The sequence below is a fragment of the Populus alba genome, chromosome 10 (assembly GCF_005239225.2).
Source record: "Populus alba chromosome 10, ASM523922v2, whole genome shotgun sequence".
Lineage (NCBI taxonomy): Eukaryota > Viridiplantae > Streptophyta > Magnoliopsida > Malpighiales > Salicaceae > Populus > Populus alba.
The window spans coordinates 12,337,022-12,477,048 of record NC_133293.1 but is presented as its reverse complement, the minus strand read 5'-3'; the positions used below and the strand labels follow the sequence as shown (position 1 = coordinate 12,477,048).

Below are 140,027 nucleotides of genomic sequence, written 5' to 3'. Positions count from 1 at the left end.
TTTTGAAGGTATGGATTATGTCAAGGAGCTTCATTATGCTATATCTTGACAAGCTGGTCTTTGAAGTGTAGTGTTGCGAATAGTATGTAGGGTTTTAATTATTGCAATTGTTTGATATAAACCTTTTATCAATATCAATTAATTTTTGCTCGCTTTAGTTTTATGCATCTCTGCTGTACGAGATACTTGGATTTGGATCTTTTTAGTTGCAGAAATATGGTTTCCTTAATAAGATGTAATTGGATGTTAATGAAGCTTTGTTGCTTTTATTTGAACAGTAGCTGTATTGTGTGCACTTGTGCGTGGCATTTGTTTCTGTTTAGGCTTGCATCATTCTTGTATGGATAAAGAGAATGTACAGGAGCATGAAAAAGTCTGTCTGAATATAATGGTCGCAGTTGTTTTGAGGCAGTTGGTCTGCAGATGTTTTTAATAGGATATGCTGCATAGGATTGGGATTGACTTCTCACTGTTTATACTTATCCTGCATTTCAATTCATTGCCTGCTTTCTTCTGTCAAAAGAAGCTGGGCCCCATTGAAATTGGTCATTCTGGTATTTATATGGTTAATGATCATAAGTTTTACTCTATTCAAATCATTGCTACTATTTTTTTTGGCTCACCATTGCAAACATAACATCTAATTCTGGTTTTGCATCACGAATACCTGTTCTTGTGGTCACTCTTACTGCTATGAAAGAAAAGAAAACCAATGCTACCTTTTTCATTTTAATACAGGACTGTATTTATTGTAGCTCCCACCTTTAACAATCTGTTTCAGTCTCAATATCATTCAAGAATTTTTTTTATGCCATAGAATAGCAGGAGGATTTTTCTTATTGGTTAGAGATAAATAATATGTTTTCCTCACTATAAATACTTGCCAATATCTTTGTAATCATGTTTTCATTTTTTTTTTTTGGTGTCCTACATGTTTCTTGTCCAAGTGTTAGTCATGTTTGTCTTTATGTTTACCAAGTTTCAGTGTTGTGGATGTTTCATGATAGGCTTACCTGAATCAAATGGTTACATCTATGTCGAGGCAAATGGTGGTCTGAATCAGCAGAGAACTTCGGTTGGTTTCATTCTTTGTTTTTGCTTATTTCATAGTCATAAATGTTCATGATTTTCTTAGTATCAAGCTTCTTGTTCATTTAACAAATTGTCAATTTTGTATTCTCAACACAATTGCTGTGGATCCTTGTAGATATGCAATGCGGTTGCTGTGGCGGGCTTTCTTAATGCAACCCTCCTCATTCCTAACTTTCATTATCATAGTATCTGGAGAGATCCTAGGTTTGTCAACACCTGTTCTTTTGTAATCTTTTGGGACCATATGCCTAATAATGTCATAATTGAGAAAAAAGTACGAGATTTTATTGGTTTGACTCGTGAACTTTACTACTGAAGTAACTTGTAGGAAAACCACGTCATATGCTGTATTATCCCTTTTCAAGTAGCTTAATCTGATAAAAAGGTTCCCAAGATGTTGGGATATTAATATGGCTATAAGTTGACCTAACTATTGTAAAAGGCATCTGTAAATTAACTATTGTATTCTGCATACAAATGCTCGGATTTCCCAATTTGGTCAATACCATAAGAAGCTGCTTAGCTTACTGCTTAAATGCACGCTAAAATCAAATAAACTTGCAACAGCTCATGCTCGTGTGATGCCTGTCAACATTTTATCTGCCAAAATATATTATAAAAACTATTTCCTCTACTCTGTATGGGCAGAAAAACTCTTATTAAGACACTAATTCTGCACTAGAGTTTCCATTAGATTATCTATTAGACACTGTTTGGATTTGTCATCTCCCTCCCCTTGGTCCTGTTGATTGTGGTTGATTGTTTCATGCATGGGTCATGTTAGATAGTATGAGTTTTCTGTTGGAGATAATTTAGAATCTATCAAGTCATACAAATAATGGATGATTTGGTTTAGTTATTTGGATTTTAATATCTAAACGGTGTATAGCATTGGTTCTTTCATGCATGTTTACATATGCTGGTCAGATATACTTGAATACTTTTTGAGAGTTCCCCTTTGCACTTTCTCTGTAAGACCTGCCATAAAAGTTGGCCATGATAGAATCAATTTTAAATCACTCAAACTTGGCTTCTAGGAGGGTATAGTTTGGATGATTTTTTTGTTTTGGGACATTTTCATTGATAAACAAATCAAATGCATATTCGTTTGCTTTGAAAAATTAGCTTGAGGGTTGACTGGATGAGCAAACAGTTGCATGCTTATATTAAAACCTTGGAGCTGTCCGCTTTCTTCATTTGACCCTAGCTGTAGTTTCAACAATTAAGGCGAGAATTCAGTTAGCAGTTATGGTGGATAATTGTATATGATGCAACTTTATTATATATGTCAGGTTTGATCAAAGTAATTTTTTGGCATAGGTTGCAGCTAACTGCCATGTTTTTCCGTGTGCATTATTGTAAAAGTTTGGGCCTGATTGATGTCCTATCGATTCCCACTTTTTTCTTCCATGTGGACTAGATTTCGTGGCAGAGGTTTGCTGCTATGAACTATGGGCATTTTGTTGCGTAGTGGGCAATTACTTTACCACCTTTTCCTTGTATCTTTTGTATTCAACCAAGCACACAAAGTTGTGAAACTTCAGTTTTTTGAATTCCTAACAGAATTGGCTTCTTGACAGAAATAAGATTCTTTGGTCTATTTTAAATATGGTCAAAAGAAATTACATATGGGTAGTTTGGGTGGATTATTTATCATGATAGATGATTTTGATTTTCATACTGGTTTGTGTTGTGGTTACTAGCTTGTTTTGTTTGTACCTTTATGAGGGAGATTCCAAGCTGGTTTGTCTAGTGGTTGCTAGATGTTCCCACCCTATCACATGTTACCTCTTGAAAAATATGGTTCTTGGAGATTGATATTTTGTGAGAAATATTTAAGTTGATTTTGTATTGTTAGGTATGCTTTCTGCAAGGTGTGCATTTGGTTTGAGAGGTTCCTTTGACTATCTTCTACCTTTTTCATTGAACTAGCTCATGAATGAGAGAGATACATGTGTAAATTATCCATGATCTAAAATTTCTATTTGAGAAAAAGAGCAGTTTTGAAGTTGGGCAAACAAATTGATGATTTTTATTTATTTTTGTACTTGTTGATTGTGTTGTGAACAAAGCACAACATTGTCTACAAGTGGAATCCTTTTATTGTTTTTATTCCACATTTTATGAGAAATTTATGTGTAAATAATAATATCTTGTTCCAAGAGACCTGTTTTCATATAGACCAAAGCAGCTGAGACGGGGTTTTACTTGTGCAGCAAATTCGAAGACATATATGATGAGGACTATTTTATCAGTACTTTAGAAAATGTAGTAAGGGTGGTTGATAAGATTCCTGGATATCTTATGGAGCGTTATGATAACAACATGACTAATGTCCAGAACTTCAGAGTAAAAGCATGGGCACCTGTTCAGTATTACAGGGATGTTGTCCTTCCAAAGCTATTAGAAGAAAGGTGAGTGGTAAAGCTGTAATCTTATTTGTTACAACATAGATTTCCCACCTTTTAACTTGCCTACTCTGTGTTCCATCTAAACAGCTAGTCATTCCAGGTGTTCCCCTCCCTCATTTCATTCTATGTTTCAGTTTGTGCTGATAACCATACCATCCATTGATACCTTAAGATGTGGTTTTGGGCAGCCCCCGTGGTGGTTACACAAATAAGTTTTGGACGTGTTGGTATTTATTATGAATGATTGTCAAGGTCAAATTAATCTAATCTGTCATTATTAATTGATCACTTTCTTTGGTCAAATTAATCTAATCTGTTGTAATTAATTTATAACTTCTTTCTTGTATTGCTCTGTAACAGTTTATTTCACTCTGTAAAAGAGAATTACATCTTAACATTGAAACTGTCTGCATCACTGTATTGATGTTAAACCTTAGATTCTGACCCTGACTACTCTGATGCATTTTCCCTATTTTGATTGCTTTTCTCGAGAGATTATTATAACCAACATATGATGCAAACATGTTCGAAGTGTAGGTAGGCAGCGATGGGGGATGAAGAAAAACAACGTTGGGAATTATTATTTGACTGTTTAGGAATTCTATTTAGTAGGTTTCTTATTTTATTTGTCTTGTTGTCTATAGATAAGCACCATATGCAGACATTCATACAGAACATCATATATTGATATAAGAAAAGCTGAATTTCTTCTAGAGAATTAATTCTCTTGTTTCTGGTTTTGTTGGTGTGTCTACGCCACAATGATGTCTTTCTTTGGAACGACTCCGGCACATTCTGATGATGTTTCATGAGTCTCCCTGTGTGTCTTTTACCGATGACTGCTGAATATATTGCAATCAATTTTTATGATTGTTAATTTGAAGCAATGATTTTTGAAAACCGTCTCAGGGTCATAAGGATTTCTCCGTTTGCAAATCGCTTATCATTTGACGTTCCTCCAGCTGTCCAACGGCTTAGATGTTTGGCAAATTATGAAGCTTTAAGGTTCTCAAATCCCATATTAACTATGGGAGAAACATTGGTAGCAAGAATGAAAGAACGCAGCGCAAGCCATGGTGGAAAGTATGTTTCTATTCATCTTCGCTTTGAAGAGGTTAGCTGTCATTAAATTAGCAGTTTCAATGCTAGAGTTGTTTACTATTACAACCAACAATGTTTTGTAGTTTTTGGGTGAAATTTTAAATTGGTCCCAAATGCACACTTGCAGGACATGGTTGCTTTCTCTTGCTGTGTATTTGATGGTGGAGAGCAAGAAGCTAAAGACATGAAGGAAGCGAGGGAAAGGGGTTGGAAAGGAAAATTTACAAAGCCTGGTCGGACGATACGTCCTGGGGCAATTAGGCTCAATGGGAAGTGTCCTCTTACTCCTTTAGAGGTAATATACATTCATATTCTGTTACTCGATTCCATTGAAAAGCAATACTCAAAATTCAATTCCATGTGTTCTCTTTACATGATCTTCATGGTCAAATAGGTGTAAAATACTCGTGCTTGACACTTCGGTAGAAGCTATTGTGAAAGCTAATCGTTGCCAATGTTTTTCCCTTATTGTGAATCCTTGTTGAGACATTCTAAAGTAAACTGGAAATATTTCAGCTGTTTTTTTGTCACTATCTTAAAAGTTGGTGGATAAGTAGGTGCATATGTTCTTCTAGCTCTGAGATGACTGAGAAATGGGTTCAGTTTACAACCTAGGAAGTACAAACAGCTTTCAACATGTCGGCAAGTAACTGCACTGTGTATGGCCTAAGAAACTGTGGTCCCATAACCTCACATTCTCTTGAGCTATCATGCAAATTCTGTATTTTGTCACTACTAGTTTAAATTTGAAGTCCAAAGGAAAGCAGGTATTGACCCAACCATGAAGCACTGGTGAATATATATGAAACACTCTGATCACTTTCTTACCTTAAATTGAGACTTCTCAACATAATGAGGTGTAAATAAAACTTCCATCTGCTTATGTAACTGTAAAGCTTCTTATACATGTGCCTGTAGGTTTGTAGATTTTGGTTTAGTTTTCTCATAGCATGATATTTTTTAAACCTTCTCAGGTTGGATTGATGCTTAGGGGCATGGGTTTTGATAAAAACACGCATATCTATTTGGCCTCTGGAAAAATTTACAATTCTGAAAAATACATGGCCCCGCTCTTGGAAATGTTTCCAAATCTGTTAACTAAAGACATGCTGGCATTGGATGAGGAACTTGATCCATTCAAGGTCTGTATGGTTTGTGGTTATCTCTCATCCATCTTTCGGGCCTGATTAAGTGTCATTGATTTGACTTGAGTTGCTGCTTCCAGAATTATTCTTCCAGGATGGCTGCAATAGACTACACTGTGTGTCTTCACAGTGAGGTATTTGTGACAACTCAGGGTGGCAACTTCCCCCATTTTTTGATGGGTCATAGAAGATTCTTGTATGGTGGACACTCCAAGACAATCAGGCCAGACAAGCGAAAGTTAGCATTGCTCTTTGATAATCCGAAAATCGGGTATGGATTTATATTGCTTCACAGATAGCACCCTTGAGTTTGATTTTGACCCTGCATTTCATGTGGTGCTAGACTAAAATGATCGGATAAAGAATTGAAGGGGACTGGAGCCTGAACATGTTTGGTTGTTTAGAATGCACATTATTGTACAGAAACAAGCACTGACTTTTTAGTATTTCCTCTTTTTTGGCAGATGGAAGAGCTTCAAGCGACACATGATGAATATGCGGTCTCACAGTGATTCTAAAGGATTTGAACTCAAAAGGCCAAGTGACTCCGTATATTCCTATCCATGCCCAGATTGCATGTGCCGTGTGAACAGAACAGAAGATTCAAGATCATCTTCAGTTACATGACCCGCTTCAAAATAGATTTTGATTGTTGTTTCTTCTACGGGTATTTTTGTGGACACATCTTGCTGATGACTCCAATTTTTTCATCTCGCAATTCTTTCATTTTTTTCCCCCTTCCTGCGTGGTGGGAGGGCTTACACCTCAATTTTGGGAGCTTCAAGGATTTAATGGAGTTCGCATTCATCAGATTATTTCCCGGGACTTGAAATGGGGAAGCTGCAACTTTTTGTACATGATGCCAGAGGACGCAGACAACATTTTACCCCGGGTATTAACTGAGCATTGTTATCATACATACTGCTACAGCTGCTGTATCTAACAAGCTGTACAATGGCTAGTCAGATTCTTTTGTACCCTGGTTTTCTCGTTGCTTGTAAATTAGTTGCAAGCTTGATAGACGTGCAAGCCCCTAGAAAAAGGACACGAATTGTGTACCTTTGTGAAAATTCAGGGTATCATTTTTTTCGTAGCTTGATTGTTCCTTTTCTTACAAGTTGCATACATGTTCTTGCCTTGCCTCGTGATTGCTCGTCTAGTGAATCCTGTTTCTTGGTAAGATTTTAAGTGAAGCTATTGATGGCTGATCTTTTGCTGTGACATTTTTGGGCAACTAGTTAGGCACCGAGCCTGGCCACTTGACTAATGTCTTGCAATTGAATATTTTGAGGAAAAAAAATGATTTGGAATTTCAAATTTTGGTCGGCCAAAATATTTAGGCAGGAACATTTTGAGCAATCAACATTTTAAGAACTCTAGGTAAAATGGTATTTTATTGTAGATGCTCCAGTTTGGATGATTTATTTGAAACTCAAATCAGAAAAGGATTTAATCTTGTTCTATGAAAATTGTCTCAATTAGAAAGGGTTAAGATTCAATTAGAAAAAAGATTTAATTTTGGTTTAGGAGCAAAATATCCCTTGTTAAGCAAATAATTAATGCTATTAAATAGTTATTAGATTTATTTTCCCTTCTCTTTTTTGGTCTTTTTCATTATAAAAGCTGTCTTGTATCTTTTTGGATTTGGACCCTCTCGTGTTTTTGAAGTCATGATGGATCCAAATATAGTTAATAAAAAAAATAGAGATTGGGATCCAAATATTGCAGGATCCAAATATTGCAGGATTTGGTGACCACACTCAGATTGAGATCCAGATCCTGAGGGCTTGTTTGGTACTGCCACCTTTTGTTGTTTGGTGTGATGATGCAGTTCGCCGGGGTAAAAATAATATTTGATAACTGATTATCATGCTTTACATTTGAAGCAGTTAAATAGGGTTTAATTGAAACTTATTATTGCGCTTTTAAGATATAAAATCAAGTAATCTAACGTACTGGAAATATTTTAATGAATATTTTTTCAGTAATATTAAATAATTTATAACTTATTAAACTTACATATGACGTGTATCCTTTTTTTTTAGTAAAAGTACTTTTTAATTTCAAAAAACTAAAAAAATATAATAATAATATATATAGACATATAATATTTTTTTTTAGAATCAAGTTACATAAAATATTAACATATCTGGTATGTGTAATAATAGCAGTAGTAGTTATAATAATAATAATTATAAAAGAGAAACTTATCATTTTAATTAAAAAAATAGATAATATAATAAACACTTTTTTATTTATTTAAAAGAAAACATATATTAACTAAACAATACCTATAAACCAAAAGCACAAAATATAAAACAGGCCCTTCAGGGGCTATAAAACAAGAAGTGCCTTGCAACAAAAACTCAGACTTTCAATGCTCTCCCACGCCATATCTCCTCATGTTATGTTTTTTTTTTCCGAGGCAGGTTAAGATTTTTAGATACCCTCGTTTCATAGTAGACACCATTATTGCTTTATTATTTTTCCTTGTAAGATCTTGTCTCCTTGTAAATTTATTTGTTAATTTCCCCCTTCAAACTCTAGACCGAATCAATTGGAATAGATTTCTTCGATCCTACAATGAACTAAAAATCCCTTCTCCTTTCATGAACAAAATATTCATGGTTATTTGATGAATTATTTAGTTGTTTATATTTCCAATAATTATACTGATATATGGATTTTTTTTCTTTCTATAAATAGAATCCAAGCTGCAAATCTCAAAGAGTTATTCATAATGAATGGAAATAGGTTAAACACAGTTCTTTTCAGCATTTAATAAACATAAAGATTAAAATCATGTTTAGAATGAAATAAATATTTGAAAAAGTAAAGAGAATTAAGTAATGATAGTGTATATCATAAAACAAAGGCAATCTAAAAAATCTGTCTGACGTGAAAAAAAATCTCACCTGTGCCAAGTTTTGGTGATTCTTCAGTACTGCATCATACGTGTGGGGTTTTTTATTTTTATTTTTTTCAGGTAAAAGTTTTAGATTGCCCTCGTTTTCATGGTATGTACCATTATTAATTAATTATCTTTATTTTTTTCTAAGTTCTGTGTTTTTGTGTACCATTCTCTTCACTATTATTTTTTCGCACTGTTATTTTTTCTGTCTGCTTTTTCAACCTTGCACCAGACATTCAGTGACAAAAACCCTGCAAATTTTTCAGCAACAACTTGTGGGCACCTCCCCTCTCTCTCAGCAAAGATCAATGGGATATTCAGGTGCATGAGTTTCATGGATTGTTGTTAGTTGAAGATGTAAATTATAAAAAGACAGCGTCGCTTTTTAAGAACGGGAGGAAAAGTATTGACCAGTTTGACCAACCTGAAAATTTCCCAGTTGCTAGTGTGATTTGCAGAAAAATGACAGCAAGATTCAGAGTGTTTAATAAGTTAAGTCATAAAATTTATATATAATATTATTTTAATAAAAATATATTATTTAGAAAAAATTTTTAAAAAACAAAATCATATTTTTTTATCAAACATTCAGTTATTTTTAAATTTATTAAATCGATTAGATTATATTTATTAAAATAACTATCATACAATTTAATTTAAAATTTAAGTTAAATAAAGAATAAATTGAAAGTTTTTGAAGATGATACATTGTATCAGTAAGAATACCAAAAAAAAAAAAAAACGTTCTCCATGGTTTCACTTTTTTTAAATTAGTTATTTTTAATCCAAACTAGCGCGAGAAACCAAAAAGGAAGTAGCGTAACTAATTGCGTTCTATAAAAATTGTATTCTTGGTAATATATATATATAGAGACCCACCCACTTATCCTAATTTTATTGAATTTGTATTCGAAGGCCGTCGGTTTTAATGCATTATAGTATAATTAAGAAAAGCAATATTGTATCTATCCCCTCGATAGGAATAAAGTATTCTACTTTATTCTATTATAAATCCTATGAACCAACATGCATACGTAGCTCAATTGACAGTAGATTTCTTTTTTCCTTAACAGATTTTGTGTTCAAACCTACCTCTCCTTTGTAATTAAAGAAGAAAAAAATGCATACATCTACAGCGAGTCTAGATTCAAGGTTCAATTCAACGACAAACTCGTTCACATCCATGTACTACAATGTCTGCATAATAGAAATCTTGTCAGGAAAACGCCTCTGTAGGGAAGAGTGGAGGTCTACCTTGGCTTAACCAACAATGTCCAAATGCACAAGGCAACATCTCAAACAATACTAAAAGATGTCCTTATCCTACAGTTGCTCTGTGCATGATGTGAACAGAAAGAACAGCACCCAATCTCCAACTAGAAAACAAACGTGAACATATCAACCACGTTGCATATACAGCAAAGCAATTAAGAGCTGCATTGTAGTCACATGGGTTAGCTGCTGTTTCCTTTCAGTTCTTCAGAGGAAGAAACTCAAAAAACTGGCTTGGGGTGAAGGTCGTATTTATGGTCCTGATGGGTACATTTCTGTCATTATTGGTACCATTAGCACCATTACCACCATCACTACAAAGTGGAAACAGCTGAAGAGTTTGAGCTTCCCTAATTTCACCATCATGATTTGCATGAGTTGCTGTCTTGGTGGGTCTCAACAGCGAACTGTGCTCTTCAAGGCTTGTGAATTTTGACGCTGTTGTGGTCACGGTGCTAGTCAAGCAGTGGACGGGAGTGGAGGAAGACAAGTCCATGGTTTGCCACATGGCATGCATATCAAGACTGATACTTTTCATCTGCTGTAATTCCCTCTCCTCGAATTCTGACCACCCATGTGTTCCACTTTCTGCTATTGCTGCTCCATTCACTGAAGCAGGTCCCTTAGAAAAAAACACAAAAGTAACAAATAAGAATCCAAGTGCATTCTTATAATGTAGTCCAAGAATTTCTGAGTTCTTGCATGATAACGAGGGATGCAGCTTTTGAGCATCTTTCGTTCAGACATGCAAAAGCTCTTTAATTAACTTGTCTCTGAACTCGTGATCAAATAATTGTTATTTCACTGATCTTTGGGTGTATCTTTACTCTAACCATTGGAAACAAATAGCATATATAGGACAAAGATGATGTACAAACCTCTACATGATCGGTACTGCATTTTGAATGAGGTGCCAAGTTGTTTGTTTTATCAGTTCCAAGAACTGTCCTCCTCGGACCTATTAACAAGTGAAACAGAACAAAGAAAATGACATCTCAAAGAGTCAAGCAAGAGAAGAAATTGAATCACTGCAAAACCAAAAAAGGCAGCAATCAGTCAACCAAGAGAAGAATGGGCAGAAAAACATGTTCTCTCTATCTGTGTTTGTTTGCTTTTTTTTTTTATGAGAAGACCAACAAGATTACCAGAATGTTAGACATTTCTGGTAGTTACACACAACCATATATATAGTATGTGCAGTGTGTACCCTAACTAGCCAGGAAAAAAAAGGTACAAATATTGTGAAAGCAAGCAAAATTAATACCTGATTCTTTCAGCTTATTCAAGCTTTCATGATCAGTATTATTGTGTTTTTGTTGTACTTGACGGCGTTTTTGTCTTTCTCTTGCCTTGTGGTTTTGAAACCAGTAAAACACATTCTTCCCTTCAATCTTCCCAAACCTTCGAAGCTCTGAAGTTATTTGTTGGATTTGGTTAGTTGTTGGAGTTCGAACTCCGCAACTGTACTTTTCTTCTAGTGCTAGTAGCTGCTCTGCTGTTGGGTTCCATCTCGAACTTCTCGTTGCTTCTGCTTGCTCTTTGAGTTTTCTCCCCCCGCTTTGCTCACTTGTTTTGGCTGCATGCACCAATATTAATTATATACATATACGTGTGTAAACGCACATGTATAATAAAACTAAGTAGCTACTAATTAAAAGACTGTTAAGAGAGATATGTTGCAGGCATACCGGGATGATGTTTTAGTCCTACATATGTGAGAGGAGTTGCAGTCGTATTTGTGCAAAGTGTAGTAGTGTTGGGCTTTGGGTTGAAGAAATCGTTCATGCTAGGCTCCTTGCTGTCTCCACCATTTATCATCCACATGGTGAAGAAGCTAGCTACCTATAATTAATTACCCTGATTCTCTCTCTCTCTCCGTTTGGCCTGGATGCTCTGTGTATCTAAGGAATGATCTATCTCTTCATAGACTGCACTAGCGACAGTAAATGGAGATGAAGAAATAGAGAAACTTGAAATCAAGGCATTTTGGTTTAACCCCGGAGGAAAAGAGCAGTGCGCTCCTTTTCTTCTTTTTTCTGGTTGCGGGAGGACTGTATGTTGACCATGCCCTCACGAAAATCACACGCTGAGAGAGAGAGAGAGAGGACAAAACAAAGGGTTACATGAATCTGCGAGACATTGGGAGACGAGACGAGCCCAGCAAAAAAATCCATCAAGTCAATATTCTTTCAGCATGGGTAATTAATGACTGTCCCATGAACAGATGAACGCTCGTTAAAAGATATTTAAAAATATGTGTTTCTAATTAGTTATTAGTTTTCAGCGCTCAGTTGGGATACAGGGATTGAGATTATTCACGCCGTAATTAGGAGATTGAGGCAAATTGTACTTTCTAAAATATAATATGAAGTCTACACCTCAATGTCTAAATAGAGGAAACATGCAATTCAGTCATTGGACTAGTGATAATAGGAGCTTGTTTCCTTCTTTTTTTTATATTAGGATTTAAATTTTATTATGTATGTTTATCACTCCTCATGTCTTTCATGTTTATTAAGTTTGTAAGATGTTCAATGACCACAGAATTAATTGTGATAAAGCGCGTAAAACATCCATATAAATTAAAAAATATATATAGAGAAACCACGTCGTAACTCTTAGTTAAGCCCAACTTCATTTTTAACCTGTCGTTTTTTTCCTTCCCAACTATCGATTTAAGGCAACTGACGACCTACTTTAAAAACATATGATATTTTTGACGAGAAAACCTGATAAAATTGCAATTGCCTTCGTCATCAATTAATCAAAATTAAAAAAAAAAATGAAAAAAGGTCAGATTAAGCTGGGTTGGCTAAAAATCCAGGTGTTTTTTTAATCAATTAGCCTAATAGTAAAGGTGCACTGTAAATACAAAAAGGCTTAGCTTAGAGACATTGTTTTTTATGCACATATTAATTTGTTACGATAATGCCTACCCACACTTGCATGACGGATTCAAATAGTCATGAGATGGTCATGAGATAAGGACGGTGGGTGATTGGATCCGGATCCGGATCCGGATCAAACCGGAGATGAAACAATTTCCATCTGCCAATTCAAGCGTGAATGAGACTGATTTCTAATAACCACAGTAGACATTATAGGGCTCCATTGCTGAGCGTTTATGATTTCAAAACCATACAATCTTTATCATATTTCATATCTCCTGACTTGTGTTTCGCCAACTATATTACTATCAGCGTCATGTACAAATTAATAATCACCTGTATAGCGTCTCCCTTTTTTATGCATTTGAAACAACCACAGTGCCTAGCTTACCTCCAAGCACCACACACTACAATCGTTATTATTGCTACTAAAACTTCATCGTGTCTCGTGCAATCCGTTCATGATTTCAGTTCTTATGCACTCATTGCTAACTGCACAAAACTAGAATGCAGGCAGCACTTGTTATATACAGGGCTACTCCACACATTCTGTGTAACGTAATGCAGCTGCAGCAGCACACTGCATGCAGCTCTCCCATTACCTATGACAGGTCTATTTGTTGAGAAAAGAAAGAAACGAGCTCTTCTTTATCGAACAGAAATCGAAAAACGAAGCAGATTGTGCTCTGATATATTCATGAATGTCCCCAACAGTTACTCTCTATCACTTGTTCCCGGGATCTGTTTAGCTTCAGCTGGGTCATCATAATAGACCGGACGATGCAAATTTTTTCAGACGAATGTGTGTTTTGTCCCCCTTGGAGACATTTTTTGGAACCATAATCATATTAATTAATTGCTAGGATGTGTCAGCGTGCATGGAAAACTCAGAGAAATAAAAAAACGATTACAAGAAATATGACCATTTTGGATAACCCATCTGTTGAACATGCACGTTGACATTCATGATCAAATCAAAAGTACAGATCAAGCTAAGGTGAGATCAGGCATGCGATCAACTATTGGTCATTGTGCGATCATCTATATGCCATTCCTTGCTAGTTGAGTGAAAAATATAACTGATAGATAATATCAATTGATAGCTGGGTTCTACATTTGATCTAAAGCAGATGAAGCAATTCTCTCTTTCATACTGCTGATTGTGATATATAAACAGAAAATGAAAATGCCACACACCTATTAGAGTATCAGATAAATGGCTCTTGTGCTGAATAAATACAGCAACTGCATTTCTTTTTAGATGTTATGAATGGCTAAATGAAACTAGACTGGAAGAAATTACAAAAACCCAACGATAGTTGGACCGTTGAGCTGCAAGAAGCTAACTGAAAAGAGCAAATCTATCCCTTCCTCTCCTTACCTGGTTAAAGGAAGGCATGGAATTTATACCCATCCTCGTGTTTGAGGAGAAACTGCAGCCCAAAGGATAAATGAATCATAAGAAAGTGATCTGAGATATATACACTACTTAAGAAGCTTGTTACAGGTGCCGACACCAATAGCTGCAGCAAGATGCCAACCAGCATGAAGGAAAGGAGTAGTGGGAAAGCAATCATCAGCAATGAAAAGAACACCCCCCAACAACGATGACATCTTATGCAAATTATGTGCCATCCTTAGATCTGGATCTTTTAATGCCCTTTTTGCAAATGCTACCTGGAAAGAATAATTCAAGGGAAATCCAATTATTAGCAACACGAATATAACCAAAAAAAATTGACATACCCAATTAAGGACATCAAATTGCCACCAATGAAGGAAATCAATATAATAATCTTGGTGAATATAGCGGTGTGAATCCACACTGGCTTTTGATTTTCAAGTTTTCATTGGTCACATCCTTGGCTTCAGCAATATAGACGTGCCATGCACTCAGCAGGTTGCTGGTATTCAAACTACAAGATGCTGTTCAGTAATTAATAATTTCTTGAAATCATAGTTATAACCAAGCTGACCAAGCACGAAGGAAAAATAAATGCCAGTCTAATATGTAAATACATTTTCAGCAATTATTTCGGTTCAGGGCTATTCAACAATGGAAACTGTCATTGGCATCATCATTTTAGTCACAAGATTCGTGGACCAAGGCAAACTGAACTCTTATCACCTTTTTAAGAGGTAAGAAATGAGGTGATTTACCTCCATCATCCCTGTATGAATAGCAGAGACCATCAGAGGCTGGATAGGCAATAATGCTGCAGATGCAGCCATCAAAAACTTTGGGTTCTCATTTCGCAGGGCCCTTGACAAACACTGCAAAAGATAATTCAGTTATCAAATTCATGCCCGTGTAGCTCAAATACTTAAAGCAAAAGTGTGAGAAGAAAGCATTACTTATTAGCAAAGGAATAACTAAACCAAAAGGCAGAGCAGAGCTTCAAAAAAAGTTATATTTGCAGTTACTTTGTCATCATGCATTCAAAGAGATTTCCTTGCAAGTTTGCTTCAATTTTGAGGTAAGAAACTGGAGTTGAATTGTGTTGCTAGAGTAAATTTTAAGGGTCTTCTTTGTTTCCTTCTTTTTTTTTGGTTAGTGGTCAAGGTATCCTCAACGAGCTTTTGTGCTTTGGGTCTAAGTCTAGGGGGCACTCGACAACACACTAGGCATGCTATCCACATCTGGTCTATTGTGTTCAAGTGAAATTACTTTTTCAAGACCTCTACTTCATGGAACCCAAGATGGTAACAAATGCAAGTCATGAATTTGATCTGGACCTTTGCAAGAGGAAGAAAGTGCCAAACAAGCAATGGGGCCACCGGGAAGGAAACAAGGGAAGAAATGAACTCCCTTCCGGCTAATGAAGATACTACTCCACAATGTCAGAGGAAATTCTATAACAGAGAAAGGAAGTATAATCTACAATCTAGACACCGTTAAGGATGAAGAATATAGAGAATATTTCTACAAGAATTACACCCTGATGGGTGGACAAGAGTAGTTATAAGAACGTTGCAAGATTGGCGTGCATGTGTGAAACTAAACATAACATTTCACAGGGGTGCAACATTATTTAAGAAGTCAAAAACAGGCATGTAGAACACGTGCATCTGAAACATGGAAGACTTGAATGCTAAAAGGCAACAAAGAAAATAATAGGATTTGAAGTGCACTCATTCATAGGAAGATGTATACAGTGGTATGAGGGAAATCTGTGGAGACGGGAGGTGCAGATGTGAGTTGAGGTGACTGATGGCTTCCATGAAATGAAAATCAATGTTTTGTAGATTTGTAACTTGGGGTATTCAAACAGGTCATAAGACAAGTATATGACTGAATTCGGAACACAAAAGGAGGGGAAGAAAAGATAAAAAGAACACTCATTATATGAGGATGCCAGGGATTACACCACGAGGCCCATTTGCCTAATATAGCATAAAACCGAATCAAACATAATGCACATGAACACTTCAGCCGCTTAATCATTGCCATCGTCGTTGTTGTTTTTGAATTTAACACTGAAAAAAAGGTGCTAAACCAGATACGTGAGTGTCAGAGCTGAGAAGTATCACATCTAATTCCACAAATAACATTCCAGCTCAGCATATATAATCGAATCTACACATGCCTATAACCTTGATAGTATAGTTCTGCTAAAATGCAAGAGTTAATTTGGACAACATACTACTGTTGCTGTCGCTATCATTGTATAGTCAAACCATCTCAAATACTTCCTCAGCTTTCCTCTTGAAGAATGATACAAACTTGAGGCAACTCCAACTCCAATTAATGAGTTAGCATACAACTTAGTATTCAAGTTCTTCCTGTATATACAATAGAGAAAAGAATCAGAAAAGGATATGTTTATAAAGCATCTCCCAGAAAAATATTACTACCTTGGAGCCTGGATACCGAGAGCAATAAAAGGAAGAGACGTAATCACATTGGCAACTGTTTCTGCAAGATGTTGATCACCTAGTGAAAGTATTATACATTAGAGCGCATATTAAATGTAATAAATGAATTACCAAGATTAAAAGGTTTGTATTTATAATTGTAATACCATGAATACAGCCCTGGATAGGCCTCAAACATCCTGGTCTTTGCTGCCATACTCTCCTGGAGAAGAAATAAAAGACAAGTTATTGTTGGGGGGATCTCACCAATTTCACAGTTTCATAACTTTGTAGACCTGAATATATCTTATGTGTGGGGATTAACAGATTTTGCATTGGTGCTACTGGTAATTTAGCAGTGAAACTTGTTTTACATTGGCTGAAAGGTTTTACACTTACTGCATCAACAGCAGCTGATTCAATCCATTGCCTGAACTTTCACAGGTTGATTGGGGGAAGTCCCCCTGTTGATTGATCTCTTTCAAAGCAAATGGAGAATGAGGGACAACATGGATTCCATGCACACCCTCTAGGGTTTTACTGGGATTGAATGTACTCTGGTGACTCATAATGTCATAAGTATGATTGCCAGCAAGATTGCTGGCATCAAAAGGAAAAGTTGAATATTCTTCTCAATTTCTGCACCAAAACAGAACATGAATTCATTACAGAGAGCACACGTACTTGGGTCTATCAGAAATTAAACTACCCTTTATTTGTCTGCAAGTGTCCTTAGAAGCAGAGATATCAAGGGTGTTAAGGAAAGAGAATATTGACCTGATCATATTACCAAACAAAACAGGAAAATAAGCTCAGAACTTGTGTATTCTACATGAGCAGCTAGAACAGAGAGGGCACATCAATTAACCATTGAGCTATATGTAGTAAATAACGAAAAAGTATTTGAATAGTATTTGGACAACCTTCACAATTGCGACCTTGCTTCTAATAGAATCTGTAGATAGTACTAAAATCTTGGAGTCCAAGCCCCCCTTTCATCATGTTTAAGGAGTTTATTGGCTAGGAATAGTCATAACTGCCAGCCTACCATTTCGAGCAACATATTACATAACTCAAGTCATGGAGCAAAGAAATAATCTCAAACTAAATGGGTCAATTTTATTTTTTTCAATCCTTTTGCTCCATCCAAGGCCATATTTTCCAAAAGATTCTGAGAAATTAAAACTCACTACCCTATTTAACCTAAATCATTTTTTCCCTCATTACTATACCTTCCACCCTCACCACATCAATGTTCTATACACATTCATTTATAGGCCCGTTGTTTTGCACGGACGTGTCATCTCAGACAATATTTTTTTTCCGACCTGCCATAATTAGCATAACCTCCACCTTCATAAGAATTTGATCATTTGGCTAGAAGGAGGAAGCTGCAAAACTACTCAAAAAATCTAATCAAGAAAAAACTTATCATAAACACGTGAATATAATGGGGTAAAAAGCGAGTACTCTTGGCCACAAAATCACTAAAATCAGCAAAGAAGATTGTGGAGCCAATTAGCAAGCGTATGTGAGAAACTATATCAGAATCAAGATTGGTGTGACATTCATCTAAATGTTAATGAAATCCAAACTTATCAATGCTATTCTTAGTGGAATGGATCGAATCCAAACTCATGATGTCCTGTTCAATCGCAAGAATTCCAAAATTTTACTCAAGAAAACTCTAAAGCTGCTTCTAGCAAAACCCCTCTAGTTTCTCATCGGTTCCTTAATCAATAAGTGTTTAATGCATGGGTTAATTAACAAACCTTATTTTTCCTGGAGGAAAAAAAAGAGAGAAGAGTAAAGCAAAGCCCTTTCTCAACTAGTTTCATAAAAGAAAGAAAAACCCAACGTTGTAAGGTGACAGTGGTCCTGAGAATATCAAACTAAGCATAGCAGACACAAACGAGCAAGGCCATTTTAGAGTTTCGATTAATTAGAACATAAACATAAACACATGCAGAAACAAAAGGACATAAATAAACATATATATAATTGTGGTATGGAGAGAGAGATACCCCAAAAGATGTGCGTGCTGAGTTAAGGAGGGAGGCGGGGGGGTTGAGTGTTTATGAGGAGGAGAGGACAGCAGGAAGGAGGAGTTGATTTGGGAAGGTGAGTGGAAAAGTGGGCACTTGGACAAGAAAAAAGGAAGGAGAAGAGAATATGAGAGGGAGAGATGCGCATGAATCCCACGAATCTTCTTCCTCTTTTGTATTTCTACTTTCCGCATATTCCATCTCGCCAATAAATGTGCCATATTGGTTTTACTTTTCCCTGCCAGTGCCACCATCGTTGCCTCGTCCTTCTTTTCTCTTTTTTTCTTTCTTCTTATTGAAAAAAAAAAATACCCTTAATTTCGTTTTTGACAGCCGATTATAATTTGTAATGGCCTAGATCTTCTCTGTCTTGCAAACACACCACACTCCCAGTTATTAGCTAATGGTTTCATTAAATACCATTGATTAAAATTGGATTGGGTCTACGATGGTCAATGCGTTACTTATTATTTTTATAAAGTATTTTTTGTTTGTAAAATATTTTAAAATAATATTTTTATTTATTTTTTAAAATTTCAAAATGATTTAAAAATAAAAATTAAATAATTCAAAATAAAAATTTTCAAAACCACGTTTTTACCCGAAAATAAACACAATCTAAAATGATTTTTATTATAGATAAAATATTTATTATTCATTAAAGTCAAATCCAATCTAAAGCTCTAACCAAATTAGTGCCCGTCATTTAATTGCAAGTACTGATGGGGTAGATTGTTTTTTTTATTTTAATTATAACAATTTATATATACATCGACTTAATTCTACGAATTCTAAAATTAATGATTATGTAAGCTTTCAGTAATCCGAGCTTATAAAACTCAAACTAATAACTTTTAAAAAAAATATTAAAACTAGATTAGTTAAACAACACCACCAGAGTATTTTATTTTTCTTCTGCAAGAAAACTAGGTTAAATATTATTTTTCCTTTTTTAATTTAACATGATGTCCAAATCAGCATTGCTTTTACAACACGTGACAACTCCTTTATTACGTAACAATAAAATCACTGTCACTGAAACTTGAACCCATTTCACCAAACAAGATTATTTAATTCATAACCATGAAGAAAAGCCTGCATTACGCAAATTATTATTATAATTAGAGATTAAGATTATGCTAAGTAGAATTACTAGTCTTTGTCTAAAACTGATTTTTATATATTACAAAGTTGACTTTATTGAGTCTTCTTAAGATTTTCTTCGGAGTCCAAATTTACAGTCATTTTTATTTTGTCTGTTTTTAAGTAAGGTAGGTGCATTGCTCCCTTCCTTCATTAAGCTCTAAGCAATAAACAGTTAACAGAATCCAACACCAAGGCCCATATACTTCTCACAAGGAAATCCAACATTACCGTATAAAGAAGCCCATAAAACCACCAATCCGATCAAGCAAGCCACGTAAACCAGCCCATACCCCATTTTGGTCTCCCTCCCGGCCTTTTCTGCATATTAAAATATTAAAAAATAATTTAAAATAAAAAAAATAATATTTTTTTTCAGATGCAAAAACAAATAGACTCTTTATGTATAATTTTTTTAAAAAAAATCACTTTACTATTACAGTTTTTTTTTTAATGCCGGTCACTTTTAATATTACACGTTGAATTTAATGAATACAAGAAATACTATTTCAGAATTTCATAAATTAGGTTATATAAAATCAAAGTTTATATTCCCACAGCTAATATGGAATTAAAGAAACAAAATGTTATTCAAACATTTGAAAAGTCAAAAGAGTCGATAAAACTTCCTCTAGTTACTGTTAATATTTCCTGTGGCTGTTTATTTACATTGCGTGTGCTTTCCACGGTGGTTTATTATCCTCCCTGGAAGACCTATTGGTTCTTTTTCATAATTCCTTTGGGCAAGTTTTTTTGTATCTTGTTCAAAGCAGGGATGAGTCTAATGTACCAAGCGAAAAAAAAAAAAAAAAAAGACCTGATCGAGCTCGCCCAGGCTTAGCTCATGTGAACTGAGCTGCCCCAAGAACGCAGCCCAGACAGCTGGACACGACCTCGAGCGCAACCCGCTACGGGAAAACCAGGCTTTTTTTTTTGTGTATTTTTTATTTTGTTTTTTTTTTTTATAGTGCCCATCTTAATCGAAAAGCTTGAATGTTCAATTATTCACTAACCGGACACCAATAACATGTTTTTTTTTTTTTTTTTCTTGTCATGCCTAAAACATTTCGCGCTGGTTAAAAGATAGTGAGCTGAACGAGACACTGCAATACCGATCGGTTGAATCGAGTTACAACGTTTTTCAACACGTGTTTCAATTCTTTTATGGGTCTTGCAACGAGTTTTCAAGACCAGTTTGCAACATGTCAGAGTTTTTAGAGCCTCTGTAGGAATGAATGCAGTTGAGCTGTGTTTCTTTAAATTTTAAATTTTTTTATGAAAAAACATTTTTTTATATTTTTAGATCATTGGCTAATTTCAAAAATATTTTTAAAAAAAATATATATATTATATTATTATATTTTTAAATAAAAAATAATTTAAAACATAACAACTATCATAATCAAGCAGAAAAAACCCTTTTTTCATAACACCTGCATCTTCGTGACAACCTTTATAGGTACTTGTACAATACTCTTGTATGTATAATTACTTATTTTTATTTTTATTGTTTTTAAGCACGCGGAATATTATAAATAAATATATATTTGCCTTTAGGACCACAAACTGTCAGCTCTTTTATTTCCGAGGACCGTCTATTAATTCGACCTGATTCAATAATTGTTTGCTGGCAACTAAAATTCTTGTACGCTGTTGAATCCATAAACCCATACATTTTGTTGCTGTTAAAATAATGCACATTTGCTTGCATTCACCGGTTCAAAGTTTTAATATTTAAAAATGTGACAGGTGTCATAAAACTGTGGCGAAGGTGAAACATATATAGAAGGCATCAACGAAAACCCTACCACTCCTCTTGTAATTTCTTGTCTTCAATTTTGCGTAGAAACTAATTATGCTTGATAATTTGCTTAAACACTTTTTATGTTCTTACAAATAATACACAAAGTTTAGTTTTGTATCAACGTTATAGAAGGAAAACAATATATATATATATATATATATATATATATATATATACACACACACACACATACACAGACTTTAAAATTTTTAAGTTGAGCTGCTATTTAACCCTACATTGCAAGTTTATAAACAAACTCTTAAACACGAACTGAATTAAATTTAATAATTTAAAAGTCAAAACTCATAAGCTTATTTGATTAAGATTATGTTAGGAATTATAATTATAATTGCAGTTCAAAGTATTTTTTTTTTGAAAAATATATATTAAAATAATATTTTAAAAAAATATATTTTTAAGATGAGTGCATTAAAAAATTTAAAAAATATATAAAAAATTTAATTTTTAATAAAATAAAATTTAGAAACTTTTTAAAAATATAAATTAAATCATGTTTCCAAACGTTACCTAAACATTGAATTAAACTCGGGAGTCAACTCATCAACAAAACTTCTTAACCAAGGTTGTGAAGCTAAAGACCACAAAAAAGGTTTGCGAGACTTCGAATTAAACTTATGAGACAACTCATCTAGGAAACCGTGCTACAAAATATGCTAGGAAGCATATAGGATTTAGGGGGAGGGAAAACAAGATGATTACATTTATTGTTTCGGGGAACAGTTTGTCTGCCTATCATAAGTGGGAGTGTGGTTTTTTCTCATGTCACAATAACTTGTCGGACACAATTATATTTTTATAATATTTATTTTTTCTCTTTAGTTCAAAGATTTGTTCAGGTGATAAAAGAACCTAGTTCAATGCAGACTCGTTTATTTACTCTTTCATGAATTAAAACTAGTAAAGCAATTAAGCTCAAAATAATATAATTTTAGACCCATCATCAACACGTGTCAAAGTCAAATCTATTCAATTAACCATTAGTGTGTATTTGATAATTAAAAATATATTAAATTGATATTTTTTAAATGTTTTTTTATTAATATTGGAGTTTTTATATTAAAATTATCTGAAATTCCTTTGAAAGAGCATCATTACGGTCCAAATCGTATTTTGAAGAATTAGCTGTCCTTCCCGATTTGCATGCCAGCCATAAACATCAACATCTCGCTGCTTCCCTATGTATTTTTATACGACGGGTCCGATTTGTATAGTTTATACGGTTCCCCCTTTAACAACGTACCTTCTGTATATTGTGTGTATGTAATATGCATGCCACTCCCAGGGAGAAAGAAAAAAAGAAGAAAACAATACGAAGGGAAAAAAATATATAAAAAAAAAAACCCTTCTCTAATATTTATATTTCTGTGATGAGCATATATAGTAGGAAATATTTTATGAAAAATAATCTCTCCAAAGTTTTGTGGTTGTATAGTAATTAATTACGAGATATATAGAGATATAAACAAGATCCTTGAATTACCTGCCCTAATCGTGCATGCTTGGTTTAGCATTAATTACTTGACGTTCCAAAAGGATTGAGAGTTAAGAATTTATATCGTTTACACTCGTAAGGAAAGCAATGAAGGGAAAGAATCGTTTCTGCCTGAGGACAACCGTGTGGACACAGAAAAAGGATAACATCGGCTTAATTCTGATCAGAAAGTACATTAATGTATAAAACGACAGTGCGATATACATGTACGTATGGTTGTGTTGGATGTCTTGCTGGGATTTTCAATGTATGTATTGTATGCAAGATGTACGTACGTAGAAACTTATGTGGTAAAAAAAAGTAAAGGAAGGCCTACATTGAAGCTTAATTCCTAGAAGTCAAACCCCAGTTGACAAAGAGCGATTGAGGGATATTTTTTTTTACGAAATGTTTAAATGTAGATAGCTAACTCAGACATTTGTTCTCTGTCCTAATAATTTTCCGAGTTCAAATCGTGAGGTTGGTATTTTAGAAAATTTATTAAATTCTTCTTACTGCATCAAGTTAACATGGAAAATCATAAAAAAAGACTTGATTTTAATTACCAAGTAAATTAATCTTATAAAACCTTGTCATAACAAAAAATCTCGAACAAATTGTATTTACAATGGCGAGCGCACACTAATTAATTTTTAGATAATCTCATTGCCCCAATGCATTAATTAATTTCATGGAGAACGGTATTTAAAATATCTGTAAGAATACTGGAGCTTTAACATGTAAAGTTGCTGTGAATTAAATTTATGGTAGAATTTGAATCCAAACATTGAGCAAGAAGATCAAAAGTCTTTACCAAAACAAGGGCTGTGTACAGAATGGGCAATTTTAAGTGATTCCAAGACGTATGTGCTCTGCAGTAAGATGGGCAAAGAAAAGAAAGAAATTCCCTAAACTAGAATTAACAAAATAAAAGCTATATTAAGATAAGCACAAGTTGGATATGACATGCAAAATACAGTGGAAACACAAAGTTTATAGTTTACCGATGCCTATTTTTCTCTATAAATTCGTTGACACAAATGAATTTGAATAATACGTACTCCGGAGACAGCGGCTATTAATACTGGACAGTCCCACAGCACTCTCTCCAAGCAACATGAGAATAAAAAAGAACTACATAAAACAGTAAAAACAAAGACAAAACAACAGATACCCAAAAGCAAAGAGAAAGCAAATCTAGTAGTATAATGGTACTAGCGTACGTGGTGTGAGACCGTGAGAGTGGAAGGTGCTAAGTCCAATTATTCACTGTGTGAAATACTTGCGAAAATATAAGAAGGTTCCAGGAATCAAGGGTCAAGATCATGTGAGGAGACCCATGAGATAAGGAGCAACCAAAGATAAAAAGCTTATTTCTCTCCAGGCTCCAGTTATTGATCTCTTGTTTGGAAGCAACTTTCAAAATTCCATAAAAGATTTCACAGAATTATCCAAACCCCACTACTTTCCTTTACACTAGCTAATATTGTGTGAATTTAGAGATCCCAGCTAGCCTTTCTTATGGTCTGCTTGAGGGTGGCGTAGGTAGTCCTTGCTATTTGCTACATATATTTGGTGCAGTATGATATCTCGCCATAAAGTAGGAGTAGAAGCAGCAAGAGGTAGAAGTTATGTTGGGGCTGCTAGAGCTGCGATTATCTTCTTATTCTGGATTCTGCTAATTCTTGCTCAGTTAGGTGTCTTTTTAGTTGTTCATGAAGAAACTGATAAGCTGGTGAAATCCCTGCCAAGAAAAGCCAGGTTTTTTGAGACAGGGTCTCTTCATGCATCTCCAAACCAAGATCAGCCTGTGAACATTGATGGAGGAGATCCAGACGCAGTATACGAAGACGATAAAAGGATAATTCACACAGGTCCTAATCCTCTTCACAACTAGGAAGGAAGAACGGTAGGCTCTTGTACTTTTGTAAGCTACTATAAGGTTTAGTGCTAGAAGTTCATGAGTGAGATAAATGTGTAAGATGGTTTCTGCTTTCAGCTTTTTGTTCTTTACTTTTGTTTCCTTTTGAATATTAGAGTGCATGAGAGAGAAGAGAGCATGGTCTTTAGCCTTTTCAGTCATGTTTAGTAATTAAGGTCGCGACAGTAGTGTAGTAATGGCGTGTGAGGATGAGGGCAAACGAGAGGGCTAGTGCTAATGCTCTGGTTTCTTTTTCAGTGTTTTCTTCTGCTGTACTCTTCTGCTATAATTCATTGTCTTTGAATTTAATTGTAGTTACTCTTATTCATCTACTTGGCCACACATGTCCAGGTATCTCATCAACTAAATTTGAATTCTTGCTCTCCTTTTCACCATCATTCTTAATTTTTGGCTCAAAATTTCCCCACAGATTAAAACACCCAAATAACATTTGCACAAAAAAAATGGTTGCATAACCTAGACTCATAGCCTTTATTCACTTAAGTTCCTGCTATAATAAAAGACACAGAAGAACCAGCTAAACAGTGTATGTGTATGCTTCATGCAGTGAAGAACATTTCTACTCTGACTCCCCCAAAAGAAAGAAATTCTACTTTAATTAAATATACTATTTCTTTCTCAGTTGAAAGGAGCTTTTCTTTTTCTAACCAAAAGTGGAGAGCAAGGTCAGATGCCTAACCCTTCTTTCCTTCTTTTATACGATCGGATGGTCAACAAAACTCATCAGTTTCAGTACCCCAAAAGGCAAAACAAAAGGTGGAAGGAGTGGGATTTGATATGCATATTTTATTTGCATGCATGGAGATTGAGAACAGAAGTGCTAGCTTGCTGCTACTCCTAGCATATGTTTTTGACAAAGCAGAATTACCATGATTTTATGTTGTTAATCATTAAAATTAACACGTACCAAATCGTCAAAAGAGAAAAAAAAAACCCATGTCTTCGCATACTAATTAGTTACCAGGAGGAGTCTAATCAACTAGTGTTTTGTTTTCTACATATAGGTATATGCCTGGAGTCAATTAACCAGCCTCCAGTTGGGGGTCCTCGTCTTCCTCCTGGATGGCTACAATATCCCTATACCATTCCCTTGTTGAATGTGGAGGGAAATCTCTATTCAATGCCCTTTGGGGTAGCTCCCATAATTTACTGGGAAAAAAAAAAAAAAAGTTATATTACATGTGTAGGCCCCGTTCTCTCTCTGATTCCATGTTAATTTTTGGTCTCTTTATGTCACCTTCGGACAAAGCAAGCTCTCAATGTGTGATCTTTTCATTGGAATCAGTTCTGTCTGGTGAACTGTGAAAATCTCCATGCAATGGCTGGAGAGAAGGGTAGATATTTTCTTCTATTGTAAGTTTTGACAAGTTCAAAAGATTCTGTGGAAGCATGGGAAGCCAAGGACTGAAGATCAATTTAATATATTTTGTGGAAAGGGAGATAGTTTTTTCCCTGAGAAATGAATGTTTGCTTGCTTGAGGCCAGTATAGAGCATTTAAGTGTACGAGTTAAAGAGGGTGTGATGAGAGTGCACCTACCTCCTCCTCTCTCCCTCTCATCATCTTCCATAAAACTCTTTTTTATGGCGTCCACCCACCCAAGCTCCTGCTTGTTTTTAATTTGCTAGCTTGCATCTCTCATTTTGATATCTCCCTTTGCGCTCTTATTATCATTTTTATCACCATTTAAAAAAATGATGGGAGCAATAGAAGGGGCCCACAATGGTACGGTTGGTTGGAAATGCTAAATTTAATACACTGCATCAACCACCTTAGAGGTTCTATCAATGTTAATCAATGGAGGTCGCATTCGTCCGCCTCGAGTATGGCAAAAACACGGTGGCTGTTTTCTAATACTACCGTTGGTTTTCAAAATCTGCCTTCGTTTTAGTCATTCCTTGGCAAATCCATGTGTTTGATGAGAATGTCCTCTCATTTAACACGCAAACAATTGACCTTGATTTTTAAGTAAAAAAAGGAAGAATAAAAGCATTAGGAAAAAAAAATGAAAGCCGGTGTTATGAGATTGATTGAGCGTTATTCCATTTTTTAACCTTTTAAAAGCAGAATGCAAAGAGTGTACTATTTTTAATAGTAAAATTTGTTAAAATATTCATCAGAAATAATTTGATTTTTTAAATATTTTGAAGCTTCAATGTAGAGACTGTCATGTGATATAATAGTCAGGCTTTTCTTCTTCTTTCTCTTTTTTTTTTTTTTTTTTTCTTTTCTCTTTGGCAACATAAAAGGGTCATTTCATTTGTTTTTTTTATTTTTTTATGTTTTATCTTTTTTTATATAGAAAAATTAATTTATATTCTTTTTTTTGTTGTTTATTTTTTTCTATTATTTTTCTAATTTTCAATTTCATTCATTAACATTTGATTTAAAAAATTTTTTTTTATCAAATATAGTATATATTCTTTTTATTGCTATTTCTTTTCTTATGGGACATTTTTATTGTATTTTTTTAAATTTTATCCTTTAATATTTAAAATATTTAAAATTTTAATTTTATTTTTTAGGCTTTATCTTCTATAAAGTTAGTTTTAGGCTCATGACTAAGGTCACGGGTTTTAAAAGTAAACATGTGCTGACTTTTATTTTTTTATTTCATCTTTCAACATTTGATTTATTGAAGAATTGGTATTTGTGTTCTTTAAAAAAAAAAATTTATGGGATTATCCAAATCTTGTGTCCATGATCTCGGGACTAGCGAGTTAATCTAGGCTGACACAATTTTTTTTTAATTAATTTTTTTTTTGTTTCACCCTTGAACATTGAGTTATTTAATAATTGAATTTCATAGTTTTATTTAGTTTTTTGACAGGGTTATCTTAGTATCATGACCAAGTTGTATATTTGGTATGCTAACTTAGATGAACTCGATATGGGTTTTTCTTTTATCTCTTTTACATTATTAATTTTTTTTGTTAATTTATTTATTGTCATTGTATTTTTTATTCATATTATTTTAATAAGCTGACCTTATTAAACCTGGTTGAGTCAATAACTTGAGTCTTTTTTTTTTCTTTTCTAAGAATACTTGCATCATCTAAGTAAAAATTTTTTTTTACACAGAAAAAATTTTGAGTGGGCCCCTTCCTAGTTGAATCCATACATGTAAGAGGGCGTTTGACATTGCTGATGAAAAAGTATTTTTCAAAAAATTAATTTTTTTTTTGCTTTAAATTAATATATTTTTGATGTTTTCAAATCATTTTGATGTGCTGATCTTAAAAATAATTTTTAAAAATAAAAAAAAATATTGACATGCTTTTTGAGTGAAAAACACTTTGAAAAACAATAACAACCACACTCCCAAACACACTTAGTGTGATACACTTAATTTAAAAAATGTTTGTGGATAGATGCCTAGCAAGTAGCAAGCAAAGTAATGAATACTACTAGATTGATACTAGATAAAGGGCTCGCAATATCTCATAGGCTGAGTCAAATTTTTTCTAACATAAAAAAATATCCAGGCAATAATAATCTAAATTAACCCGGGTTCACTTTACTAGCACGCAACCCCTTTTATGAATCGAGCAAAAATAATTGTAAAGCTAAAGGCCTAATATCCTAATGCCAAATGTTAAAACAAAAAAAATCATTTTTAAAAAAATAGTATCAAGGAAAAAAAAACATGTCAACCTAAGTTAACTTGACTAGCCAACCACCCGCAATATGAGATAAAAGATAAAATATATATAAATATGGACTCTCGAGGCAAGGACTTGTCAAAAAAAGACCAAAGTTTAATACTAAAACAATGAAAAGTAAATTAACTAGTCTAGATTAACTAGACTAACTCGCACTAGGAATGACCTCACAAAAAAAAGCAAAAAAATAACCAATCTCAAAAGTCAATAATCTAACGTCGAATGATGAAATTATATATAAAAAAATATTTTCATAAAAAAGATCGAGAAAAAAATTGAGTCAACCCAAATTAACTAGACTAACCCACCACCCATGATATTAGATTGAGATAAAAAGATTAGACTTTCAAAAGAATAACCTACCAAAAAAAACTGAAGTTAAATAAAATAAAAAAAAAAAACTAACTTGAGTTAACTTGACTAACCTACACTCAGAATAACCCCACATAAAAAAAAAGTGAAAGAATCAAAGAGATCAAAGGCCAATAATTTAATTTTAAATAATAAAATTGCAACAAAAAAAATCTATTCGAGAAAAAACACATTGAGAAAAAAAACATAAGTCAACCCAAGTTAACTCACTAGCCCACTACTCAGGATATGAGATTGAGAGAACCAAAAAAAAAAAAAAGCGGAACAAATAATGAAGTTCAAGACCTAGCAATAAAGAGGTCAAATGATAAATTTTTTTAAAACCAATTCTTAATAAAAAGAACAAAAAAATTATCTTAAACCAAACCTGACTCATAAGATTGGAATTGCCTTATAAAAAGACAAACATGAAAAAACAACAAAGTAAAATTTTCAATCACAAAACCATTTAAAATCTAAACAATACGAACCAAATCTAATATAAAAATAAATAAAATAAAATAATTAGAGACTAGATTGAAAAACAAGAAAATTATGAAAAATAGTAATTAAAAGAATGAGAAACCAAAATGGATAAAAAAAATTTAAATAAAATAAAATGTTGAGGGATAAAATTGAAAGAAAGATAACTAAAAAAAAAAGATTAGAAAATCGCAAAAAAAGAAAAATGAACCAAATTTGAATAAAAAAATAAATGTAATAAAATAATTAGGGATGAAAATTGAAAAATAAATAAATTAATAAAATGATAAAACACTATGAAAAAAAGAAATCAAAATAATAAGGACTGAAATTGAATACAAAAATCAAATAAAATAAAGTTCTCAATAATGAAATTGAAAAAAAAAAAATCTAAAACTCAAAAAGCTTCAGAAGCAAAACCAACAACAATAAAAAAAAAAAAAAGATCAAAATTGATAGAAATACAAACTAAATGATACAATTATTTTTTTAAAAGAGTTGGCATGAATTTCTAGGACAAGAGTGAGAAAAAAAAGAGAAAAATTTATTATAAACCAACCATGCCCCCACCTCAAGCACCACATCGCTCCCAATGCCTTCCTAGAAACAAAACTTGGTTACCGAATGATTACATGCGCTCTACTAGAAGAACATAGGGTCATAACATGCTAACCCTTGCATACTTGTTTTTTAATATTATTTAATCTATTGAAATTTTGAAAGGATCCTAAGTAAAGTTAAAAAAAAAAAAAAATTAGAAGAAAAGGATTAAAATGTCCTTGGAAGCAAACTTTTTTTCTCAATTTAAAGGGCAATAATGTAAATTTACTGTTTAAACAAAAGAAAAGGACAAAGAAGCTTACATGTGCAAGTCTTTTTTTTTTTTCTCTCTTTCAAGGGTGAGAGTAAATATACCATGCAAATATATATTTTTCTTTTTACTTTTAAAGGCAACAAGGTAATTTAAATGTGCTAAACAAATTGTATTGACCAATTTATTCCTAATTAGATTTTGCAATGCCTAAATGTGATTTTAATGGCCTAAAAAACGTAGACAGGCAAATTTCGACTGATTCATTATATAAAAAAATAGAAAACAAGAAGAAGAAGAAGATGAGGACGAAAAATCGGATCTTGAAATCAAATTTAATTAAAATTGACGCGACTTAATTTCAAAATCAAAATCACGTGTCTTTCTCGCCGGCTATCCTTCTTGCTTGCCCACGTCACTCTCTTGATCTAAGAAGTTGGAGCAAATCATGCACGTGATGCGAGCTGGAGGAGACAAATCTGTGGTTGGATTCCTTGCACCCGAGGCCTGGACAATTATACTGTCGTGGCCAATGTAATCAGCAGTGAATGATGGAAGTGGCCAAGTGCTATTATGATCATCTTGGTCATCATCTTTTACCGTCCATCACCATCATTATCACCGTTGATCAGCTGGAGGCCGCAATCACAAGTGGGGTTGCATATGGACTAATTATGAATACATATTTTTCAACTGGTTTCATAAGTAACGGGGAGAATCCAAACCCCCGTTATGAGAGGCCCGACATATACGGGTCCAGTAAAAGTCAACGAAAGGAGTTAAGGCTATAAGCCAGAGTGGAAAACCAATCTGGATCACCGAGCCCAATAAGAAATCCAGCCCACATCTCATTCAAATCTCTTCCATTGCAAAAGTCACAATTTCTTTTTATTCGTTATCTTTTATTCTTTAAAAATCCGTACCGACCTCCATTTTTTGTTTTCTTCTTTAAAAAACAGAGACCAATCTCTTAGCCGCAAGGCCCGCAACATCACGGTCTGCCCGCCACCGATTCCTGGTAGACCCTGTAAAATACAACACGTGTTTTTTTACGACAGGGCCAAAAGCAAACAGCATCACAGACCATCCTTAAATCTTAATGGCAAAAATTATTTAGAAGAATTAAACTGCTAATATAATTTTTTTGAATAGTATAAATATATTTTTAAAAAAGTTGTTTTAACTATTTATCTATATTTAAATATTTTTGATATTTAAATATTTTTTATATATATTAAAAAAATAAAAATTGATTTTTTTATTTTGATTTTTTTCTCTGTAACACCGGAGATGCCCTTGGGCGGAAGACGCTTTTTTGCCCCGTCTCTCTACTTCCATATTTCTCCGCAGCAGTCCGCTAACAAAAACACATGAAACAACTAATGAAAAACAAACACATGCGCTACTCAGTGGCATTTCAGTCATTGACGAGAAAATCTTGAAACGTGCTGAATCCTGGTTGCTTAGATGATCGCCCATTTCTTTTCTTAGTGATTGAGACTGTTTTGTTGTGTTCTAAGATTTGTTCTTCAAGGAGTTTGGTTTATTCGATAAAATAGAAGAAAAAAAAAGTTAATTGGTGAAAAGAGTGAAGACAGACAAACAAAGAAATAAAAAGAAAGAGATAAGACAAGAAGATAAAAGAGGAGGAATCGAAGATACTAGAGGGAGAGAGGGAGAGAAGGTCGATGGCTTGTAAATGTCCATTAAGAGCTCCTGCCTACTCTGCATCTATTACCACTAAGCTATCTCCTTCAATTCTGTTCACATTTCATTTATCTCCTTCTAAACGACACCGTCTCACCACCTTCTCTTTGCATAATAGCAATTCCTTATCCTCTCCTATTTCTTCTCGTCGCAGACCTATTTCAGGTGTTAAAATACAGAAATCAAAGAATGCGATTGTCTGCTCTGCTTCGAATCAGAAGAAGAGACAAAGCTTAAATTTCAAGACATTGTTTGGGAAGAAATATTTGTGGCGGAGGATACTTTTCGCGTCCAGGAAAGTCAGGTCCATCATTTTACTCAATGTCATCACCGTTGTCTATGGTACGTTACCTTTTTTATTTTTTTTTTTTTATTTTTATAACATCGCTGCTGCTGCTGTTGTGGCGAATTGGAATTAATAAATAATCGATAGGAGGCATTCATTGTAATCAATGCTGGTTCTTTTAAATTATCTAGATATTAAGGCTGATTTAGCATATGATAGATAGCGCAGAAATATGCTAGCTGACTCCAACTAGTTTGTGATTGGGGCTTTTTTGTTATTAATGTTACGTTCTTGATTTTAGATTTAAGCTTGCAATTATAGAGATTCCATCATCCATTTGAAATTTTATACATGTCCTTGTATAATATCCACATTACCTTTTGTGTTTTTTTTATATTGCAGCGAGTAATATTCCAGTTGTGAAAGAAATTGAAGCAGTAATGGATCCAGCAACTTTCACTGTTGTGAGATTTGTTGTCTCTGCCATACCATTCTTGCCATTTGCTTTGCAATCATGGGATGATGCTCGAATCCGTAATGCCGGGATAGAGTTAGGGTTTTGGGTTAGTCTAGGGTACCTAACGCAGGCACTTGGTCTGCTCACATCAGATGCTGGTCGTGCATCATTTATATCCATGTTCACTGTAAGTTTCTTTATCAGCCTCTAGGTTGTATATCAATCAAAGTTTTTTTTTTTTCTGTGTGTTGGTAATTGTACTTAAAGTACAAAATTGGGCGCATTTTTGTATCAATTTATCAGGTAATTGTGGTTCCTTTGCTTGATGGTATGCTAGGAGCAATAGTTCCTGCATATACCTGGTTTGGAGCTCTCATGTCCATTGTAGGGGTTGCAATGCTGGAATCCAGTGGATCTCCTCCCAGTGTAGGTTTTCTCCTTGTTTTTAACGGCTGTTTCATTATTTTCATGTTTGTTGCATTTCCTTGATGATGATCAAAGTGGAAGACCAAGCATTCTTTGTATGTTAATTTTTCTTCATCTGGGTTGAATAAAAGGAAGCTTGGTTTTAACCTTTTATATTGGATTTGTATTTGCACATTGCCAGATTGGTGATCTCTTGAACTTCTTAAGCGCGGTGTTTTTTGGCGTGCATATGCTTAGAACAGAACATATATCAAGAAGCACAGATAAAAAGAACTTCTTACCTCTTCTTGGATTTGAGGTGCGTGTACTGCCCAATTGTCCACACAACACGGAAATGTAGTCTGGTTATCTTCTTGCATGGTTTGAAAAACAGATTCTTCATTTAGGTGTGTGTTATTGCTATCTCCTCAACAATATGGTATTTCCTTGGAAGCTGGTTTGGTGATGTCCAAACTTGTGATCCATCATCATGGACATGGGAAATGGTTTGGCATTGGTTGGCTGTTTTCCCATGGATACCTGCACTTTACACCGGCATATTCTCAACAGGGCTATGCTTATGGATAGAGGTACAATGAATTATTAGGTTCTCTCCTTAATTTGCCTACATTCCAAAGAAAACTGCAAAATTCCGAAATAAGTTTCTTCTCTTTGTTTTCTTTTTCCTTCCTCGTTCTTGTTTGTCATGCTGCTGTATTTCTGCATTTCAACCAACTTGAAAGAAGAAAAAAAAAGGGAAAACCCATCCAGGACTTAAACATAATGGCTTTTCACACTTAATTCTCATAAATTTTGTCCCAAGTAAATCACTGAACCCTCAATTGTACCTCTCCACTTGTCCTTCCCAGCATGTTTCCAGGAAATTCCTCTTTGTTACTTCCCTTGCAAGTGCAACTGTTTCTGAATGCGCTTTACTAATTGTGATCCATCATTCTCTATGCTTGATAGTTTTTCCATATAGTCCTGTATGGTTTGTGTTGCTAATGTGATTTATAGATCTTTTGATGCCAATAGTTGAAAGAGGACTCATGATGAAAGATTCTTTGTTTTTTTCCTTTCCATGGAAAATTCATGTTTGTAATGTTTATGATTAAAAGCACCTTGGATTGTTCTTTTATATCTTCTGTGTTTCTTGGGGACTTTGTCTGTGGCAGGTATACATAAAAATTCTCCACGACTGCTGTTGGTTCATTTGGGATTAGGGCATTCATGATAACAAAAATTACAAATGCATAAAAAAAACTATAATATTTTACAAGCGAGACAAATTTTATATGGTATCGTCGAAACCATTATGTGTGGATTCCATTTCAATTAAAAGTAAATGAGAAATCTGTTTGGGAAAGGAACTGAAATCTCCCAATTCTCAGTGACCCTAACATGGCATGATGATTTGTGGGTTCAGGATGACTCCTGCCTCTGGACTGAAACACCATTGTTGAGTTCAAACAACATGGCTTCATTCGGATTTAGAAAATTGTGCCTTTTAAGTTTTTTCGCGTCAAATAAAAAGTAAATGTGATCATAATTTGCTCTATTTCTTAACCACGCAGATGGCAGCTATGCGTGATGTTTCAGCAACAGAAACGGCAATAATTTATGGTTTGGAGCCAGTCTGGGGTGCGGGATTTGCATGGTTTCTTCTCGGTGAAAGGTGGGGTGCCACTGGTTGGATTGGGGCTGCTCTTGTACTTGGTAAAATCTTTCACCCTCTGGCTCTTGTTTGCTGTTACTTTCTATTTTTTGATTGCCATACTTAAGAGTGGCTCAGGATATGATTGGAACATAAAGTCAGCCAATCAGTTTTCTTCTTTAATTTAGAATGAATACTATTCTTCCATTTGATTTCTTGATATTTAGATTAACAAGGTTATGCTCTTCTCAAGTTTATTTTCGCACAGACTGACCATTTCTTACCCTTTTTGGATTAAACGGCCACTCTCCTCTCCTCTGCCAGTTTAGCTTCATGGCTGCATTCATGTATCACTTCCTCGTTCTTTTGTCCTCCCAGAAAATTCATTTAGATGGAAAGAATATATTTTTGTAAATATAACTATTTCTATAACCGAAAAGGTATCTGAGCCATGTTTGTTTCCTGAAAAGTGGTTTCTAGAAAATCACTTTTCAAACTTTCCTGTGTTTATTTGTCATTAGAAAAGTTGGTCAACGGAAAACACTTTCCAGTCAAAGAAAAATTTAGCTTGGTTTCTAAGAAAGTATTTTCCTAGAAAATTTGGACGGAAAACACTTCCCTAAAATCGTGAAAATTTTTGAAAATATCATATTATTTGCTGATTATATTTAAATTCAGTCCTCAAACTTTTTGATTGGTATATATATTTTTGTTTGAATATTTATTTTGGCAATTTTATCTTTTTAAAATTTAACTTTTATATTAACTTTGGTTCTATTTTTATAATCTTTTATTTGCTTTCCTTATTATTTTTTATTGTAATTTTTTATCTATCAAATTGGATTTTCATTCCTTTGATTGTTACTTATTTTATTTGAAATAATTATATGAAATGTTAATTATTTTATTTTATTTTTTTTATTTTTTTTAAGATTTGATCCTCTATTATTTTGACTATTATTTATTTTATTTAAGATAATTTAAAAATTATATTTTTTTTCAATTTCATTCACATTCAAACTTTTTAATTTTAAAATTTGTTCCTTATTATTTTAATAAACTTGAGAAAAAAATAAAATATTAATAAGTTATTTTCCAGTTTATTTTTCATAACATAACCAAACATTAAAAAAATATTTTTCAATTTATTTTTCATTACATTATCAAATATCAAAAAATAATTTATTTATTTTAAATTTATTTTTTATAAAAAAATTACTTTTTAGTAAAATAAATAGGATCTAAAAAATAAAAATTGATTTGGTTATTAAAGTAAATGAACCCATAGATTATAGATTTTCTTCGGATGCTGTGCTGGATTAAAGAAACTGAAAATAGCCACGTGTTTAACTTGGGGATAGCAAAATGTGGATATCATTATTACCTAGCTGATGGCATCTAATAACTAGAACTGGGATGAGTACGTTGGCTTTCTTATCTAACTAATGAGATGGTGTTATGCGATGTTCTTAAAGTGTTTTTATACATAAATAAATTAAAATAATATATATATTATATATATATATATTTTAAAATTTATTTTTAACATTAATATATTAAAAATAATTTTAAAATATATAAAAAAAAATCAATTTGAAACAAAAAAGTTTTTCTTTCAAAATTTTCCCAAACTCCGATTGAAATGCCCCTCCAAACACCTCCTGGATATCTTTACTTGCTTCTTGTTCCCTGATTGTTGATGTTGGGTGGTAATCTTTCAAAACTTCTTGTAGGTGGAAGCTTGATGGTGCAAATATGTGGATCATCATCTTCTAGTGTATCTGGCAAAGATGAAGTGAGAAGTGAGAAGTTGGATCACCTCCTGGTTTCGGATAAGCAAAATGATTTCTCTACCTCACCGGTTAGGGTCATTTCCAAAAAAGATGTTCCTAAAATACTAAAAAAGTAAAGACACGTCAGTACCCTTATCATCCCTTTCCCCTCAAATTTTATATCATCTTATATAGTTGTATAGCACCGAAGTCCCTAATTTTGAATAGCTGCCGGAGGCCTGAGCTGGTGACCCCCGAAGCAAGACTCTGACATGTATATATGTGCATATAAATACATATTTATACAAGGAATGGAAAACAGAAAAAACAACTACATAATACTTGCTTTCTTTCTTGTTATCTCTCATTTCGTAATTTAAGCATTTCTTCTATGTTCTTGTGTTCTTTCTAGAATAAAGGAAACTCCTTCCTTTTCTGTCCTCTCTCTGAAAAGAAACTCCTGTTATTAGAGCGAAAGCTCTGCAGGAGGTCCCACCTTGATAAACTTAGAGCCCGTTTGGCTCTGCGGCTGCGGCTGTGTTTTATTGAAAACGCAGCGCGCAGCCGTTTGGTTAACAAAAAAATCACTTTACTGTTCACTGGGCCCCACAAAATTTTGCGTTTCTAACGCAGGAAACGGGAAGCAGCCATTTCATGCTTTTTGTGTGTACTGTTCATGTAATTGCACTGTTCAATGAACAGTGCAATTACATGAACAGTATATGGTGTGTACTGTTCAAGTGAACAGTGCAGGTAACTGCACTGTTCACTTGCCTGCGTTTTTTGTTTTTTTTTTTTTTTTTTTAGTGTGTTGTTTTTTTAACATTTTAAAAAAATAAAATTAGTTTAGAGTAAAATTTATATCTATAATATTTTATCTAATTTTATTACATGCTAAAAATATTATAAAAACTATAGTTTTTGTTTTGATATATTTCATACGTAATGAAATTATAAATAGTTTCATGAATAATAAAAAATATTTTATATAAAGTATGATTTATTTCATGATAAAATAGCAATAATTAAATCTATAATATTTAAATTAAAAATATAAGTACTAATATATATTTTAAAATAATTTTATAACCTCAATTTTAAAAAGCATTTTTAACCAAATACATTAAACTATTTTTTTTCAACTTCAATTTCAACCACAGTTTTAACCAAACACCTATTTTTTTCAAACCAAACTTAACTAAAAGTACTTTTTATAAAACAATTTTTTTTAAACCACAACCACAACAGCTACCGCAATGCAAAACGGACTCTTACCGAGTCACTTGCATGTCCAATCGCTCTATAAGGTTTAGTAATCAGGCTGAAGTTTTTGGGCATGCCTCGAAGATGTTGGAAAACTAAGACGCAGGTACCTGGACTGAGGTAGAGTTTTTTATTTTATTTTTATTTAGAAATATATTAAAATAATATTTTTTTATTTTAAAATTTTATTTTTAACAGTAATACATTAAAATAAAAAAATATTAAAAATTAATTTAAAGCAAAAAATAAATATAAAAAATAAGGGAATGATTCAATTGCAATACTTTAATACAAAAGTATGTGAACCTTGTTTTCTTTTATTTATTGATATTCAAACCCTTTTAAATTTTGTAGGAATGGGTTTTATATTCGAAGAGAGGTTAACCTTCTAATTATTATAATATAATAAGAATTTGAATTAACTAGTTAAACAAGAATTCTAAACACAAATGTTGAAACTTTGTCTTATCTCAACAATCCCTTCCTTAAACTTATGTTTTTAAATACTAAAAGCACTTGGTTTAGCAATAAAGGATTTTTCAATTATGTTTTTATAGAGAGTAGACACCAAATGATTTTATGAGCTTCAAACGACTCTAATTTGAGGTTTTTCTTTTTATATTTGAAAGATATACAAGTTTTTAATACCCTATATAAAATATATTTTTAAATTAATTTTAATTTGGTAATTTTCTTAGAATCAGATTTTTTAGCGGTTTTTACTATGTGGAATATATCTTGCTTTTGCTGGCAAAGCATTAACAAATGTTTCTTAACCTAATTTCACGTGTGAAATAAAAGTTATTAAATATTTTTTTTTTTTGCCTGTTAATACACTTTTTTGTTGGCTTCATTACTCAGTATATTATTTATCCAAGATTTCTGTTGCCATGTCAGAGTTTATCTTTGCTTGCAAACAAAAATGAAATAATTTTGGCAATTCTTTCACCTTGTCAATCACAAGTCGGAATCTTCATTTGCCCCTTGAAAAAAGCTCACACTATCTCATCTAAATTATTTGACGTCCCTTCTTTAAGATAAGGTGTTAGAAAATAATGGAGGGCTGATAATTACAAAGTCTAGGCCTAGTAATTACGAAGTCCTCTTTTTTATTGCCATCCCTGGACCAATCATATCATTCAATAGCATACCCAAGTGGTTGAGGGTTTTATTCTCTGAATCAACATGAAAGATTGTTAAGTTATTGTGCTCTCCTTTTCTTCCGAGCTCTAATACTAATTGTTAGAAAATTAAAATACACAAGTTTCAGAACCTATAATGGTTGAAAATTAAAACACACAAGTATTTGAACTCCCAAGCTTTTATTTATTGATATTCAATCCTCTTGAATTTTGCATACATTAATTGACCCATATATTTACAAATAGATTGTAACATCTTGCTATCATAATCTAATAAATTTATAATTAACTAGTTAAACAAAGATTATGAATACAAATCATGTTTAATCTAGGGAACCTTTTCTCATCTCGACAAAAAACATTGCACATTTTGAAGGGTTCTATCCGAGTTGTACCCTCTCTTTTTTTCTTTGCAAGATATGATGTTGTTTAGAAAACTTAACGTTTTCTATATATAAAAAAAATCTAGTTGGTTTCAATTGAAAAATCAAAATTGTTTGGAGATAAACTAATACAAAAAATTATTTGAGGACAAAATTGATGCCAAGGGGCAATTTTAAGGTTTGCGCTTTTTTTTTTTTTTGTGAATGTCAAGTTCAGGTTAACCGGAGTGCTGTTTTCTTGACTGCAAAACAGAACAATCAACGACGCAGCTAATTCTGAAGATCAAAGTAAATGGAGGAATAGCAAGTACATAACCATAATCAATTTCCGAGATCGTTAAATGGTCTTTGAATTTCAGAGATAATAAATTATTTTTAAGCTCTTGGAATTTAATATATATATATATATTTTTTTACATTAGTCCGTATGTCTTGAAGCCAACACAATAATCCCTAGAGTCTTACTGCGTGGTTAAATTAACAGGTCCCAACGTGGCCTGTAGTTTGACTCTCTCTCTTGTTTCTGCAGCTAAATATATGTGCTTAGCACTAAAACCAGACCTAGGAACGCAATCGTATCTCGATGAAAAAGAAGACGAGATCTGAATGATTCGACTGAAGATTTCACTTGAAAGCTTTTGTATTACTTTCAAAATACATCATTAATTTGATTACTTGTTCGTAGTTAAGGCAATAATCAAGGATTTATAACAATTATGATCCTAAGATTAGCTTTTTACCTTAAAGAAGCGAATAGCATCATTATTCACTTCATAGCAAATCATTTTTAAGTGATCGAAAAGGACATTTATTAATTATTTCATGAAATTAACCCGTTTTTTTTCTTTTCTTTTCTAATTTAACTAATTGTCCCACATACCAGTTATTAATAATACTTTCGTCGTACTAAATTCATCATCAAATTCTCTCATCCATGCGAAGAACTAATCTTCAAGCCTCCAATTGTAGGATCTTTAAACCACAAAAGAAGTTTTAATTGCCGGAAAAAACAGGACTTTAAATGGTGGGATATTAGTTATATCGTCACTATCATTGTCACTCTCTATACAGACCATCAATATATTGGCCACTTATTATTTCCTTTTTGTTTTCTATATGATATATCACATGAAATTATCACAATATATCTTGGATTTGGCAAATCCTAGTGACAGTGACATTATAGTGTCTGTCACCTGCTCAACTACTCGTGCCTTGCATTTTTTGCATGGGCACAATATCGATTATAACAAGTTTGAAGATTTTTCTTTAAAAAAATCTATTTGGTAGGGAAGGCATGGATTTTACATTTTATTTTTATTGGAGATGAATTCGCTGAGAAAGGACCACGATAATTGAATAGATAGACGGAAAATTTGCAAACGTTTAATTTGTACGTTTGTAGATTTTTCTTTAAAAAAATCTATTTGGTAAATTTTACATTTTATTTTTATTGGAGATGAATTCGCTGAGAAAGGACCACGAATGAATAGATAGACGGAAAATTGCAAACGTTTAATTTGTACGTTTGTAGATTTTTCTTTAAAAAAATCTATTGGGATGGCATGGATTTTACATTTTATTTTTATTGGAGATGAATTCGCTGAGAAAGGACCACGATAATTGAATAGATAGACGGAAAATTTGCAAACGTTTTGTACGTTTGTTGAAATTTTGGAAGTTTCTTGAGACTCTACCCGGCTTCAAAATCTTGATGAGTTCTTGTTGGATAATATATCAGCCTTTGATGATTCATATGATTTTCTAAAAAAAAAAAATGACTCAAATGAAAATAAAAAGAAAAATAATATATTAAATTTGTGGGGATGGAACTAATTTTTTTTAAAAAAAACATAGTTTCTTAAGGATACTAAGAGCGCAACAGTCGATAAAAAGGAAAAGCTAACGAATGCTCCAATGTTAATTATTCCAACTACTTTTCAATGCTAAATATTCTATTCAATTTTCTGTTGAAGATAATGCATTCCAATTATTTTCGAGTATTACTATATTACCCACACAAAATCAACGGAAATGACAGGCACGCAAAATATGTCTTGTAATCTACCAACTCCATTGCTAATTCACAAATCAAAACAGTTACAGAACGCATGCAAGCCAGCTGTAAGCAGAAATTGAGTGGCTAGCACACAAAGACGAGCCAGCCAAATACTATTTTACCGGCTTTGTTGACTTTTTATAAATTTCTTAACAGTTAAAATACTTTTTTTTGTTCCCCAAAATCAAAAGTTTATTGGGCTACTGGTCAGAGATGTTATGATTCATGTATAGTGGAAGCATGTTTTTAACCTTAGAAAAGATATATAAACAATAAACTGGTTTTGTGGATATTTTTGTATTTTTAAGATTGTTAGTTTTTTTTTTTCTCTCTCTCCCTCTTAACAGCGAAAGTATATCATTGTCCTCTTTGTTATTTGATTTTTAATTAGTTATTATTCTTTTAATTTTTTATTTTGTTTTTATTCTTTTTATATAAAAAAAATTTCTTTCAATCTAGTCATTCAATTACATTTCTCATGTGTTTTGTTTTTCATTTCAATCCTCTTTATTTCTTATTTTATTTTTATTCTTTTTATAGGTGTTTTTTTAAAAAAATTTAGTCCTTCAATTATAATCTATGTATATTATATTTTTTGTTTCAGTCATTCTACTTTTAAATTTATGGTTTTTAATTTATTTTTCAAACTAAGTTTATAATTTTTGTTGTTTCAATAATAATAATAATGGTTACAATGATAATAATACTAATAATAATATTAATTATTAATGACAGTGTAATTGTAATGATTGTGATAGTAGTAGCAATGATAATAATAACGATAAAAACAGTAATAGTTATAATAATAATAATAATAATTTATCATTCAATGTAAAATTTGTTTAGAATTGAGATTTATTATTTTTTTGTGCATGTTATTTTCAATCTAATATCTCGAGTTACTATTTCAAAAAGTTTGTGTAGCTCGATGTTCTCTTTATGTTTTATTTTTTTTTTATTTATTGTTTAACGTTAGCTTTTAAAATAAAAAAGGTCATCTAATATTCTTTTATATATTTTATTGGGAACCCGTGCAAGGTAAAAGATCCAAAATAAAAGATTTAAAAATTTATCTTGCATTGCATAATAATCCTTTTACTCTTGATAATTGTTTTTTTTTTTTTATGTTAAAACAATAGTTCAGCTATGTTAGAGAATAATATAAATCATATATTGAAATCTTATCTAACAGCTTAAGCTATTGGGTTGAGATGGTTTTTGACATGGTATCAGAGTCTTAATGACCAAGTGGTCACGAGTTCAAATCTCACCATCCCCATTTACTTAATAAAAATTATGTATAAGGCAATGTGAACCTGTACAAGTTTCAAGTTTAAAGAGTTTTTACTTGAGGAGATGTTTTGAAAAATAATATAAATCATATCTTGAAACCTCATCTAACAATTTAAGTTATTGGGTTGAGATTATTTTTTGACAAACCTTAAGAATTTTGAATAATAATTGAGATGTTATGATTCATGTATAGTGGAAGCATGCTTTTAACCTTGGAAAAGATATATAAACAATAAACTGGTTTTGTGGATATTTTTTGTATTTTTATACAGATATTTTATGTAATTAATATATCTGTAGCATTTTAGTATTTTTACATTTTCTTTTTATTTTTTATTCATAAATATGTTAGAGCGTGTTTCAAACACGCAAATAAATGGGTGGTGTTCTAGCCATTTGGGATGCATGTGACATCATTCGATGGTCAAATTTGATTATTTACTATATGCACAATCATCTTCTTTTTTATATGGTGTGGCATGTATAGACATGTGATGGTTGGATTATAACCGTGATTGTTTGTTTTGTTTTTTCTCCTTCTCTCTCTCTTGATAACTAAAGTATATTATTGTTTTTTTTTATTACTTGATTTTTAATTTTAGTTATTATTCTTTTAATTTTGTATTTTATTTTTATTCTTTTTATAGAAGTTTTTTTTCTTTCAATCTAGTCATTCAATTACAATTTCTCATGTGTGTTGTTTTTCATTTCAATTCTCATTCTTTTAATTTCTTATTTTATTTTTATTCATTTTATAGGTGTTTTTTTTTTAAATTTCATCCTTCAATTATAATTTATATATATTATATTTTTTGTTTAGTCATTCTACTTTTAAATTTATAGTTTTTAATTTTATCTTTCAAACCAAGTTTATGATTTTTGTTGTTTCAGTAATAATAATAATAATGGTTACAATGATAATAATACTAATAATAAAAATAATAATATTACTTATTAATGATAATGTAATTGTAATGATATTGATAATAGTAGCAATAATAATAATAACGATAAAAATAGTAATAGTTATAATAATAATTCATCATTCAATGTAATATTTATTTAGAATTGAGTTTCATCATTTTTTTCATGTATGATATTTCCAATCTAATATTTCGAGTTACTGTTTCTTTGTGTAACTTGATGTTCTTTTTTGTTTTTTTACCTTTTTAAAAAAAAATTATTGTTTAACATTAGCTTTTTAAAATAAAAAAAGGTAATCTAAAATTCTTTTATATATTTTATTGGAAACCCGTGCAAGGTAAAAGATCCAAAATAAAAGATTTAAAAATTTATCTTGCATTGCATAATAATCCTTTTACTCTTGATAATTGTATATTTTTTTTTTTTTTTTTTTTTACGTTTTAAAACAATGGTTCAGCCAGCAGCAAATCACTAGTACGTAAAATAGTATTACATCATTTTTTTAGTTATACCCTTTTTGCATTTTGCACGGTCAAGGCGTCAGACCTCGTTAAAAGCACTCAAAACCCACTCTTTTTACTGTATTCCACGTCAAATTAGTCTCTAACATTGAGAGAATTATTTGAAACATTAGCCAATTTATCTTTGTTTCCCTCTTCAAGGTTTATCAAAAATTGAATTACGGGGGTTCCAGTTAGAGCCGGCCAGAGCATATAGGTAATCTAGGTAATGGTTCAATACCCTCACTTAACAAAAAAATCCCTCAAGAATAAGTGAAATATATTTATTAATTATATTTTATGAAATAAAAATTACCTCAACTTAACAAAAGACTCTAATATATAAAATGAAGATTTCTCAATTCCCTACTTGTCAGATATACATAAAAAAAATATATCTTAAAATTTTAAAAAGTTTTATTTATAATTTTTCCTGATATCCATATTCACCTCAAATCGATTCTAATTTAAGTTACGATGGACATAGAAGGAATGGATAAAGTGGTGTTCAAGTATGTGTACGGAATGGTGCAGGAGAGAGAACATGGGTCGTGAAAGTTTCGAGTCATTGGTTATAATGATAGATTTCTAATTTTTAGGCTTGCTTTTAAAGTAAAAGAATATTCTTCTCTTTAAATTTTTTTCCTTTTAAAATATTCTCAATTTTATTTTTCTTCTTATGCTTGTTTCAATATTTTATGCTTGTTTCTAGATAGGGAGATCAAATAAATTTCTAATTATTATTAGTTATTTAAAATATCATTTATTTTGTGGACAAGCTTGTCCCTCTAACTTAAATGCCATACCTGCACGTATAATTTCGCAATAAATTGTTGCCGACTCCTATTAATTATTTAAACTTCTCAATTGTTTCCCCTGTTGTCTTCAAGCTGCATGTATGGACCACAAAACATAATGTACTTGTTCCTACTAATTGACCTCTCACTGAACTCCAATTTCGTGTTATATAAGCTGTGCTATTTTCTATGTATAAATAAAATTCAAGTTCAAGAATTTTGAATAATAATTGAAATATTAATATCCATTGAGCTACAGCCTATTGACGTATCTCTGCTGTGTCAATTTATTAGTGTTGGGCTGCATTCTTGCCAGACATGCAAATCGACAAAGCACACATGCATGATTTCCACAAAGACGGTGTTAAATCATGATTTTTTTTCATATCATCTTAAATTGACATTTTGATGTATGATATGTATAATATATTTAGAAAATAAATAAATTATATTTTAATACTTCACTTAGAAATTTAATTTTTTGAATTGGAATTGATTCTTTAATAGAATATTGAAACTTTGGTAATCAAACAGTCACGAGTTTAAATTTTATCATACTTATTTATTTGATAAAAATTAAACATAAAATAATATGAATTTATATAAGTTTTAAATCAAAAATAATATAACAATGTTAGATCCTGTTACCATACCAACTCAACAACTTTTGGTATAGAAAGCAGCAACGCTTCTGGCAACCATGTTTGACCAAAAACACAATTGAAAAACGGTTTTCAAGTTGCTACAGTGCTGTCGACGGTGAAAGTAATTTATGCCTGCAATATCATTCACAATTTAATGTATTTATGTCCACTCACACGCATAAAGTTACACCCTCAACCGTGATTTTTAATTAAAAACACAATAAAAAAAAGCTTTTTTCTAGCGTTATAGTATCATTGATAATGCAAATATTTTAAGTCCATAATGTCATTCATAATGCGAAAGCAAATATGCAAGTACACAATTAAATGACAATGCAAAAGTAACAGTACAAGTTCACAATTAATTGGCTCTTGATGTACAGTATATGCATATACAATAAAATTAATTATGTTTTTAGTTCACAGTGCATTCATGAATAGTAAAAAACCCATATATCTTGGAGTTTTGTGAAAGTAATTATCCCACGTAGGGCAAGAATTGATCTCATCATTTACTAGTCTAGGTGTATAATTATCCCACGTCTTTATAAGGATATGATCCCAAAGCATTTTCCCAACAACTGCTATAATTGATTTTGATATCTCAAAGCTTACCTGTTTATAGTTTGATTACCTGCGCAACAAAATGACACTCTTTGGTAAGATGGAGGCTGAAGTAGAGGTCAAAGTTTCTGCTGAAACATTTCATGATATCTTCAGCTGCAGACCACACCACATTTCCAATATGAGCCCTGCCAAGATACAGAATGTTGATCTCCACGAAGGTGAATGGGGGAAGCCGGGCTCTGTAATCTGCTGGAGTTATGTACATGGTAAGGCTGTGTCGTCAAAGATCATCCCTGGCCAAAAAAATACTAAGGATTGCACTGCTCATGCTCCTTAATATTCATGTAGAGGCTGTGTCTTCATGGTTTTGATCATATATATCTTCATGATCTATAGTTCTGTCTTCATCCATTGTTGTAGAAATTTTATGACTTTGAGGTTGATGAAAGGTTAACCTCATATACATTTTCAGAAACAAATTATTATTAAGAGTAGGATGACATATCAAGGCAGTGATTCATGAGTACTGACATTTAACTTATTTTTTATGCAAAAAACATTAATAGATGGGGTTGCGAAGACTGCGAAGGAGGTTATTGAAGCTATAGACGACGAGAAGCTGTCAACCACCTTCAAAGTGATTGAGGGAGACATGATCACCACGGAGTACAAGAGTTTCACGGCTATCGTTCAGGCTACTCCCAAGGGAGAGGGCAGCTGCTTGGCTCACTGGACTTTTGAATATGAGAAGCTAAATGAGAACGTTCCAGATCCTCAAACGGTGCTTCAGTTTTGGATCCATTGCCTCAAAGACATTGAGGATCATCACCGTACCCAGCTACCAAGAGCACAGGCATGAATGATCGGTTAGTATCATATGCGTGCATGCTTCTGCTGCTGTCTTTAATTTAAAACGTACGACTGCCGGCGTGAATGAATAATAAGAAGCGGTGTGGTGGGGACAGGCGCCTGTTCTTCTATATTAATGTATTTTAAATTATCAGTAAACTTGTGTACGTGGGGTCTACTGAAACTCTCTCTGCGTTGCTGTGTGATTTGATGTATCAAGGGCTTTGTGTGAAGTTAATGCATGCTTCGATGTGTGATTCAAGATGTTGAAAGTCTCTCCTCCTATCATTTTTTATTCTTTTCAAAATCAAGATGGTGGTTTAAAATAGTGGTTTTTAAATTGATTTTTTATTTGAAAATATATTAAAATAATATTTTTTTTATATTAGTATATTAGAATGATTTTAAAAAATAAAAAAATAATTTAAAATAAAATAATAAATCTTTTTTAAAAATACTTTTAAAACATTATAAAAATCTCACGGTATATAAACAAAATTCAAATCTGAAAAGTCCAAATCTTACAATCACTCCCACCAACTGCAAGTCCCAAATACAAATCCCTCGACCATTTATGTTGTAAATTATTGTGAAAGTGGATGGAAAGTGATGAATGTGACTTTCACGTGTGATTGCTTGTATCTTCTCTTTATTTTTGTAATCTATTTGCTTTATTTTCTGCTCTCTGTTTTTTTTTAATTATTATTTTAATTCCGTGATAGGAACATGAGAATCCCGTACGAAACTGGATGGATCTTAATTTGATTTCATGATGGATTAAATCGAATTAAACAATGTTTTAAGATAATTGATGAAAGCTTTCTTTTTATCCAGGAATTAATGATGTGGGGACAAATAGTTTGTAAAATTGAACCCAAAGTCTAAATATATTATTTATTTCTCAATTATACATTTCGTGGATAATAAAGAAGCAGTGCTCGATGTGCGGTGGCTATGATCTGTACTAATGGTAAGAAAATGCCATTCTATCTTTGCTTGAACATCCCCAATTGTCTTACGTATCCGATACCCTATTAATTAATTAAATGTTCTTAAATTTATAATCGAGATAAAACACAAACAGCACCACCTTTACAGCAATCGGTTTTGAATAAATCCAAGGGCTAAGGTCACGTGACATGCACTTTTAAAAAAAAAAATTTAAAAATAATAAAAAATATTATTTTAAAACTTTTCCAAACAAAAAATATTTTGAAAAACAACTATTTACACTCTTAAACATCTCACAGAATGTAATGTATAACTTTTAGTAGGATAATTATAAAAATACATCATACTGTAGAAATATGTAATAATGTTTTTCATGATATAGACTTGCAAAGAAAATAATAGGCAAATGCCTCGTAGACTCGATAAATCCAGGTTCTACGATCTTGAAACTGAACATAATCCAGAGAGATAAATTATTAATCACGGATCGATGTTGGAATCATCATTTTTTTTTTTTATATCACAGCCTGTACATATGAGCCACAAAAGGTGGTGGACCGTCATTCGAGTCGGCGAGGCATCCGCCGCTTACCCAACAGTCTCCGCACGAGTCCACTTCCCAGCCTTCAAGTCGTCCCTCCTGTACACATGAGCCTCAAATAGGTGGTGGATCGTCATTTTTTTTTTATATCACAACCTGTACATATGAGCCTCAAATATTTGTGATGATTTTGATTCTTGAATACAGGGCTTACCAGCATCCCGGAAGTAATCGGTTCCTTGCTTATCAACTACACCACTTCGGTCTACATCAGTGTCAAAAACAATTAAAAACCTCAACAATAAATAAAATATATTTATTAATTATAATTTATGAAATAAAAATTACTTCCACTTAACAAAAAACTTCAAATATAAAGTGAAGATTACTCAGGACTCCACTTATCAGAATTATATAAAAAATAATAAAAATCATTTCTTAAATATTTTAAAAAATCTTTATTTGTAATTTTGCTTAAGGTATTTATTTACCTTAAGCCAACTCTGATTCAGGTTGCAATGGACAGTGGAGGAGAGCCAAGGGCCCTGCAAGAAAAATTTTCCCAACTCCTCTTTTATATAAAATAATGAAAATTTTAATTTTTTTAAATAATTTTTTTTAATTTATCCCTTTTTAATTTTTCTTTCTTGCTCCGCGCCCCTTGCAATGAACATATAAGGAGTGGATGAAGTGATAGTCAAGTGTGTGTTCAATTTGGGAAAGGAGGGTGGGGGGTTGGCTACGAAAGTTTGAGTATATGGTTATAATATTAGAGTTTTAATTTTTAGGCTTGCTCGAAAGTAAAGGAATATCTTTCATTTTAATATATTTTAAATTTTAGTTTTTTCCCTCACCAGATTTTATTTTAATTTTTCTTATTTATTTATTTTTTCATACTATAAAGAAAAAATAAATTAATAGAACTTTTTTTATGTTGTGCATAAGTTGAGTGATGGCTTTTTTTTTTTTCCATTTGAGATTGAAATGAATTTTTTTATTAAAATATGATTGTTTTTGTATTGTAAAAATGTTTTTAAAAATATATTTATTTATTATTGATTTTAAATTAATATTTTTATATCATTTTAATATATTAATATAAAAAATAAATTTAAAAAAAATAAAAAAATATATATTTTAAAAAACAATCGGCACTTAATAATATACACGAGACTTTTGTTATTTTGTTCAAAAGTTCATACGTGTGTGTCCATATATATGTGTGTGTGTGTGTGTAGCGCGCAGTGCGCACGTAGCGATATTACCTGATACGTGAAGTTGATCTCATCACCAGTGCACGATTTTTTATGCCCTTACATCTCTCTCTCGCCAGATACGGAGATTATTATTAGTTATTTAAAAGATCATTTATTTTGTGGACAAGCTTATCCCCTCTTACTTAAATGCCAAACCTGCCCAGGTTGTCGTCAGTAATTGAATACTTTTTCTAGGGTAGAAATCCTTGATTTAATAAATTCAAATACCTTGTCATCGCTAATTTAGTGTTGGGCTGCATTCTTGTCAGGACAAGCACATTGCAGTGGATTTTTACTTCGACGGAGATCATGTTACCAAGCAAGTGGAGTGTATATCTTTTGTGATGGACGGTAGATATGATGTTTAAGAAAAAATGGCGACGTGGACGATGAATACCCACGTCTTTATAAGGATAAGACCCCAAAGCATTTTCCCGACAACTGCTATAATTTATTACAAATTGATGTCATAGTCTAACAAACACTGGGTATTAAAAGAGCTTGTTCAACAATCACAAGACATATCTAAGCAATTAGGTGGACTTGGTTGGCAAAGATACAGGGAAATATTCAAATATATTTAAAATTCAAATTACTTAGTTATTATTATAAATTGAATAAGATAGCAATATTTTGATGGATTCATTAAATTTTTTTTTATTAAAATAGTTTAGTTCTTATTGGCCGAGCTACCTTGAATAAACCAAAAAACTTTTATTTTATTTTATTCAGATCCAATTACTATGCAATTAATTCAATCTTTTTTTCATTCAATGAAACTTTCCAGCTCCACGCTTTAATTCTTGGGTTTGTTATATCTTTCTGACAAGAATTAGACTGCAGACATTTCAGTTAACATGCCCTTAAAATCTTATTGGATTGAGGAGCGAATTTTATTATAACAAAATGGCCACATTTCAAAAATAGTAAGCAGAGTAAGAGAATCATCTATGTATTTATGCATAAATGATACAAAAAATATAAAAAAAGGGAGGCGGGGGAGAGAAACCCGCAAGAAAACCAACTAGATAGAATTAAATATAGAAAACCCTAAATAATGTAGGTCAATAATTGATCTCTTCATTTACTAGTCTAGGTGTATAGTTATCCCACGTCTTTATAAGGACAAGATCCCAAAGCATTTTCCGTATAATTGCTATAATTGATTTTGTTTTCTCAAAGCTTACACTGTTTATAGTTTGATTACCTGCGCAGCAAAATGACAGTACTCTTCGGTAAGATGGAGGCTGAAGTAGAGATCAAAGTTTCTGCTGAAACATTTCATGATATCTTCAGCTGCAGACCACACCACATTTCCAATATGAGCCCTGCCAAGATACAGAACGTTGATCTCCATGAAGGTGAATGGGGGAAGCCGGGCACTGTAATCTGCTGGAGTTATGTACATGGTAAGGCAGTGCCGTCATAGATCATCCCTGACCAAAAACATATTAACGATTGCACTGCTCCTTAATCATATATATATATATATATATATATATGTGATTACTAACCATAAGTTTACATCATAATTAGTCTACAATTTTGTTTATTTCTTAGATGGCTTATAGCATGAGGAAGTGACTTGGGTTATTTTTGTATACGCTCGATTTGATCATTAATTCTAGATAGCTATGATCAATCCATTGATGTAGAAATTTTATGACTTTCTGGTTGATGAAAGGTTAACCTCATGTACATTTTCAGAAACAAATTATTATAAAGAGTAGCATGGCATATCAAGGCAGTGATTCATGACTGACGTTTAATTTATTTTTTATGCAAAAAAATTAATAGATGGTGTTGCTAAGACTGCGAAGGAGGTTATTGAAGCTATAGACGATGAGAAGCTGTCAACCACCTTCAAAGTGATTGAAGGTGACATCACCACGGAGTACAAGAATTTCATAATTATCGTTCAAGCTACTCCCAAGGGAGAGGGCAGCTGCTTGGTTCACTGGACTTTTGAATATGAGAAGCTAAATGAGAACGTTCCAGATCCTCAAACGTTGCTTGAGTTTTGCATCCATTGCAGCAAAGAAATTGAGGATCATCACCTTACCCAGCTACCAACAGCACAGGCATGAATGATCGGTTAGTATCATATGCGTGCATGCTGCTGCTGCTTTCTTGAATTTAAAATGACTCCTCTCGTGAATGAATAATAAGAAGCTGTGTGTTGGGGACAGACGCCTGTTCTTCTATATTAATGTATTTTAATTTATCAATAAACTTGTGTACGCGGGGTCTACTGAAACTCTCTCTGCGTTGCTGTGTGATATGATGTAAAAAGGGCTTTGTGTGAAGTTAATGCATGCTTTGATGTGTGATTCAAGATGTTGCAGGTCTCTCCTCCTACCATTTTTTATTCTTTTCAAGATCCTAGCTGGAAAATCAATAATCCAAACATGTTAGACAGGTCTTAATATCTCCAGTCAGAGGCCAGCACCATCCTGAATTGCGAAATATTCACAAGACTCTCATCGTGATTCGTAATCAAGATTTTTATTCTTGAGATTTCAACGATTGACAGAGGAAATCAAATCCACAAGGCCAAATCGACTATTTAGCATATAAAATAATAATAAAAAATCAATCTATATAAACCAGCTACGCTCCTTTGCTTGTGCCCTCATGAAACCTAACTCCACCGTTTCAATGATTTGTTTAGAAGTGGAATAGTGGTTTTTAAAGTGATTTTTTATTTAAAAATATATTAAAATAATATTTTATTATTTTTTTAAAAAAATTATCTTTTATATTAATATACTAAAACAATTTAAAATAAAATAATAATAATTTTTGCAAGCCTATTTGCATACTTGCGAGCCTATTTGCATACTTGCGAGCAGCTTTACATCATATCCCCTCCACCTCGGGCGAGTTTAGCCCCCCCTCTCTTAGTGAAAAAATCGAGTCCATTACGAGTGTGTGGCAAGTGCGATGCTGTCTCCTCCACCTCGGGCGTCGTTTATCTGCAAAGTAATTACCAGCAGTTAAACTTGTTAGCACCAAATCGATCGTGCAGGTGTGTGTTATATACTACTCGCAAAGGCAAACTTTGACATTACGGATGCATCATTGGCAAATGGAGGCAAGCAGGCAACAATGTACTCGTGAAATGCAATGGTTTTGATGTTGAGGACGAGGGGAACCTTGTTCCTGTGGCATTGTTTTGCAATATTGATAGCAAGGATGCTGAGGTAGAAGCCATGGATTCTGTGTTCGATTTGGTGCTCTTCGTCTGCTTTCGAGGGAAGATTGTTGGACCAAGAAAGCGAGTTGGGAAGAGAAGGAGCTACAAGTAAGATTAGCCATGTAAATGACATCGCTACAATTCAATCAATAACTATCCTGGAAAAAGAAAAATATCTGTATACAAACTTCCAGACATCCCTATAGATTTTTTCATTGGTTCTATTTTTATTTCCATGACAATGCAGTTGATATTTCTCCACAAGCAGAACACCGTACTGGATATTCTTGCATGGTGCTGTATATAGATTGTTTAGCTAAATAAAGCACTTGTCGCTATAATAAATATCCATATAGTATGAATACAGGAAGTTCAAGGAATGTGCTATCAATCAAACATTGAGATAAGTATAATTAATGTATATACAACGTACGTGATACGTCAGAGGAGGAACTTGAGCCAAGAATGGCCATGATCCAAAACAGAAAAGGAGCACTATAGGAAGGTTTACCATGCCTTTGAGCAGCGTCCAGTTGAAAAAAGAAAAGAAAAAACTATCAGACATTGAAAATGCGGTCAAAAAGAAAATCAGTAACATGTGCCGAACATCCCACGATTGAAACACAATATATTCAAATGGATATTGCAATATCCGGCTGAAGTTATTGCAAGGAATTTGTAACGATAAAGCCAATGGAACAAAATTTCAAATGATTATCAATTAATATTCATTTAAAACGGCTATGTTTTAACAAAATATCCCTAACTGCTATATTTTAACAATTATATTTCAACTGATATTTAGAGAAAATCAGAAAGGAATCCATAAAACAGACTCAATTTTCACATATAACAGATGTCACACCAATTAATTCCTCTGTAGGATCGGTCAAGAGTTTCCTCTGTAAATTAATATTGACCTTTTTAGTTTTTTTTTTAATATTATTTCTATATTGATCCTTTATTTACTATCCTCTTATATTAATTTTTTTAAAAAGTGTATTTTGTTTTTGTTATATATTTAGTATGTGCTTTCAGATTTATTTTGTTGTTCAGTTAAACTTATAGGTTTCTAGCTCCTTTCTGTTTTTTTTTTTTACTTATCATTTAATTTTGTCTTTAGGAAATTAATGTCTATTTTGTCCAAAATATTTTACCTTCCATTATGAAAAGAAAGGATTTTACTACCTTTTAAAACTCAATAGTAAGGATTTAATAACTTTTTTACTAAATTATAAGATTATCCTTTCACAAACAAACACATATAGAGGACAAGTTAAAGAGAACACCTTTTTTCGAAAGAAAATCATGACTTTATGTATAACTATCGATATATAAGATTAGATTTTAGATTTCCATATGTGATGTGAAAATTGCTCGTCTAAATACTAAATAGTGGTTTCCTCCATTTTCTTTCTTGAAATTAATCTTAAAAGCTTTCCATCTTGAAACAAGAACTTCAATTCTATGACTGGATGATCAAAACCGCCATTAAATTCTATTGGGTTCAAATTGTTTTTAGATTTTGAACGATGAGCAGTCCAAGATGACCGATAGTTTCTATCTTTTAAATTTCTGCGCGACGCATTCTTTGCAGAGGAAATGCCAGCTATTATCACCCAAAAAAAAACTTATTATCTCCCATTTAAATCTTGTTTTGTTAGGCCGTAATTTCAACTTCAAGTTACTTTCGTATTTTCAACTTGAGTTAAATCTTATTTTGAGAAAATCAGGTGAATAATTGTTTCACGATATATGATTTTATATAAGAATTTATTGGTTTTTATATAATACATTGCAAGCCAAGTTCGAGAATGCCATTATCCTTGGAAAAAAATAAATCAAAATGTGATCCATAAAAATCGAAAAAAATTGTTTGAAATACGACCAAAACAAGAAAGAAAGAAGACACCAAATTAATGGAGTAGATATCCAAGTAATTCTTGATTCAAGAGAAAACAGTCATCATCTTCACGGTTAGGACGCTATAAATGAGCAGTCGCATCTCACCCATAGAGGATACCGGTGTGGATGGTAAAATTAGGAAAATCATTCGATCAGTCGAGTCTCTTCGACCTGTTCCATGGTGCTTCCCTGTCTATGTTCCAAAAATAATAAATATCATGGCTTAATTTAGTTAGTTTAAGCATACATGCTTGAGCAAATTATTGAAGTTGCTTGTCTATGGTAAGAAAAATGAAAATGGCATGCAGTTTTAAGAGACTATAAACCATGTAGTCCATCATGCTTCCCATATTCCTCGCCAACCATAACATTGACGCAGAGATATCAGGTCAATAGATTTCAATAAAAACAAAGTTTAGGATATTTGAGGGTATATTATAATTTTTTTAAAAATATTTTTTATTTAAAAATATATGAAAATAAAAAAAATTATTTCTCATATCAATATATCAAAATAATATGAAAACATTAAAAAAATATTAATTTTAGGTAAAAAAACATAAATTTTTTTTAATTTTTTTTAAAAATATGTTTAAAACACTAAAATAAATAAATAAAATTTATTTCTAAACTAGTCCAGCTACACGAATCTTTTTGCATCATTCTGCAATATCATGCAGGGTCAGGCAGCTTGAAATCTACATTGCATACAACAGAACACATAGCAATCACGTTTATCTCGTACCTCCAATTTCCAATCCCCGACAACCTGGAACATTAACCCACTCGATTTGAATCATCACTTCACCGGACTCCACATTTCTTAATCTGAGAATCATGTCTTGCAGGATTTTGCCGTTATCCCAAACAACGCAGCTCTCGTCAGCAAGGCAGTTGTTCCGGCTTGGCTTCACTCTTGAGACCACACAACCGTTTGGGAGATTTTGCAATCCCATCTTTAGACTCGCGATATATGCTTTGATGTCTATTTCCGCTTCACCCATTTTATCATCCACGGTAAATCTGTCTTTGTCAAACACAGTCTGCAAAGGAAGCCAAAACAGAAGGAATCAGAATTGACAGAAATAAAATATGGTTGTGTTTAACGAAGTTATTCAAGAAAGGAAAATGGTATCTCGCTGGATTTACCATCAACTGTTTGTATGCAATACAGCACAAGAATAATTCAATTGCTGTGTGATTTCATCATAAACATGCTACATGTTGTCGGCTAATACTTACTAAATTGATTGGAACATTGATATCTGTGATTGAAAGAGTAAGCTCCTCGTTCCACTCTGGATTGCAGTTTTTTTTCACCACTCGAGTCTTCAATTTCTGCACCAAAGTTGAGGTGATTTTAGCGCTGAGAGGACATACCGAGAAGAACAAAAAGGACAAGATATAGAAAACTTGCGTATAGTTGAACTTTCTATTATATATGCAGTGACTATATGCAGATTTAACTTATATTGATGAATTATAACATACTTATTCATGCTTTCTGGTTCTAGATCACCTTAATATGTTGAAGCAAAGCTTCATATCAAGATAAGCAAATACAGAGAACCCTAAAGCAATTCTCTCAGAAAATGATGATGAGAACACATTAGCAGTCCATCATTAACCATAAAGTTTCAAGCAAAATTAATCAAGAACGTCCAAGCTACCGAACAATCCTACCAAAAACCACACCCCGTCCTCCATATTTGTGATTATGAAAAGTGAACCGGAAGTAAGAAGGCTATGTCCTCCCCCTCATAGGCATTCATGATAGTTCAGGATGCATTCTTGAAAAAACCTCTTCCGTCAGTCTTTCGTTGGGAAAGTCCAAGCCCATCGATATTAACAACGGCTTCAATTAGGTGAACAAATTTCACCCTCTTCTTGTTTATTTCTCATTTCTAGAGCAAAAAGAACAAAATACAATTGTGAAAATCCTTTTGTTTCCTGTCTTTAATTTCTTTCAGTAGAAAATTTCATGCCTGCTTCCCTGTTTCATTTCTATAGAGGTCTCAGACAGCCAACTCAAAAAGATTGACAACCATTTTGTGTACAGAAATTTCATCAAGAAAAAAAATAAAGGGAAAATGAAAGAAACTGGGGGGAAATAACAAGTCATATAACCAAATTTGAGGAGATCAAAAGAAGAGTAACAAGCCTGTTTTCCCATGGTGATGACAGCATAAGGATCACTGGTACCAAGATCGCGAACGGCAAGATTGTTGCCTCGTTTCACCCGGATTCTGAGAAGGCCAAGAAGGTTATCCATGTCTGTAAAGCTCCGACTGCCTATTGTTCAGGTCAAACAGACACGGAATACTGGATTTTATGGCCTAGAACAAGGAATATATAAATGTTGCTTGAAAAATCCAAGCAACATGTAGCTTGATCGATGGGTCAACTGCCAAGGAATCTATAAAGAATCTTCCAAAATCCAAGTACCTTGATCGGTTGCAACGTGTCTTTTACGTGCTTCAAAGTATATGCTGGCCAAGAAAAACTATAAACAGTAGAAGGCTCGTATTAGACAATCCTTTTGTGGCCCGCCGCTATGCACGGCCTCCCCGTTGGTGGTTAAGACCTGTGCTTTTACAGGAATAGAGGGAGAATAAGTATACGGAAACTTGCTCAATGTGCACCCAAAATCTGACAAGGCATTATCATTTTACTTTCATTGTATGGAAATAACAATAAATCAGATTGCAACATGGAGGGACGATATCCAACCCCAATTATATAAGGTATTGTCTTTATTGATAGGTCAATGTATCAACGTGAGGTCCCGATACTTAGCATTGCTATTTTCCTCAGAGAGATATTGGATCAAATTTCTCTCATACTTCCTTTTCTTCATTTGGGTAATAAAATATTTAAATCAGCTCATTTGAACTCTGCCTTCTAAAATCCTGGATTTTAGACTTTCGAAGGCTATGTTTCGTCGTCAATTCAGCACTCTATTAGTGAGTGCAATTTAGCGGATATAGCACAGCAAGCAGAGAGAAGGACAGATTTAGGAGCACGGTTGTTTTTAGGTTTACAGCTCGAAACTTAACCCCGATCAAGATCGAAAATCATTTCGAATTGTTAATTAGCTCATTAGGCTGGGAACAGGATGATCCAGTTAGTTAATTATGACAATAATAATATTAAAAAAGTGTATGTAATATAAAAAACTAAATTGTATTGCATATAGATTTTGGTGAGCTGGTGAAAAAAAATAATTAATAAAGAAGATCAAGGTGTTTTTTTCATGTTTGTTTTCAAGTCAATACTTCATTCATTTATGTCTTGATCGGGTAAGTAGGTTAATTGAATTTTGACTTGTTTAACTAGTATAAAATAACCTAAATATGATCTTAAATTATTAAGTTTGAGGTCAATGCATTTTTGGTATAATGGTTTAAACTTGAGAAACTTTAATATGATTATTTGTTTAGCTTGGATTTTAAATTAAATTGTGTAAAAGTTATTTTGATATGATGTTGTTCATTAAGCATATATAAAAAAAAAAATATCAATTCAATATTAAATGATAAAATTAAATAAAATTATTTTTTTAAATATAAATTTGAAAAAATAATAATAAAAAAAAAGATCTAGGAACCCAAAACAATTAAAAACCCACATATTAAATGATAAAATTGAAAAAAAAAATGGGCTAAATTTTTTATTATATTCTTAAAATATAGAAACTGATTTATATTCAATATTGAAAGATAAAATTAAATAAAAATAACATATTAAATTATAAAATTAGAACAAAAGATAAAAAAAAAAAAAAAAAAAGAGGTAAAAACCCTAAAGAAAATAAAAACTCATATTAAATGATGGGATTTAAAAAAACAGAATATTAGAAAAAAGAGGCCAAAAACAATTTATTAGACAATAAAAAATACAAAAATTAATTTATTATAAACTCAATATTAATGATAAAATTAAATAAAACTTCATGACTTGGGCATTTTTTCTCTTTACAAGGATTGGATGGTATATCATCCATTTTTGTTTTAAAAAAAAAACTATATAGATGACTTGTTGTATATGAAAATAGTTTTGGTACATGTATGGATTGAACCCATGAACTCATCTTAAATGGACCAATGAGTGATAACTAATAACATCTATATATATATATACACACACACACATGTGTATAAAAATATAGTTATGATTGTTTTTTTAAGTATTTTTTATTTATAAAAATATTAAAATAATATTTTTTATTATTTTTTTCAAATTACTTTTGACATTATCACATCAAAATGATGTAAAAATATAAAAAAATATTAATTTAAAAAATTATTCAAAGTTTTTGAAACAGAAAAATAAATAGCATCAAATTAGTAATTAAGCCATTAAAATAATATACTAACACGTTTTAGTGTTCATATCAACCGTATACCTGACTCTATTAGGTTTAGTTGTTTTTGATAATATAGACTCCTTAATAATATTAACGATCAACCCAATTCGATCACGCGGGAGACCTGCAGATGAGGTTTCTGATCCATCAGTTCATCACTCGGTCAAAACAAGTATAAAGCTGAAGGACCACAACACTGAGTCACTGAGTCGAATATTATCTCAGCGTTTCCCATCCATAAATTCGTCTTTTATGCCAGGAGGGTGATCTGGTACAGTCATGGAATCATGAGGTAATTAATAATCGCACATAGAAGTTAGAACTATCCACCACACATGTGTTCGGAGGCTATAGGCCCAGACAGAGATTCTTCAACACGCTTTTGGGTTTTGTAAGCAACTCATGTTATCAGTACTTGCGCCCTAACGCGTATCTCTCATGTGGGGTTACAGGGTACGATCAAATTATATTAGTATACGGTGATCTGTTGAGATGGTTTTTTCAAATATTTTTTATTTAATAACATATTAAAAAATTAAAATAATCTAAAAATATAAAAAAAAATCTTTTTTTTTTAATTTTATTTTTTTGCAAATTTGCCGCCAACTACATAGTCAAAGTGTCAAACAGTGCCTATGTCATCGTGGTCCTTTAAACTTTTTAGAGTTACTTTTGTGATTGTGATTTGTGAAATGTGAAATGTAAAATTGCAAATATAACCCCCCCTGGAAAGGTTTTTATGTACACGGGGGTAAGGTAGGTTTATTTAGACTTTAATACAGTAAAAAAAATAACATAATTCATAAAATATAAAAGGTATTAAAAACATGGTTAAAGCTTTCATAATAACATAATCAATATTTTCAAAAAAAAAATAATCTTAATGGGATGAAAAATTCTTAAAAATTAGGAAGGCTAGATTTGAACCTAGTGCGTCATTATTTATTGGGAAAAGTCTTTATTATTCACCAGCTTGAAAGTATAGTTATGATTATTTTTTAAAGTGTTTATCACTTGAAAATATATTAAAATAATATTTTTTTTATTTTTTAAAAATGATTTTTAATATTAATACATTAAAATTATCTAAAAATACTGAAATATTATTAATTTAAAGTAAGTAGAAAAATAAATAGCTTTTGAAACTAACGAGAGCATCAACTTTTTATACTGTTAGCGAATTTAAATTTAAAATCTCAAGAATAAATTTGCATGCATGGCACGTGGTCAAATAAACCAAAACACAACAAACCAGTCGTCTATTCCAAGAAGTCCGAATAATTTTATAAATAAATAAATGTTTGAATATATATATTTTTTTTTTTGCAAATAGCCATTAATTAAACTAACAATTCTTGCAAGTTGTAGTACTTTCGAGAATGGAGGCAAGTCAACAACTAACACACACCATAAAAAGAAAACGTAAAAAATTACAGTTTTACAGCAAGAAATAAGAAGTAACAAAATTTTGAAAAAAATAAATAAACAACGTCTTTCCCCTTGCCGAAGGGTTTTCCTCTTTTGCTGTCACTGTCAGAGAAAATTTTACGATGAAACAGAGTAATTAATGTTTTTTTATTAGTTATTTTTTTAAAAAATAAATTGATACAAGTAGAGAAAAGAAATTCTAGAGAGGTCAGGTTAGGTCTGCGCTAAGTAACTGACGTCGAAGATAACACCGTAACAAAATTAGAAGAGAATCCCTCTCTTTAAATTAGCCTTCCATATCAAAACAAACTACAATCAAACCCTAGCCCTCATCCCCTCCAAACTCCAAAGCCCTTCTCCTTATCCCAAAACCAAAACAAATCATTCCACCGTTTTCTTTCAGATCTCTATCTCTCCAAAAAAATCTCTTACCAGTTAGAGGGAAAAAAAGAAGCGAAGCGCTTTTCTTTTTTCTTTTTTCTTTTTGTCGTGTGGAAATAGATCCTCAAAGAAAACGAAGATCTAGTTGTTATCGTTGTGAATGGTGGAAATCTTAAGAATTAGTAGTAATTACATGCTCTCCCTTTGCCAATCAAGGGCGGGCGTTGTCTCTGTGGCCTCTGCTTTCGCTTTCGGATCTTGCAAGGAAGGCTGGTACTATCGCTGCATCGGTGTCGACCCGTAAACAGAGAAAAACCATCAAAAGTCGTTGTTCTCGCTGATTTTTATTCACAAAAAGTACCCAGTTCTTGATTATTTTTTTTGAAGAAAGAAAGAAAAACCCAATACACAATTTTCTTTTTGTTTAGATACTGCTATTTCTTTTTTGTTGATTTTTTTGAGAGAGAAGAAAAAACAATACAATGGGTCTTTACAAGCAGAAAAAGAACCAGGCAGCCAAGGGCAACAGGTTCTTGATTAGCGTGACGGTGTTAGGGAGTGCAGGGCCGATCCGGTTTGTTGTTAACGAGGAGGATCTAGTGGTTGCTGTTATCGCTACTGCCTTGAAGTCCTATGCGCGTGAGGGTCGCCTTCCAATTCTAGGCTCTGATCTCAATGATTTCTTGCTTTATTGCCCCAATGCTGGTTCTGATGGTAAGTTGTTCCAGAACCCAATTTTTTGTGCCAATTGGCAATTGTTTCTTTTGTTTGTTTGCGTTATTTCTTTGGATTTTGAAACGTTCCTTGGTTCCTAATTAATTTGTAAGAACGTATTCTGATTGTGCTTGAAACTCAAGAACCCAATTTATGATTGTTATTATAATTTGATTGCAGCTATAAGCCCATGGGAAACCATCGGATCGCTCGGAGCTCGCAATTTTATGCTTTGCAAGAAGCCACAGCATCTGAAAGTGGCGGAGAAGGATGGGAGATCCAATGCAGCAATTTCCCAGAAGGGGAGTGGGAGCTGGAAGGCATGGATTAATAAAGTCACTCAATCTTAGAATATCTTCTCATTGATGCACTTTCCAGTAGTGAAGAATGTGATATCTTCTCGTCAATTTATTAAAGTTGTTTCCAGTTTCGTTTAAGTTTTGCCAAATTATTCAATTTGGTCATCTTATTTAGTTGGCGTGGTTGTTTCATTTACCTGGTAATGTCCCTTTAGTGCTTTTTGTTCTAATTCGAGTTGAGAGAATTGTGAAGAATTCCTGATTGTTTAGGGAATCAATCAAATTGTTCTCCTTGAATGTTCTTCTTTGAATAAAATAGACATTTTTGGTTGTCTTTAGTAAATTTCTTTCTTCCATCAGTTGTCGATTTTGGTTTGCTTTTAGAAATTGAACTCATGCGCAATGTTAGGTATTCAACTGCTTGTTTGCTATTCTAATTACGTGCTTGGCAGCAAACCAAATAAGGGGCCTGCAGAATTCCTTTGAATAGAGCAATTTCACTGTTTTCTCTTTTTGGGTGCCAATATGGGCTAAAGTCCAAAAAAACAATAGAATAAATTGTAGTTTTCTTTGTTGGATTAGCTGTTTCTAGGAGATTTCTAGCAGAGTGTTTGATTCTTGGCCACTGATGGCATCTTTGAACTGGATATTGTGGAGCTTAAATCAAGCCTTCACGGGCAAGCATCTGTTCCTTTCAACCATCTCATAGGATGAGGAGCAACCTCTTCGAATTCAACGACAGCATTTGATAGGAATATTTCCTACCGATCCTGTCAATGCCAGCTAGGATGAGTTTGGTGACAGCCTTTGGTACGCATGACAGACAAGACTAGCGGCTGCTTCTTTGCCTAGAAAGTTGCCTAGCCTTCCAGAGGCGGAGTTCTCTAATCAATAGATCACTCCCCTCTACTAAATCAACTATTAAGGGGTAGTTTTGTCTTCTTACATGAACACATTAGTATAATTTTAAGAAAAATCTGACTTTTGACTTTCTTTGATCATAGTATACTGATTTATAATTAACCTTACAAGACTTCAGCCTGGGTACAGGAGCCTTTTAGATATTTTCATTTCTACGAGGTTATTTTCATTTAGATTAGTTAAATTACTCAGCTGTCATTTCAAGATAAAAAAACTAAAACTTCCTTCAGGGCATTTTCAACTTTTGAATTTGGATTTTTTAATAATCGAGATGTTTTGGTCAGTTTGGTTTTTTTTTTTAAAAAAAAAAATATTAATAAAAAGAAAAAGAGTATAGGATTTACAACAACCACTAGACTGTCTCGTAAACTGCTACCCAGTATAGTTAAGCCCAAGCTGCTGTAATTTTCTGAAGCTTCAATTCGCTGTTTTGTTATGCTCGGCATTTGAGAATCGTTGCTGTGTCTTCTATCTTGGACCAAACTGAGGCCTAGGTAGTTCCTGAACAGGGCCAGCCTATAATTTAGAGTGCATTTGACCTGCCTCTTGCATATAGCTATATAAAGGATTGGCTGCTGCTAGTTGTGGATTGATGGAGCATAGCAAGTTCAACTCTTCACCTGTGTTATTTGATGACAAAGTCAATCTCCTTGCACCTTGATGCATCAATGCTCTGTGCATGTGTCTTTTGGATTAAAATCAGTAAAACTGGAAAATTAGGTTCGATTTGCTCTTGAGAATCAAGTTTCCTTATGAACAGAAGTGGAGTTCTACAACTATAGTTGCATAGTTTCCAACGTCTCCGATGAGCATCAATTACCCGTCCATCGAAAAAATCTACTGGGCACCATTCATATTTGTTGGGTTCAATTATATATCGCAGTTGTAAGTTTCCCATATGGTTGCATCTATGATCTATCATCTGCTTTGCTTCTCCCATGTGTGTGTGTGTGAATTAACCCCTTTAACTTTGATTGCATTTACAAATTTCCTCGTTCGCACGAACTGATAGAATTGCTGGCTGTAATGGGTCTAAGGACGAATTTTGGCCTTTGAAGATGAACCAGCTTTCTCTCTCTCTCCCCCTCTCTCTGGACAAGCGAACAGATTGATCGGGAAGCTACATGAAAAGGAAAATATTCAAGGCAACTGAGCGGTGAAGATGGGGCTAGGAAAAGTGAAAACATCGTGGACAATGGAGGATCATTCAATCACATTTACGCAACACGTGGATGGGTACTTAACTAACGGCAGCGTTTTGCGAACCTTGACTTGGTCTTTAGTCAAGTTAGTTTGGGATTTTTCAAATCTGTTTCACGAATTCAATCTCTAAATTGAGCAATATAATAGCGTTCTCGCATTGAGAAATGTTTTATGACAAATTAGTTAATCTCCAAGACCTCAAATCTACCTTTTTAAAAAAAAAAATGTCATTCAATTAGATCCAATTGTCTTGTAATTCAATCATTTTTCATTCAATAAAATTCCCAATTTCCATTCCTAGGATTTGCAATTACATTCCTAATTAAGAATCCATTACTTATAATTAAAACCTTTTCTAATCAAAACCTTATAAAATCCATCTGGTTGGTTACACGTTCTGATGAATTTAGAGAAAAAATAGTCTCCATCGATCACTCATTCTTCAATCATAATAAACAAAAATTTAATTTTTATTTTACTTAAAATTATTTAAAAATTATTTTTAATTATTTTTTTGTTCTAATGTTAAAAATAAATTTTAAAAAATAAAAAATATTATTTCAATATATTTTTAAATAAAAAAACACTTAAAGAATAATTATTATGATACTCCAAAATACCCGCTATAATTATTATGATACTCCAAAATACCCGCTAGTATTCATAAAAACAATCACATCAAATCAAAAAAAAAAAAAAATCTTGTAAAAACTTATTTTACTTCACATAGAAGCTAAAAATTAGCAAAATTACCAAACCAAAAGTCAAATACATTTATTTTACTTTACATATCATCCAATCAGAGAAAATCTGATGAACACTTATTCTAAATCACAACAGTCTAGAATTTATTACAAGCATATTCTTTTAAAAATTTATTGAACGAGTGCCAACCATTAATGTGATCGTCTAACTATGTCCCCAAAAAATTCTTCTAATTAAATTAATTGAAGGTCCCATGTACCTAAGCATATCGTGTCAAATACCAGAAGTTTATGTAGCTTTTTAATTTTTAATTTTAAGTTTTTAAGAGTTAAATAAAGTTAAAATGCTGCTTGATTAAGCGAATTTGGAACCAAAAAAAAGGAACAGAAATGCCCAGTGAAGAACAGCATTTGAAATTCTGTTAATCATAAACGGAAGCCTAACCAAATCAAATGAGAGAAAATAATGGAAAATAATAGTATGATCTTCAATCAAAAAGTTAACTGGGCTCGGACCAGAAATAAAGGGAAGGTCTTCTAGCCCTATGAATACTTAGTACGCTGACACGCGAAGAAATGTTGGAGAACCAGTCTTTACAAGGCCGGTAGGCCCATTTGCTCTGTCCGTACATAATGGACCACGAGCAGGACTTGAGGCATCCATCATGATTCATGAGAAGATTTAGTTTTCGTTCATAATTGCAGTATCTTCTTAATTTTTTAGAGTGCCTGGCCTGACCTGAACCAAGCCATGTTTATCTGCTATGCTCATTAAAAAACACATGTTTTGTGGGCTATGGCTTGTTATTGTTGAGCTCGCAGAGTTTATATTTCTGCTACAGCTCAAACTCTGCTGAGAGTATCCATTTATGAGTCTACTCTCCAAGAAGAAAAACGCACCAAGTAACATGAATCCAAAGCTCAATGGGACTGACGTTGATATCAGCTCTCTGTCTACCAGCTTTTCGTCCTCATTTTTCCACTCGAATTCGACCTATACTCTTACTGCTAAGGTTAAAGAAATGGCCATGGCAGTTGACTCCGGCTTAATTACTTTGATAGCGTGGATTTGTACAGCTTACTCGGTTTAAAGAATCTGTTGCTATAAAGGGTAGATGTATAAAGAATCTTAAAGTTCCAGGTAAATTCAGTGATGACTTCTTTCATCGGAAGATCAATCACTTACAATTTGCCTTATTTGTCTGCAAGCAATGTTTCTGTGATTTATTTATTGCCAACTAATCACTCTCAAAGTGGCAACGCAAACGTTTTGATCAGCAGCACACTGTCTGTTATTTGCTTACATCTAGTAATTCAAGTAGCCGTCAACTGGCATTTTACCACTGTTTTGGAGTCGATTTGACATCTATAAAAAGGCATACACTGTCACTTTTGCTGGCTGAGAACTTGATCAGTGATCGCATTCAGAAAAAGAAAAACAGAAAAAAAGAAAAGACAGAGCATATTCGATCCTCAATCGTCGTTGCTTTAAAGGGATTGCTTGTAATTTCTTACCCTATATAGAAAAGATCTTGCATATCCTACTGCATGCCCGAAGTTTGGACCCAAAAATATTATTTCTTGGAAGATAGAAGGAGATCTTCTTAGCTTGGCTTCAGACAGCATCTGATCGAGAGTGGGAACTGTTAAAAAAGATAATGATGTACAATTTGGCGAGCTAGCTCCTTTATCCACGTCCACTGAGATCTTTCCGATATGAAATGATGAAAAAAATGTGCAAGTTTTGGATGAGAGGTTATAGACGATACGAGGGTGTGTTCAAATCAAGGTTAAAGGCAGGCAGGCACACTATTTAAGACATCACGTCACAATCACAAGGCTCCCCCGACATGTAAAACTGTATCGTGCTCACGAGTGAAGTGATTCTGACGCTTTTCAACACTGGCCCCTTTCTAAAATCCATGAGAATGTTTTATATGGTGTCTCTAAATTTGGAAAGAACAAAATGACAGCCCACCCAACAGCTTTTGTACAGTACCCTGCCTTCTCCTTCCACTCGTTTTCCCCTTCCCCTCCATGATCTACATATACATATATATACATATACATATACACGCATATATATATATATATATATACATACACACACACACACACACACACACACATATATATATGTATGTATGTATATATATATATATATATGTATGTATGGATGGATGTATATATATGTATGGATGGATGTATATATGGTATGTATGTATGTATGGATGTACCCAATTTTATTTCTGACTTGGCTTCTCAATTATTTTGTGTAGCCAAACAGTAAGGACTAAAGACTACGGACCACTTTCCCGACATACGCAAACATTGAGGATGATCGCATTACTATAGTATATAATTAATTGGGTTTAACGTGGTTAATTTGATTTTATTTATTTATTTATTTATTAATGTTTATTTATTTAAAAATTAAAATTCATAATTTCTTTTTATTTTTTTTATAATGTTATTCCAATTTCACAGTACATATCATTAGTTTGATAGGTTAACTCGAGTTATTTTTTTATTTATTTATTTTTAATTGCCTCTTTAAATATTGAGTTTATTGAGAATCGAGTTTCATGATATATTTTGGTTTATTTTTTATAAGATTATTTCAGTCTCATAAACTTTGTCACAAGTTTGGCAAGTTAATACAAGTTAACTCGGGTTATTTTTTATATTTTTTTTAATTAATTTTAATCTGTTTCAATTTGCTATGAGATTTTTCTGATCTCATGACCTAAATCACAAGTTTGGCAAGTTAATCTGAGTTGACATGAGTTTTTTTTTTTTGTCTTTTTTTAATTGAATCATTTTCAATTTCATAATTTAGCATTAGGTTGATTTGGATTTGGAATTCAAAATTTGTTTCAATATGCTTTATATAGGGTTATTAAGAACTTATAACCCGAATCACGGATTTGACAGATTAACCTGGCAATCCAATATGTTATCGTCTCAATATTTTTTTAAAAAATATCATTTTGATTTTTTTTAATCAAACTATGTTTTTGTTCATTATTTAGGATGTGTTTTTACTCTTCAAACCAATAAAAGTACATCTTAGTTAACCACCACATGATTATTATTATTTTCAATTAGCAAACATAGTAACAACCGTTTGAATATTTTTTTAATGTTACTAAAAATTAAATTGATATTAATCGCAGTGTAGCGGGGGCATATAATGCAGTAGGAGGACATAAGAGCACGTGAGCTTTTGAAAATGGGGTTTGATGTGATGCCCAAAGATTAGTAAAGTGGGGGCCGGTCAGCTAATGCTTATTTCGAAACGCACGGTGGCAAGTTGCATTTGAAAGAAATTGCATGGTTGTTTACTGTTGTGAACTGGAGAAAATACCATAAACAAGCATTACATTATTGCTTGTTATTGTTTGTAATGTACACAACGTAAAAAAAAGATGGCCCAATCGGCAGAGGCGAACATGGGCACGGTGCTTCCTTCCTTTCCTTCATTCAGTCACCTCCCGGCCCGTGCGCACTAAATTATTGCCCCCTGCTGTGGTGACAAATCCTGAGAAATCTCCTTGATGGTGATTTGCTTGTTTTTATATTTCCCTAGATGACAATGCCTGCAGGAGGGACATGGCTCCTTCTCAGGTACGCCATGATCATATACCCATAGGCAGCGTTGTTCTTAAGAATGAGATGGATGGGCACGTTAATTGAAGCTAAACACGTTATTCTGCACACAAGAAATAATAAAAAATGGATCAATGACTCCTCAACGATTCGATTTCTGATCTTAGCTTTCCATCAACCTAGGCTTGCTTCTTGAGGAAATTTCTCGAAATATAGTGGCCAGAAATCACATAAACTGCAAGATTGTACTGACTTTTATGGTTTTGGATCGATTAAAGCTGTGATCATGCATGTTGATTACAATATCTGGTTAAAAGGGAGAGGCGATGAACATTCTTGATTTGGACAAGAAGTGGCCACCCAATTTCTAAGCTTACCAGCAGCAGCAAGAACAGCAACAAAACCTCATTCACAATAAAGTAGGCAAAAGTGGGACTTTTGCCATTTCTGTATGAGTCTGCTTTCCTGACATAAAAGGAGGATTCTCAGGAATCCCCTGGAAAAAATTAGCCGTCCAAGCGGCAGCAGTGGTAGTTCAACTTGAGAATTAATGCCAGTCTTCATCACTTTTCCCATACCTTAATCAAATTGGCTCTCTTGCCACTTTATGTAGAATCTATGGCGAGTGCAAAATATGAAGACAAGAGTAAAATAAATGTTTTTATCATCTTTTGATCCACAAAATGACCAAGGCAGGTGCTGCTTCAAAAGAGTTCTACTATCTTTTATTACCACAATATATATATACACCTTTTGATTCACCCTGAAAAATACAGAAGATTCCACCTCAAAAAAAGAGAAAAAAGAAAAAAGGTAGGGCCTGAAAATGAAAATACCTAAAGAAACAGTAATGAAAATTTTAAAACAAAATGATGATTAAAAAAAGAGAGGGTACTGCTGCTAATTAACAAAAGGTGATCCAGGGAGACACAGAGTAAGTGGTCGGTCCCACTTTAACTCAGTCCCAGCTCAGCATATCATACAGAACCGCACTAGGGTCTGGTTGAGTTGACCTCACTCGGCTGCTTTTTGACTCAGTGAGTTATGAGTCATGGTTAAGCAGCACCACCTACTGGGTGGTGGTTGTTGACCCGCCAGGCCGATGTGGCAATGAGTGGGCGAGTATGCCAACCCAGCATCAGACACCCATTATTCTCTTCCACTCTATACCCGTCTCCACCAGCAAACAGGGCCAACAACATGCTGGCTTGCTTAAACGCGTTGGAACCGAGATGAACCGGAGCAAACCCAGCCGAACTCAGCCGAGTTCGCCACTGAGTCAGGGTCTCGTGCCTCTCAACTCGGCTAGGTCCTTCACAAGCCACAACATTGCAAATCTGCTTCGCCAAGTACACCTCTGACATTACCTTATCTTGGGTACTCGCTGATCCCTCCAACGAGTCAAACAGAGTCGAGTAATAGTGCAGTGACTCGGTGAACCTGTCCAAGAAAACCGGACCGTTATGGTTCGCTTCTTGCTCAACGACAGTAACAATCTCCGGTTTCATTTGTTTCACAACTGATAAAACCTTCTTCATATCTCCCGGTATAGCCAACAATTTATGAAACTCAAAGATCGAGTTAACAGCCACAGACTCGAACTGAGGAGGTCTGAGTTCTAGCATGGAAGCATCGAGATCAGCCAAACTGTTAGCCACAAAACCTCTATACTCAAATTCCACATGAATAGTCTCTGCCAACTGAGCCAACTTCCACCCCACCTCTTGAAGTTGGTCCGTGTTATCATGAGCCGGTGGTCCAATGCCGGTTAACCGAAAAGCAGGTGGGCCACCAGGTCTGAGAGCAAGAGCTTGCATTAAAGCGGGCCACTGCATGCCTTGGTTCATAGAAAAATCAATAACATGAACCCGTTTTTTCCCTTCAAAGGCTTCAAGAATCGCTTGATTGGCCGTGAAGTGAGCGAACTTGAGATAAGGGCAGGTCTCATAGAAGTGTATCTGAAGAATATCTGAGAGAGAGTGGTCGATTGAATTTTGAGGGTATAATTTGTAGATTCTCCGAGCTAATGCCTCGGCGAAGTAGGTGGCTACCTTACGCATGGCTCCGGCCTGAGAAACAGCTAAAAAGCCGATTTGTTTGACGAGGGCTTCCGCCAGATTTAAGTTGTCTCCCTGGACGGCTTCAGCACAGGCCATTAAGAGATGGACGAGACGAACACCGTTTTCTTGTGAGTCAACCAGGACCACCGGGCGAGTTGACTCAGTCGAAGCCACCAGAGAACCGAGAGTTGTGGAGGACGAGGATGGCGAAGAGGATGTTTGATATAGGTCTGTTTTTAAGCGTTTAGATTCTCTAGAGTCGATCTGGGTTGGAGAGAAGACAGCCTTACCTGGTATAACTTTCAGATCATATTCCGATGATGAAGATTCCTCGAACAGCTTTGGTTGCTGATGATGTTTGCGGTCGGTGAAATCGATGGAAGTGACGGTGGAAGATTCAGCAGGACCAAGTAAAGAATCAGCAGAAGGATCGAAATGGTGATTTGGGTTTAACTCAGAAAGCATACTTTCAAGCCAAGTAGACAGATCGGAAGGATTGTAGTGAACAGAATCAGATGCAAGATGGGAAAGACCATCTTCTTGTGCATGACCCATCACTTCTTCAAGCTGTTCAAGTTTTTGGGCAACCTCAGCCATGTCTGATGACCTTACTTTGTAACCCAGAACAGCTAAAAGTTCATCCATCCCGCCATCTGCTTGACGTCCCTTCTCTTCCTCCCACGTCGTAGCTTTCCCGTTATTAGAAGTCATAGTGCCGGTGCTAGTAAAAGAATACCCGCCTGCAGCTAGAGAAGATGGGTTAGTAAGTTGTTGAGGATGGAGATTTGAGTGTTCTCTTTTCATGCTTCTTTCATTCTAATTTCTATTGAGGGGGTTGGAGTTTTGGATTGATTTTTTTGGTGGGCTTGTGTGGGGATGGTGGTTGAGCTCAGAAACCAAGGAGGGGCGTTACTGGGTGGAGGAATCTGGGCATTGGGGATTGGGGGTTTATCACTGGCACTTGGCACTTCAAGATCAGGGGGAAAATCGTTAGTGTTAAAATATGCACAAATAATAATTAGAGAGGAAAAATAACGCTCGTGATGGGGGCGCAAGCTCCAATGAAACTATCGAGGACGACAACAACGACTACCATCTCAAACAGATAAAGATGAGGGGAAATCTCATTTTTCAAAAAAAAATAAAATAAATAGTCATAGGAGGGAATTTTGATAGGAGGCAGCCGTCCTCTAATCTCATAATAGTACCTTTTTCCTTTTTTCTTTTTTTCATTCTTTTGTGTGAGATCACTTTATTTGTTTTTGAAGTGTTTGTTTCTGCGTTTGTAACTGCGTTTTGGTAAATTTCAAATTTTTTTTTTTTTTTTTTTTTACTAAAATTGAGTTACGGTTGTACTTTTTGGATCGTTTTGATGTGCTGATGTCAAAAATGATTTTTAAAAAATAAAAAAACATCATTTGCATGTATTTCGGCACGAAAAGCTATTTAAAAAGCAACCGCTACCACACTGCCAAACACGCTCTTAAAGTTTAAGAGCTGAAATTAGGCTCATTGGTGTATTTAATTTTAGTTGCTAGGTTTACATGAAAATCATGCCGTGCTGGAGGAAGGGGAAAGATGTGTGCTTTCCATTAATGCAAGCATTGGTGGATTATGTCTGCGAGGAACTCAGTTTTGTGCCAGCCAAGGATTCTGGGTGGTATAAATTGGTGCTTTATAGATAATTTGTTTTTGCGTTTTTTAAATATTTTAAAAATAAATTAATTTTTTTAATTTTTAAATTAATATATTTTGATATTTTTAAATCATTAGGATTCAATTTCAACAGCATGAGAGGGCTATCATCTATTCTATGCGTAGAGTGGAGAGTTTTGCTCCCAGAACTTATTAATTAATCCTCCCATCAGATCTGAATTATACTGTCAGTCCTTCAAATGGCGTTGAATTGGTTCGCCCTGGATCTCGAAAATGGTACAGAATCACATGGACCAACTATTAATTTTATTGAAAAGAGGAAGCTGCTATTTAACCTTGTTTTTTGAATGTAGTTTAACCTGGACCTTCGTGTTTAAGAATCTATGTGTTCGTCCTTGGACTTATGGTGACCGTTCTTTTATTAAAACAGCGGGGGATGTTTTGGGTAGGTGTGTCTGTTATTGTGGTGTATTTTAATTTTTTAAAGTGTTTATTAATTTAAAATATATTAAAATAATATTATATATATATATATACACACATATAATATCAATAAAGTAGAATAATCTAAAAACACCTTAAAAAATCAATTTTATATTCTTTCATAAGAAAAACATTTTAAAAAATAAGTTGTAATGTAAAAACAAATACTTGGTTAGTGGTTTACAGGGTTATGTTTTTTTAACATAAGAAAAATATTCAGGTCGTAGGGTATTATTTAGCATTCTTATTAAACTTAATCCAGCTTGTTAATCTCAAAACCTCTCAACCCAAGTCATTACCTAACCCAAATTTAAAATTAAACCCGAATATCCAGTTAAAAGTATGGTTTGCTTTTAAAAAAATCAATATATTTTTTTTTTAATATTCATTTGATAACATATTGAATTGACATGTAATTTGCTGTTTAATCCATCAAATTCATAATTCGAATTGTGGTATAATGATTTCATTGAAAGTAAACTAAACTAATTTATAAAAAATAAATTAAAATTGAGTAAATGTTGAATTATGACATTGAGAAGAAAATGAATATTTTTTTTTTTTGAAAAAAGGGAAATTGAAATAAAAAGGATGCAAGAAAACAAAAGCCACCTCCTTCGCTGTTCATATGAACATTGAATGAGGTGACTTAGCACCCCAGCTCATCTTTTTTTTAATGTTCAATGCAAGCATTATTTTGGGATGTAAAATAAAAATTTAGAACAAAAAAAAAACATATTCCTTTAACAAAGCAACAATAGGGAAAAGTCAGGTACTAAGCTATAGATTTTTAAATATAAAATGTTAGGTTTCAGTCACCATCAAAACCAAAAATTGAATAAGAATTTATTATGTCGAGAATTTTAATAACAATGAGAAACATAATATTTCTTTTCTTTTTTTCATTTAAAGTATAGATAGCATAAACCATTAATAGGCCTCGTATTCAGGGGTTTCAGATTCAAAAGAGACCTTGAAAGAATAATTTCCATGATACTAGCTAGTTCGATGTAGATAGATTGTTCAAGATCCGGTTCAGGAAGGATTTAATTTTAAGTGTAGAAGCTGGACCGATGATGCTCTTTGTCATTAAGAAAAAGAAACTACAATCGTAATTAATGATATAATTTAAATAACTGTGACACAGCTCTAGTCGTAGCCCCACGGTAGTATTCAACTTGATTAAACATAAGTTTCTCAGCATGTGACTAGGTGGATCCTCAGCTATTTAAAATAAAATATGAGGGTCAATTTTTATCTAATGAATGGAATAAAAAAAAAACAATAAAAAATCTCAAATTAACTTGTTAAACTTAATATATAATTTACGAGAATAAGATAATCTTATAATAAATAAATAAATAAATCATGAAACTTAATTTCCTACAAATCAAATATTGAAAGTTAAAATCAAGAAGAAAAAAAAAACCTAAATTCACGAGACTAGAATAAATCTATACAAACCAAATTAAAAACATTATAAAGCTTGATCTCAAGCAACCTAATATTTTAGAGTGAAATTGAAAAAAAATAAATAAATAAAAGAAAATTAATTTTTTGAGGGAAGAAATTGAAAAAAAAAAACACATGGTCAATAAAAAAATGAAAAAAAAAATTCAGCCCAAGTTAATTTGTTAAACTCACTATCTAGGTTATGAAAATGAAATAACCTCATAAAAAATAATCAAAACAATAAATTCTAGAAGTCCAATTTTAAATGATTGAATACTGAATAATGAAATAAAAAAAATAATTATAAAAAACAATCCAAAAAAATAACCTGAGTCAATCTTGGTTAATCTGCAACTTGAGTAATGAGGTTGTGATAAATCCATAAAAAAAAATACGACGCTCTCAACAAATCTAGTGTTAAGAGTTGAAATCAAGAAAAAAATTTACGAGATTGGTGTACAACCCAACATAAATCATATTAAAAAAAAATATAGTTCCTAAAAAAACTTAATATTAAATAATAAAATTAAATAAAAAATTAAATTGTTGAAGAGTAAAATTAAAAAAATAACAAGTTAAATAAAACATAAAACACTACGAATAGTGTTTTGTAATTACTACTGTTATTTAATTATACTTTTTAGTATCCTGTCAATTAGTTAACTTGTGTTTGTTATTAATGTAGTTTTTATAATAATAATTTTTAAAAATAAAATAAAAAAAAACTATAAATTATAGTTTTTTTCATAACTAAAATTTTTTAAAAATATTATCAGTGAGATTTGTATATAAATATGGTAAGACAATAATGGGATGAGTTTTTAAATATAATTTTAATTATTCTATTTTAATAAAATTCTACGGCGGAGTAAAAGTATTAAAACAATTAAATAGACAGAAAAAAAAGTGCATAGCCTAAAGAATACAGAGCAGTCGTGCTTGACTTAGAAGGGTAGCCCTACCTTAAATTTTTATTCTTTTTAAACTCAGGGGCATGACACATCACCCACGTGAGTTTGTTTTTATACGAAACAAAGTGGATAATGTTTCGTTTGCAAAGACAAATAACCTGTTGTTCCCGGTAGCAAACTACGGTAGCTACAAAAACAGGTTTCGGGTATTTGGAACCTAAAATTTAAAATTTTGTATTTAAAAAATTCCAAAAATATTATGTAAACCTTAATAATTCCATTTTTTTAACGTTACACTAGTTTTTAAAAAACCTAAAATCAAATAGAATCAAAGTAAATTTTAAGTGTTTCAATTTATTTTTTTCAATATAATCAAAAACTTTTTCAAAGTCAAATTCATTGACATTAATATCGGTATATTTTGTAAACGAATCTTGTCCTTCCAAAAGTTCTTTCTCCTCATCTTTTCTTTAATGATTCTTTCTTCTTTCCAGCACTAAAAAATTAAAACAATATATTAAATATTTTTAAAAAATATTTTTGATTTAAAAATATATTAAAATAATTATTTTTATATCATCACATTAAAATATCAAAATATAAAAAATACCATATAAAACATGCAGTCAAGTGTGGGTGCACATTGCTTTTGTTTCAGGGAGACATTGATATGATTTGGTTGTTGCTTTTTTTCTTTTCTTTTTGATGGCATGCCGTGTAACAAGATTATATTGAATGTGAAAACGCCACTTGACAAAACAAGGGCGTTCATTTTCAATCATGTCGTGTCCAATATTAGCTAGCCACCATGGCGATTCCCAGCTGTAAGATTGTAGTTTCAGCAACGTATTAGCTTCAAAACTTAAGAGTTTCCGCCCCAGTGTTCTCGAGAGCGGAAAAAGCAATCGATTATCATCGATACGTGGCTGGAAATTCAAAGGAATACATAGAGAGGGTAATGACTTCTTCAGTGCCAGTGATAAGATAAGGCTGTTATTAAAAAGGGTGTTTGAAAGTTATTTTTGATATTTGTGTATTAAAATAATTCAAAAACACTAAAAGATATTAATTTTAAATAAAAAAATAAAATTCTTTACACCATACTTCCAGACACTTTTTAAATCTTGCATGGTTTGTCCCAGGCTTTATCTGGTCTGAAATGCTCGTCAATTTGTCAATTTACCGTAAAATTACAAAAAATGGCTGCAAAACTTGAAAGAAATTGAGCGTGTAACCTAAGTCCTGCGCGAAACAAATCACAAAAACATAAGACTATAAAAAACTACAAATATTTATTTTAATTTAGATTTCGAGATAGAATTTTGAGTGACAATGCAAAACTTTGATGTATATTAATTAAATAAATACTTTAAAATTTAAAGTTTGAATAAAACACATACTTCATTACACTGCAGCACATGAATAAATAAAAAAGCCTCGATTACAGTGATGTAAAAAATTGGCACATTTCATTCTTTTTTTTTATCTCTTGGAAAATGCTCATTTAGTCATGTCATTTTAACAAAGTAATTTTGTTATAAGTAGTTCAGAAGTTCAATTGAGGAACGTTTCTTGTGTATATTTAGCTTTGTGGTGGTTTTTCATTTTGAAAAAATATTTTTAATTATTCTGATGAATTAATATTAAAAATAATAAAAAAATACTCTTAAAACAACCCCGCACTATATTAAAAAACACACAATTAATGTCCTCGCTTAGAATGCAGAGAACATGTATACGTTAGTTTACCTATAAAAGCATTTTCAATGGCAAAGGATATTTAGAATAGTCAAATTGTTGATATAAATATATGTTTTTTTATGTGTACTCCAATAGAAAAAAATCACTTTCACTTTAACAGCTAACTTTAATATATTTAATATTAATACTTTTAGTTTTTTTACCATTGAGAAAAGTTTAGCTGATAAAAGAATGAATTTTTAAATAATTTATTTTAATATTTGTATTCTTTTTGATAAACATGCAGCGATGATTCTTATTCGATTAAAAAACTATTTTTATTCTTTACCTAGCTCTTTTATCGAGTCTATAAAATCAGAAAGGAAAAAAAAGAAGCTAAGAAACTAGTTTTGTATTTTTTTTCTCTCTTATTGGAGATGCCTGAGCCTGGAAGAATGCAGAGCCGTTGAGAAAATCCCATAGCCTGCTTGGCGCGTGAAGGAATATCCTCTTTTGATGATTAAAACTCAAATGTCAGAGGCCTGCCCTACACGGGAAGACCATTTGACTAAAACGGCCTCGCCGTCACGTCCAACCCTTTTTTCGTCACCTTTTTAATTTTGTTTTTAAAAAAAGTCATAGATTGCATGAAAGCCCCCAGCAGCATTCCTATTTTAATAATTTGATTGTGCCTCGTAATCTTCACAATCCAAGATCAACTACTTTTGAACTTCTTTAAGATATTCTCTCTCTCTCTCTCTCTTTTTTTTTTATAATTAAAAGACCCGAAGTTTTCTCTAACTACTCTCTCGTCTTATTTTCACGTCAATCTTGATAGAAAATTTTTCATTCTTGGTGTCTAATTTTTTTTAAGTATTTTTCATTTGGATTGTTATTCTTTTTTCAATTACATTATAAATTGTGTTTGCATGATTCTCTCTCTCTCTCTCTGTATATATATAAATTTCGAGGTTTTTGCTTTTCATTAACAGTAGCTCCTCCTTATATTGTTGTTTATATCCAATTTTAATTTTATTTTCGGTCTTTGAAATTTTGATTTACATTTTAATCTATAAACTTTATTTATTTTTAGTTATATCCCTATACTTTACATGGACATCATTTTATTTGTTATTGTCTATTTAGATTTGCATGGTCTCGAATGCTCTCTATGGTAAATGAAAGGCTAATTTTACACAAATAAATTTTACGTTGTTTTCAAGATTAAAATTAAGAAATCAAGGATCAAAATTGACATTTAAGAAAAAAGAACCCTTTCATGTATTTACTATTCAAAGGACACGGAAATGTATAATCTAGCCCCTTTGATTTCACTTTTTTCATGTATAGTGGTCCCTATTCCTCAGGCATCTTGGGATTTGATCCTTAAGTTTATTTTTTGTGTTTTAGTCCCCCAATATCCAGAGAAAACATTGAAATTCACTAAGAAAGAGACATAAAGCTCTTAAATTGTGAAATTCTAGCTACTAATAACTGCAATCTTGAGTCTTTAGAATGATGACTCGGTAGATATGATTTTTACCTTTAATTATGATTGCAAGTTATACTAAGACTTGGAAGATTTTTAATTTAACTTGACTTTTGAGTTATTTAGTTAAAGACGACATCGCCTGCAATGCATGCAATAGGCTCCGTATACCCTTTTTTCAAGCTGTAACAAGAAACCCTCGCTGAAGCAGAATGTTGCAATACAAGACTCCGTGGATTTTTTTAGAGCACAAGCAACATTCCACTTCTTGCTTTGGAAAGGCAGCACAACTCCTTTCCTTTCCAGATAATACATTATAAAGCTTTCCGATAGCTTTTATTGCTTTAGAAGGCAACATTCAAGACCGTGATTCAGAATCATGGTCACCTTTAAAATCGTGATTTAAAGCGGCAGTTGTATTAAACTATATTATTTACCTAGTATTTTTTTAATCCTTACCATCCCCCTATGATTTTATGCTAGCTATGTTATTTTTTTTAAAAAAATCGTTATAGAAAAGACTAACTGACATGCATCACCACCCCGGCTCCACGTGATTCCTACACGTGTAGACCCAGAACAGCTTCAAGTGGCACGTAGCAATCCAGTTCACCGGGTGCCAGCTTTGTTCTGGGGCCCACAACCCATGTGATCATCACAGGTGTTCAGATTCCTGTTTAATTGGGGCCCACAATTGCCATCCTCGGGAGCTGGCGGCCGTTCGTTCGTTTGATTTTCGCGGCTATTTTTCTGGTGGATCTAAAAATACGGATCTGCAGGGGTACGTTTTTTGTTTTCCTTGCAGGGACCAGGGAGGGAGGGAGCTGTATTCATACTTCTATCGTTTTTTATGCATAAATACTAAATTTATCTTTCAAGAAATCGTCTCCTTGGAGGTCCGGATTTACAAGGTAAGCTCTTGTATTTATTGAATTAAGTTCCCCATCGCGTTGCGCTGCCTTTTGATATAGCACAGCTGGGATAACTAAAATAAGTTTGCTTTGTTCCTTAGTCTTATGGGTTAATTAAAACTTCGTGGTCAATATTAAAAAACATTATTAATTCTTTTTAAGTATACTAGATTCATCTTGAGTTTTTAAAATTGTCTATAATAACTTGGCTTCGATTGAGATAATATGAAAATAGTTTTACTGTAGAATAAATAAATAAATTAGATTGCCAACTGGGTATATAGTGTCATCATCATAGTCATTGAATATCATTGCCCAGAAAACACTAAGTTGATCATCATAGAGCACCTCCCGGCTGCTAGCGAGTGTAGCCATGATTTAATTTTTCAATAATATTTATATTTATTAAAATACTAAATTAACCTCCAATTAACTTAATAATAATAAAAAAAAATCATTGTGAAAAATACAAAAAAACACCCCTAAATACCAATTTATAACTTTTTTTTTTTTCAATAGTATTTTAGTCATTTCATTGTGGTTTTTTAAAGATAAAAGATTTATTTATTTCTAGTCAATTTAATAATAACCAACTAATCTTGTGAAAAGATCTTAATGTCTCTGACTAGTTTAATGATTTTTTATAGGAAAAATAAAATCATCATCGTAAGTGAACAATAACCCTAAGTTTATATGAATAATATTTTTCCAACGTCTATTAAGTTTTCAATAGATGGCCTAACTTTCTAAGAATACAGGAATTAAGTTATAATTTATTCTGAGAATTTTGAAAGCCGAGCTTGAGAGCCTTAGAATTACTATACTTCAAATCCCTCTACTCCCATGGCATATAAATTACGAATAAAACTTTATATTTTTTATTACTGAGGTGGTGTTTGCAATTAGACCCATAAAGATCCGTACACGCACCTAAAAATTTATCGGGGTCCATGGCAGTAGAAAGTGTGAGATGGAATTACAGGTGATTCTTCCGAGCTTTGTCATCTCTTTTTGCTACGTGGGGCAACTGACGTGACACCATTTTCACGCCCAATAAACCACCAGATCCAAAGATAAACACTGGCACTCAATGCAAGGAAGAAAGGCAAGACTATTTCCCCATATTAGCAGCGTTTAAATTTATTTCCCAAGCTACTATAGTGGTGAAAATATAAAATCAAGACTTTATCAAGAATAATAGTTCGAAGATATTTATATGAGAGAGAGAGCTTAGTTGTATTCACCATCGATGATATCTAAACTCTAGCATAGAAATAGTAATAGTAAATGCGTCATGTATAGGCGTTGCATTTACTTCATGCACGACTTGTTAAAATTCACGGTTGGGAACGTGCTTCGCAACTAACAATTCTCGTATGCATACCAACCGCTGTTTCGCTAGCTTCTCATTTCGACGAGAGACCCGCGGAAAGTCGTCACGGCCTCAGAAGGTTCAGTCGAGGGATTGGAGGGGTTTTTTTTTTTAAAAAAAAAATTGACCTGTGTTAAAATTCTGTAAAATAAATAAAAAAAAATAAAAAAATTTAAAGAATTTGAATTGAAATTGAAAAATGATAAATAAAAAGAATAATTATGTAGTCTAGTTGTTAAAAAGAGAAAAAATAAAGAAAAAATAAAAAATTTTGATTACTGACTACGGCAACTCAACCATTATAAGCCTACATGCGCCATAATATGCGGAAAAGAGCATGACTGCGCATATAAAGAGATGACATATTGTCATATTTGGCGAACAGATTGCGTCACACGCGCTACCTGAATGACATGAACGCTACACACTCTTGAATGCACATGTTCCAACAACTCTTCAATTAAAAAATAAAAAATAAAATATAAAAATACTAAAATACCTCTATGATCCTTTTAATTACATAAAATACCTATATAAAAATATCAAAATACCCCTAAAGTAAAAACTTTTTTTTATTATATTTTCTAAAGCTACAAACTTATATTTTATTGTACATGAAAATTAAAAATTTTTGAAAACACCTTTGTCCAACAACCCATTTTTTTTTATATTGGGAATAAAGAAATATTTTTACTGTTATAAATATTATGAAAAGTCAAAACAACCCTCGGTCAATAATTTTAAATTTTGTTGATTCTAAGGGATAAAAAATTATTTTTACTACGTTAAAAAAAATAAAAAAGATATATATATCCCAAACAATCTTTTAATTACCTCCGAGCCAGATAAAAAACCAAAAAAACCTCTAAATCAAAAGATAAAATTTAAGCCACCCAATCATAAAATGATAATTTCAGTATAACAATTCATTCTAATAAGTGTGTGAAGCCGCAATGAAATCCCATGCGGTTTAGCTTTTGTTAATGCGCTCCCTGTGCAATGGGAGCAGGATTGCCTAGTTGCACTGAAAAGGCCATACGACCGACATTCAATTAGAGGATTTCCAAGGGTATTTTATTTTCAATTATTTTAAAAATAATTTTAGAAGTTATAGTTTAAGTCGCATGTAATAAATTTCAAAGCTCCTTTTCTAACATGGACTTTGCTGATACGAATTAATATCTTGGAAACCAATCTCTAGATAGAGCCTATGGTCTACCGGAGAGGATTGTAAAAGAAAATGGAGATGGGCTGCCAGCTGGCGAAGAAGAGCATCCATGCAGCGACACAGACAGAAACGGGTGAGAACGTTATAATTACAACACTTTACTAAGAACAGTGATAATAAATTAAGACTTTTTCGAGAATAGTGATGGTAAAATTAAGACAACCGTTTGCCGTTAATTTTGACGGACTTCACGTTGATGAAATATTCTTGTGAGCTGCCTCTGGCATCTGGGCTAGTAACTAGAGGTGTGTGGATTAGTGACCTTGAGATTTCTGTGCCCAAAACGGAGTCGTAACCGGGCTCACTGCCGAATAACATGAGACCATTTGAAGAAGCCAGGCAGGTTGCAAATTTTCTTTTGAGCCCAAAATTTGAAGCAAGCTGTGATGGCACTGCAATTCGAATCTTGCCCAGGCCTGACGTTCCTTGGGCCCCCCTTGCTAGCCCAAATTAAAGACCACTTTGTCAAAATTTATTAATAATAAATAAAACTGAGAAACAAGGGAAGAGTGTAAAACATGAAAAAAGCCCATGATCAATTTAAAATTTAGGGGAAAGTTTCTTTTCACCCTCATACTTTGTTTTTTCTTTCTCTACGTTCCCTGTATTTTTTGTTATTTCAATCTTGGTAAAACAATACTCATTTTTCTTTTAATTTTAGCTCCTAATGGGAGAGGGAAAGTTGCATGAAAATGAAGAGAGGAAGGAAAGTCATCTCTTTTACCGCCTTTTAGCATAAATATTATTATTTTTAGTATTAATGAGTTCTATTAATTTGATAGAGTTTGATGGTGATAGTTTTCTCTCAAAATATATATAGAAACAATAATGAGTCTAATTTAGTATTTTTTTTTATATAGTTGATTTGGATTTTTTTTCTAGTGTTTTTTGGGTATTTCAAGGTTAGGTGCTTTACAAGAGGTTTTCATGCTTGTGAGGTTTAGTTTTAAGCAAAAAAAAATAATTTGAAAAAATAATTTTTTAGCAAAAATAAAAGAAAGAAACTCTCCCTCCTAATTTTTTTTTTTTTTGATTAACCTGGGGTGTCCGGGCCAGCTTGCGCGCACCACGACTAATCCCCAGGGCCTAACTGAACACCCTGCAAGCCCAGAAGGCAGGTAAGTCACCGCGGGGATGGCAGAAAGGTATACAAAAGGGTTCCAACTCGTGCGGTATAGAGAGGGAACAAACGCCTCCCCCACTAGCAGAATCCCCAAGTACATGGGTGAGCTTGGGAGTCGAACCCAGGCAACTGAGGAGACTTCTGTCTCCCCAGCCGCTGAGCTGGGACCTCCCGCTCCTCCCTCCTAATTTTTAACCGTGGTGGTTGTGGTTAGATTCTAGTTTTCAGCCAGTGATGCACCACTTGGTTAAAAAATATAAAAACGAATAACATGTCAATCATTCCATACAAAATAAAAAAACTCTAATGGGCGAAAGCCCATGATGGAATGCTCATGCTCTTAGGTTTTTTTTAAAGGTCCAATAGTGTTGGGCCATCCAAGCTAGGCCCGCACATCTTTTTTTTTTTTTTTTTTTTTTCTCTTTAATACATTAATTTTTTGTTGCTTTGTTATTTTACAAAGTTTTCAAGTTTCTAAATTTTTTTATTTTATGTTTGATGCTTTTAAAAAATAATTTTTATTTTGGGATGTTTTTATTTTACAGCATGAAGTCGCAGCAGCATAGCACTATTTGGTTATGGTAAGCAAAGTGATCTGGGGCCAAAAATGTCTTGCGCATAAGTGTACTTAGGTCCAAAGTGCAATCGGAAAGATCGAATCTTGTTTCTCATCCATCTCGAACTAAAAGCACAAGAGTCCAAGAATTCTGTCTCGAACATCAAACAGTAGCTTGTCCACTTACAAATATTTGAGGATAACAAGAAAAGTGGTAATAATTGTTTTTTAAAGTAGTTTTTATTTAAAAATACAGAAAAATAATATATATTTTTATTTTTTTATATTGAAATAATTTAAAAATAAAAAAATATTTCATTTATTTTTAAAATAATTTCGCACCACAAAAACAAATACTAACTGTGCCTATCACCTGGAGAAAACAGCCCCAGGAGCATGACCAGCGAGGAGCGGAAACAGCCCTGGAAGAGGATAGATCCAAATAAATTCCACATCCTCCCTAGAAGCTCCCAATTTGGCTAAAAAATCAGCAGTGCTATCTCCCTCCCTCTCTCAACATAGACACCGCCTATCTCTCTCATCCACCATCTCATGTTCTCAAACGAGTAGAAAACAGGGATTAACGCGATCATTCATCATCCGTGTTTTCAGTAGAAAAATGTCAATTTTAAAAACAATGCATATTCTAAGAACACGAACCTTTTGCTCACAAAGCCCAATCACGTGCGAAGTAGAAAAGTAATTTTAGTTTTACGTTGACTAGTTTTACAGTAAATCCTAGAAAAATTAACCCGAATGATGGTTGCTGCGAGATGTGCTTGGAGATCGTACCCGTGAGATATATTTTGCATCAAGTGATTGAACACTTGGAAGTGAACCTTCCCATGTCAATGTAGTTTGCAACACACGAAGATTTGCCCTTAAGATCATATGACATTCCATTGCTTTTGTGTACCGACATCAGCGGGGTTGTTCAAGCGTTGAGCTTAAATGATACTAAAAAAGCAAAACGACGCCGGTGGGCTGTTACATCTTGTTATATTATGCCAAATTCTCATGTAAATTGAAAACAGTACTAGTAAAAATAATAAATGATAATTGATTGTAATGAGTTATTAAGATAGTGTCTGTTTTTGTACGTTGATTAAAAAAATATTTTTGTTGTTGGTATATTAAATTTTTTAAAAAATATAAAAATAATTTTAAATATATATTTTTAAAAAACTCAGCCATCCGCGTCCACGAACGTTTTTTTTTTTTTTTTTTTAAGATGAAAATCAGGCGCATAAAAACATACCAAAGGAGCTTTAAGTACCATTAATCGGGGATTATTAAGGTTAATGAACTGAGTTTTTTTTTGGGTATAGTAAACTTTTTTGGGAATGGCGACACTGTAATATCTTACCCCACTAGAGGTCAAATTGAGCGAAGTCAACTCGTTAAAATCGTCTCTCCAACCACAAATTCCCTTTTCCCTTCTTTCACTTCATCTCTTTACCTCTCTAAGCGAAAAAAGCGAGGCAAAATTATAAAAAAGAAAAATCCAATATTTGAAGAAGAAGAAGAGCATGGATTCCTCTGAATCAAACGAAAATCACCAGATCGCCAGCAACAGCAACTCGCACTCAAACGCCAACGATCACGGCTGGCAAAAAGTCACTTACCCCAAGCGCCAGCGAAAGCAGAGATCCGCTGCAGATTCCGCCGCCAATAATTCTCTTCCAATCGCCAATGACAGCAACAAGCCAAACAATGTCTTCCGATCTCTTGAGCTTCAATCCGAAGACCGCCGCCGTAAAATTCTCGAATCTCAGAGCGCCGCTGCTGATGCCGCCGCCGTTGTTGGTACTCGATCGAGATCAAAGCATCACTACCGATCCGATGACGACGACGAAGATTACGATAGCGATGATGCTGGAGTTTCCAAGGAGAATGCCAAGGCTGAGGAGAAGAAAGTGAAGCAGAAGAAGCCTAAGAAACCTAAAGTGACTGTAGCTGATGCCGCGGCTAAAATTGATGCCGCCGATCTTGCTGCCTTTCTCTCTGACATATCGGTAGGTGTATGTCTGTAATTTGGAATGATCTGGTTTATTTTGAGGAAATGGTAATTTCAATTTCCATTTTTTTGTAGGATTCATATGAGGGTCAGCAGGAGATACTGCTGATGCGATTCGCGGATTATTTTGGGAGGGCTTTTTCGGCAGTGAATTCCTCGCAATTTCCTTGGGTTAAGATGTTCAGGGAGAATACTGTGGCCAAGCTCGCCGATGTGAGTTCTAATTTATTTATTGTGAGAATTGATATTAAATTCTGTCATAGGCTAATATAACAAATTTCAAAACTTCAATTTGATTGAATTTAAGTTGTTAAGTATGGATTGTCTATCTGCACTGCATTCTCGCTCTGTTAGCATTGCATTGATTTGTAAAGAGATAGCATTTTTATGAATTTGATATCAGCATAATCATGTGTTTTGTATGTGACTTGATGTCCATTCTGGCATTTGATTATCTTTACTGCTTGTCTCACATGTATTCTTTCGATCATTGTAGATATCCAGTGAAAGCTTAAGAAATTATTGATTATCTTTGCCATTGTTCCCAAACTAATTATTGGCTGCTGTATTCTTCAACAGATTCCACTGTCGCATATTTCTGATGCTGTTTATAAAACAGCAGCTGACTGGATTAACCAACTGTCCATTGCAGCGCTTGGTTCATTTGTACTATGGTGTTTAGACAGCATTCTTGCAGACTTGGCAAGCCAGCAAGGTAGTTCTAAAGGCTCTAAAAAGGTCGCTCAGCAAGCATCATCAAAATCTCAGGTGAGTTGCTGGAAATATTACTGTGGTATTTCTACTTTGTGTCTTACACTTGCCTGAACATTGGTCTGATGCATGACATTATTGAGTTGTGGATTTTCTGATTTGCATGAATGTTCAGAGGTTCCCTGCACTTAGGCTAATTCTGCAGGTACACTAATATAGAGTTTACTATGTGTATGTTACAAAGTTCTTGGTTCAATTTGGAGATATATTCATATATTTTACACTCTTTTAGAATGGTGTCATGCCTTTGATGTCCCGAGCTTCTAAAAATCAAAGCGTTCTTAATTTTCATTGAATCATATATTTTGACGTGAAACAACATATGGTACACTGGTACAGACATTTGTACATTTGTCATGTTATTCTGGAGGATTGAGGAGATGGAAAGAAATAAGAACTTTTGCATTTTGATTTTATTAGATGAATTCATCTTTTCCTGCAAACACTGGTTGTCATTTGTATGTGATTAACACGGAAGCATAGGTTATATTCATTAAAAAGCAGCAATTACTGGCAGCTAGCCATGCCAAAAAATTGAAACCTTGACACATTGAATTAATTTATGTGGCATATATGAGACCAGTCTTTGAGGAGCAAACATGTGCCAATGGAGAGGTTCCAACCCCCATAATTACTACCAGCCCTTGCATATTACTTGATGTGAATGGGCTTCAGGACTGTGGACTTCTTAACCCTACTGATCTCAATTTCTTAATGGAAATATGCTGGCTTTGTCATATTTTTATGGATAGCTTACCCTTACCTCTGAGTGTTAACGATGCACAAGCTGCGCAAGTAGATGCAGGAGCCTCAAATGAGCTTTGTGCTGACTTGATGCCATGCTCATGAACCTTAAAATTTAAATTTATAAACATCAACCTGTTTTTCATTTGAGTTGCACTTTGTTTCTTTCCTTGAAGTGGTGTCCGTCCTAAAAACATAGGTGCAAGCACGGGCTTCTTTCTAGTACTAATTTGGTAGTCGACACACTTGAACTTACATCTTGAAATCCAATTACTATTAATTGACTTGTAAACCAACCACTGGTGAATGCAGGCCATCATCTGGTGGGTTACCAATTATGTTGTTGTTCCATAACCACCATTCCTCCTGACATAAAATTGGAGATGGTCAAATTTAGGCTTGAAACTCAAGAACTTAGATTGCTATATTTTAGCTACGTGGCATTGTTTTTTATAGCTGTGAAGGCCAGGTTTGACATTCCCCTATTAGTTGCAATGTCAGAAACTTGAGATGTTCCATAAAGGCTTTTGTCAGAAATATACATATCAAAGCCATTTTGGTCAAATCAGGTGCCCGAGATGATTTTTTCATGAAGCATCATGAAAAGCTCTATTTGGAGTATGTAGGCTATGTGATTCCCTTTCTTATATCTGGTACGTTGTTATCCTTTTAGTTGGGATATATAGTGTATACACCAGTCATTTGATTACTACGTTTTAGGTTTCTTTTAATATTGAAAGTGTGCTTTAGGAATTCAATGCACAGGATCATCTCTCACAAAAGCATTTGGAAGGAGGTTTTCGGTAAGAATCTGGTAGAGTGATTTTATGAACAAAATGGACTCTGATACACCACATACAACTTCAGGTGCTTCTTGGATGCCAAAAATTTGGTTTTTGAGTAAATAAATGTGGATTTTCTTCCACAATAGCGTGGCTTAGCAAGGCTTTCGTTCTTCTTCCTTCTTGATGAGGCTTTGATGTGTGTTGTCTTGAGAGATTTGAGCACCTACCATATGATTTATTTGAATATGAATAGATCATGCATGCATCTTTTTCTTTGTTGAAGCATCCACAAGCCAACATGTAGTAGCCTGCTTTTTTTTAATACCCATGGTTAAACTTGAGCTCTGATCTATATCTCACTAGAACTGGTGCTTTTACTCCTGGGTTCTGGCTCCAGCAATCCAGAAGGTCTGATGTGCTGATAACTTGGTTTTTATCTTTTTTCTTAATAATAATGAGGCACCTGCCCAGACCCGCAGCCACATTTGCGGCCTGTGTAATTTGGGACATTTAATTTGGTGTATAGCCATCTGTTGATGAAAGGGAACATACGAACTATGAGCACTCAGCACGTCTTGGCCAATGTTGAGCCATGGTTGTTCGCCGGATCCATTAGCTAGGTTTTTTTGTAACAACTTTCTTCTCTCCATTCTATTTACAATCAGATTAGTCTACTTGACATGCTTTCCTGTACTCTCTGAATTAAAGCTGCTCTTTAATTCCAATACCTCAGTAGTAATAGCTGTATTTGCAAACTGAGTTTTGTCTATTTCTCTATATCTTTTATCATGGATAGATTTGTTTTTGAAAACTCTTTACTTGGTCTATGAAGTTTATGTAATAAATGAAATGACAGGTCGCAATGTTTGTGGTTCTGGCAATGGTGTTGCGACGAAAACCTGATGCTTTGGTTAATGTATTGCCAACACTTAGGGAAAGTGCAAAGTATCAAGGACAGGACAAACTTGTGGTTATTGTATGGATGATAGCACAGGTAACTGAATGATTTTTTGACTTCAGCAGTCTGCAATATGAGTACTTATACTCATTGTTAGCTCAACTTTGCATATCTTCTTGTTGCAGGCCTCTCATGGTGACTTGGCAGTAGGATTGTACTCTTGGGGTCATAACCTTCTGCCTATAGTGAGTGGAAAAAGTTCTAATCCACAGTCCAGGGATATAATTTTGCAGTCAGTGGAGAAGTACGTAGGCCTTGTAATCCTCCTTTCCTTCACCCCCACACCTCTCCTTTGCTTTGAACTCTCTAATTTTTTTAAAAAATTCTATTTGGTTGTAGAATTTTGGCTGCCCCGAAAGCTAGATCAATATTAGTAAATGGTGCTGTTAGAAAGGGGGAGCGCTTGATGCCACCTTCTGCACTTGAAATACTGTTACGAGTTACCTTCCCTTCATCTTCAGCTAGACTAAAGGTGGGTATTTTATCTGGGCAATTGTAGTTTTGGTGATTGGAGATGCTATAGTTCAAAGCTCTTAATTTATTTTGCATGTGGTGTTTCATGCAGGCTACTGAAAGGTTTGGGGCAATCTATCCCACCCTAAAAGAGGTGGCTCTTGCCGGTGCTCCTAGAAGCAAAGCAATGAAACAAGTATCACAGCAGATACTGAGTTTTTCTCTAAAAGCAGCTGGAGAAAGTATGAGAAGAACTTGATTTGATTGTATTTTCATTCTGTAATCTTTCCCCCATCCAGGGAAAAGGACAAGTCTTGAAGTTGAGGCTGACATATATATCTGTGACAGGCATTCCTGAGTTATCTAAGGAAGCAGCTGGCATTTCCATCTGGTGTTTGACCCAAAATGCTGATTGTTATAAGCAATGGGTAAGTTGTTTCCTTTGTTTATTATTATTATTTTTTATAATGAGTTTTATGTTCATAGATGCTAGCTATGTTTTGTCCTTATATTGTCGCCCCCCCCCCATGTTATGTTAACTAATCTTGTCATGAACTGGAGAAACAGGATAAGGTTTACCAGGATAATCTAGAAGCTGGTGTTGCTGTTCTTAAAAGACTCTTGGAGGAATGGAAGGAGCTTTCAGTGAAACTGGCTCCTCTTGATCCTATGAGGGAAACTGTCAAGAACTTTAGACAGAAGGTAGTTTCTTGCTCTTTTCTTTTACATGTTCTCTTTTATCCTTTTCAGATTATTTGGTGTCTGTAATACAACTTCAATGTAAAAGCTGTTCCCCATCACAGATGCATGTTGTGTCTGAATTCTTACCCTGTAAAAGTGCTATCCATGGTTTATGAGAAGCGATTTTTGTAATTCTTGGTTTATGATTTTTTCTTATAGAATGAGAAAGGAATGGAACCTGAAGCTGATGCTACTCGTCAAGCACTCTTCAGGGAGGCAGATAAGCACTGCAAGGCACTATCAAGAAAATTATCGCACGGCCATGGTTGCCTTAAAGGTATGGCCGTTGCTGTCATTGCATTGGCTGCTGGCGCTGCCATCATGTCATCAAACATGGAGTCCTGGGATTGGAAGGAGTTGCCTGTATTTATTAGCTCTCAATTCTCTCTCTAAGGAGAAAGTTTTAAGATTGTCAACAACCATTGGTGCAAAGCATCGACTTGTTTTTTCTTTTTAGAATACTAGCTTTCCTCAATTTTGCACTCTTTATATTTAACGGAGAAAGGCCAAATTTTTTGATAAATCATTTAGGATCCTTGTTTGTTGTATCACATGCGGCATGAGAACTTAGGCAGTTACAATGTCGAGAAAAGTACAATGGGTCCGAGGTGGAAAACCATTCTACGGGTCGTTTATTTTAAACAAGTGGATCGAAACTAGTTTTTTTTGTGTTTTTTCGATTTTGATATTATGGGAGATCAAATTCATGTTACATGTTCAAAATATATATTTTAATTACTTGGAGGGAATGCGGTAAGGAGAATACCAGTATGCAAATATGTATTTCAACAACTGGAGTTCAAATGCTTGTGTAAATTGTGCAAGGAACAGACCCCTTCTGCATGTATGATACAGGCAAGCTTGCCAAGGGCCCTCTGTTTCTGCAATTTTCTAATCATAATCTTCAGGCGTAGCCCAGGGGTACCTAAGATAATCGTTCTTGATTTTTGAAGGATCTTCGGGTTTGGACCATGGGTACTGCAAGGATGGATCCCGAGGGAATTTCCTGAAGTTCAGAAATGGTGCCCACAGCAATATCCTGCACAGGCGAAAAGAGTTCCGCGTGTCAGATGAACATTATTCTCGGTGAAATGAACTTACAGTATACTAGCTTAAAATAGAAAATACAACTCACCCTGGAAAGAAAATGAAGACGCACATGAATTGCAAATACGTCTCCAAAAGCTTTCTCCTGTACAATCTTTTCCAAAGCCAGTTCAAGATGATAGGCTGCCGTATAATTACCATAAAAATTAAAAGAAAAACGCATAAATAGTATCCAGCACGGAACAGAAAAAAGTAGAAAATGAGATTTAATAGTTAAGTACCCAGGAAAAAAAAAAAAGACACGAGTTATCGAGAGAAAGAGTGGAAATGAAGGAATTCACTCACTGGCATCAGAATGAAGTAACAAAAGGTAACAATAGCCAATTGTATCAAAACCCATGTCAAATCTTCCGGATTATTCACTCCAGTGATGGCAAATGCTGGCTGCTCAATCTGATGTAATTGTTCTAATCTAAGTAATTCTCATGAAAGAAAAAGGTTTTTTTTTTTTTTTTCACCAATAAGCATAAAATAGAAGGGTTAAAGACAGAAAAGACTTACAGTAGCTAAAAGTGCAGCAAACTGAATTGCCAAGCTTGACTTCTTTGCTTGATCGTGGTCTTCAGGCTTTCTGCTAACGCTTGTAACTTTCTGCTTTAAACAAAAGGAGATGTGCAATATTTTTTTTAATTTTCTCAGAACTTTCTCAAACATAGATGTGAAATTAAAAAAAACATGTAAGAACATTTAAAGTGCAGAAGAAGAAAATAGTCAACCTTAACAAGCTTGGTATTGTGGAATGGTTTGTATTTAGCTGCAGTACACAGAGAAGTTCTTCTGCACTGAGAAGAGAGAGTAGGCAAAGCCTTGGGGCTTTGGAAGCTGAAACAATAGCTCATGTTAGAGCTCTATCTGTGTTTCCTTGTCCTTTTTAAGCGTTCAGTTTCATGGCATAGGATGAACGGGGCTCCTGGAGGCAGGGATTTTCAGGGTAGAGAAAACAAGAAAAAGGAAAGGCCGGTGAATATAACTTCAAATAATAGTCGTGTTTTCATTCAAGGCCACAAGAAGTTCGACTGGATTACGATCATCTAGCAAGATAGGAGTGCAGGTCTTTTTGCCTATTTTTGGCCATCCATCTTGACCATAAGGATTGGTAAACGTCTAAAGCAGGCCATTGTTGGGTTAATGGTGGATTTGATCCACCTACTCTTAATTTTGTTTCAATTTAGTCCTTCTACTATATATATATATATATATATATTTAACAAAATAAGCTAATAAGTAATAACATTCCCAGCTCTTTATTTTTGTAACCATTTGATCCTCGTATTAAACATAATACAAAGTTATTAAGATAAATAAATATCAAATCTTTTTACTTTGGGACATGTAATTCTTAATTTAGAGTGTATATATGCTGCGGTTGAATTATAATTTTACAAGTTTTTGAATTTTTTATTTTAATTTTTTATCTATTTTTAGATTATTTTAATATGCTAATATTAAAAATTATAAAATATTATTATAAAATATTTTAAAATAAAAAATATTTTAAAAAATAATTACCGTAACAAACATTCCCTTAATCCATCAGTAACGGTTTCTAACAGTAATTGAATGAAGGATGGCATTAATACAGTACAAAAATGAAGAGTCGAGGACATGACATTGGACTAAAGGGCTAAAAGGATAAAATGCACCATTGACCCGCCATTTCCTTATTGTTCTTGTACCATTCTACCCATTGTCTGCCACACAACAAAAAAATCAATTTGATCAAAAATGAAAAAAAATAAGAGAGAGAGCTTATCATCAATTTATGCTCGGCTGGGCTGGTGCCCATCCAGTCCCTGGCACATTATATTGAATATTGGCATCTCAAATTCTTCACCCCTCATTTTAAAAGAAATATGTTACTAACAATCCAGTAAGCTGTACTATTTAGATTTTAAATTTAATTTTTAAAAATTATTAATTTAAATTTTATAAATTTTAAGACTATTAAAAACTTATATAATTATTAATTTTAGAGTCTATAAAATTAATAGAAATATACTAAAATTAATCCGAACACCCACATTAATAATAATAATAATAATAAAATATTTTTCACTCTTAAAAAACATACAATACTTCATGAATTTAAGATTTATTGATTTAACTTTAATGAATTGTTTTGATAGTAAATAGCGGTTTTTTTTTTAATTTTTTAAATTTAAATATGAGGAATTGAGGATGTTGTCTAAAAGAATTTATTAAATTCTTTGGGGATTGGTTATTCCCTATCATTAATAAAAATAAAATAATAATACTTAAAGGTCTTGATCCGTGTGATATACTAAAAAGTTATCTACCGCAACATTTTCTCGCATAGTTATTTACTTAATCTATTTGATAAGATTTTATTTATAAAATAAAATGGAAAAAGGAGGTGATTCTGAGAAGAAGTCTACCAACACTTTCTCTTTGTTTGCCGCTCTGTATGGTGCTAAATTGATGTGGGAGCATGGGACCTTTTTTTCCTCTCAAGATTGAGTTAAGGAACTCAGACCCGGTAAATGATACAGACAACATAAGCCCTTAAACGCTCTCGAAACTATCATCTCTCTGATTTTTTTTCTCCTTTTCTTTTACAGTTTTAGCCGGAAAAAAAATGATGGCTTCAACAATCTCAGCTCAGCTCAATCTCAACCTCCCTTCTCTCCTATACACTCCCTTCAATACGCTCCTGGAAGTTATCAGACCCACAAGAAGAAAATCATCGCTCTCTTCCCATTTTCATATTAACTCCAACCCCAAATTGTGCTCCAACCGTACAGTGCTTACCAGGGTCTGCGGTGATGGCGGTGGAAGTGGTGCCATTGATGCCAGTCCGCAGCAAAAGGCTAGTTCTGTGATTCCCAAGCTGCCTTTTGTTTTCCAAGTTTGGTTCTCACTGTCTACTCACTGCCAATGCATCGTGTATATTGATCGAAGAAGCTTTTCCAAGCAATGGTTTTCTTGATGTTTATTTAGGCCGTGCAGATATGTTGATGGTGTTTCTTTATGGTTTTTCTTGCTTGTGATGAATGATGACAGCATCTTGGAGTTCTGGCCAAGAATTTATAGGTTTCTATTTGTTTTTTGTTTTTCGTTTTGATTCTATCAAGTACGTGTAAGCGTGGAGCCAACGAAAATAAAAAATAAAATAGGGAGCCCTTATCAGTAGTGTTTTACGATAAATTCCTGGTCATTTACCTATCCCTTTAACTAGCTAAAGTTTCCGAAGAAGCCAACTGTGATTCTAGTATTTTCTTTAGAATTTGCAATTCTTTTATTATGTTTCTATTGTATTTTCTTTCTGGAAACCCTTCGGCTTGATTGAGTGGTAACACGATAAATTAGCACTTGGTTATAATAATCAGGGGATGGCTAAAGTTCCTCTTTTCATGCTAAACAGTGATGCATCTTTTCTCTAATTTCAGAAGATTGAGGAAACAAAAGGTAGCTCATCTAGTTTCGGTGATAGCTATGTGGCCTTGTTTGTTCGGATGCTTGGGCTAGATAACGATCCTCTTGATAGAGAACAGGCGATAGTGGCACTGTGGCAATATTCGCTCGGAGGAAAGAAGTGCATTGATAACATCATGCAGTTTCAGGGATGCATCAATCTCACTGTAAACCTTCTTCAGTCTGAATCTAGTTCTGCATGTGAAGCAGCTGCTGGCCTCCTACGATCAATATCTTCAGTTAATGTATACAGAGACGTGGTAGCAGAAAGTGGAGCAATAGAAGAGATAACTGGTCTGCTCAGTCAACCTTCTTTGACTCCTGAGGTATCAGAAAATTATTTCATCAAATGAAATTCTCTCGTTTTACCTTTGGGTGTTGGAAATTGGATCACTGAGGCAGAGTGTAAACATATTTCAGGTTATGGAGCAAAGTCTATGTATTCTTTGGAACTTGTCTGTGGATGAGAAGCTCAGGGTGAAAATTGCTAACCCTGATATCCTGCCTTTACTGATTAAGTCCCTGGAAGATGAGGACTTGAGAGTGAAGGAAGCAGCAGGAGGAGTATTGGCAAATTTGACATTGACTCACTCCAACCACAAGATCATGGTTGAAGCTGGGGTTGTTCCTAAGTTGGTGAGTGTTCTGTCACTTTTTTAAACCAGGAAGAATAAAAGTTGAATTTGGTGTTGGTTAATGTCATCGAACTGTGGTGATTTACCTTTTAAAATGGAAAGCTTCTACAACCGAAAAAAGTCTGAAAATGGATGTGACTGGCTCTTTTGATTGGTTATTTTGCATTTCTTTTTATTAGTTTGAAATAGATTTTTTTGAGTGGGCAACAATAAAAAGTAGTTGATCTATTTTCTTTTGGTTAGAAGTTCGATTTTGTGATTACAGTTGTTTTCCCTTCTTGTTCAACATATCTTAGTCACAGTGGTGGTCATCTAGTTGGCAAAGTCCTGACACATTGAAGCATTTTGTGCTGATCTAAATGGGAGAGACTTTTTCATGTCATCTTCTTGACTGATTGAATTTTGTTAAAGTTGAATCGGCTGTTCATGCCCCTCCAGAAGAAAACTACATTGCTCAAATGTGCTTAACTTGTGAGAAGTTCCACATAGTTTCCTTTCCTCATGGTGCTGCTCTTAAGAGTTTGTTGCACATCAATGAAGACATTTGCAATTTCCGAAGATGACATAGATGGATTTGCCAATCTGGCTTTTTGTGTCTTATTTCTGTCAAGCGTGAAGTTATGAAGAAACCCTGTAATATAAAAGCCTTTTATGGAGCGATTCACCCTCAAAAGTACATCCTAGTGTACCCTTCATTTGAGGCTTGCTTCCAGTATTCTAATAAGAAGTCTAATCTCCTTTGGTGTTGACTGCAGGCGGATTTCTTAAAATCTGCGGTTGAAGAAGAATCCAAGGTCATTAGGAAGGAAGCAAGAAATGCTCTGGTTGAACTTTCTAAGAATGAATACTATAGAATCCTTGTCACAGAGGAAGGTCTAGTGCCTGTACCATTAGTTGGCATAGCTGCATATAGATCCTTTACTCCATCTTTGCTTTCATGGCCAAGCTTACCTGATGGTTCAAAAATTGAACGTACTTCTAAAGGTCCTTCAAGGTTTGGTGCTTCTGAATTGCTCCTCGGATTAAATATTGATGACAAGAACGCAAACCTTGAGGAAGCTAAGATAAATGCAATAATTGGACGGTCTAAGCAACAATTTCTTGCTCGTAGTGGGGCTATAGAAGTGGAAGACACAAAATTGCCTCAAAATGAATTATCTAAAAATAGGAAATTTACACTTTTGCCATGGATGGATGGTGTGGCCCGATTGGTTTTAATTCTTGAACTTGAAGATGAGTCAGCCATTTGCAGAGCTGCAGAGTCGATTGCTGATGCATCTATCAATGAACATTTGCGAAATTCATTTAAGGAAGCTGGAGCAGTCAAGAATCTAATTCAGCTCTTGGACCATAACAATGATGCTATCAGATTTGCGGCTGTTGGTGCTTTGGAGAGGTTATCTATCAGGTGCTGTCATTACCTCCCATGTTTTGAATCTGTCTCTGCATCCCAGATAACATTGGAAACTAACATTTTTGTTCTTTGGCAATGCTGTCGCTCCACGTGAATCATGAGGTCAAAGGTCAGACTATTGGCAAGGTCAATATCCAGATGGATTTGACATTATCATCATGTTTTAGTCATGATCTTTCTTGGTGCTAGGTATAATAAATAGAAAGATTGTGGGCGACTTGCACATTCGATAAAATCTCCGATTATGGCAGGGAGACTATGGCGGTTGTTGTTTCATAAAAAAACAAAGGGTTGAGAAATCCTTTGAACCATCCGAATAAGCCTTTAATACATTCTAACAGCTCGATATCCCGTAATCACTTGTTTGGATTGCAGTATACCATGGTTTTCTGCTCTTTTGAGTCGTAAGAAAACAGTTTTTTTTCACTTCAATAATTGGACTGAGAACTGGTAAAACTGAGTTGAACTATGTCAGCAGTTTGGAAATTTGATACCGAATCAGAGATTAAACATGAGTGCTATACAAAACTAGAATTAAAACCAGTTAAGTCTGAACAGCATGGTCATCTGGTCTAGTCTAGGGTTTCATACGCTTGCTTAGGAAGTCAGAACAAACTCCTTTTCGGGTGGAAGTAACTTTCAAGCTGCGAGCTGGGAATCCTCGATGTCATGTTCAATTTTATTCCTTTTTTTATTCACACCTTACGTTTATGGCTACTGTCATCTTCTTGGTGTATGCAACTTCTAATTATTATTTTTATATGCATCTTTTTGATTCAGCAATGCGGTTTGTCAGACAATCGAAGCAGAAGGTGTTATGGCTCCCTTACTTAAAATCTTAAAGAACTCAGAGACGTCTGATGGCATGATGGAAAAGGTAGTTATATATATTAATTTTATTATTGCCCCCAAATTTCATGTACATCATTATGATTTGCTTATTTTGGGTGTGAAAAATGCTGTAATGCAGACCCTGAATTTACTGGCTCGAATCTTAGACCCTAATAGAAAAAAGAAATCAAAGGTCAGTTGCCTGCTTCTTGCGACATATTGTGAAAGGTTATATTTCTCCATTTGCTTACCAGGTTTCCTAATGTGTTGCAGTTTTATGATGGACCAGTTAATGGATTTAAAAAGGAAGTGGATGCATTAAGAGGCGATGATAATCCTACTGAATCAACTAGAAAAGTTTATGAAATGCCAGATTCAAAAACAAATACCAGGTAATCCTTTCTTTTATCTTCTGTTTTTTTATGCTCTTCCCAAAATCATATTTGTCTTTTCTTCATCATTCATTTCTTACTTGTCCTTGCAAAAATGTTTTATTTGGGTGATGAACACAGTTCGTTGCTGTAAAGTGCACAAAGTTGTAACGGTTGCCAATTTCTTGGTGGAAATGGGATGCAAAATGCAAGCTTATCTCCATTACTCATTGTTGAGTGATTTTGGACAAGATTAATTCAGCATGCTCTTTTTATGGTTGAAATTTACTCCAGTGTTTTTCTTGCTTTCCAAATTATTCTTGAGAAGGAAATAAGTTCTCAATTGTTATTAAAACATCCTTTACAATCTGAAATGCTCATAAGATCAAACTTGTGATCTCTTTTCTTCCACTGTCATGGCATATGGATCATAGACATTCTCCGTGGGAAGTTATAAACCTGTAGCATTGTCACAGCATACAGATCACAGACATTCCGTGTGCGGAGTTATAAACTGTTGCCACATGCTTTACCGAGTGTCTTTTATTATTTAGTCCCAGCCTCCTGAAATGCTTGACGTTGTGCATTGTGCATTGTTTTTTTTTTTTTTTTTTTTTTTCTTGAGAGCATAATTGTCATAACGGTCCATGACAACTATACTTTGGTGGAGCTTCTACAAAAAAATGTGGGCTTTTCAATTATTTATACGTAGGCCGCTTTATTTGTCCTGGGAAATATAACAGAAATTGGCAGATAGGATATCTAATAGGTCAGCCTTGGAGATGATATCCAGACAGGTTGCCAACTGGAAATAAGATAAATTTTTTGAGTTAACTGGAAATAGGATTTTGATTTCCGTGAATGGTCTACAATTTATGCATTTGTTGAGCCAAGTGCAGTGATCTATCATGTGATTAACTACATGCATGACCAATCAGCATGCTTACACTTGTGTTGACCTTCACATCTGGCAGACAAGATGTGTTGGCCTTCGATGTTGTTGCTCGCCTAGTTGATATGCTAAAGCATCCATCCTTAGAGCTACAAAGAAAAGTAGCTTCTGTCCTTGAGTTTGTGGTAATCAGTGAGTCAATCATGGACACAATCATCTCAGCGAATATTGAATCTAGTCTGCTTGCTATCTTCCAACAAGTAGAATTGAATGGTATGTGAGATGATTGTTTATGCAATAGAAACAAAATTTCATTGAAATATGTTTTTTTCTTAAACATTGCTTGAAACTTGCAAATTGGTGTAAGTTGAGCTTATTATCTCGTTTTGATTGAAACTTCGCAAGATATTAAAAACTGAATTTAACATCTTTTGGTTCGTGTCTTGCTTTGATTTTCCTGCTTTTACCCACAAAATATAGCGTTAGGCACAAATGAGCTGTTGGAAATAACGATTCTTATTAATGTAAAAGTAAATCAACATGTATGTACTTTCGAGTTTTGTCTTTCTTTTATTTCTTTAACTTCAGAAACATTCCAGACTTTGTCTGAACCTTGCCAATCTTGCATGTATGGGGGAGTTTACAAAACGTTCTTGGTTTCTTCAGTAACAAAAAATGCGTTTAATTGAAACTCTTAACAATATTGACGCATTTTGATTGTTATGGATCACATTTCGTTTTTTTACTTTGCTGTATGCTGTGTAATCTGTCATTGATTGTATTGTTTCAGATTATGATATTTTTTTTGTTATTTTATTTTTGGCAGAATTGGAATCTGATGCTGAGAGCCAGCAGACAGAAATACACGCCATTCAAGTTGAAGAAGTTGGTCTTGCTATATCTGCAGCTTCTCGGCTACTCACAAAACTTCTTGATTTGGAGCAGTTTCGGCGTGCTATAAACTCTGCCCATTTCACTAAATTGCTCCATAAAATCCTGAAATCAAACATTCCTCTTCGGTACAAAGATTGGGTTGCTGCTTGTCTTGTTAAAATCGACTCTTTGTATGGTCCAATTTCCATCCTGGAATTCGAGAATCCGATCGACATGGAAGTTACCCTTTACGAGAAGATACCAAGACTAATAGAGCAAATCAGATCTGCTTTCTCTCTAGAAGCACAAGAAGCTGCAGTTGTAGAACTCAACAGGATAATTTCCGAGGGAATGGTAGATGCCACTCGAACTGTTGCTTCTGAAGGAGGGATATTTCCATTGGTGGAACTAATAGAGGGAGGAAGTGAGAAGGCCGTCGAAGCAGCCTTATCCATACTATATAATCTGAGCATGGACAGCGAAAACCATGCTGCAATTATAGCTGCTGGGGCAGTGCCAGCCTTAAGAAGAATTATTCTGTCAGAAAGGTCACAATGGAAACGAGCTTTGCATTTGCTGAGGAATTTACCTACATGATTAGACAAAAATCTGAAGTCCATAGTTACCGGGAGACAGTAGCAAAGAATTGAATGCGTATACGACTCTTGATAAAAATTTACCCCTTGTAGAATCACCTAATGAAATTTATGAATCTACAAAGATGACATTTCTTCGATGGATCTTGTTAAGCTTTGGTGATACCAGGCCTCTATTCGTAGTGCAGTTTAACTTGATTTCCTTATTCTCCCATTTTGCAGCTCTACCTTTGTTACTTCAGCATTTTGTTTCTAATCCGGATAAGAGATGTATGCATTTGGAAAGATACTTCCACTGCAGCGAAAAAAGAAAAAGATAAGCCCACTTCCCTGCCAGTCCCAGGCTCCACAAGGACCTATTTTTAAAGTTTAAATAAATTAAAGAAAATTACGAACAAGAGAAACAAATAAAGAAAATGATATATTTATAATATATGCATAAATTACTGAACATAGTAAAGAAACATTGAGTGTGACATAAAATAAATATAAATTTAATTTTGAAAATTTTGTTTATCTCTAACAGAGTCAGGCACTGAGGAACAAACAGAGACACAAAAACATCAGGGGCATGGCTTGCTTATCCTGCCACTCCATAACCAAAACACTTGTAGTGTTTGCTTCTCTTCCCAGAAACACAAACTCTCCATCCCCACAATCCAACACTGATCCTAAACCTCCTTCACTTCCAGTTCCAGTTCCCACGACAACAACAAGTACCAGAACCAAAAGCACCACTACTCTACCACTACCAAGAAAGAAAAGAGTCCAAGACAGGCTACAACAACAGCTCAATCTTATGAATATTGAACGTGTCATTGGTGCTGGCAGTTATCGTGACTATGAGAAACCCATGTATGTTCCCTTCTCAACACTAGTGTCTCTTTGCTTTCTTCTTTCTATGGATGACATAAATTGATGGGTTTGCTGCTTTCGTGTTTCCATTTCTTATGTTTATGGTAATAAGTGACCAAGAGAAAAACGAGAAGAAAAAGAAGAAGATGTCTGGATTAATGGAGGAGGGACCAGTGGAGAAGAAGCTCCGAGAGACTGGAGAGTGGGTTACCACCAAAACTGAGGGAGAATTTCGTTCCAATGGTACTTCTTTTCTTGTTACATTTAATTTTCTTTCTAATATTTTATGGTCTAAGAAATGAGGGAACCTTATCCTTCTATGAGTTCTCTATATGTGATTCTCGATCAAGATAACTTAAGGTTTGGACACTTCAAGCAACAAACGGGATATAATTTGCTATTGCTCAGATGGCAATCAGAAGAAATTCATTTGTTTGCAGATTGAGAGAGGGTTGATAGTTGTTTTCCCTATTAATTTGTTTTATCTGGAATTGAACCAATTGGCTATCCTATGTTTCATATAATTGAAATTAATTAAGAAGTAACTATCCCTCCAGATCTTGTCAGTTTCACAGCATACCAAATATTTTGAGGCTACTTAGCAAGACTTTGAATCACATCACACAACAACCTCTTTTCTTGGCCACCCTGAAATTGAATGATCAATATTGGTGTCTTGTTGGACTGGAAGAGATGCAAATACCCATGGAATGGTTTGCTTGGATGCTCAAATAACTCCGGATACCTTCGTTACCCGTAATGGATTAGCTTCCAAAAATAAAATCGTGTTGGGCTTATTTCAAGTCTGCAAAATTTGTTTCTTTTAACACTTTTCTGCTGTTAGAGACACGATAGAATATCATGTCTAGTAATTAGTTTGTCATTTATGTACTCATTTTACGTTGGCTTCAACCGACAAAATCACTCCTGACACCTTATAAGCTGAAGAGATTATCACCAGCTGAATGTTTGAGCTTGCCAGTTGAACAATGTAGTACGGTTTGATGTAAATGGGTGTTGTCACCTGGGCTTTATTTTCATTGCTTGCGGATAGTTGTATCTCTCAAACTGTATGATCACTGGACCTGGTCTGATCAACTTTTAGCTAGATTCACCAGCTTCTGTTTCTGTTTTCACCCTTCCATTTCCTTTCAACTCTTTTGGGATTTAACTGGAGTGCTTTCCTTGATAAAGACACCTAGTTTTTCACTTGCATCTGATTCTAAAAACAATGGAGTCGATCGAAAAAATTTAGTTATATGACAAGCATACCATATTGAGTTGAGATAAACTGTTCTTTCTATTTTATGTAACCTTGCAGCATATGACAGCCTGCCTGGGAAACAAATCTCTGCATTTTTTTTTAACTCCAGTTCACTAGAAGCCAAGAATCTGCCTTCTATTTGCTACTGAATCAAAAACTTAATGTGATTGGCCTGATGCTGTCTTGTGTTATTCTTTTGCAGGTAAAAGGATTTTAATGTTCTCTTTTAAGTGGGCTATACCTCTTTATATTTTTATGGTCTTTGTGGCTTCTGGAGTTATAAAGCTACCTTTCAGCTCACAATTTCTTGATGATCTGCTCATGTAAAAATATCAGTTGAGATCACAGTGCTTGCAATGTTAGTTTGAGAGTTTTACCGAGTTGTGCACAAACCTTCCAGCTTTTCCTGCCAGTGTATAAATCAATTTAAATTTGGAAAGCTAAAATTAAAGGCTAACCTGCAGGTAAGCAGGCGCATCAAGCCATTGAAATTCCATAATGTAGAGTGCCAGAACGAGTTTGAACAGGTGAATTGTATCTGCAAATAGCTTTATGCTGCATGTTTGGGGCAAGTTGGAAGAAACCAAGGACATGTTAGCTACTTGGTCTTAATTTATCTTGCAATTCCTGTCATCAAAATATTTAAGATATCAGTGAGTGGGTAGTAATACCTACTGAGATTGCAACTTCTGTTTGCCAAAAGAAAACACACTCTTGGGTATCAAGGATGTTTTTTAAACCTTTTTTTTATATTAAAATAATATTTTTTTTATTAATTTTGATATCAGTATATTAAAATAATAAAATAAAATACTATAAAAATATATTAATTTAATACTAAAAAAATTAAATTTTTTTTCAAAACATGATGGACCACGGTATCAAATAATACACTAATTTTCTTAGAATATCTCCAAAAAGATAAGCTATTTATAAGAGTTAAATTGATATTATAATTTTTTGAGTGGTATAAATATAATATTTTTTCATATATATACTCCAATGATAAAAAACTATTTAGAAAAGTCAATTATATTTTTATATATTTAATATTGATATAGCTATTTCTTTATAATAACTAACTAATATAACTTCAATCAAAATCTCTTTTTTACATAAAAATATATTAAAGAAACTTTTAACTATTTTTATCAACAAATACTCTTTTAACTTAGAAATATTGTTTTGATTCTCCAATATAACTTTTTAATTGGAGTTATAAAAATAAGGGATGGAAGCCATTGTTTTTATCTTTTCTTTTTATTTTATTTTTTTAAAAGAACTTTTCTTGAAGATGCTCTTAGAAAAAATATGCTCTTAGTTTGATATTATAAGTTATTTTTTAAAGCGTTTTTTATTTGAAAATAAATTGAATTAATATTAACTGAAAGCTTTACATATGATTACTTTTTAATTATTTTTTTGTAAAAAATTTCTATTATAGGTGGTGACTAAACTTGATCATAAACATATTCTTTGTTGCTTCTGAGATTAATTTATCCGGGCGAAAAATGATGTCATGATTAATTAATGTTTTTGTAACAAAATAATTAACTCTAAATTGAAAAGAAATCTAATTAGGAAGAAATTGATTATTTAATGATTAAAAAATGATTGGCTTTCATATCAAGATGATTGGAATTGCTTTCAGAGACGTTTAAGCCAAAAACTTTATTTGCTATTGATATAACAAAAAACAGAGTGGAGTGCCAAATTTACGTACATACATGGGATATACGACAGTTATCTCAATTTTTATTTATTTTTATGTTTTAATAGTATTTTTAAAAAATAATAAAAATATTTTTTAATATTTTTTTAAATAAAAAATATTTTAAAAAATAATTACTATAGTAACAGTCTTATTTTACAAGTGATTTTTATTATACCATATGGGATGTAAAACCTCTGTAAAAAGCACTCGAGAGAGTATAATTAATAATAATAATAAAAAAAAAAAAAAAAGTAGAGACGAAAACACAATTACTCGGTTAACTGTACAGAAAAAAAAGACACTAATTATGTTTAAATTTATAAGGGAAGAAACAGAATCTCCTGCCAAAACAACGACTACTTTAAATGGAGGATATGAACAAACGCCGCCCATTAAAGGCCTGAAAGTCGACCCCTTAATCGCCCAAAAAGTTGACCCTCCACAGGCACAGATGAAAATCTTAATATCACCGATATTAGTTGGGTTCGATTACTACCGCACTCCCCCAACATCCTCACAATATCATTAGGTCAAACCACTCAGCAGTATTTTCTCCCTCCATTAATTTGCTTTTAGATACAAAGGTGCTTTACTCTTGTAAAGGTTTTCTTTTTGGCACTTTCTTTCTTCTTTTGCACCAAATGCATCGACTACCATACAAAGTGAAGATAAGAGTTTCTCTACTCATGCTCCTTGTTAATGGAAGAGTTTTTCTGGCAAATTCTGCTCTTCCTGTTTCCTTTCTCCATCGTCACGTGAAATTAAAAGTTAGATTGATCTCAGTTGTTGTTGTTGTTGTTTACCAAGCTAGTCGCTTGGAAAACGATCTGATCCATCCATTCAGCTGACCCTTTCATTTGGGCATTGACAAGAGAAGAAGGAGAGAGATGTTATATGGGGACAGTACTGCGATCAACGGTGGAACTTGTTCTTTCCCAGTCACACAAGCCACAAGTCCTCCACTGTAGTTTTATCATTCATGGATTGTTTCAAACAAGAATTAATCAAATATTGACAAGAAAAATAATTTATATTTCAGGAACAAAAGTGGTTGCGTAATTGATGCTGGAATAATGATGCTATTTGCAGTCTTATCTTTTTGCTGGAGGGACTTGATTGAGAACTTTCAAAATTTAAGTACCTATTCGGAGAAAACGTTTTTGCGGAGTTAAGAGTAAGAAATACCAAACAATTATGAGGGCGCACCGTGCGAGGGGGCCCGCCAAGAGCCAGCCAGCCACTGGCTGGAAAACTCATAGCCAAGAAACTAGAAAGCATGAATATTTAGTTTAGTCAGACCGGAAATATTTTTAATAATAATTATTAATTTATGAAACCCCAAAAAAAACAGAAAAGAAAAAAACCAGCACATACCTTCATCCTCTCTTTCCTCTCTCCAATCTCTCGTGTTGATCAATTCCACATTTCCACCAACAAACTCTCTCTCTCTCTCCTCTCTTCCCTTCCAGAAAATAAAAAGGAGAAGAGAGAGAAATAGGGCATGATCACCACGTCCCTATATCATTGCTAGATTGGATACAGAGAGGGAAGGAGATCTGATCGATCTCTATTTTAAATTAAAATAAGTAAACGAAGATAATGGGTACACTTCAGACATGGCGAAAAGCCTATGGCGCTCTCAAAGATTCCACCAAAGTCGGTCTTGCTCATGTCAATAGTGATTATGCGGTCCGTCTCTCCTTCTCATCCTTTTTATTATAAATCTAAGCGAATATCTCTCTCTTTCTCTATTTTTAGATTGATTGATGGATTTTATTTTTTTAAAAAAAATAGGATTTGGATGTGGCCGTAGTCAAAGCAACTAACCACGTCGACTGTCCTCCAAAAGAGCGCCATCTTAGAAGTCAGTACTCCTCTTTCTTTCTCTCTCTCGCGCTCTTCGATTTTAATTTAATGGGCTCTTCCAATTTTGTGTTTTTTCCAGATAGTTATTTTTTAATGATTTGTTTGTTACAGAAATCTTGGTTGCCACGTCAACGATTCGGCCTCGAGCTGATGTTGCTTATTGCATTCATGCTCTTTCCCGCCGATTGGCCAAAACCCATAGTTGGACGGTATAGATCTCGACTTAATTCATTCGTTGATTTAATTCATTTTATTTTTTATTTTTTTTTCTTGAATTGGGGTTTGGCTTGATCGATATGTGGCTTGATCGATATGTGCATTTGTCAATCCAATGCAACAAAGTTTTTGTTCGTGGAGTTGTTTAAAGTTACTGTTTTTCTAATAAGAAACTATTAATTTACACAGGGTAAGTGGCATTATCATTTATTTATTGGTAGTAAGATTTCGTAGTTATTATACTATATCAGCTTTACAGCACTCAACTATCAAATTCTTAGAAGTTCACCATGCATTTACCCTTGTGTTTTGATATTTGTAATTTCTTTGCATTTTTTGCTTTTCTTTTCTTCGGTGTTTTCTGGGTTTCACAAAGCTACCTAACTACATTGTTTTCAGATTCTCATGCTATATGTACTGTTGTATCCAATGCAACATAATTTACGGTTTTTTCTTAGTGCACTTATCTAACTTTGATGCTGAAAGTTCAATTTTATTCGATGTGGTTCATATGTTTCTCGCTGATATATTTCACCTTTATTTGAGCACTTTATGTGTAGTTCTTGGAATTGGTTGTTTAGAATTTGTTGTCACCCCCCCCCCCCCCAATTTTTTTTTTTGGTGAAGATGCTTGTATCATGCTTTTTACTGCTGCTGCATTTTTAACAGGTAGCTTTGAAAATACTGATTGTGATCCATAGATTATTAAGAGAGGGCGATCCTAGTTTCAGAGAAGAACTTCTGAATTTTTCCCAAAGAGGACACATCCTCCAACTTTCTAATTTCAAGGATGATTCAAGTCCTATTGGTAACTTGATACTGCTCTCTCTCTCTCTCTCAGGCCACAAGCAGTGGCCTCTAACTGCTCTTCATGAACTGAGTACCTTTTATAGTTCTATTTTTTCATTATATTTCTTCTTCTTCAGCTTGGGATTGCTCTGCTTGGGTGCGTACATATGCACTTTTTTTGGAGGAACGGCTTGAGTGCTTCAAAATTCTGAAGTATGACATTGAAGCAGAGCGTCTTCCAAGACCTGGCCAAGGACAGGATAAGGTAAGTTCCCACTTCCCAGGATTAGCAATTCTTATTTTTCTAATAAATAGAGGAAATATCAGAACATAGAAGACAGCAAGATTCTCTAGTTATTGAAAGTAGCATCGTCTATTAATTTCTCTCTTTCCCTATTCAGCATCTTTTATTATTTTTTTGTTACTTTAAAAAGAGTTGCAATCTCGTTAAAATGCGTGCGTAATTGCAAAGGTCATACTCTTTCTTCCTCTCTCTCTCTCTCTGTTTATATTTTGGAACAAAGAACTGCTAAGTCTGTGCAGTAATGCTATGTGGAGCAAATTATTAAAGCTGATGTGGAATCTTGTTGATTTGGTTATTGACTTGCTGAAATATTTGGGTGAGACTGGCTTTCATTGATATTTAATGTTGCATTTAATTGGTTTTTGCCTATTTTAAGCAGGGCCACAGCCGGACTAGGGACTTGGACAGTGAAGAACTGTTGGAACAGTTGCCTGCCTTACAGCAGCTGTTGTATCGTCTTGTTGGCTGTCGGGTATGGAACTTCTTCTATCCATTGGTAAACTGTTATTTGAACACTCTGCAATGTTAAGTAGAATAAAAATTGATATAAATTTCTTTTACAGCCAGAAGGTGCAGCAGTTGGAAATTATGTTATACAGTATGCTCTGGCTCTGGTAAGCCTGCCTCTCTCTGCTGTAATTTTTGTCTTGCACAAGAATTTTGTTTCTGTATTTTCCATTTTGCCTTTTCTGTATTTATACCGCGTTAATTGCTTTGGGTTTATGAAGTTCACAAGTTATTTTAAAGTATCGTATAGCAATAAAAGAATCGCGGAAAATTCAGTGTAGTTCTATCTGATTCTTCCTTTTCTTGCTTGCCTCTGCACAAAAGTCACTATATAAATTATTCCCCTAATCTACTTAATTGCTACTTTAAAAACTCCTATTTACATCCTCCTATTATACTGCAGCAATTCTACATGAGTTTTCACGCTTAATATGGCCATGTCCTTTAACCTGCCAACTGAGTGACAAAAGGATAGATTTAAATTGTGGAAGATACATGTTTCATTTATGCCTCCTTTTCTTGTATTATGAAGTGGTTGCTGACCTTTTTGCTATATGCAATTTTCAGGTATTGAAAGAGAGCTTTAAAGTATACTGTTCTGTTAATGATGGGATCATCAATCTTGTGGATAAGGTAATCTATTGCTCTTAGTTTTCGCCATTGTGCAAGGATTTGGTTTTGTCTGCATTTGTTATTAAATCTTTCATTTTTTTTTGCAGTTTTTTGAGATGCCAAGACACGAAGCTATTAAAGCCCTTGATATCTACAAACGAGCCGGCCAACAGGTCATGTTGTCCATCAATTATTTCATTTTATCAACTCCTGGACTTTTCATTAATATATCCTTAATGTTGTAACATTCATTTTAGGACTGAAGTCTCTCCACAACTAAAAAGTTTTTATTGCTAGATATGGTGTTTTGCTGAAAAAAATTTGTTTATTCCTGCAGGCTGGTAACCTTTCTGATTTCTATGAACTATGCAAAGGATTGGAACTTGCTAGGAATTTCCAGTTTCCTGTTTTGAGAGAGGTATTTGATGCTATGAAGCAGGTTTAGAGTTTTCACTGGTTTAGTTATTTCATCCTTCCAATTGCATTAGTTTACGACTTTATTGTTCCAACCTTTTTCAGCCTCCACAATCCTTTCTTACAACCATGGAAGAGTACATAAGAGAGGCACCAAGAGTTGTTTCCGTTCCAAACGAGCCATTGGTCAGTGCCATTACTATGCAAGAATGTCCAATGCATTTTCAATTTCTGATTTGTTCCTCATATCAAATGTCTTTTTTGTTATATTGTTACTGGTTTAATATATGATTAGCCTTCGTAAGCCCAGGATTTTTGGCTGTCAACCCGTTGCCTCTTCTTTTGTTAGAATGTCAGGTGGGATAATGGGTCAAGTTTGATGAGTATGTGGACTAGTTTTCAGCCAATCATGGAAATAGAGAGAGGATTTGATGTTGGAAAAGAGGTCTTAGAGATACTGAGGTTTGATCATTTATTGTGCACAGGATTGATTAACCACAAAGAGCAAGATATTTAATACTACGTTGTAGCTGGAATTATAATCTGATAATCAGTTGGATGGGTACCTTTAGTTTGCAATGGATCAGTCCATGCTAATTATGGTGAAATGGAATTTTGTTGGAATAGCTGTCATACTAGGCCCTGTTATTCAGTATGGGATATGAATGTTGGGCTGTTAAAGAACATATCATAAGGAAAGCACGGCTGAAGATAAAATGTCATGATTGGATGAGCTGCACCTGCCATAATAGAAGAAAAAAAGATTTTATTGAAAAAAATGTGAATTCCTGGAATGAATGTCAGTGGAGGTAAGATGAGAGAAACTCACTGTAATTGATTTGGTTGTTTGTAATGGAAGCCCGATTACATCACCCACGACACATTATTCAATTCTCTTTGGAGGTTTTATAAGAGCCAAAATAGGGAGGAAATGAATGAGTCATGTGGCCACAGCAAGGATGTTGCTGCAAAAAAGGAATTATGGTTCTTGACTTGGCTAATTAAGAAAATAGCTCTCAACTTGGCTAAGTGGAAGAAAAGGATGTATGGTGCTGCATGTTCAGTTATCTGGTCTCTTTCTTGTGCGATGTGTGCGTGTGAGCTCATTCTTCCTTGATAAGGGATATCATTGTTAGAGGTTAAATGTTATAGGACTAATATGCGGTCATTTCAAACAGCTTCAATTGACCTACAGACCAGAAGAAGGTCCTTCAGAAGATGCCAAATCATCTGGTGATGAGCTTGAGCCACCCCCTTCAGATGATGTTGCTGTCTCCAATGTTGAGACTGCTCCTCCTGCTTCTACAACCCCTCCTCAGAACAGCGTAGACACTGGAGATTTGCTGGTAAGCTTATAGTTGTCAGTCAACTTTATGTTGATTGATAATTTCTGAGAACTAACCCTATTTCTTCCTTTTTTTTTAACACCCCGTTTCTCCCTTTTTGGTGTTTTATAGGGATTGAATTATGCAGCTCTCGATGCATCTTCCATTGAGGAAAGCAATGCTTTGGCTCTGGCTATAGTTCCATCTGAATCAAGTAACCAAACTTGTTCCCTTCTTTTTCTTCTGATCTCTTTCATTTTAGTGACTTCTATGCTTCCTGGTGGCTTGCTTGCTTGCTTATGTTAACCTGGGATATGCAACTCCTAATCTAACAGATGCTGCACCCACATTCAATTCTGCTGCTGGTCAAGCAAAAGATTTGGATCCTACTGGATGGGAACTTGCCCTGGTCACCACTCCAAGCAGCAATATTTCTGCCACTAATGAGAGGCAATTGGTAGGCCGCCTTTTCTTTCTTTTTTCGTTTCCATACATGCATATATTGTCCATGGTCTTTTCTCTTTGTTGGTTAGCCATCATGAGAATGCAGGGTGATAAAATTATTTCTGTTTATGTTCTAGTAGGCATGTTGACAATGTTAATGTTACAAAAAACCATTATAATTCGGCATTGACGAGGAAAAATGTTTTAGACCAGATAGGTAGAAAATGATTGCTTCTCTGCATACCCTTTTCTTTCAGTTTCTATTAAGTTTTCATCAGTTAGTAATTGAGGAGCCAAGGAGTTTGGAGGCTTTATTTTCCATGCATAAGGAGCTACTTAGACATGCTGCATGTGTTCCCATGTTGAGTGTAAATGTTTGTGCAGACAAATAGGCTTTTTTGTATTTGCTGGGGTTGTTTTGCATAATGTAATGTGTTTCAGACAAAGATTTGTTTCAAGCCTGCCTTGCGTAAAAAATGATCTTAAATCTGAGGAACTGAAGCTCTGAGCCTAGACACTTTCAGAACCATGCTTGGTATTTTTGTTTCCATTATTGACAATATCTGTGCATATGATTGAAATTGTTTTAAGAATAGCAAGCATATTGACTGGTTGTTCTCTTCAAACTATCGGGGTCTATTTTTTATGAATGTCAGGCTGGTGGCTTGGACTCGCTCACTCTGGACAGTTTATACCATGAAGGAGCATATCGAGCTGCCCAGCAGCCTGTTTATGGTGCACCAGCCCCTAATCCATTTGAGGTACAAGATCCATTTGCTTTGTCAAACAGCATTGCTCCTCCTCCTTCGGTCCAAATGGCTGCAATGGCTCAACAGCCGCACAATCCTTTCAGTCCATATCAATCTCCCTACCCACAGCCACAGCAGCAACATGTGATGACGAGCCATGCAAATCCTTTTGGTGATACAACAGGGTTTGGGGCATTTCCTGCCCATCCTGAGACTAATAATCCCTTTGGAAGCACAAGCCTTTTGTAATCATTTGTTTTTGGAGATTTGAGGAGTGTGATATAGATGGTGCATCGGTTTACATCCTGGAAATGAGAGAAGAAGTGTGGGATAGGGTTTTTACTGACACCCACAAGCGTGCAAAGAATGGATCTTACATTGGTTTGGGTTGTAAAAGTTAGGTGGTGGATGTGTATTATTTGACAACTAGTTGATACGGATCCCAATTTTCTCACAATTAATTTTTGTAATTTCTCCCCTTGTGCATGATTGTAGATATATTGATAATTACTTTGTGTTGAATTCTCGGTAGACTTTTGACCTGGCTTTTTTTATCCGATAGTGATTGTTTGTTTGTTATGTTGAATGATACCTCGGGTACAAAAGTTGTTAGACAGACCACTGAATAAGGACAACACTAGGAATCATATGGAGTTCTGTTCCGTTGTCAGTTGAAGGCTTCAGCTCTTAGAGATGCAAAGGAGATGATAAGAATGCAAGCACGCACTGGGCTCCAGCAGCTTCTGTGAAACCATCGGCCGAAGGGGAAAAGGAATTTGGGATTTGTGAAAGCATGGATTGAGAAACGAATTCGCATGCCAGGATGGAGCTTCTTATGTCTCGCAGAGCATCTGATGAGGTATACAATGTTCTTTTTGAGCTAGATACATAACAAAGGTGGTCAAATGGCCTTCTCTCTTTTTCTTTAGGTTTTGTGGGATACCTAATATTATTTTGCATTCCTGTTTTGCAATCACAAATTCGTTGTTTTTTTTTTATGGGATAGATGTCCAAATCACAAAATAGGGCATTTACCATAGATAAATTGATTTAGGTTAAATCTTTCGCCTGCCCCATCTAGTAAGTTCCTAAAGTCAACTCCGAAGTAGATGGTAATTTCATTGATTATACCATCAGGTTTCCAAGTTAAGGCTTCCTTCTTTCATGAGAGAGTTTATTGGATAATGAAAATGTACATCTTTGGAAATTCTCAGTTCCTAAAGCCGTGCTAATTGATAGCTTGTGATTTAGCACGCGGGCAATTGAGGGGAAGTGAAAGGTTTCAATGTGCTTATTGCCATGAAAAGGCTGCCGGCAAGAGAGAGTGTTACCCAAGATGACTTCTCTGAGAAAGTTCTGTTATGAAACAGTAGCAGCTCGGAACTTCAAATTATTAGCCTGCCGGACATGATATAAAAAGTGAGATTGTTTACCTTTAAGTTTACAGCACAGTGCCTCCTCACCGTCGTCTTTTGGAGCAGGCAGATGATCATCCCCGTCCTTTAATATTTAGTAAGCAGCATGCAATGTGCAATGCGTATTTCGAATCTATGTGGACAGGGGCCCTGCTCATATGATGATATCCTGGTACGTGCATCTAAGTCACAATTATATCCCCCATCCTCTCGTTTTAGCATTATGTAAATAAACAAGGATTAGGTCATTATTAGCAACTAAAGGTCTATACATGGTCTTGAAGATCTTCATACTAAAATACCACTTCTCTTAATTTCCATTTGCTTTTTTTTTTCCCATACAGAAGAATTAGAACATAAGAGTCAGCCAATGATCGAATGCAATACATGTTTAATCAGGACAGACAATGTTTCATCTCGCAAACATTTGTCTTTCAGCTTTATATATACGGAACTAGAAAAATCTGAAGCCAAGAGGCATTACTTTTCATAATCAGAGGCAAGCATGCATGTGGCTGCGTGTCTACATGTGTACATGAGGGGGAGAGAGAGAGAGAGAGGGAAGAGTGGGTTTTTCTTCAAAGCCAAAAGAAGGGGAGAGCAACAAAGCAAAAGGAGAGTAAGGCAAGCAGAAACATGCATGGGGCAATAATAAAGCATAGGAAAAGAGAAGGAACCCATGTCCCACCTCTTCAAACGCTCTCAAATCACCATCATTACCGCGGCATACCAGCCCCCATTGATATAAATATTGCAGAATTTGCCTTTGTTCATTTCTCCCTCCTCTTGTACCTTCTTTTCCTCTTTTCTCATTTCTTTTCTTGGTTAGTGGTATCCTGTTATTTATCACAAATCCACAGCTGTTTTTCATGTCATTATTTGCTTTCCTATGTTGTTAATCATTCGATCCTTTTCCCTGGGAAAGAAGATCAAAGATAGATTAGGACACTTAATTAATTTTAGAAAATAAAATTAGGACCGACAAAACTAGTAATTTATTCTTCGGTTCTTGCTTCTATGTATTGTACTAATTAATATTCTTATGCTACCTACCTTTTTGATGTCTAAAGGATGGTAAGAGTTTCCGAATCTTGCAAAATTCTATGTTTGCTTAGTTTCTTTGCAAAAAGAGCTACTGCATCATCACAACAAATAGTTTAGGAGGGATGTATCATTCGATATTATTATTTTAAAAATAAATTTGCATTGAAAACAATTTAAAATGCATATATTAGATATTGTACATGCATTTGATATAATTGAAAAAAATCACTTTAGCACATATGATGAAGATATTGCATATAGAAGCATGAAGACTCGGAAAATGGAGTTCTTTCGCTTTTGCCGATTGATGGAGGGGTTCGGGCATGCTCCACAAAGAAATTTTAGTTTACCGAACATATATAAAGCTTACCGATAGCGTTTTGAGCTAAAAAGCTAAAATGTCGACAGCCACCTTGAACTAAATGGAGACTAGGAGGTGTTTGATACTTCTTCTTTTCTTATGATTATATGTATTTTTTAAAAGTGTTTTAGTTTTGAAAAAAAAATAACGTTTTTTTATGTATTTTAATGATTTTGATATGTTGTTATTTGAAAAAAAAAACTAAAAACAATTATTTTAAGTAAAAAATTATTTTTAAAAAAATTATTACTGTAATTCCAAACAGCTCTCAAGACAATGTTTGGAAACGCAGGTTGTGCAAATCCTTTACCAAACGGCACTTCTGTCTAACCAGAGGTCCGGTACCACCTAGGCTGGGGGAGTAGCTATCCAGGGAAAAGAGGTGACCTCATGACCTTGAAATTGAATTCCGCAGGCGCTCCAAACCATCACCGAATCACGCCTCTGCTTGCTTCGACTAAAATTAGGGACCCAATTGACCGCTACATAAGATGAGGTCACTAACAGTGACCCGAGAGCGCTTCTTTTTTCTTTTTTTTCAAAGACAAGTGGCTTATCCTTTATTTTCAAGTCGCAGGTGTTGATTTTTCTTAATGTTTTTGAATTCGTTTATTTAATTTTTTTTTATAATATTAGTAATATTATAATCAGGATTTTAATTTATTTCTAGAGTTTTTTTTTTATATCTTTCGTCTCTCCTCTCACCTGCTTATATGTTTTAAATAGCAATAAGCTATAAAAAATAATTTTTTTAATTGTGACATGTATGAATTATTTTATTTAATTATTTTTTGTCAATTATATTATTTCACGGATATCTTTGAAAAAATATGCTAAAGACCAAAATTAGCCATCCGAAAACCTTGCAGATTAAAACAGTGCCCTGGAGGAAGAACCGGAGACCGGGCCGTGTAGATTTGACAGTTCAACTATCATCAAAGCTTATTTCAACTGAAATAGATTTCTTTGAAGCTCGACAAAATATGATGTCTTTCTTACGGTCATCCATCTCTTACACAGCCCTTTCAAACCTTAATCCACCATAAATAAATACACGTGCATACTTTGCACTGCCATTTTACTACATCTCTTGAGAATTTCATTTACCTGTAACGTTACAGGGCGGAGTTAAAAAAAAAAAAAAAAAAAAAAGGAGTCAAATTAGAAAAATTATTCTGGTGAAGAATTCAATTGTTTTACTATTAAAAATATAAATATTATTAAGAAATGGGCTGAAAAAAACATTTTTTTGCAGGAATTGGGTCTTTGCCAGCTCTCTGTCTCCACCGCTGCTATAACTAGTGATATTTTATAAATTATAGTTTAATTTTATTAACTAATATGCAGCATAATTTTCTAGTTTTAATGGGAATAATTAGAAAAATAAAAACTTGATATGTAGAGTCAAATCTTATTCTAGCTTTGATGTAGATGATTATAAAAGAAAGCTTAAAATGGGTAGCTAAATTTTAATTTAGAAGAGGATCTAAATAATTGCAGGAAAAAAATACAAGAAAATCTTGGAATAAGAATTTATTATGCTCTTCAAATAATGTGTTTATGATGGATAAGTAATCAAGATTATCCACGTAAGAAAATTTTATTTTTTAAAAAATAAAGAATTTATCCGAAAAACAAAATTCTAAAATCCATATAGATCATGTTCTTGAACTTGTATCTGGTATATGCACAAAACACATTTTTTATAAGCCCTTGAAAGAAGAATGGAATTTATGCACATATTTCGTAGCCCTCGCTTCCTTCTTATACTCTAAACAAACCCTACAAACCTCTCATTCTTCGTCAATCACCATGCTCTATAATCCTTTAAGCATCGAATAAAGTCGTAAACTTAGATGGAAGTTTAACAATATGATTACATTTTTTGAAAAACATTACAAATTTATATTCCATAGTATTCTTAACTTTATTTTCTCCTTTAATTATTCGGATCCCTCTTTCTAGACCAAGGTTTGATTACCGATATCAAGCCTTCCTTTCATGAGTATCCACATTAAAACTAGAAGATGACGTGACATGTTGATTAATAAAATTTTACGAATAACAGTTTAAGCACTTTAAAAGCTCTTGTATACTATACAATAAAAAAAGAAATAGAAAAAAAAATTTTGTGACCATGACCTAAATAGCAATGGCCCTTTTTCTTGACCAGCTAAATTGAATGCTTAAAATTAAGGTTAAAGGGTCATGATTGGAAATGAAAAAGGGCGTATAATTATCATACAAGACTAAGCTAAATACTTTGTTATTTTCTGGGTGATATCTTTACAACCACGCGAGGCCATGAGGATCATGGCCCCTCCATTTAATTGAGACCGCGGCATTGGTCGGCACCAGCAACATTTCTCCCTTTGATTTGATCAATCTTATGTTCCTACCTCTACTCTAGACATCAGATTTGAAGTTTTTACAGAATTAGGCACGTAATCTTGGACCCTGGAAAATAATGTGGGCCAATACCATGCCAATTTCAAAATATGTGAGCAATTTTTTAAACTGGCATGGACCTTTTTCTAGAAAAATAAATTCAAACAAAATATTGGGGGTGGGGATGATGATTTGGATATTGAAGGGAGCCTTTTTAAATTGCAAAACGGTATGGAAAGAAGGAATTTTTAGCTCCTCTTTTGAAAAATATAATGTGACTCTCATGGCGATTAGAATATTGTCTTGTTGGTCAAAATTTTAAAGTTAAAAGGGAAAGACAGAGTTGATCGACCTTTAAAGAGGGATGAAACCAGCAAAAAAGTTCTCCAATGTTTTTTTTTTTTTTCCTTTCCCCACACATATATGATATTTCAAAGTTGCGTAAGTTAGCTGGTTAAAAAAATTGCAAAAAAGGGGTGTGGACTGTGGACACCTTTCGTACTCAAACTCCTCTAAAATAGTTCTGAGCTGGCAACCAGAAATCTACATGTTTGAACAAAAGCAACTAAGAGCAGAGGGGGAGGGAACACAGTTATCTTTAGGTGAAATGTTTGCAAGCATTTTAAAGTGTTTTTTTGTATTAAAATAATATTAATAAAAATTTAAATTTTAAATTAATTATTTTTTTAATAAGATGATTCGATAAATATAGCAAAATCGAAGCACGGGGAGTATTATTGGTGTAAACATGACTAAAGCAAAAGTGATTTGGAGGGGTAACGCAAAAAAAAATTAATCAGAGTTGGATTTCTTAATTTAAAATCAAAACGGGAGTTTTTTTTTTTTTAAACATGGTTTATATTCTATCCGGTAATAATTAGGATTAATTCACAAAACAGAGGAATTAGTACCTGTTACGTGATTGTTTTTTATGAAAACTGACGACAAAGAAATTTATAAATCACAATAATGTCGAGTATTCGTGTTGCATAAAAATATCTTAATTAAACACAAAATACAGTTAACATAATGCAAAAGGAATCAAAGAAATTTGATGGTGTTGTTATAACTACCATCGCTAATTATTCAATAGAAAAGAATTAAACACAAGGAGATTAAAAAAAAATTAAGCAGGTGAAAATATTTTTGTATATGAAAGTGATTTTCTATATATCTCCTTTTTATATCTATCCATTTTTTATTGAGTAAGCTACAACTTAGCATCATAGAGTTTTTTTAATGTCAAGTAGAATTATCGGGGTTTCTCTAGATAAGAATGAATGTATTTTTATTTTTTTTACAATAAAGCAGTTTTATTTTATTAAAATATAATATTTTTAATATTGTTTTCCAAAATAATTAAGGTGCTATTGCTACATCATTAATCTGTAACATCTGTTATATTTAGAAGTAATTTATGTAAAAAAACCCTAATTGCATCAATTGAAACGCATAAGAAAGATCCTATGCAACTCTTTAATTACCCTTGCGGACCCTTTTTAATCCTTTTTTAAAGAAAAATAAAAACTGAAAATAGCAATAATATGACTATTTCATTTCAGTAAAATACTGGCTGAGTCGGACTAAAATATTTTTTACATAGTTTCTCTGTCGATTTAAGCTTCCAATCTCAATCTTTGTTGTTTGTTTTTCTTTTAATTCAATCAAATAATTTTTTAAATGCTTTCCATTAAAATGACATGGAAAATGATTGTTTACTTTTAAAAATATCAAATAAGAAAATGACATGGACAAATGAGATATTAGATGACAGAAAAAATACCATGATTTGATAAATAAAATTAAAAGTACCTCATTTTGGTAATAAAGTCTTAAAAGTATCTTATTTTGGGAAAAAACTCAATGATAGCATCGAAACGTTTCAAATTTTATGTTAAAACAATTCCAGCTAGCATTTTCCTTTTCTGTTTTTGTATCAATTTACATGATTTGAATTTCACGAGATCAAAAGAAAAACAAGTAAAAGAAGTATTTAAATTTTTATCATTTTTACTGGATCGAGATCTAATCATTTATTTAATTTGAATTTGATAAATTTAAACATGAACGGTCCAAAACCTCAGTCTATATCCGCAATTTTACTTTGTTTTCACCCCCCTTAATTGCTATTTAAATCTCGCCTTCCACTTCACACACACACACACACATATATAGAGAGAGAGAGAGATGGAGATTTGTTTGGTAAGTGCTGCATGGCAATTGGCACGTGTGGTGGTGTCCTGACAAGGGCATAATTTAGAGCTTAGGCATGATAATTATGAAAATCTGGAAAGTATGAAACGGGGGTGGTCGGTTTGTGGCGGTGCAGCCTCAGCCTACCCCAACCCAACTAGCGACACCTACTTATTAGCATTCTGAATTCACGAGTCTTGTTTATTTTGTCAACACGTAATAATTCCCAGAAAAAACTGACCGAAAAAGAGATCACCTAATTCCCTTTAAAAAAAAAAAAAAAAAAAAACCAGAGAGATCACGGAACTTTAATGGTTGATTCAAATTCGAATTTCCACCGAACCTCCTGAGTCAAAATCATGTAAACAGGTTAATTTAATAAAAGACAAAACAGAAAAGAATAGTGAATCTTAATCTAAAAAAGATTGATGTAACAAACTATATGTGTGTATAAAGCAACCCAAAAAAATACTTGGATTAACCGGTCAAATATATTATTCAGATTGGGATAACTTGATTGAAAAAAATAAAAAAATAATCTTGAAGTTTATTTTTCAAGAAAAAATAATATCAAATGGTGAAATAAAAAAAATTATAAAAAAAAAATGTCAACTTTTCACAATAGTCATTAAATAGAAAACATTCTTTTTAAAAAAACCATGAAACTCAATTCTCAGTAAATTAAATGTTGAATAATAAAATTGTAAAAAAAAAATAATTATATAAAAAGATTAAAAAAAGAAATAATAATTGAGATAATAAAAATCCAAATTTAAAATAAAAATAAAGAAGAGGACAATCTAGAATTTTGAATTAATGGAAGAATTAAAAAGAAAAATTAAATTCATATAAGGATATGAAAAAAATCAAAATAAAAAAAATAAATTTGAAGAAAATAACAAATTATAATTATGGATCAAATGATAAAATTAAAAGTAAATTGAAATTTGACAAGAGGGAGAAAAAAAAACTTAAATTGAAATATTAATAAATAAAAGAGTAATTCTGAATTTTTGAATGACTAAAGAAAATTAAAAGAGAAAATAAGATAAAAAAAAGTTTATCAGCGACACACCATCAATAAATGACGCCATGCGTCTCTCCACACTGAAAGAGACATCTCGGCCTTTCCTAAGCCATCATAAAAGCTATCATTTTAACACCGGAAAACACCGTACATGTCACCGGAAGATCATGGCGCCTCCCATCCACGGGCGCATGCTCAACGTTTAAATGGGAAACATTTATCCATGCTCAACGTTGAAATGGGCACTGATGAGATCATCTAAACCAGAAAAATTTGTTGTTCAAACCCAAGCAAATTGAAAGTTTAGCAGCATGTTCGTTTTTATATTTTAAAATATAAATTAATTTTTTTAATTTTTTATTTACTTCAAATTATTTTGATACATCAACATGAAAAATAAATAAATAATATTTTTTAAAATCAATTACTATCACACTATTATCGTATTAAAATTAAAGGGGGTGTTGATTGTTAAAAGACAGATAAATAAATAGCAGAAGAAAACAAAAAATCATATAAAAACAAAGAAACCTCATGAGATAAGAGAAAACAGAGTTGCATAATGGACCGGAGCATCTTGGCGTCCTGACTGGGCCCCCTACTTTATTTGGAGAGTGGTCCACCAACTCATTGGTATGGTGGGTGGGCCACCCCATTTTTGTACCCAGAGAAAGCCGAAGAATAAGGTGGGGAATGGAAATGGCCTCTTTTTTTTATATATATATATATAAAAAAAAAAAACTAGACATGGCTCTCTCCTTATTTGGATGTTGAAGTTCCGATGTTCAAAAATTAAAAAATAATAATAACAATAACAATTTTTTTAACAGAAAAAAACATTGAATTTTAAAATAAAAATATATTACAGCATTTAAATTCAACATATATTCATGTTATTATTTAAAAAAAAAACCCTTCAAATTTTATATTCAAACATGATAAAATGAATTTTGTATTAAGGCATTTGAGTCTTGGTTTGGCTCCTTCCTATTCAAACCGCCTTTTCAACATTGTAAAATAAAATCACTTCTCCATCCACTTCATAAATTCTTCTCTCTCTCTCTCTAATTGAAAACAGTTTCAGTCTTCTTGTCTGATAACATTCTGCTTCGATAATCCTCAATATCTCTCTGTATATTGAAGCCATTTAGCTTCATCTTTTAATATCTTACCATACTCCATCTGTTTCTTTGTACATAGCAAGAACCATGGTTGGTAACAAGTTTGCAACCATGCTTCAAAGAAACACCAATAAGATCACTCTTATTCTAGTCTATGCAATCCTTGAATGGATTCTGATCATTCTCCTCCTCCTAAACTCTCTTTTTTCTTATTTAATTATCAAATTTGCTGATTACTTTGGCCTTAAAAGACCCTGTCTATGGTGTTCTAGGCTTGATCACTTCTTTGAGCCTGCAAATTTCCAGAATTCTTATAGATCTCTTGTGTGTGATGATCATGCTAAAGAGATTTCCAAACTGGGCTATTGTTCAAGTCATAGAAAACTTGCTGAATCGCAAGATATGTGTGAGGGTTGCTCATCATCATCACCGCATGGTGAATCGTTGAGCAAGTTTGCCTTCTTTCCTTGGATGACTCAACTTGGTGTCCTTCAAGATTTAGGGGGTGATAAGGTAAGTGAAAATGGTGAGGATTTGAAGTGTTCTTGCTGTGGTGTTTGCTTGGACACAAAACTATATTGTGATGATTACTATCTAATTAAGCCTTCTTATTGGGGTGATTCGGGTTTTACCCAGAAAGGAAATTTGATTCTGGAACATCGGGTTGATGATACAGTTGATGTAGATGATCATTCTGATAGAGAACGATCGGATTTTGTGAGTGATTTTTGTGAAGGAGAACAGGGGATTGGTGAGAACCGGGGAATTGAGATTGGAAACAGGGAAGAGGAAGTGAAGCAGAATTTTTCATGCTCTGTTTCCAATTTTTATTGCAAGGAAGTGGTTGCTGATGACGGTGAAAAAGAAGAAATGGTTATGAAAGAGGAAGAAGAACCGGTCAAGAAGGATGATTTGAATGTGCAAATGGATAACCCACCTGGTGAGGTGCCTGCGATGGTTCAAGCTGGTAGCAGTAAAGACACGGCTACCGAGATTCAACCTCAGCATCTAGAGTTTTACATTGATCAAGATGATTGTCACTTGATTCCAGTTGAACTGATCGGTTTCAATTCCACAGAGAAACAAATTCCAAAGAGACACGAGAAGGGAGTGGAGGAAAACAGTGGCAATGAAGATTTCGTTTTGGAGTTTGATAAGCAAGTTGGAACACAATATGAATTGGTTGTGGAGGACAGGAGCAATTTAGAAGAGGAAGTGCCATTGCTCTCGGTCGATGATAATGAGGAGGAACCTTCGGTTGCAGTGGTTGAGTCGAGGGAAATACTCGAGAAAGAGAGCTCCTCAAGTAGGCATTCAGATTTGGATTTGGTGGAGGAGGAATGTGAGCAAGTTGCCACTGCTCAACCAATTCATACCCCTTCTAATGATGGCATTCATGCTCAAGAAAGCGCACTGATAGCGGGAGAGGACGTGGATTCAGATTACAACCAAGGTACGCATTCAATTTTGTTTAATCTAAATTTTACTTAATGTTCCATATTGAATTCCCATTTGATAAGTTCGTAGTATGTGCAGTGTCTGAAGAAGTACTTCAAATGCAAAGTGATGAAATAGAAGCAGATGTCTCCATAGGAACTGAAATTCCTGATCAGGAACAAATTGATGACGTTCATTATGTCGAAAAAGTTTCTCCTTCATATTCTTGCATGCAGGAAGACCCTTCAACTAGTAATGCCGATTATCATGCATATGAAGATCATGGTAAGCTTACTTACTTGTACTATTATTTCAGAACTTAATTGTTACTGTATGTGCATGTGATTTTATTTGATCTAGTTTAGCTGAATTGTTCATTGCATTAGGCTCTAAGCAAGCTGAGGAAGATGCAATAGAATTTAGGACCATAACTGTGGAGACTGGCGAGCCATCATTGCATACAGAGAGCAATGAGCTCGAGGAAGATAAAATGCCCGATACGCCAACTTCTATGGATCGTTTTCATCACCAACAAAAGAAACTGCTACTGCTTGAAAGAAGAGAATCTGGTACGGAGGAGTCTTTGGACGGGAGTATCATTAGTGACATAGACGTAGGTGATGGAGTTTTGACTATGGAGAAGTTGAAATCAGCTTTGAGAGCTGAAAGGAAGACGTTAAGTGCTTTATATGCAGAACTAGAAGAAGAAAGAAGCGCCTCTGCAGTGGCAGCCAGCCAGACAATGGCAATGATAAATAGACTTCAAGAAGAGAAGGCTGCAATGCAGATGGAAGCATTTCAGTATCAGAGAATGATGGAAGAGCAATCAGAGTATGACCAGGAAGCTTTGCAGCTTCTGAGCGAACTTGTGGTAAAGAGAGAAAAAGAGAAAGCAGAGCTAGAAAAGGAGGTAGAAGTATATCGAAAGAAGGTACAGGATAATGAGATGAAAGATAAATTGATGATGTTGAAAAGAAGGAAAGATGGTAGCACAACAAGTGTAACCACTTCGCCTTCCTGTAGCAATGCCGAGGATACTGATGGACTATCTGTCGACTTGAATCATGAAGGGAAAGAAGTAATTGAAAGCTTTGATAACCATCAAGAAAGTAATCACCCAAATACTCCAATCGACGCAGTTCTATATCTGGATGAATCATTGGCTAATTTCGAGGAGGAGAGGGTATCAATTCTAGAACAACTAAAGGTTTTGGAGGAGAAGCTTTTTATGCTGAGTGATGAGGAGGAGCAACATTTCGAGGACATAAAACCAATTGAGCATCTATTTCAAGAGAATGGCAATGGCTACAGCGAGATTTGTGATTATAGCAGTGAATCAAATGGAGTTGCAAATGGTCAATACAAGGAAATGAATGGAAAGCATCATCAAGAAAGAAGAAACATCGGTGCAAAGGCAAAGAGACTTCTCCCACTTTTTGATGCCATTGACACAGAAAGTGAAGGTATACTAAATGGGCAGTCGGAGGGGTTTGATTCCGTTGCATTGCAAAAGTCGGTTAACAAATTTGACATGAATAGCAAGAAGCTCGCTGTTGAGGAGGAGGTGGATCATGTCTATGAAAGGCTACAAGCACTCGAGGCAGATAGAGAGTTTCTTAAGCATTGCATGACCTCCTTGAGGAAAGGAGATAAGGGTATAGAGCTGCTGCAAGAGATTTTACGACATCTTCGTGATCTAAGAAATGTGGAACAACGTGTGAGGAACTTCGAAGATGGTGCTCTGTAGTGCAACTGTTCTCAGCCTCATCAAAGAAGAGAATAGGTAAATCTGCTATGCCTTCAGTTAAATTCTAGTGTCACCTTCTCTTCAAAAACTATAATGTGTAGTCAAGATGGATAGAAATTGATTGATTTATCATCTGTTTTGGTAATGCAGATTGAATTTTTGAGGTTGATCAATAGCTGCAAATTCAACATGGAAGAGCCCTGACATTCTTGTTCAAGGGATACGACCAAATGCAATGCCACATTTTCAGAAAAATATTTCATGTGGGAAGCCCCTCGATGGAGGGGGAGGCTCCTGCGATGGTCTTTTTGGTGATCTTGGTGGACTATGAAATTGAAAGTCTGCCCTCTTTTTTTTTTTTCTTTTCCTTTTTCCTTTTAACAGTTTTTGATGTCCAAGTAAGCCCAATTTTTTGGTGGGTTCAGCTTGTCATCCCCTTTTGAGGTGAAGGAGGATGGTGAGTGCATGTGTTTGTGTGTAGGCTAGTGAAGTGAAGCCAAGCTGTCATTTGTATGTTGTGAGAAAGGGCCTGGCTTGCAAAGCTGGAGTGATCCAACAGAGATTCCAGTGCCAGGTGCATAGGTATTAGTTTATTAGACAGTTAGGACTAGAACACTGTCAGTTTTTTTAATATCTTTGGGAAGGAAAGGAAAAGGGTAAGCAACGCCAGCCTCTCTTCTTTCTCAGCCTTGCATCATTTCATCATGTGGGTTTTTTTCTTTTATTTGTAAGGGCTGAGTTACTTGTATACTAAATGTATCCATTTGTAAAGTACATAAAGTGAGTGAGTGTTTACTCTGTTTTGGAGTTTCCTTGTGCTGTATATTCTTTGTTACGAGGACTGACAGGGACGTGTGTTAAAAAATGATATGGAAGTAAACTAGTAGATGATTAGAATAAGAAGCAAAGATTGCTTTCACATTTGATGATGCTTAAAGCATCAAACACCTCCTGGTAAGGTACAGGCCAACAAAACTTAAGTAAACAGGAGGCTTGTTGCTTTTGTTAAAATCTTGCAGGATTAGCTTTCCTTTGGTATTGAAATTGAGTTCTCTGAATTGGTGTAAGAGTTCAAGGATCCATGAGTGCATGGAAGAACAAGGCTTTTTTTTCTCAAAAAAAGAAAAATTGGTTTTCCCTACGTTGTTTCAGGAATCACAACTAGGACTGAGAAAAAAGAAGCTCCACAAGCCTGCAGAACAACCAGGGAAAAAAAATAATTTGGATAGCAAGAACATTCAGTGTCAGAGGAAAGCCCTAGATGCACATGCATGGAAATCATCATTGTTGTCGGATTTAGAGGTAGGCTTAAATGATTACTTGGATCACCCGCCAGGGACATTATATTTAAACGTTCAGCAACCATGGCAGTCCTCCAACATGTTAATCAAGTAGGTCCTTTATAATCTGTCCTGAGCTGCCCTAACCTATTAAAAATCCTATCCCCTCTTCGAATCACATTTCTAAATCTATCCCAGCAAATCAAATACATGCTTGTAACACCTGTCTCCAATGAATTCATTGCTCAACCAGCACTTCTATCCTCCTTTGGCTAGGAGGTTTTGGATTCAGACCTCGATTTTATTACAAAAATTAGAAGGGAATCGCTGCTGTTGGCACAGCCTTCTTTTCTTTCCTCTTTTTTTTTTCTGAAGAAATCAATTTTTCTCTGTTAGCTATTCCCTGATAACACAATTCATGCAGCGTTTCATGTAACCACTTCGCCTTCCTGCAGCAAATTAATTTTTCAATTTGTTAATTGAACATCTATATCACTTAACAGTAGAGCAAGTCTGCAGCCATTCCCCTAATATTCTTTCCACGTGCATTATCATTAGTTTAGTTTACATGAAGGCAGCCTTTTCATACAAAAACCAATTTTCCTTCACTTTCTTTCTTCTTCTTTTTTGTTTCAAAATAAAAGATGCAGAATTGCAGCTGCTCTAATCATTTTTCTCACCATGTTTCAACAACTTTCGGCGGTGCTTAATAACAAAGAAGTCAAGGTTTGGTGGCTTTCATAATGTTTCTGATTAATACCATCAATTGCGATGCAGAGATGCCCCCATGTTCACATACCAAACTTTATTCAACTCGAGAAAATCAGACTACGGTCCCGGGATTAATGAGTAGATTATCAGAGTCTCTTTTTCAAGGGAGGTCTCCGGTGAGAAAAGAGATCACGCATCCCCAATCAACCTTGATCTCTCCCTGAATAAGCTGGCGTTGGTGACACGTGTTAGTTCTATGTGGGTGTGATGGTTTAAAACTAAAATTTTTAATATACGGTTTGAATAACAAAAAATGATGATGGCAGGAGGTTGATTCTATTTTACCAAACAAAGGTTGAGAATCATGTAATAAAACAAATGGCTGCCTGACTCTGCCTCTTGGCTCATCTTCTTGACCAGAGAGGAGAAGTGTTGATTTTGTTGGTTCGAATTCATGTATAATCTTTTCTAAGCTTGATCAGCAAGCATTCTTTTGAAGTGGATCTCGAATTCAACTCTTTGTTTAATAATAAAAAAAAAGGGTTAAAAGGCATTTATTTGCTGAAGAACAAGGTATTAGTCGGGTGAATGACAATGAAGCATTGTCACCACAATTTACACTTTCAAACAACTTTTATTAGGTCTCTCCATCCAGGATAGCAAAGTTGACTGAAGGTAAGTGATGACAGGTGGCACATAAAAATCATGACACGTTTTTTGTACTAATTTTAGTTCTGAAGATATAATTTAGAAAGATAAGAACTTTATACACGTATGAACGTAAAACAACATTAAAGAAATTTGAGACAGTAATAGAAATTATTTTTTATTTAAAAAATTTATTAAAATAATATTTTTTATTTTTAATATTATTAATTCAAGCATTAAAAAAAAATTAAAAGGTAAAAAACTATTAAAATCTTTGCAAAGCAGAGTTTGACCAATCTCTCATATACCCCCTTCTGTTTTCATTTGTGTTTAATAGTGTCGGTGATTTAAAATATTTTTGTTTGAAAAATTTTATGGCACTTGAGTTGTAATTATTGTATTTTTGCAGCGTGAGGGATAATTAGACTTAAAAAAAATATTCATATTTGTTTTTAAAAAAATGATAATAATTCTCTTTTATTATCAGATTATTTTTAAATTTGTGTCTTCCACATAATAAATATCCTGTAATTATAGCGTGATTATTATAAAATCTCTCACTTTTATATTTTAAGTCATAACATTGGTTAGCAGTCTTTGGGACGGAGGGATTGGATAAATCTATCAAAGTCAAGGAATATTATAAATTATAAAATAAACTTATTGGTCCAGGTTCAGTACTACTACATGCCTCACTAAATAATTGACAGGTGCTACATCGCAAGTAAATTAATTACACAATGATAAAAATAAATAATTGTATAATTGAAATTTTAATTTTCCATAAATACCATACAAGAACAACAGTCATAAACTCCACTAAATTTAAAGATTTTGTTTCCTCTAAAATAATTTTTTATTTAATTATTCAATAGTAAAAATAAATATTTACATCATTGATCATCAACCTAATATTAAGGCATTTATTTGTGATTACAGTAACTTTATAATAAACAAACCAAAATAAATCATGAAAACTAATTCAAAATTAATTAAATGTTAAAAGATAAAGTTTCAATAAAAAAATCTAATAAAAAACTTAATATTAATAGTGAAATTAAAAAAAAAAAAAAAAAAAAAACAGCACATGAGCACAAGCTCAAATGGCTTAACATGTATGGATCTCTGAAATAAAGTCCAAGCCCGCACACCTAAGCCTTCATTTGACTTTTAAAAAAAAAAAAAAAAAAAAGTGGATGATTTGTTGTCCTTGTCCAGAATTCACATTGGTGCCTATAAAATTTAGGTGGGAAATATATTTTTACTTAAAAAAACATCTTTCAACTAGTATTCTCTTAAAAACAAATAATAAACACCATTACAACATAAAAAGACACAAATTGTCAACCCATAAAACCCCAAAAAATTGTCCAAATTACAAAATTAAACTAAAGGGAAAGTTTTCTATCTCGATCTTGATATACCTTTTAAAAGAAATATAAAATTTCGAAAACATCTAAATAGGTTTCCTTGTTGAATAAAACCGATCAATTTTTTTTGTTGTTATAATGTGACCAGACCACTAACCTCATCCTTTTTTCATAGATTTTTACTGCTTTCTCTCTTTTCTCTTGAACTAGAGCCTGAAATGTTAATAAAATAATTTTTTGGAACAAAATTAAAATTACAAAGCTATAGGGATTGTGAGGGAACAAAAACGAAACTAGGTGGACAAAACACAACTTTTTTCTAGCAAATTAAAGAGTGCCCAAGGGATTTATCATTGTTTTACATTTTGGTCCTCTTTTATTGAATTTATTCATTAAGTAACAAATTATAACAAGCTGGTTAATAATATAGTCCCATAAGGGTACAATTAAAAAATAAAGTTGACGAGAATGAAAAAAAAAGGGGGTTGTCGTGGATTGTTATAGTTTTTTGCCTAAGCATTTTTGATATATTCTGTTATTGTTTTCCTATGGTCAAAGCTACCATGAACAACATTAAAGGGGAACTGTTCATTTTTTAATGTTCCTTGTAAGTGGAAAAGTATTACTTTGTCCTTTAAGTTTTCAATTTTTACATATTTGGCCCATGTAGTTTTATATTTTGATGTTTTAATCCTTAAACTTCAATTCATGACATTTCAATTCCTAAGAGATAAGAGAGAAAATCACTAAAATACAAAAGGATAGAGAAATGTCTTGACCAACCATAACAAATGTTATGTTTTATGTTAATAAATTGTCCTTAAAAAAAAAAGTTTAATAAAAGCACCTTTGCTTTTTTAATATGTCCTAAAAAGTAGATTGAAATTTAAATAATTTTTTATTTGGTTTGATTTTTGATTTCTAAAGTGATGATATGATGTTTTGTAGTTGTAAATGGAATTATTTAGGTCAAACATTTTGAAAATTGTTCTGCATTCAAAAATTCAGAACTTGCTTTTGCAATCATCGAATATGATTAAAAAATATACTAATAAAATATACTAGTGTATGAATGATACACGTTATTTGCGTAATGGATGACTTGTCGTCCATTTTATTTTAAAAATATCAGACACACGTGACATTTGTTCATTGAAAAAAACAAACTAGACTTGCACGGTTGACTTTTTTAATGGCCTTCTCCATTTGTTTATTTAATTTTATAATAAAATCCTTCTCAAATAAATTATTAAAATAATTTTTTAAAAATGATACAGCTATGACATAGTTTTCAAAAAAGATAAAAGTTTTTTTCCTAGTGATATTAATAATTACGTTATAAATAATTTTATTTTCACTAGTTGAAAACTACTCTACAATTCATGATAGATTTTACATGAAGAGCCAAGATCACGAAGGAAAAAAAAGGCATTATCTTGTAAAAAAAAATGAAAAGGGAGTTTTGTGTAAAAAAATACATTTTTATTTCCTGAATTTAAATCTTTTATATTCTTATGAATTTTCTATTTTACCTGCTTTAAGACTGTAATGATAAAACCATGTTGTTTGTAAAAGAAATGACCATGTCAAATAAAAACAATGCATAAATAAGAAGATAAATTTTAACAGAATAAATACATTTTTTATTCTATGATTTAAACCGATAAAATTCTTTTAAATATTTATTCTAATAGCTGTAATTTTTTTTTTTTAAAAATAAGTTTTAAGAATAACAAATATCATTAATAAAAAAAAACTAATATCAATTAAATTTTTTTTTGTCTTAGTGATGCAGTACTTGTTTGGGAATGCATCTGCAATCCCCAAACGTAATATTAATATTGTGTCCTGTAATGTGTTGCAAAATAATCTTTAATTATAAATATATTATAATGATGTTTTTTTATATATTTATATATGTTTTTTATATCAACATATTAAAGCATAAAATTATTTTTTTCATGAAAAAATCACTTTAATAGCATTTTAAAAATATATTGAAACTCAAAAAGAAACACATGACAAATCGTGCATAACGCATCATTGGAAATTTGGAATTTTTCTCTCTTTCTAAAAGAAGACCTATCATAACCGGTATTCTTTAAGTATATTTGAGATTTTGGTAAAAATAATTTTTATTTAAAAATATATTAAAATAATATTTTTAATTATTTTTTAAATCAACATAAAAATATAAAAAATAATTTAATTTAAAAAAAAAAATCCAGCTGCACAGACAAAAACCAAAACCTGTCTCTACATGCTTGCCGAAGCAAATTTGCTTCGGGCGGAAAAGTTTTAATATCTCGTAGGTAACCAAAATGAATACTCTTTCTCTTGCACACCAAACACACAATCTTTTCGTTTCGGTTAAAACATCAAACCCCTCTTCTCGGTAACTCCCCTGCTCCCTATTTTGGTTCTGACTTTTCTCTTGCTGATATACACAAGTCAAAACCAGAATATGGACCGCAGGGACTTTATATATATATATATATATATATGATGTACGCACGCACGCATGTATATAATAATAATAAAGCAAAACAAAATATGTACTTTTTACAAAAATCAAGCCAAGTCAATAAAGGGTCAACACGTTTACTTTCCTGACAGAGATTACCTTGTGTGCTCTCGCCGGTGTTATAGTTTAAAATTTGTTTTTTATATTTTTAGTTTTTAAATGTGATTATTAAAAATAATTTTTAAAAAATAAAATAAAAAGTTATTTTAATATAATTTTTTAAAAACAATTCAAATTACCGCAATACAATACAATGAATACATCTTAAAACCTAAAAATCGTAAACCTAAAAAAATGAATAAAATGAATACATCTTAAAACCTAAAGAAGTTTTTTTATTAAAAATCCCACGAACAGTCAAGTCACCTCGCTCATTGCAATCAAGAATTTTAAGAACTTGAATACCCAGAAACCAATCAAAATCAAATTTTTTTTTCACTTGAAGTTTTCAGAGCTTATCTTCCGTGGTAGTACTTTCCCATGGTCTTGTTTTTTTTTTTTTTAGCAATTCTTGAAAACTATGACAAAGCTCAAGAATTGCTTGAAGAGTCTGCTGAAGCCTTTCAAGTTCAAAAGCAAAGGTAATTAAGAAATCCAGTTCATTCTTTTGGAGTAAGTTCTGAGATGCTATGTGTATAACCCGTTTATGATCTTTGTGCTTGATTTTTTGATATGTGACTTGACTGCCCAGAGGGACTCGGAGAGGAGGACATGGAGACTATTGCTGCACGGGAACAGAAGCAGTTTTCATTTGATACTCTGGTCTCTGCTACCAAAGATTTCCACCCAACTCACAAGCTTGGTGAAGGTGGATTTGGACCTGTATACAAGGTAACTATTTCTCTGTAATTGGGTGTAGCAGTGAACCACGAATTCTGCTGGTCACTTTGAAAATTGCTTAAAAGAATTGGAAGAAGTTTTATAATCTTGTTGACTTTTTTTTCAAGGATTGATGGGTTTTCCCCCCTTTTGAGATGAAGAATTGATGGTTATTTGTATCATTATATCATTGTTTGTGTGTTTAGAAATTTTGTTTGCAATTGCTTTTTTGGGTCCTCATCTCATTCATGCACACCATTGGTATCCGAGGGACATATAACAAAATAACATGTGCATTAAGTTCTAGCCTTGAAGATGTAAGCAACCTAATAATCCAACTGTATGAAGCAAGTGTAAACAAATGTCTGGGTAGTAAATTTTTAAGTTCTAGTAATTTTAAGGATCAACAATTAATGAGAGATCATCACTCTGTAGTGGACTTAATGAGAGCACATTTTTCATCTTATAACTTGTTTGAGGGAAAAGCCATATGTATATGTTGTTGCTGCCTGCAAGTAAGCTATTCCATTGCACTTCAGGGTAATCAAATATTTCACCCAATCTTCTAGACACTCTGATCTTGAAATTCAATCTTGATGAGGCAAAAGCTCCTAGTTCTCTTGTTAGCCAAAGAAGTGAACCTTCTTCTGACTCTGGAATGTTTTACATAGGGGAAGTTGGATGATGGGAGAGAGATTGCAGTGAAGAAGTTGTCCCATAGTTCAAATCAGGGGAAGAAAGAATTCACGAATGAGGCCAAGCTATTATCACGTGTCCAGCACCGAAATGTTGTTAATTTGTTAGGATATTGTGCACATGGTGTGGAAAAGCTACTGGTTTATGAGTATGTTGCTCATGAGAGCCTTGACAAGCTTCTGTTCAGTAAGTACCAGTTAAAAGTCTATAATTCTAAGTTTCCTTTTCCTTTTTCATGTTTTTGTCTCATTATTTTGCACTTGTTTTTTATAAGCTGAATGAAGTTGAATCGACTAACACTAGCATGTTTAAGTTTCAATTTAAACTCCTACAATTGTTCAGTGCCGATTTATGTTTCTGCAAAACTTAATTTAATGAACTTGGATTTTCTTTCTCAGATTGGGGTTATTAATGATTTTTGGACCTTTGAAAGTTGTAGTGGCTCTATATTTTCAAGTGATTTGTTTAGGCCTGTGATTTCTTTGTCAATTAAAAGGGATCATGCAATACGTGTTCATTTCTAAAGCAATGTGATCTGTTCAGCAGCCTGGCTGAATTAAATTAACTCAACATTTCCTTTATGACCAGTATTTTTTTCCAGAGAACCCGTGATGCAGAATTAGAGGCACATTCATGATCTAATTTTTGGTGCCAAGAGACTAACAATACAATATTTAGTCCTTCATGACATGAATGTTCAAAAAAACAAAACAAAAACAAGTTTTACTTTCAGCTGATCTTATTTTCTTTCTAATTTATTTATGATGTTCATTCCAACCTTTCTTTTGATTTGTTTAATTAGCTTCCAGTCATGATCTCTTGTTTCAGAATTAAATATTTGTAAGGCATAGATGATTTCCTTGCTCATCACATATTCCAACATCATGAACTCATTCCAGAAAAATGTTGTTGCCATCGTAGTTTCATAAATAACTTGTGTCTTTGTCAGCTAGCTCACCTTGTGAGAGAGACAGTTCTTGAGGTTCTCACTTGTCTATTTCTAAAGTTGATTTTGAACATGTATGCCCCATTCAACTGGGTTCTTCGTTAACATTACCGTCTTCCAAACAAAAAAGTCATTGTGATCACTTTCATGCAGAATCTGATAAAAGACAACTGCTTGATTGGAATCGGAGACATGATATACTAATTGGCATTGCTCGGGGTTTGCTTTACCTTCATGAGGATTCACACAATTGCATCATCCACCGTGACATCAAGGCAAGCAATATTTTACTGGATGATAAATGGGTTCCTAAGATTGCTGATTTTGGCATGGCCCGTCTCTTCCCTGAAGATCAAACACATGTCAACACCCGTGTTGCTGGTACCAAGTATGTTTTCAATTCCAACCACAATAATAATGGCCATATTTTTATGACTGGACAGAGTCCGAGTGCTTATGATAAAGCTTGTGAATGATATTATAATACGCTTATGATTGGTGGCAGTGGGTATATGGCTCCAGAGTATGTCATGCATGGACATTTATCAGTGAAGGCAGATGTATTTAGCTTTGGGGTTTTGGTTCTGGAGCTGATCAGTGGCCAGAGAAATTCAACATTTAGTCAACAGCATGCTGAAGCACAGAATCTACTTGATTGGGTAAGGACATGATTCATCATTTAACTAATTCATATCATGGTGCTTCATGGTGTTTTAGGTTTCATTTTTACTCGTGTTTATCAATTTTAATAATGCTTTCGGTTCGAGACTCCAATCATCTCTTCTGCCTTTGTTTAATTTGGTTTAGGAGAAAAGTGGAAACAAAAATTTGGCTGATGAGTTGTCTAAAATTGAGTTATGTCCAGTAAACATGTACAAAAGTACTGAGCAAGTTGGTGGAATGAACTGATTCCTAAATTCTGCTCACTACTCCTGATCATAATTTTTTTTTTTTTGGTGAACCTGGAAGCTAAGATAAATTGATAAATGAAAATGTCAAAGATAGCATAGACCAGGAAAAATAAAAGGCAAACGTTGTGTGATCTTGGAAAGAGCTATAAAATCCACGTGGCATTGGATAGTATATCTGCGTTGATGTGGGAAGACCTGCCTAAAGGCTCAATGGAATGGTAAAGCTGCCTTTGGGAAATTTTTTCCAGTTGAGGCGCCTGAATCATTTTCAATAAACTTGCGTGTGCAACCTTATTTATGACTAGGGAGAACCTTACATGTCTTCTGAAATGGCTGGTGTCTACAACTACTTGGGAGAAGCACTTGCGGAATTGTATAGTTCTATTATTGTGTCCAGCCTTCGCACGGTTTTAAGTTGTGGTTTTGCTGTTGGTGCAGGCATATAAGCTTCACAAAAAAAATAGGAGTCTGGAGATTATGGACCCAGTACTAGCATCCTCAGCATCTGCTGAACAAGTAAAAACTTGTGTTCATATAGGGTTGCTATGCACACAAGGTGACCCGCAGTTACGGCCAGATATGCGACGCATTGTTGTCCTGCTGTCAAAGAAAACTTGCAGTCTAGAAGAACCAACCAGACCTGGAGTTCCTGGTTCTAGATATAGGAGAGCTCGTAGACCAGCAGGAATGTCTTCGACTGCTGGAACATCCGATACTGCTAGAACATTTGGTGAATCTGATTCCCGTACATTTGATTCGAGTTCAAATACTAATACTGCCACTGCATCTACCTCAGCTCATACATTCCCCAGATTAGATCCTCATGGTAAACGTCCAATTGAAAGCTAAGCAAATTCGAATATGATTTTTTTATTATTATTCTTTTTGTAGCATAGAGGTATAAAATTTAGTCTTTTACTGTGTAAATGTTAACGGAAAATTAGTGGTTAAATAGAAGCAATTGTGGAACCTCAACTCTCCTTGTTGCTTTATTAGATAGGGAAAATGGGCATTCGCAGAATGGTCAAGAGTTGGCCTTATTTTTTCCTTACAAAAAACGTATCACAAGGGAGGAAGATGAGGATTTGAGTGGCTGACCTCATGGAGGCCAATGCATTACTCTACTTGAGCCAAGAATGGAAGCAGAAAAGACTACACAAGGAAGTTTTAGGGCTCTCATCAGTATATAGCATATCTCATTCTAGAGAAGGCGTACACAAGGACACTTGCTCAGGAAACTGACCAAACGAGCAGGGAGGTTCCGTACATCTCCCGGGGAAAAACAGAGATGAGCATGAGAAATATACCACCACACTTTGCGGTGTTTTTCCAAACAAACACGCTGCGGAAATACCACCGGTGGAAATTTATTTTTGAAAAATAGTACAGAAGCAAAAAACTGCGGTTGAGAACTACGGTATTTAAATAAATTAACATACTCAAGTGAAGCATTAAAAAAAAGAAAACAAAAAAATGCAATTCTCATCTACGGTTAGATAATGATTCTTTTAATGTATTTTTTATTTTAAAATATTTCTTTTAAAACAAATATTTTTAATATTATTACATCAAAATAATTTTAAATCTAAAAAATTACTAAATTTTGTTTGACCGTACTAAACAAGAATATAGTTTTTAAAAAAACTTACCGGTGGAAACTATAGTTTTTTTACTGTGTTATTTTTTTATAAAAAATTTATCCCTGTCAGTATGCTAATTTTCAAAAAATTTCCTTGATGAGCGCAATTTTTGTACTTGATTAGTACAATGAGTAGCCACCAACCTCTTTTTATACCTTTTTTTTGGCCCTCGCGACTGGCTTCTAATACTTTACAAGAGCATGGCTTGCACCATAATAAAAAAGGGTTATTTTCTATAATTCAAGAGTTTGAATTAAAAAATTCATATAGTATAAGTGCTTAAAAAAATGATATTTTTTTAGATAAAAGAAATAAAAATTTCATTGATACTAAAAAAATACAGATACAAAATTATTTTTATATATCTAAAAAAAAATACTTATTTTAAAAATAATTGATAATACTGTCAGTCCATTCAATAATTTGAACGGCAAACAAGTCCCTATAAAATTCCCACGCATACATGTATTGTAGTCATCATAAATCATTGGGTGCACGAGTCACATTATTAGACCCTTTTGATGTGAGGTTCAAAACCACAACTTAATGGCTCGTTTGGAAATAAGATTCTGGTTTTTTTTTATTTAAAAATATATTAAAATAATTTTTTTATATTTTAAAAATTATTTTTAATATCAGCATATCAAAATAATCTAAAAACAATAAAAAATATATTAATTTAATACAAATAAAAAATAATAAAAAATTTTCAAAAATATTTTTAAAACATAAAAATAAACAGGGCCTCAATATAAAACTCCTGCATTTAAATATTTAACTAAAAACAATCGAGTGATGAGTAAGAAGAGAGAAAAAAAAACAAAAAAAAAAAAAAGAAGAGAGAGATTATTCGTCTATGAGAACCACCAACAGCAACTAGATGGTTGTTTTTTTTTAATAAAAAAAAAAAAAGGCAAGGAGTTAAAATTGTAAGTACTCTTAATCAAGCAATACACACACACGCACGCATATATAAATTAATGATTTTCTTCAGCGAAAAGCTAAAATATTAACTTGCGCACTTTAAAATAGGAGGATTTAAGGGTGTAGTTATGGGCACGCTCCTAAATTATCAAATCGTCATCGTTTTTTTTTTTTTTTTCTTATGGAAAAAAATCATGAGAGAAGTTACTTTAAAAAAAAAAAAGTGATGGGAGGGTAATCTTGGAAGTGGCAATCTTGTAAAACGGACTTGATTAAAATAATATCCGGAAGTATTCTCATTATTATAAAAGTATTTTTTATTTTAAAATGTATTAAAATAATATATTTTATTTTTAAAAAATTATTTTTGATATCAACACATTAAGATGATTTGAAAATTTAAAAAAAATATTAATTTAAAAAAAATAAAATTTTTAAAAAACATTTCCTAAATGTAATCTCAAACACTATCAAAAATTGTAGAACAATGCGGCTATAAGTAGAATAGTAGAATTCAAGAGATGAGTTTGTTTTCGGTCGGTCCAAGCGATTATGACTCGTTGATGCGAGTTCCTAGTTTAAAGTCCCGTTATTTTTAATGATGTGTGGCGTATTTGTGCTTGATTCCAACTCTTAGATATATCTTAATGTTTTTATATTTTTATCTTTGATACAGGTATTAAATATTAATCCACACATAAGCATATAATTACCCTGTCCATCATAGGTATTAAACATGTTGATCCAGGAGGTTGCCGCGGAGTGAGTTTTATTTTGAATTAATTTGAAGGTTATTTTGTTAGATTAAGTTAGCTTCATTAATTCAATTAAACTAAATTGATTTAATTAACCTAATCAAATCAGATAAGATTTAATTAGGTCAATTCTATATTTTAAAAAAAAATTGTTCAAAACTATATTGTGTTATTTTTTATATAAAAAAAATGAAACAACCTCATTTGAGGTTGACTAGACAAATCCACGATCAAGGTTGGGCTTGGTAATTATGCTATCGACATCAAAATATAAATAAATAAAAAGGGATAGTGTTTATCTCCATTCCATTAATTTTTAATAGAGAGTAGCATTTATTGTGAGTTCTCTTAGTATATTATATTACCCTTTCTATTTGGATTAATAGTAATTTATACTACCTTATGGCCTGGATAAAAAAAATTATAAAAAATGTTTAGGTTATAAAAAAATATTAATATTATTATCAAACTTGACTCAATCAATGTTAAAACCTCTTGACATGGCTCCTCACCTAACATGAGTTAACAATTAAACCTCGTGGTAATTGCTTTAATCTAATTTAATAAACTTAACAGATCCAAAAACAACATAGATGATCGATTAAAAATATAACTTGATTTTTTAAAAAAAAATATTGGTGATATTTTTTTAATATTGAAACATTGATATATATTTTGTGGTTTAGCTCACCAAATTCATGATTGAGTGATATGTTTAAAATATAATTTACCATGATATGTGTTTAAAATCATGATGATTTCATATAAAGTAAACATGAATAATTTACAAATATAAATTAAAAATCAAGCGGGTGTTGAATAGTGAGATTGATAGAAAGAGATAGCGGGGGTGGGGGATGGGATAGAAGTGCAAAAAAAAAGAAGGAACCCTAACTTTTTTAGATATACCGGTTTACATGCTTGTGTTATGTTGTGAGTCAAATCAATTTTTCTTGTTATAAATGTAACAAAAAATATCTAGACGATGAAGAACTATTTAACATTGCTACTAAACTTGACCCAATAAGTGAACTTTGAAACCCCTTGATTTAATTCCTTATCTCGTTTGGGTTCAAATTTAAACCATGTGTGGGTTGTCATGATATAATCCAGTCAGCTTGACAGGTTTAAAGGTAACCTAAATGGTTGTTAATATAAGTCTGGTAATTAAATTGAGAAAAAAATTAGATTGAAATAAAAAAGAGACAAAGAAAAATGAAAAAAAAGGTTAATTAAAGAAAGAAAAATGAGCTTTACTGTTAATATGAACAACAAAATTTCATAAGGAATGTTAATTCTTTCATGATAAAAGAGTAACGAAGGCTTTGTTGTTTCAAGAAAAGTGATTTATTGAAAAAAAAATTTCAAATTTTTTTGTGTTTGTTTGTTATTAGAAAAGTTGGTCAACAAAAAACACTTTCTAGTCAAAGAAAAATTTGGTTTGGTTTTCAAAAAAGTATTTTCCTTTTATTTTGGGCGGAAAATACTTTATAGCAGTTGTGAAAAATTTAAAAATTTATATTATTTGCTGATTATATCAAATTTGTTCTTCAAACTTTTGATTGCTATATATTTTATTTTATTTTTTTTAATTTTATCCATTAGAATTTGATTTTTATATCAATTTTGGTCCTCATTTTTATGATTGTTATTTGCTTTTCTCTTTTCATTTTCTCAATTGAAAACTTTTTATCTATTAGATTTGGTCCTTATTCTTTTGTTTGTTATTTATTTTATTTGAAATAATTTATGAAATTATATATATTTTTTTAATTTCATCGTCTTTCAACTTTTTTATCTATTAGATTTGATTTCTATTATTTTGATTGTTATTTATTTTATTTGAGATAATTTATGAAATTAGATTTGTTTTCAATTTTATTCTCATTCAACCCTTTAATTTGCAAGATTTGTTTCTTATTATTTTAATAAACTTGAAAAAAAAATATTAACAATATATTTTTCAGCTTATTTTCAATGACATAATCAAATACTGGAAGTGTTTTTGAACTTAGTTTCCATAATACTACCAAACATTGAAAAATAATTTACTCTCTAGTAATCTGTTTTCTAAAAAAATCACTTTCTAAGAAAAATTATTTTTCAGAAAATAACATAAGTCTGGGAATTAAATTGAGAAAAAAGAATTAGATTGAAATAAAAAAGAGATAAAGAGAAATGAAAAAAAGAGAGACCAATTAAAGAAAGAAAAATGAGCTTTAATGTTAATATAAACAACGAAATTTCATATGAAATGTTAATTCTTTTAATATAAAAGAGTAATGAAGTATCTTATGACAATAAAATCAAATTTGATTAAAAATTTATTTTCTAACTACTAAGATAAAAACATCAAGTACATAAAAAATGATTTTTTCTGTTATATTTTTTTAAAATAAAGTTTTGTTGGAGAATAATGCTTGGAAACACAAACTTCTTTAATAAGAAAAAAATATACTATGGCCAAATTTTCTCCTAGAGAAATAATTTTGATTATCGACGAGGATGAAAAAAAGAATAACGATGGTGCATGCAGAATGAATTTCAAACCAAATAAAAAATAAAATAAATAGATTAAATTAATTTGTTGCTGCTTGGGCCATGCAGCCTAAACATTATTTTTCATGTCTATAAAAACCCCGACTTTCTGGGTAAAATAAATAGCTCGCTGATCCTTGATGGTGCAGGAAGCTCGGTCATCTGTACAAAGTCATTACCAAGCTCAACCACTATTCGATCTCTTACAGATTCTCACGTACGTCTCAGACGCAGAGAATCACCAATCTCCGATTCTCCGGCACCAAAGCGGACCCCACTTCCCGCACTTGGATGCCGGATCTGGGTCCTAGAATACCAATAACCAGAGACGTTATTCTCACGTGGGCTT

At 33.4% G+C, this 140,027-nt stretch overlaps 15 protein-coding genes across 22 annotated transcripts in view; 10 read left to right on the top strand and 5 right to left on the bottom strand.

Annotated features, from left to right (window-relative positions):
* Positions 1-6,842, top strand: part of LOC118046389 (protein ESMERALDA 1) — an 8,059-nt gene extending 1,217 nt beyond the window's left edge. The window contains exons 2-10 of one of the 2 annotated variants that reach the window (XM_035055274.2): positions 1-8; positions 1,008-1,075; positions 1,208-1,296; positions 3,309-3,506; positions 4,413-4,617; positions 4,732-4,899; positions 5,579-5,746; positions 5,830-6,020; positions 6,214-6,842. The exon at positions 1-8 is cut by the window's left edge and continues 62 nt beyond it. In XM_035055274.2, coding sequence (XP_034911165.1) covers positions 1-8; positions 1,008-1,075; positions 1,208-1,296; positions 3,309-3,506; positions 4,413-4,617; positions 4,732-4,899; positions 5,579-5,746; positions 5,830-6,020; positions 6,214-6,376 — 1,258 coding nt within the window. In that variant the 3' untranslated portion in view covers positions 6,377-6,842. Of the gene's footprint in view, positions 9-985; positions 1,076-1,207; positions 1,297-3,308; positions 3,507-4,412; positions 4,618-4,731; positions 4,900-5,578; positions 5,747-5,829; positions 6,021-6,213 lie in introns of both variants that reach the window. The other variant, XM_035055275.2, reaches the window with a different exon arrangement.
* A 3,021-nt stretch (positions 6,843-9,863) lies between these two features.
* LOC118046390 (WUSCHEL-related homeobox 6) lies at positions 9,864-12,046 on the bottom strand. The gene is made up of 4 exons (XM_035055277.2): positions 11,621-12,046; positions 11,197-11,508; positions 10,811-10,890; positions 9,864-10,554 (listed from the first exon to the last, which is right to left on the bottom strand). The coding sequence occupies exons 1-4, from the start codon at positions 11,754-11,756 to the stop codon at positions 10,132-10,134; spliced, it is 951 nt and encodes a 316-aa protein (XP_034911168.1). The 5' UTR covers positions 11,757-12,046; the 3' UTR covers positions 9,864-10,131.
* A 1,841-nt stretch (positions 12,047-13,887) lies between these two features.
* Positions 13,888-18,901, bottom strand: LOC118046391 (uncharacterized). The gene is made up of 7 exons (XM_035055278.2): positions 18,700-18,901; positions 17,075-17,314; positions 16,843-16,898; positions 16,676-16,754; positions 16,465-16,603; positions 14,981-15,094; positions 13,888-14,497 (listed from the first exon to the last, which is right to left on the bottom strand). Exons 2-7 carry the CDS (start codon positions 17,242-17,244, stop codon positions 14,306-14,308), a joined length of 750 nt encoding a protein of 249 aa, XP_034911169.1. The 5' UTR covers positions 17,245-17,314; positions 18,700-18,901; the 3' UTR covers positions 13,888-14,305.
* Positions 18,902-31,827: 12,926 nt separating this feature from the next.
* On the top strand, positions 31,828-37,048 carry LOC118046392 (uncharacterized). Of its 2 annotated transcripts, XM_035055280.2 has the most exons (7): positions 31,856-32,456; positions 32,803-33,044; positions 33,161-33,283; positions 33,465-33,581; positions 33,670-33,852; positions 34,837-34,978; positions 36,650-37,048. In XM_035055280.2, exons 1-7 carry the CDS (start codon positions 32,096-32,098, stop codon positions 36,823-36,825), a joined length of 1,344 nt encoding a protein of 447 aa, XP_034911171.1. In that variant the 5' UTR covers positions 31,856-32,095; the 3' UTR covers positions 36,826-37,048. The 2 variants fall into 2 exon arrangements, with proteins under 2 accessions (XP_034911173.1, XP_034911171.1); XM_035055282.2 differs by lacking the exon at positions 33,670-33,852 and having other exon boundaries at positions 31,828-32,456.
* A 9,175-nt stretch (positions 37,049-46,223) lies between these two features.
* Positions 46,224-47,373, top strand: LOC118046393 (MLP-like protein 43). Its single transcript, XM_035055283.2, has 2 exons — positions 46,224-46,526; positions 46,827-47,373. The coding sequence occupies exons 1-2, from the start codon at positions 46,340-46,342 to the stop codon at positions 47,117-47,119; spliced, it is 480 nt and encodes a 159-aa protein (XP_034911174.1). The 5' UTR covers positions 46,224-46,339; the 3' UTR covers positions 47,120-47,373.
* Positions 47,374-50,994: 3,621 nt separating this feature from the next.
* Positions 50,995-52,194, top strand: LOC118046394 (MLP-like protein 43). Its single transcript, XM_035055284.2, has 2 exons — positions 50,995-51,266; positions 51,655-52,194. Exons 1-2 carry the CDS (start codon positions 51,077-51,079, stop codon positions 51,942-51,944), a joined length of 480 nt encoding a protein of 159 aa, XP_034911175.1. The 5' UTR covers positions 50,995-51,076; the 3' UTR covers positions 51,945-52,194.
* A 2,677-nt stretch (positions 52,195-54,871) lies between these two features.
* LOC118046396 (protein C2-DOMAIN ABA-RELATED 7) lies at positions 54,872-57,385 on the bottom strand. The gene is made up of 4 exons (XM_035055285.2): positions 57,120-57,385; positions 56,201-56,296; positions 55,704-56,001; positions 54,872-55,151 (listed from the first exon to the last, which is right to left on the bottom strand). Exons 1-4 carry the CDS (start codon positions 57,228-57,230, stop codon positions 55,111-55,113), a joined length of 546 nt encoding a protein of 181 aa, XP_034911176.1. The 5' UTR covers positions 57,231-57,385; the 3' UTR covers positions 54,872-55,110.
* Positions 57,386-61,017: 3,632 nt separating this feature from the next.
* On the top strand, positions 61,018-62,489 carry LOC118046397 (uncharacterized protein At4g22758). Its single transcript, XM_035055286.2, has 2 exons — positions 61,018-61,847; positions 62,028-62,489. Exons 1-2 carry the CDS (start codon positions 61,616-61,618, stop codon positions 62,195-62,197), a joined length of 402 nt encoding a protein of 133 aa, XP_034911177.1. The 5' UTR covers positions 61,018-61,615; the 3' UTR covers positions 62,198-62,489.
* Positions 62,490-69,267: 6,778 nt separating this feature from the next.
* On the bottom strand, positions 69,268-71,787 carry LOC118046398 (DELLA protein GAIP). Its single transcript, XM_035055287.2, has one exon. It carries the CDS (start codon positions 71,445-71,447, stop codon positions 69,639-69,641), a length of 1,809 nt encoding a protein of 602 aa, XP_034911178.1. The 5' UTR covers positions 71,448-71,787; the 3' UTR covers positions 69,268-69,638.
* Positions 71,788-84,918: 13,131 nt separating this feature from the next.
* LOC118046399 (uncharacterized) lies at positions 84,919-90,496 on the top strand. Its single transcript, XM_035055288.2, has 10 exons — positions 84,919-85,519; positions 85,597-85,734; positions 86,101-86,289; positions 88,678-88,815; positions 88,905-89,023; positions 89,119-89,251; positions 89,345-89,474; positions 89,581-89,660; positions 89,800-89,934; positions 90,133-90,496. The coding sequence occupies exons 1-10, from the start codon at positions 85,034-85,036 to the stop codon at positions 90,364-90,366; spliced, it is 1,782 nt and encodes a 593-aa protein (XP_034911179.1). The 5' UTR covers positions 84,919-85,033; the 3' UTR covers positions 90,367-90,496.
* A 231-nt stretch (positions 90,497-90,727) lies between these two features.
* LOC118046400 (NAD(P)H-quinone oxidoreductase subunit L, chloroplastic) lies at positions 90,728-92,150 on the bottom strand. 2 transcript variants are annotated; one of them, XM_035055289.2, is made up of 5 exons: positions 91,797-92,150; positions 91,582-91,674; positions 91,366-91,473; positions 91,109-91,203; positions 90,728-91,012 (listed from the first exon to the last, which is right to left on the bottom strand). In XM_035055289.2, exons 1-5 carry the CDS (start codon positions 91,917-91,919, stop codon positions 90,865-90,867), a joined length of 567 nt encoding a protein of 188 aa, XP_034911180.1. In that variant the 5' UTR covers positions 91,920-92,150; the 3' UTR covers positions 90,728-90,864. The 2 variants fall into 2 exon arrangements, with proteins under 2 accessions (XP_034911180.1, XP_034911181.1); XM_035055290.2 differs by having other exon boundaries at positions 91,582-91,671; positions 91,797-92,148.
* Positions 92,151-93,417: 1,267 nt separating this feature from the next.
* Positions 93,418-102,635, top strand: LOC118046401 (uncharacterized). Of its 3 annotated transcripts, XM_035055292.2 has the most exons (12): positions 93,418-93,577; positions 93,660-93,907; positions 94,488-94,838; positions 94,933-95,148; positions 95,903-96,555; positions 97,342-97,438; positions 97,532-97,585; positions 97,666-97,784; positions 98,738-98,928; positions 99,482-100,979; positions 101,092-101,222; positions 102,446-102,635. In XM_035055292.2, the coding sequence occupies exons 2-10, from the start codon at positions 93,677-93,679 to the stop codon at positions 100,123-100,125; spliced, it is 2,556 nt and encodes an 851-aa protein (XP_034911183.1). In that variant the 5' UTR covers positions 93,418-93,577; positions 93,660-93,676; the 3' UTR covers positions 100,126-100,979; positions 101,092-101,222; positions 102,446-102,635. The 3 variants fall into 3 exon arrangements, with proteins under 3 accessions (XP_034911183.1, XP_034911182.1, XP_073268142.1); XM_035055291.2 differs by having other exon boundaries at positions 93,427-93,907; XM_073412041.1 differs by lacking the exon at positions 93,418-93,577 and having other exon boundaries at positions 93,766-94,131.
* A 2,642-nt stretch (positions 102,636-105,277) lies between these two features.
* LOC118046404 (putative clathrin assembly protein At2g01600) lies at positions 105,278-111,705 on the top strand. The gene is made up of 15 exons (XM_035055295.2): positions 105,278-105,646; positions 105,752-105,821; positions 105,935-106,032; positions 106,709-106,847; positions 106,966-107,093; positions 107,512-107,604; positions 107,696-107,746; positions 108,207-108,272; positions 108,359-108,424; positions 108,589-108,669; positions 108,771-108,851; positions 109,844-110,011; positions 110,123-110,204; positions 110,326-110,447; positions 111,091-111,705. Exons 1-15 carry the CDS (start codon positions 105,557-105,559, stop codon positions 111,430-111,432), a joined length of 1,677 nt encoding a protein of 558 aa, XP_034911186.1. The 5' UTR covers positions 105,278-105,556; the 3' UTR covers positions 111,433-111,705.
* An 8,900-nt stretch (positions 111,706-120,605) lies between these two features.
* Positions 120,606-124,759, top strand: LOC118046406 (myosin-binding protein 2). Of its 3 annotated transcripts, none has more exons than XM_035055299.2 (4): positions 120,606-122,185; positions 122,260-122,454; positions 122,556-123,952; positions 124,067-124,759. In XM_035055299.2, the coding sequence occupies exons 1-3, from the start codon at positions 120,820-120,822 to the stop codon at positions 123,914-123,916; spliced, it is 2,922 nt and encodes a 973-aa protein (XP_034911190.1). In that variant the 5' UTR covers positions 120,606-120,819; the 3' UTR covers positions 123,917-123,952; positions 124,067-124,759. The 3 variants fall into 3 exon arrangements, with proteins under 3 accessions (XP_034911190.1, XP_034911188.1, XP_034911189.1); XM_035055297.2 differs by having other exon boundaries at positions 122,535-123,952; XM_035055298.2 differs by having other exon boundaries at positions 120,607-122,185; positions 122,269-122,454; positions 122,535-123,952.
* Positions 124,760-130,742: 5,983 nt separating this feature from the next.
* On the top strand, positions 130,743-134,796 carry LOC118046407 (cysteine-rich receptor-like protein kinase 43). Its single transcript, XM_035055301.2, has 6 exons — positions 130,743-131,030; positions 131,141-131,280; positions 131,940-132,150; positions 133,064-133,298; positions 133,416-133,569; positions 134,260-134,796. The coding sequence occupies exons 1-6, from the start codon at positions 130,970-130,972 to the stop codon at positions 134,668-134,670; spliced, it is 1,212 nt and encodes a 403-aa protein (XP_034911192.1). The 5' UTR covers positions 130,743-130,969; the 3' UTR covers positions 134,671-134,796.
* Positions 134,797-140,027: the final 5,231 nt, after the last annotated feature.

What these genes read in the sequence shown, in the direction of transcription:
- LOC118046401 (XM_035055292.2), top strand. Translation starts at nt 93,677, where the DNA reads ATGATGGCTTCAACAATCTCAGCTCAGCTCAATCTCAACCTCCCTTCT. An exon ending in CTGGGGTTGTTCCTAAGTTG is followed by an intron (nt 95,149 to 95,902) that starts GTGAGTGTTCTG and finishes TGTTGACTGCAG; the next exon opens with GCGGATTTCTTAAAATCTGC. An exon ending in CCAACAAGTAGAATTGAATG is followed by an intron (nt 98,929 to 99,481) that starts GTATGTGAGATG and finishes TATTTTTGGCAG; the next exon opens with AATTGGAATCTGATGCTGAG.
- LOC118046397 (XM_035055286.2), top strand. Translation starts at nt 61,616, where the DNA reads ATGGGTCTTTACAAGCAGAAAAAGAACCAGGCAGCCAAGGGCAACAGG. An exon ending in CCCCAATGCTGGTTCTGATG is followed by an intron (nt 61,848 to 62,027) that starts GTAAGTTGTTCC and finishes ATTTGATTGCAG; the next exon opens with CTATAAGCCCATGGGAAACC.
- LOC118046392 (XM_035055280.2), top strand. Translation starts at nt 32,096, where the DNA reads ATGGCTTGTAAATGTCCATTAAGAGCTCCTGCCTACTCTGCATCTATT. An exon ending in TACCTCTTCTTGGATTTGAG is followed by an intron (nt 33,582 to 33,669) that starts GTGCGTGTACTG and finishes TTCTTCATTTAG; the next exon opens with GTGTGTGTTATTGCTATCTC. An exon ending in TGGGGCTGCTCTTGTACTTG is followed by an intron (nt 34,979 to 36,649) that starts GTAAAATCTTTC and finishes AACTTCTTGTAG; the next exon opens with GTGGAAGCTTGATGGTGCAA.
- LOC118046394 (XM_035055284.2), top strand. Translation starts at nt 51,077, where the DNA reads ATGACAGTACTCTTCGGTAAGATGGAGGCTGAAGTAGAGATCAAAGTT. An exon ending in CTGCTGGAGTTATGTACATG is followed by an intron (nt 51,267 to 51,654) that starts GTAAGGCAGTGC and finishes AAAAATTAATAG; the next exon opens with ATGGTGTTGCTAAGACTGCG.
- LOC118046391 (XM_035055278.2), bottom strand. Translation starts at nt 17,244, where the DNA reads ATGAGTCACCAGAGTACATTCAATCCCAGTAAAACCCTAGAGGGTGTG. An exon ending in AATCAGCTGCTGTTGATGCA is followed by an intron (nt 16,899 to 17,074) that starts GTAAGTGTAAAA and finishes TTTCTTCTCCAG; the next exon opens with GAGAGTATGGCAGCAAAGAC. An exon ending in TTCATACAGGGATGATGGAG is followed by an intron (nt 14,498 to 14,980) that starts GTAAATCACCTC and finishes TATTCTTTCCAG; the next exon opens with GTAGCATTTGCAAAAAGGGC.
- LOC118046407 (XM_035055301.2), top strand. Translation starts at nt 130,970, where the DNA reads ATGACAAAGCTCAAGAATTGCTTGAAGAGTCTGCTGAAGCCTTTCAAG. An exon ending in GATTTGGACCTGTATACAAG is followed by an intron (nt 131,281 to 131,939) that starts GTAACTATTTCT and finishes TGTTTTACATAG; the next exon opens with GGGAAGTTGGATGATGGGAG. An exon ending in CCTTGACAAGCTTCTGTTCA is followed by an intron (nt 132,151 to 133,063) that starts GTAAGTACCAGT and finishes ACTTTCATGCAG; the next exon opens with AATCTGATAAAAGACAACTG.
- LOC118046398 (XM_035055287.2), bottom strand. Translation starts at nt 71,447, where the DNA reads ATGAAAAGAGAACACTCAAATCTCCATCCTCAACAACTTACTAACCCA.
- LOC118046404 (XM_035055295.2), top strand. Translation starts at nt 105,557, where the DNA reads ATGGGTACACTTCAGACATGGCGAAAAGCCTATGGCGCTCTCAAAGAT. An exon ending in CCAAAACCCATAGTTGGACG is followed by an intron (nt 106,033 to 106,708) that starts GTATAGATCTCG and finishes CATTTTTAACAG; the next exon opens with GTAGCTTTGAAAATACTGAT. An exon ending in TACAGTATGCTCTGGCTCTG is followed by an intron (nt 107,747 to 108,206) that starts GTAAGCCTGCCT and finishes TGCAATTTTCAG; the next exon opens with GTATTGAAAGAGAGCTTTAA.
- LOC118046400 (XM_035055289.2), bottom strand. Translation starts at nt 91,919, where the DNA reads ATGAGCTATTGTTTCAGCTTCCAAAGCCCCAAGGCTTTGCCTACTCTC. An exon ending in ACAATACCAAGCTTGTTAAG is followed by an intron (nt 91,675 to 91,796) that starts GTTGACTATTTT and finishes TTTTGTTTAAAG; the next exon opens with CAGAAAGTTACAAGCGTTAG. An exon ending in TTGCTGCACTTTTAGCTACT is followed by an intron (nt 91,474 to 91,581) that starts GTAAGTCTTTTC and finishes CAATTACATCAG; the next exon opens with ATTGAGCAGCCAGCATTTGC.
- LOC118046406 (XM_035055297.2), top strand. Translation starts at nt 120,820, where the DNA reads ATGGTTGGTAACAAGTTTGCAACCATGCTTCAAAGAAACACCAATAAG. An exon ending in GGATTCAGATTACAACCAAG is followed by an intron (nt 122,186 to 122,259) that starts GTACGCATTCAA and finishes ATAAGTTCGTAG; the next exon opens with TATGTGCAGTGTCTGAAGAA. An exon ending in TCATGCATATGAAGATCATG is followed by an intron (nt 122,455 to 122,534) that starts GTAAGCTTACTT and finishes GATCTAGTTTAG; the next exon opens with CTGAATTGTTCATTGCATTA.
- LOC118046393 (XM_035055283.2), top strand. Translation starts at nt 46,340, where the DNA reads ATGACACTCTTTGGTAAGATGGAGGCTGAAGTAGAGGTCAAAGTTTCT. An exon ending in CTGCTGGAGTTATGTACATG is followed by an intron (nt 46,527 to 46,826) that starts GTAAGGCTGTGT and finishes AAACATTAATAG; the next exon opens with ATGGGGTTGCGAAGACTGCG.
- LOC118046390 (XM_035055277.2), bottom strand. Translation starts at nt 11,756, where the DNA reads ATGTGGATGATAAATGGTGGAGACAGCAAGGAGCCTAGCATGAACGAT. An exon ending in AGGACTAAAACATCATCCCG is followed by an intron (nt 11,509 to 11,620) that starts GTATGCCTGCAA and finishes TGGTGCATGCAG; the next exon opens with CCAAAACAAGTGAGCAAAGC. An exon ending in GCAGTACCGATCATGTAGAG is followed by an intron (nt 10,555 to 10,810) that starts GTTTGTACATCA and finishes TTTTTTTCTAAG; the next exon opens with GGACCTGCTTCAGTGAATGG.
- LOC118046399 (XM_035055288.2), top strand. Translation starts at nt 85,034, where the DNA reads ATGGATTCCTCTGAATCAAACGAAAATCACCAGATCGCCAGCAACAGC. An exon ending in TTGTATGGATGATAGCACAG is followed by an intron (nt 88,816 to 88,904) that starts GTAACTGAATGA and finishes TTCTTGTTGCAG; the next exon opens with GCCTCTCATGGTGACTTGGC. An exon ending in CTGATTGTTATAAGCAATGG is followed by an intron (nt 89,661 to 89,799) that starts GTAAGTTGTTTC and finishes CTGGAGAAACAG; the next exon opens with GATAAGGTTTACCAGGATAA.
- LOC118046396 (XM_035055285.2), bottom strand. Translation starts at nt 57,230, where the DNA reads ATGGATAACCTTCTTGGCCTTCTCAGAATCCGGGTGAAACGAGGCAAC. An exon ending in TCAATGTTCCAATCAATTTA is followed by an intron (nt 56,002 to 56,200) that starts GTAAGTATTAGC and finishes CTTCCTTTGCAG; the next exon opens with ACTGTGTTTGACAAAGACAG. An exon ending in TCGGGGATTGGAAATTGGAG is followed by an intron (nt 55,152 to 55,703) that starts GTACGAGATAAA and finishes TTTGGAACATAG; the next exon opens with ACAGGGAAGCACCATGGAAC.